This window comes from Carcharhinus amblyrhynchos, chromosome 1, assembly GCF_965287045.1.
Source record: "Carcharhinus amblyrhynchos chromosome 1, sCarAmb.v2.hapA, whole genome shotgun sequence".
Lineage (NCBI taxonomy): Eukaryota > Metazoa > Chordata > Chondrichthyes > Carcharhiniformes > Carcharhinidae > Carcharhinus > Carcharhinus amblyrhynchos.
In genome coordinates, this window is record NC_137324.1 from 8578055 (window position 1) to 8699209 (window position 121155).

General features: G+C 44.9%; 1 protein-coding gene across 1 annotated transcript; it reads left to right on the forward strand.

Annotated features, from left to right (window-relative positions):
- The first annotated feature begins 468 nt into the window (after nucleotides 1-468).
- Nucleotides 469-92679, forward strand: dok1b (docking protein 1b). The gene is made up of 5 exons (XM_080196884.1): nucleotides 469-709; nucleotides 79649-79951; nucleotides 82399-82483; nucleotides 85156-85328; nucleotides 90582-92679. The coding sequence occupies exons 1-5, from the start codon at nucleotides 653-655 to the stop codon at nucleotides 91782-91784; spliced, it is 1821 nt and encodes a 606-aa protein (XP_080053010.1). The 5' UTR covers nucleotides 469-652; the 3' UTR covers nucleotides 91785-92679.
- The last annotated feature ends 28476 nt before the right edge of the window (nucleotides 92680-121155 follow it).

Genomic DNA, 121155 nt, shown 5'->3' on the forward strand with positions numbered 1-121155 from the left:
AAGCGCTCCCAAAGCTCGTGATTCCAAATAAAGCTGTGGGACTTTAACCTGGTGCTGTGAGACTTTTTACTGTGCCCACCCCAGTCCAACGCTGGCATCTCCATATCATGTCTCCCTTTTCAAGTATTTAGTGCAGTTCTATTTTGCAATGTTCATGTTCGTCTGCTGTTTTTCAGTCAGGCATTCCAGCAGGAACCTGAAGTGCTGAAGCTTGACTGCCTGAACTTCTCTGATCTCCCCAGGGTGCAGCATACTTCAGAGATGTGAATGGTGAGCCAGATGCTGGGGAGGATTGCCTGAAATTATTCGGTCTGTCAAAAGAAGGGGAGACTGCTATTTTGAAACGAGCCGGGGAGGGGGAGCAGTGGGAGGGACAACCCAGCCCAGTAAGCCTTTCTTCAAAAAGCTAATCTGAAGAGTGGTGAGTAAGAGGACAGGCTGGTCGCTTGTGTTAAAGTGGCTGGCGGAGGAGGAGGGCGGCTAGCCACCGCAGTAACCAGTGGTCCAAGAGGCTGGACTGAACGTGCCACGCTTTGGCTACCCTGACGATGCGGAAGTAGCGAACTGCACGGAAGTTTGGAGAAGAAACTTTTTACTTCTTTGAGAAAGGGAGACACAGACAGACAGAGAGAGAGAGAGCACGGATCGCAACATGGACAAGGCTATTAAAGAGGGGCAGTTACATGTTTTATTACCCAAATTCGGCAAGGTAAGGGAGCGGGCAGTGCTTTGAAATTGCATTTGACTCTTTACTGGGTAGATTTCAGTCCCAAAGACTTGTAGATGTTGACTCGGGGTGGGAGAGGGGGAGCTGGGGGAGCGCTGTTGCTACATTTAAATGTAGGTCCGCTTGATTTTTGTGCCTGTTTGTTCCATTTACTTGGCTTTTTTTACTGCAGATTTTTAATGCATCATTCGCATGTACTTCCCCTCTTGTAATATTTAAAGAGATGGATTTTTAATTTGGAGCAGATATCAATTTGTTTGGAGTTTTTCTTTTTGTTTGCAGTTTAATCCTGTTTTAAATACAAGTGTTAATCCAATGGATATTCAGAAACCTGGCTTCTGTGCAGTTCGGTGATGAGTTCTGGGTGAATTAAATAAGGAGTTTTTCTTAGAGGAGCTGTTTTTTGTTTTAAAAGGGGGTATCTCTGGAAGAATTTAAACGTTTGGTGTTTTGCCCCAGTTTTTTTCCCCCCTCTTCCCTGAACTGCCACCTTCCGTCACCAAGTGGTCAGCCTTCACCAGTAAGTTATACCAGGCTGGCATTGGGTGGCAGGCAGGGGAGAGGGTCCTGTTGGGGGGTGGGTATTTATTCTTGAGATGTGGTGTTGCTGGCAAGATGGGTGATTTGTTGGCCATTCCTTGCCTCCCCTCCTCTGTTGCTGGTGGACTGCCCTTGTGAAGCGCTGACCACTTTAGATGATGTGGTTCTGGAGTTGCCCCTGGATCCAGACTGAGTCAGGATGGTAGGTTCCACTGTCTAAGGTAGAGAGATTCTTCCTGCTTAGAAAGGATAGCAGGACTAGAGGATACAGCCTCAAGATAAGTTGGGGGGCGGGGGGGCTGCAGTTTAGATCAGAGTTGAGGAGGAACTTCTTCACTCAAAGGGTGGTGAATCTCTGGAATTCTCTGCCCATTGAAGTGGTGGAGGCTACCTTGCTAAATATATTTAAGTCACGGGTAGATAGGTTTCTGATAGACAAGGGAATTAAGGGTTATGGGGAGAAAGCGGGAAAGTGGAGATGATCCACTTCAGATCAGCCATGATCTTATTGAATGGCGGGGCAGGCTCAAGGGGCTAGATGGCCTACTCCTGCTCCTATTTCTTATGTTCTTATGTCTACAGTTCTGGCCACTGTAATATAGAAAGGATGTTATTAAACTAAAAGAGTTCAGAAAAGATTTACTTGGATGACACTGGGACTTGATGGCTTGAGTTGTAAAGAGAAAATGGTAGACTGGAACTTTTTTTCCTGGGGTGTAGGAGACTTGGGGATGATCTTGTAGAGGTCTATAAAATAGTGAGGGGCATAGATAAGGTAGATAGTCAACATCTTTTCCCAAAGGTAGGGGAGCCTAAAACTAGAGGGTATAGGTTTATGTTGAGAATGGAGAAATACAGAAGTGTCTGGGGGCATTTTTTTCACACAGAGGGCAGTGTCTGGAACAAGCTGCCAGAGGCATTAGCAGTGGTGGGTATAATTTTGTCTTTTAAAAAGCATTTAGACTGTTACATGGGCAAGATGGGTATAGCGGATCTGGGCCAAATGTGGACAACTGGGACTAGCTTAGTGGTGTTAAGAAAAAGGGTGGCATGGACAATTCGGGCCGAAGGGCCTGTTTCCATGCTGTAAATCTCTGATTCGCAACGGGCTTTAGTGAACCAGTTGTGTTTTTTGTGACGACTTTGTGATTGTAAATGTTTTACTTTTTAAAAAAAAATAATTTGGGATTTGATCTTTGGCTGTTAAGTTAGTGATGTTATCATTGCACGACTGTACTCATCCAGTCCTGTTATCATTCTTAAATAACGTACAGGATGTGGGCATTGCTGGCTCCTTCTCTAACTGCTCTTGAACTGAGCATGGGCATTTGCTGTGGATCTGGAGTCGGGCAAACATTAATAAACAATAAGACTTTTTAAATTTCAGATTCTTATTGAATTCAAGTTACAACAAGTGCCATGGTGGGATTGACACCATTATCCTGAGTCTCTGAATTAGTTGTAGAGGTTTACAGCATGGAAGTAGGCCCAACTTGTCCAGGCTGCCCAGTTTTTACGACTAAACTAATCCCAATTGACTGCATTTGGCCCGTATCCCTCTATACCCATCTTACCCATGTAACTGTCTAAATTGTACCCGTCTCTACTACTGCCTTTGGCAGCTCATTTCAGACACTCACCACAAGTGGTCCCACAAAATGCTCGGGAATTTCAGGATATGTCTCCACCCTTTTTTTTCTCCCTCATCTCATCTCTCTCTGGAGTCAAGAGACCAATTATAATGTCAGCTATTTTGGGAGCAACTCTGGTGGTCTGTTTGCCATCTCACTACCCCATTTAAAAAAAAGCTAAGCTCTGTGGTGTGCACTGTGCGCACACAGTGGTTTGGTGCACTTGTTACAATTGATTTAGAAGCAATTGGTTACATTAAACCTGCAAGAAACTGAAACAAGGAAGAGGTTTCTTATTTCATGGGATGTGAGCGTCACTGGCAAGGCCATTTGTTGCTAATCCCAAATTGCCCTTGAAATGGGGGAGGGGTCTTGCTAGCCCATTTCAGAACCAGTTATTTCATGTAGCCATGATGTGGAGTTGCTTGGCATTGGACTGGGGTAAGCACAGCAAGTAGTCTCTCAACACCAGGTTAAAATCCAACAGGTTTATTTGGCAGCATGAGCTTTCGGAGCACTGCCCCTTCATCAGATGAGCCCGGGATGATGGAGCAGTGCTCCGAAAGCTTGTGCTACCAGATAAACCTGTTGGACTTTAACCTGGTGTTGTGAAACTTCTCACTGGACATCCATAAAGGCCAGATCTAGTAAGGACGACAGATTTTCTTCCTGAAGGTCGTAGTGAGCCAGATGGGTTTTTACAATAATAAATGAAAGTTGCTGCAGTCACCATGAATGAGACTAGTTTTACAGTCCTGATTTATTCATTGAATTTAAATTTCAGTGTGCTGGGATTTGAACCCATGTCCCAAGAGCATTAGCCCGAGCCTCTGACTGGCACGACGGTTAGCACTGCTGCCTCGCTGATTGAGGGACCCGCGTACGATTCTGGCCTTGGGTGACATTCTTGCCATGTCTGTGTAGGTTTGCTCCGGTTTTGTCCAACACTCAAAAGATGTGTGGGCTAGGGTTGATTGGCCATGCCCACGGTGTTGTGGGGGTGGGGGGTGGGGGAAGCGGTGGTTTGGAAGGGGAAACACGGAGAAAGGGCATGGGTGGGATTGTTAGCAATGCAGGCTCGATGGGCTGATTGGCCTCCTTTTGCGCTGTAGGGATTCAATGATTACTGTCCAGTGACAGCATGCCTCTATGATTAGTGTTCCTCATGATCTCACTGTCAGAAAATGTTTCACAACCTCCTGAGCAGGAGGTGCGGTCAATGCTGTCATGTAGGAAGTGTGGCAGCCAATTAGCAAAGCCTAGAAACATGCCGCTATTCACAATGTAAAAATGCCCAGATAATCAGTTTTGCCGATTTATTGGCTCACAATACTAGGGGATCTTTTACATCCACCTTCGAGGTCAGATACGGCTTCATACGAAAAGTGAAACCTCTGACAGTGCACCACTGTAAATATCACTATGGATTATGCTACCAATGCATTTGTTGGCCATCCCTAATTATCTTTGGGAAGGTGATGGTGAGCTGCATTCTTGAACTGCTGCAGTCCATCGCTTCACGCTCCTCAGTGCCAAGGCAACCATCTAATTTGAAGGGATTTAATCGAGGAGACGACGAATGTTTTTATGAAAGTTTTTGTTCTGTGCTTATGGAGAAAGGGTGGAAGTATTTTCTTCCTTTATAGAAATTGTTGAAAGTGCATCATTGTTGAAAGAGAAATAACAGTTAAGGTTTTCCTGAGACACTCTGTTTTATGTTTTTACTGGAAGTTTCCTGATTTTCAGGAATAGGGCCTTGGGATTGTTGGCATTGCAGATTTGATGGGCCAAATAGCCTCCGTCTGCACTGCAGGGATTCTATGGTTACTATCCAGTGACAGCATGCCACTATATATAGTCTACTTCATGATATCACCAGCACAAATTACACAATTGGCGGTTGTGCTTCAAACAGCCAGACCTTAAATTGGGAAGTTCTCCTCTAAACCTCTCCACATCCCTCACCTCCTCTCTCCTTTAAAATGCTTGTTGCAAACTGTCTCTGACTAAATTTCCGGTCACTTGGCCTAATATCTCCCAATCTGGATCAGTGTCAAATGTTTGCTCCTATAAAGCTCCTTGGAGCATTTAACTACATGAGGTCAGTATTTAATGCAACTTGTTTCTGGCATTTGGTGTTATCAGCTGTGGCTCTTTGGTGTCTAAAACAGAAGATTCTGGGGTCCAGTCCCACTCTAGGATTGAGCATGAAAATCTAGGCTGATGCTCCAGTGCAGTAAGAGGGAGTGCTGCACTGTTGGAGATGTCTTTCTGATTAACTATTAAATCAAGGCCCCTGTACGTTTTCAGGTGGGCGTAAAAGGTCCGATGAAACTTGAAGAAGAGCGGGGCAATTATCTCCAGTGTCCTGGGCTGTATTTATCCCTTAATCAACATTGCAAAAAAAATACAGATTATTTTATATTACATTGCTGTTTGCATGAGAATTAGCTGGGCGTAAATTGGCTGCTGTGTTCCCTATAATACAACAGTGACTAGACTCAACTTCACAAACAATTCATTAGCTGTAAAACAGTTTTGAGGTATCTGGTGCTTGTGAAAGTTGATTGATAAATGCATATCTGCCTGTCTTCATCATTTGCCGTTGATCCCTTAACCTCTTCCTGTTTCTTATGTTCCCAGAATATTTGTTTACTTTGAACTCGTGCTCTCCTTGGTTTTTGAATTGGATAATTTGCTTTCTCTTTTCTTGTCACACCCTTTGTGTGTGAGTTGGTTCTGAGTGCAGTGGTTGCTTTGTCCTGGGCCAGTGTTTGATCCACCGACTGCCTTTCCTGCTCCTGGCTTCACTCTATGAAGGCAAAGCTTCGATGAGTATAGTGTTCAATTCTGGTGGCTACACTACCAGAAGGATGTGGAAGCTTTGGAGAGGATACAGAAAACATTTACCAAGATATTGTCTGGTATGGAGGGCATTAGCTATGAGGAGAGGTTGGAGGAACTTGGTTTGTTCTCACTGGAACCACGGAGGTTGAGGGCTAACTGGGTAGATGCCTACAAAATTATAAAGGGCATGGACAGAGTGGGTAGTCAGAAGCTTTTTCCCAGGGTGGAGGAGTTAATTACTAGGTGGCATTGTCATGATGTGGAGATGCACTGGGGTGGGTACAGTAAGAAGTCTCACAACACCCGGTTAAAGCCCAACAGGTTTATTTGGTAGCACGAGCTTTCGGAGTGCTGCCCTTTCACCTGATGGTGACTTATCTGATGAAGGGGCAGTGCTCCGAAAGCTTGTGCTACCAAATAAACCTAACCTAGTGTTGTGAGACTCCTTACCAGGGAGCACAGATTTAAGGTGCGAGGGGCAAGGTTTAAAGGAGATGTACAAGGCAAGTTTTTTATACAGAGGGTGATGGGTGCCTGGAACCTGCTGCCAGGGGAGGTAGTGGAAGCAGATACGGCAGTGACTTTCAAGGGGCGCTTTGACAAATACATGAATAAAATGGGAATGGAGGGATATGGTCTCTGGAAGGGTAGGGGGTCTTAGTTCAGATGGGCAGCATGGTCAGTGCAGGCTTGGAGGGCTGAATGGCCTGTTCCTGTGCTGTAATATGTTCTTGATGGAGGGACATCAAACAGCACTTGCATCAAACTGCTATACCTTTCCTAATGAAAGAAAGATTAGTGTTTATATTTTGCCTTTTCATGACCTTCGGGCATTCCAAAAACACTTTTACAGTTAATAGTGAGTGTAAATCACGATTGAAACATGGGAAATGCTGCAGCTGATTTACACAAAGATCCAGAAAGTTTGTTTATTGTCACAAGTCAGCTTGCATTAATAAATAATGAAGTCACTGAAAATACCCTAGTCACCACACTTTGGGTACACTAGGGAGAATTTAGCATGGCCAGTGCACCTATCCAGCACATCCTTCTGACTGTGGAAGGAAACCCACCCAGTCACATAAACATACATAAACATAAACATAAGAAATAGGAGCAAGAGTAGGCCAACTAGCCCTTCGAGCCTGCCCTGCCATTCAATAAGATCATGGCTGATCTGTCGTGGCTCAGTTCCACATTCCTGCCCTCTCCCCATAACCCTTAATCCCCTCTGGGTCCCTGGTGCTGTGAGGCAGCAGTGCTAACCATTGTGCTACTGTGCTGGGTTAGGTTGATTGGCCATGCTAAATTGACCTTTGTGGCAGGGTAAATATGTGAGAGAATAGGGCCTGGATGGGATTGTTGTAAGTGCAGACTCGATGGGCTGAATGGCCTCCTGCACTGTAGGGATCCTATGAAATTCTGAAAGAATATGGGGAGAGGGGCAGTGAGGGCTGATTTTAGAGTCTTGGGCAAGGTTAGCACTGAGGCAATTAGACGATTAGCCCAAAGAGTGTACTTGCAGCAAATATTGGTGAGAGACGGGATTGGGAATTTGGGGCTGTTGCGGAGGCACTGGCAAGTGTCTTGGTGGGCCTTTTGGAGGAGGCCAAGAGAAGCAGCGGGGGAATCTATTAGAAACTTATCTCAGAGGGGGATAAGATCGGGACTGAGGGGGGAAAGGTTGAGGAGTTTTAAAAAGTTGAGTGAGGCAGGGATTTAAGAGAGCAGAGTATCCAAAGGGGAGGCAGGAAGTACACAGGAGAAGAGGGGTCCAGGGGGGCTGAAGAAAGAATAAGTTGCGGAAGAAATCTGCTTGACTGTTTCAGTTTGGGAGTCATGTTGTGGAGATGCCAGCGTTGGACTGGGGTAAACACAGTAAGAAATCTCACAACACCAGGTTAAAGTCCAACAGGTTTATTTGGTAGCAAACGCCATGAGCTTTCGGGGCTCTGCCCATTCGTCAGTTGAGTGGAGAGTTCCCACTCGCTCACTCCCCACTCACCTGACGAAGGGGCAGAGCCCAGAAAGCTAGTGGTGTTTGCTACCAAATAAACCTGTTGGACTTTAACCTGGTGTTGTGAGATTTCTTACTCAGTTTGGGAGGAGCAGTCAAAGTGTGCTCAAGAATGGGCACAGGCAAACCTCTATGTTAGATAGGCCTGGTTATGTATCCATTATTAAAATGCATCCTGGTTTCTATAAAGGAGGGAGTCCAGATTTAAAGTCTTGACAAAAGTAAATTACTGCGGATGCTGGAATCTGAAACCAAAAGAGAAAATGCTGGAAAATCTCACAGCGCCAGAGACCCGGGTTCAATTCCAGCGTCAGGTCATTGTCTGACTGCACATCTTCCCTGTATCTGTGAGGGTTTCACCGGCTGCTCTGGTTTCCTCCCACAGTCCAAAGACGTGTGGGTTAAAGTTAAGTTTATTTGTTAGTGTCACAAGTAGGCTTACATTAACACCGCAAGGAAGTTACTGTGAAAATCCCCTAGTTGCCATACTCCTGTGCCTGTTCATGTATGCTAAGGGAGAATTTATCACGGCCAGTGCACCTAGCCAGCAGGTCTTTCAGACTCTGGGAGGAAACCGGAGCACCCAGAGGAAACCCATGCGACACAAGGAAATTGTGCAAACTCCACGCAGACTTTGACAAAGGGTCACCCGGACTCGAAATGTCAGCTCTTTTCTCTCCTTGCATGTGGTGCAAGATCTCGTTAGGTTTTCATGCATTTTCTCTTGGCTTAAAGTCTTGACGTCTCGTGGTCAAAGTTGCCATGGGTGGACTCTGCATTGACAAACTGTTGTCTAAGTTTGGAGACGGATGAGTGAAGTCCAGGAGCTATTTGAAGCATCAGATTTAACGGCGAGGAGGTGTTGAGGATCCAGGACGTGCTGGAGTTCATTACAAGGAGGAAAACACTGAGCAATGCGGCTCAGGTTTGGGTGCTCCGGGTATGAATATATATGCTGTTAGCTCAGGTTTGGGTGCTCCGGGTATGAATATATATGCTGTTAGCAGCAATGGAGATCATATTGGGATCCAAGTCCCTTTTTGTCTCTATTTCCTCAAATTTTCCAGAGTTGAACATTCAGAAGCTGTGTGATCCTGGGTTCCTATAAGAGGCCATTAATTATTGGCGATGGGTGGGTGGGGAGGGGGTTCACAGTGCTGTGGACAATACACCTCTTTGTAGTTTCTGAAGTAAATAAGTTGTATGAGTTCTGAAGAGTCATGTTGGACTCTGAAATGTTAACCCTGTTTCTCTCTCTGCAGACGCGCTGAGATTTTCCAGCACTTTGTTGTTGTTTCAGATCTCCAGCATCTGCAGTATTTTGCTTTTATGTCGAAACAGCTCCGCTTTTTGGTAGATTGAGGGTGACTGAAATTTGCATAAATACAGGAAGGTAGCGACTTTAGCAAAGGGAAATGATAAATTATGTAAATTTGTACAGTTGCATGATTCCGTTCAACTGATACGCTTGAGGTTTGCAAGCACGGTTGACAGTTTCCTCGATTCTGGGATTAATGCGCATATTGTCTTGTGCTGTGAGTCGTTAAGTATCGTCCCACTGATAAGGTGCTGTGTCTTCACAGTTAACTCTGCGCTGTGTATTAAAATGAGCTTGCAGGAGGGAGAATGGTTTGTGACCAACCACTTTTTAAAAAAACAATTTGTCATTGTAGGTGGCACTGAATTATGCAGCTTGTTCAGCCGTGTCACAGGGTAGTTAAGATCCAGTCCCATTGGTGTGTGGTGCTGGAATCTTACACATGTGGAATCATAAGGCATCGGAGCAGAATTAGGCAGTAGTGCTAACCACTGTGCCAAAAGCAACAGGTTTCCTTACCTGCAGAGCATCAGTTAACCAGTTGGGATTGTTCCTTTTAATGTCCTTTTTGCTGTGTATGCTTCTTAAAGAAAATGTTGCTTGTGCATGAATGGTCTATCAGTTCCCTATGTTGCGCACTACCAAATGCTGCACAGCTTGGAGAGAATGTATGACAATCCAGAAGCTTCATTTTTCTCGCGCCTGTTTCTGAATTGACAGTTTTATGTCATTTAACTGGGCCCGAATTCTCAAAGATGTCACATGGAATTGAGTTTGCATTCCCTAAACCATTAGCTCAGGCTTTGGGCCTAGTTGCCCCATTGTAAGATCGCCACTACTGTGCCCTTGTGGGGGGATTTCTAAAAACAAGCAGAATGAGCTTCCTGGTTTTAGATTTTGGGGCGTTGGTTGCTCATAATCACTGAAGTGTGAAAACCACAACTGAAGACATGACAGGGAGTTTATTATTAGACAGAGTTGAAGATATCCCCTCTGAGTCAAGGTGGCTCATGAAGGACTGGATAAAGATCACTAAAAACAGGCAAATCCAACCCAGCCAATTGCTGCCCCATCAGACTACTCTCAATCATCAGTAAAATGATGGAAGTGGCCATCCATCAATGGTGCTATGAAACAACACTTAGCAATAACATGATGCTCAGTTTGGGTTCCGCCAAGTTCACTCAGCTCCTGACCTCATTACAGACTTGTTTCAAACATGGGTAAAAGAGCTAAGTGTCAGAGATACGAGTGATTGACTTCTTTTGGCATCAAGGCAGCATTTGACTGAGTTACATCAAGAAGCCCTAGCAAAACTGGGAAAAGTCGTCACCAATTGGTCATACCTGGCACAAAGGAAGATGGTTGTAGTGGTTGGAGGTCAATCATCCCAGACATCATAAAATCATACAGCACAGAAGAGGCCCTTCAGCCCATTGAGTCTGCACCAACACATGAGAAACACCTGAACTCCCACCTAATCCCATCTGCTAACAGTTGGCCCATGGCCCTGAATGTTATGATGTATCATGTGCTCATCCACTTTAAAGGATGTGAGGCAACTCACCACCAACACCCTCCCAGGCAGCGAACTCCAGACCTTCACCACCCTCTGGGTTAAAGTTTTTCCTCACATTTCCCCTCCAAACTTCCTGCCCCTCACCTTGAACCTATGTCCCCTCGTGACTGAACCTTTAACTAGGGAGAACAGCTGCTCCTTATCCACTCTGTCCATGTCTCTCATAATCTTGTACACCTCGATCAGGTCACCCCCTCAGTCTTCTCTGTTCCAACAAAAACAACCCAAAGCTACCCAACCTCTCTTCACAACTTAAATGTCCCATCCCAGGCAGCATCCTGGCGAATCTCCTGCACTGCAATCACATCCTTCTTATAAGATAGCGACCAGAACTGCACACTGTACTCTAGCTGTGGCCTCACCAAAGTTCTGTACAACTCCAACACGACTTCCCTGCTTTTGTAATCTATGTCTCAATTGATAAAGGTATTTGTCTCATATGCCTTTTCTACCACCCACTAACATGCCTTTCCACTTTCAAAGATCTGTGGATAAACATGCAAAGGTCCCTTTGTTCCATAGAACTTCCCAATGTTCTACCATTCATTGAGTACTTTCTTGTCAGATTACTCCTTCCGAAGTGCATCACCTCACACTTATCCGCCCATTTGACCATTCCATCTATTATCTTCTTGTAGCCCAAGACACTCCACTTCAGTGTTAACCCTGCCCAGCTGATTTTTGTCATTTGCAAATAGATAACTATACTGGGGCTAGGATTAATATATGTCATTTATATGAATAATATGAGACCCAGCAGATTCCTGTGGCTTGCCGCTGATCACTGGCTTCCAGTCACTAAAACAGCCTTCTGTCGTCGCCCTCTGTCTCCTACAACTGAGTCAATTTTGAATCCACTTCATCAAATTACCCTCTCTCCCATGTGCATTTGCCTTCTTTCTTAGTCTCCCATATGGCTCCTTGCCAAAGGCTTTGCTGAAATCCATATAGACAACATCGATTGCACTACTCTCTTCTATACACCTGGTCACCTCCTCAAAAAATTCAATCAAATTTGTTAAGCACGACCTCCCTCTGCCAAAACCAGGCTGACTATCCCTGATCAAGCTTTGTCTCTCTAAATGGAGATAGATTCTCTCCTTCAGAATTTTTTCCAAAACCTTCTCTACCAATGGTGTGAAACTGAATGGTCTGTAGATTCCTGGTTTATGTTTACAACAATTCTTAAATTGTGGAACCACATTAGCTGTTCTCCAGTCATATAGTAGCTCCCCCCATGGCCAGAGAGGAATTGAAAATTTGGGTCAGCACTCCTGCAATCTCCTCCCTTGCCTTCCACACCATTGCAGGAGTTCCTCAGAGCAATGTCTTGGGCCCAACCATCTTCAGCGGTTTCATCAATGATCTTTCTTCCTTCAGAAGGTCAGCTATGGAGATGTTCGTTGCACCATTCATGACTCCTCTGATACTGAAGCAGTCCATGTCCAAATGCAGCAAGACCTGGTCAATACCCGGGCCTGGGCTGACAAGTGGCAAGTAACATTTATGCCTTGAGAGTACCAGGCGATGACTGTCTCCAACAAAAGAGAACCTACCCATCTGCCCTTGATATTCAGTGGTATTGCAATTGCTGAATCCCCCATTGTTAACATCCTGGGGGTTATAATTGACCAGAAACTGAATTGCAGCAAGTAACTAAACCTCCTGTCTCCCCAAAGCCTGGCTGCCATTTGCTAGGCAGAGGTCAGGAGTGGGATGGAATACTCTCCACTTGCCTGCATGAGTTCATCTCCAACAACACTCGAAGCTCGGCACCATCCAGGACAAAGCAACTCATTTGATAGCGAGCCCTTCCACAAGCAGTCACTCCCTCTGCGACCAACGCACAGTGGCAGCCGTGTGTACCATCTACAAGTAGCTCTGCAGGAATGTGCCAAGGCTTTTTTGGACAGCACCTTCCAAATTCACAATGTCGTCCCATTTGCCTGTGTTGGGTCCAGATCCTGCTATGCCATTCCCATCCATGTACCTGTCCGAATGTATTTTAAATGTCGTAATTGTATCCACCACCTCTGGCAGCTCATTTCACGTACGCAGCATCCTCTGTGAAAAGTTGCCCCTCCGGTCCCTTTTAAATCTTTCCCCTCTCACCGTAAACCTATGCTCTTTTAGTTTTAGACTCCCTCTACCCTGGGGAAAAGACTTTGTGTATTCACCTTATCTATGCCCTTCATGATTTTCAGAAGACTTTTGATAAGGTTCTGCACTGGAGGTTTAAGAAAAATTAGAGCCCATGGGTTTATGTGGTAATATACTGGCATGGATTTGAGAATTGGTTAAAACAGGAAGGAATAGGACACAGAGAATGAAGAGCAGAAATAAACGAGTCATTCTCAGGTTGGCAGGTTGCACTTCGGCCGGGGTCTCGTAGGTATCAGCGCTTGGACCACAGCTATTCACAATGTATATTAATGATTTGGATGTGGGGGCCTATGTAATATTACCAGGTTTGCTGATGGCACAAAACTAGGTGGGAATAGGAGTTGTGAAGAGGGTGCACAGAGACTAGAAGTAAAAAGCTGGTGTCAGTGAACGTGAAGCTGCCACAGAGTCATAGAGGTTTACAGCATGGAAACAGGCCCTTCGGTCCAACTTATTTTGTTTTTTAAAACTCCTAAACTAATTCCAATTGCCCACATTTGGCCCATATCCCTCTATACGCATTGTACCTATGTAACTATCTAAATGCTTTTTAAAAGATAAAATTGCACTACCTCTACTACTACCTCTGGCAGCTTGTTCCAGACACTCACCACCCTCTGTGTGAAAAAATTGTCCCTCTGGACACTTCTATATCTCTCCCCTCTCACCTTAAACCTATGCCTTCTAGTTTTAGACTCCCCTACTTTTGGGAAAAGATATTGACTATCAAGCTAATCTGTGCCCCTCGTTATTTTGTAGACCTCTATAAGGTCACACTCAGCCTCCTAGCTCCAGAGAAAAAAGTCCCAGTCTATCCAGCCTCTCCGTATAACTCAATCCTTCGAGTCCCGGTAGCATCCTAGTAAATCTTTTCTGCAGTCTTTCTAGTTTAATAATATCATTTCTAGAATAGGGTGACCAGAATTGCACACAGTATTCCAAGTGTGGCCTTTCCACTGTCTTGTACAACTTCAACAAGATGTCCCAACTCCTGTATTCAGTGTTCTGACCGATGAAACCAAGCATGTCCAATGCCTTCTTCACCACTCTTTCCACCTGTGACTCCACTTTCAAGGAGCTGTGAACATGTACCCCTTGACCTCTTTGTTCTGTAACTCTCTCCAACGCCTGACCATTAACTGAGTAAGTCCTGCCCTGGTTCAATCTACCAAAGTATATTACCTCGCATTTGTCTAAATTAAACTCCAGCTGCCATTCGTCAGCCCACTGGTCCAATTGCTGAAGATCCTGTTGCAATTGGAGATAACCTTCCTCACTGTCCACCATGCCACCAATCTTAGTGTCACCTGCAAACTTACTAACCATGCCTCCTATATTCTCATCCAAATCATTAATATAAATGACAAATAACAATGGATCCAGCACTGATCCCAAGCAATGAATACCAGCGATGTCCAGATCCTCAGTGACCGTTTGGCTAAGTCAAGCTTCAGATCAGGCCCGAGATGGGGAGCGATGCCTCATCTTGTCAGCTTGGATCCTGTTTGTCTCTCTGTGGGGACTATGCATTGGATTCAATGTGAATTTGGCTTTTGGAGCAAGCAAAGAGATGAATTGGGCTTGCCTGGTCCATTTTGCACATTGGCTTTGTAACTTTAAGAATGGAGTCAAAATTTTAAAAAGAAAATAAAAAAGACTTTTTATAAAGCCTTTCTGCCTATGCTCTGAAAAACTGCGAGTTCTTGACTGAGTGTGCTGTTTTAAGTTTAAGTTTATTTATTATTGTCAGGTGGGTTTACATTAACACTGTAATGAGGTTACTGTGAAAACCCTCTAGTCGTCACAGTCTGGCACCTGTTCAGGTATATTGAGGGAGAATTTAACATGGCCAGTCCACCAAACCAGCATGTCTTTTGGAATGTGGGAGGAAACACATGCAGACATGGGGCAAAAGTGCAAACTCCACGCAGACAGTGACCCAAGCTGGGATTTGAACCCAAGTCCTAGTACTAACCATTGTGCCACTGTGCTGTTGAGTGCCTGGGATCTTTAAAGGTAGCACATAAAATTATTGTGTAAGTCCAAATAGTCAGAAGCTGCCTTGATAATTTGCATCAATTTGTACTCCTCCATCCAAGGCCAACATCCTTCCTGAGGTTTGTTGCATAAAATGGAATCCAGATGGGATTTGATCAAAGCTCTTGTACAAATATACAGAAATGATGCAGAATTTATAGCAGAAAAACAGAAGATTCTGGATCATGCTCCAGCCAGCTTCATCCCATCCCTCTTCATCTAACCCAGGGGCAAACACCTTTTATTGCAAGGGGGAATGGAGTATAAAAGTAGGGAGGTCTTGCTACAACTGTAGAGGACATTGGTAAGACTGCACCTTGGGTGCGTGTACAGTTCTGCTCTCCTGACTCAAGGCAGGATATAATTGCATTGGAAGTAGTTCAAAGAACATTCATGTGGCTGATTCCTGGGATGAAGGGTTGTTAATGTTTTGAAGAGAGGTTGGAGATTCATTGGAGTTTATAAGAGCGAGAGGCAATCTTATTGAAACATGTCCTGGGGCTTGAGAGGGGTAGGTGCTGAAAGGATGTTTCCTCAGGGAGGAAGCTAAAATTAGGGGGCAGTTTAAAAATGAAGGGTGTCTCATTTAAGGCAGACATGGAAGTATTTTCTTCTCTGAGGGTCATTAGTCTTTGGAAATCTCTGACAGAGAGCACTGGAGTTGGACAGACACTTGAGGGGCAAGGGAGTTGAGGGTTATGGTGTCAGGCAAGGAAGTAGAGTTATCAGGTAAGTTGTGATTTTACTGAGCAGTGGAGCAGGCTTGATGGGCCGAATAGATTGTCCCAGTTTCTATTTCTTGTATCCTAATCCTTATTCACACATCTATCTGTTCCTGTTTCCCTCCTGTCTACCTAGCTTCCTGTTAAATGAAACAATGCCATTTTCCTCAGCTGTCCATGTGGTAGTGAGTTCCACATGTTGACCACTTCTGGATTTATTAGTAATTATCTTTTTGACTTATTTTAAAATAGAAAATGCTGGTAAATACCTTTTTCTTTTCTGGCTCCTAGTTTTGGTCATCAGCAAGGAAGTGGAGTTATCAGGTAAGTTGTGATTTTACTGAGCAGTGGAGCAGGCTTGATGGGCCGAATGGATTGTCCCAGTTTCTATTTCTTGTATCCTAATCTTTATTCACACATGTATCTGTTCCTGTTTCCCTCCTGTCTATCTAGCTCCCTGTTAAATGCAACAATGCCATTTTCCTCAGCTGTCCATGTGGTAGTGAGTTCCACATGTTGACCACTTCTGGATTTACTAGTAATTATCTTTTTGACTTATTTTAAAATAGAAAATGCTGGTAAATACCTTTCTTTTCTGTCTCCTAGTTTTGGTCATCAGCCCTACAAGTAGAAACATTTTCCTGTCTACCCTATCAAATCCTAGAACCTCTATCATCAAAAGAACATAACGTTAGGACAGGTCAGACGGCCCTTGAGCGACTGCGCTTTTCAGGAGAATTGGGGCTGAAGTCCAGCTGCAACACTTTACAAAAGAGAAAATGCGGGAAAATTTCAGCAAGTCTGACAGCATCTATAATGAGAGAAAAGATCTGATGTTTCCAGCCCAGATGACCTTGTCAAAGCTGCGCTTTCCCTCCTGATCTCCATATCCCTTAATTCCCTTGGAGTTTACTCCTCTCAATTTTAAATATACACACACACTGACCATAGTTCAATATTTGTTTAATATAACTTTGATACCTCCCATTAATGACTCCCAATGTTTGGTTTTGGGTTTGCTTTTTTATGGCTTTACTAAGTATTATTACAGTGCTGAGACTTTACTGATCCAACTCATAACCATATCAACTAGCAGGAAGAAGTGACTTTTAAAATGAGCAGCACAGTGGTTAGCATTGCTGTCTCTCAGCGCCAGGGACCTGGGTTCAATTCCAGCCTCAGAACACTCTGAGTGGAGTTTGCACATTCTCCTCGTGTCTGCATGGGTTTCTCTCAGGTGCTCCAGTTTAGTCCCACAATCCAATGATGTTAGGTTGATTAGCCAGGCTAAATTGACCTGTGTTAGGGGATTAGCAAGGTAAATATATAGGGTTACGGGAAAAGGACCTGGGTGGGATTGTGATCGGTGTGGACTCAATGGACTGAATGATTTCCTCCTGCATTATAGGGATTCTAAGTCGGCCACCTGACCCTTCGAGCTTGCCCTGTCATTTAGTAAAATCATGGTTGATCTGATTGTAACCTCAACCCCACATTACTGCCTATCCCCTGATAACCTTTCACCCCCTTGTTTATTAAAAATCTATCCAGCTCTGCCTTAAAAAGACATTGAAGATTCACCCAGACTCTCAATATTGGCTCTATCCTCTCTCTACAGATGTTGTCAGACCCGTTAGATCTTCCAGCATCTTTCTGTTTTTTTTGTCTCCTTCCACCTGCTTTTGAGGAAGAGAGTTCCAAAGACCCATGTCCCTCTTAACACATGTCCTTCTATTGTACCTGACTTGACTCCCTTCAGTGGGGTACTTTGAAGGAGGACTGGGGTGGGGGAGGAGGAGGAGGAGGAAGGCAGGGGGAGAAGGAGGAGGAAGTCTGGGGGGCGGAAGAGGAAGGCAGGGGGATAGAGGAGAGGTGTGTTGCACCGTCAGAGGTGCTATCTTTTCAATGAATTGTTAAACTGAAGCCCTGATTGACCTCCTGAGCAGACTCTACAGCCATTACTTTGAGGATGAAGCATGGTATTTTTGCTGCTGTGATGAAGGCCATTTGGCCGTCAGCTATGTTCCAGTTGAAGGGAACTATTCCACCTCGCAGGCTCCTGGTCTGTATCCCTGTGCAGATTCCTGAATTTCTATAATGAGCTTTCCAGTCGGAATGACCTGGCCAATATTCAACATCACTAAAACTGATGTCTTGTCACTGTGTGTGGGAGCTTGCTGTGGGCAAATTGGCTGCCCCGTTTCCTGTGTTATAGCAGTGCCTACACTTCAATAAGTACTTCCTTGGCTGAAATGGTCTTTGAGGTTGTGCAAGGTGCTACATAACTGCAAGTTCCTTCTTTTGTGATTAGCGACTTAGTTGTCTGCAGTGATGCGTTAATCATGGACAATTTCACCAGACGCCTACACTATTTCCTCCATTTGTTTTAATTTTATTTAAACAGTAACCACTTCCCCTGAGGGGGTGAAACTGCTGCATGCTGTTCTCTTTTTCTTTCCTTCCTAATTTCTGTCCTCTACACGGCAAACTTGCTGACTAATGATGGCATACATCATAAGCAAGTGACCATTGGTGGCACATCCATATATGGCAGAGGGCACCACAGGAGTTAATGTAGTGTAACTAATTGAAACACCCCATTTTAAAAGGTGGTAAACAACCAGGTAATTTGTTCTGGAGTTCAGGAAGGAATGTCACTGTGATATTTCATTAAGCTTCAATCAGAATTAATTAGTGTGGAAAAAGTACTCGTGGCTAAGTGGCAGTCATATCAAGCAAGTGACACCCTGGAAATGGTGATGAGGTGAAGGGCTGGTTGATCTGGCATTAGCTGTAAGGAAATTGCTCGGGACTCCCTGCTGTTTTATGTGGTGCTCCTGTTACAATCAAACAGCACTTCGATTTCACTTTGCAGGGTAGTGTCTCGGGAGGCAGTGACGTAGTGGTATTGTCGCTGGACTACTCATCCAGAAACCCAGGGTAATACTCTAGGGACCTGGATTCGAATCTCACCATGGTGAAATTCGAATTTGATTTTTTTTTTAAAAAAAAATCTGGAATTAAGAATCTACTGATGACCATGGAAACCACTGTCAATTGTTGGAAAAACCCATCTGGTTCACTAATGTCGTTTAGAGAAGAAAATCTGCATTCCTTACCTCGCTTAATCTACATGTGACTCCAGGCCTACAGTAAGGTGGTTGACTCTTAGATGCCCGCAAGGATGGACAATAAATACTGGCCCAGCCTGCGACGCCCACATCCCATGAAATTAATAAAATGCAGCATGGCCTTGAAATTTTTCTTTCTCTCTCAAACCATTCTTAGAATAGAATCATGGATCCACATCATATGATTTCACCAGCAGCGCCCCAAATTATTGTCCATCTGTAATTGCCTTCGATGGTGTAGGTGAGCTTGCTGGGCCATTTCAGAAGGCAGCCAAGAGTCACCCGCATTGCTGTGGATCTGGAGTCACATGTAGGCCAGGTTGGGTAAGGTTGGCAACTTTCCTTCCCTAAAGGACATTAGTCAACCAGATGTGGTCCTAACAATCTGGTAGTTTGTAGCCACTATTAACTCGTACTAGCTTTTAATTCTAGCTGCCATGGTGGGATTTGATCTACTCCCTCCTGATCCTTAGCCAATGGACTGCATTCCCCAGCCATTCAGTACAGCAGGATTCTCTATCCTGCTGCAGTGAACTGAGATTTAGCTGATTGCACCTGTACAGTCCTTCTCAACTATGCCTTGTGATAGCAAATTCCATTTTCTCTAAAGAAGTTTCTTCTTCTTAAGTTTATTTACTGAAATTGTATAGGGCATTGGTGAGGCCACACCTGAAGTATTGTGTGCAGTTTTGGTGCCCTTATATGAGGGAGGGTATCCTTGCTGTAGGGGGAGTACAGCAGAGGTTTACCAGGCTGATACCTGGGATGGCAGGTCTGTCATTAAGTGGACAGACTAAGTTGGTTAGAAGAGTGAGAGGAATCTCATAGAGACTTCAAACAGGGTTAGGCAGGGTAGACTCTGAAAGGATGCCCCCAGTAATGGAGGAGCCCAGAACTAGGTCATAGTTTGAGGAATAAGGGGTAAACATTTTAGAACTGAGGGGAGAAATCTCTTCACCCAGATGGTGGTGAGTGTGTGGAATTCACCACCACAGGAAGTAGTTGAGACCAAAACATTGTCTGATTTCAAGAAGAAATTAGATATAGCTCTTTGGGCTCAAGGGATCAAGGGACACAGGAGGAAGGGGGAATCAGGATATTGAATCTAATGATCAAAATGAGTGCAGAGCAGGTTTGAAAAGCCGAATGGCCTACTCCTGCTTCTAGTTTCTGAATGGAATGTCTTTCACCAAATTGAAGTCTAAAGATACTTCACAGCTGATAAACTTTGTAATGTAGTTTCCTCTCTTAGTATCTTCTCCTTTGACATGACATCAATTTCATTGGTTTCATTTGAAATTGGGACGCCCTTTCTGTGTTAAAGATGTAATGGAGTTAAAATTGTTAACTGGGTATTGCAGATGTCATGTAAACTGCTGATATTCATTGGGGGGAGGGCAGGGAGAGAGGTGGTGGCACACAGTGGTTAGCGTTGCTGTTTCACAGCGCCAGGGACCTGGGTTCAATTCCTGGCTTGGGTCACTGTTTGCACATTTGCCCCATGCCTGCATGGGTTTCCTCCGAGTGCTCTGGTTTCTCCCCACAATCTGAAAGATGTGCTAGTTAGGTGCATCAGCCATGTGAAATTCTCCCTCAGTGTACCCAAACAGTGTTGTGACTCGGAGATTTTCACAGTAACTTCATTGCAATAATAATGTAAGTCTTGTGACTAATAACTTTACTGTGAAATAAATAAAGTTTATTTATTTAACTTTATTTGACAGGCCTAGTGCCCTAGCTGCTGCTGTGTTTTACCAAATAGTCAGCTGTTCTTTATTACATGTACGTGGGTGAATGAGACCTATATCCTGAAACCAGTTACAATGTAAAAGTACCTTTTTTAACTTGTCTTCTCCCGCACTGGAATTTACACGTTTGCCTGGAAGGTGTGTGCTTTATTTTAAGGGTATTATTGGATACCGATTAGAAGAAACAATAGCCAGTTATTAAGAGCTGAGTCATCTGAGACTTGCTATTTGTGCCAGCCCTGGCCCAGCCAGTCCTACGTAATGAAATATTGACACATTAGTGTTTCTGAAGCTTAAGTCATCACCAAGCCCATACACTCCTAAGCCCCTGGGTGAGTTGACTCAAATGATACTCATAGGGTTATGATTCCATGGGTGTGAACATAAGAACATAAGAAATAGGAGCAGGAGTAGACCATCTAGCCCCTCGAGCCTGCCCCGCCATTCAGTAAGATCATGGCTGATCTGAAGTGGCTCAGTTCCACTTTCCCGCTTTCTCCCCATAACCCTTAATCCCCTTGCCTACCAAAAACCTATCTACCCGCGTCTTAAATATATTTAGCGAGGTAGCCTCCACCACTTCAACGGGCAGAGAATTCCAGAGATTCACCACCCTTTGAGTGAAGAAGTTCTTCCTCAACTCCGTTCTAAACTGCCCCCCCCGCCTTATCTTGAGGCTGTGCCCTCTAGTCCTGCTGTCCTTTCTGAGCGGGAAGAGCCTCTCCACCTCTACCCTATCCATCCCTTTCATCATCTTATACGTCTCAATAAGATCCCCCCTCATCCTTCTAAACTCCAACGAGTACAAGCCCAGTCTATTCAGCCTCACTTTATAGCTCAACCCCCTCAACTCCGGTATCAGCCTAGTGAACCTCCTCTGCACTCCCTCCAAGGCCAAAATATCCTTGCACTAGTGCGGCGACCAAAACTGCACACACTACTCCAGCTGCGGCCTCACCAGTGCCCTGGGGCACCGATCCCTGGGGCACTCCATGAGTCACCAAGTGTGTGCTCTTGAACCCTGCTTAATTGGCTCTTTCTACACATGCTAATGCCATCAACCTTCCCAACCTACATCAGATGGACGAGGGAAAATGATTTGGTTCAGACATCTGGGAATGACAGATGCTGAAACTTCCTGAAGTTGCAGCAAGACCTCCCTACTTTTTATATTCAATCCCCCTCGCTATGAAGGCCAGCATCCCATTTGCCTTCCTGACCACCTGCTGCACCTGTAGGCTGGGTTTTTGCGACCCATGCACAAGGACCCCAGGTCCCTCTGCACCGTAGCATGCTGCAGCTTTTCGCCCTTTAAGTAGTAGTCCTGCCTACTATTATTTCTGCCAAAGTGGATAACCTCACACTTGCCAACATTGTATTCCATCTGCCAGGTCCTCGCCCACTCACTCAGCCTATCTAGATCCCTCTGCAGATTTTCTACACCCTCCACACAATTTGCTGTTCCACTTATCTTTGTGTCATCAGCAAATTTTGACACCGTACACTTGGCTCCCTCCTCCAGATCATCTATATAAATGGTAAATAGCTGAGGCCCCAGCACCGATCCCTGGGGCACTCCACTAGTCACCAAGTGTGTGCTCTTGAACCCTGCTTAATTGGCTCTTTCTACACATGCTAATGCCATCAACCTTCCCAACCTACATCAGATGGACGAGGGAAAATGATTTGGTTCAGACATCTGGGAATGACAGATGCTGAAACTTCCTGAAGTATTCCAAAGTTTTTTGCCTCCATTCCACATGTGGATCACTCTGGGAGGTGGAGAATTTCCTGATATTGGTTATAGTGCTCTCCCCTCTGAGAAGGACATTCTAGGTTCAAGTCCCATTTTAAGAAATGGGGAATAAAGAAATGGCCGCAGAATTAAATTAGTACTTTATTCATATTTTCGTTTGTGAAGACTGAAGTGATCTACCAGAAGTGCTGAGAGAAACAAGTTTTAGTGAGAAGCTGAAGGAAATCAGTATTAGTAGAGAAATAGTTTTGGGGAAATCAGTGGGATTGAAGTCAGATAAATCTCTAGATCCTGATAACCGTCATTCCAGAGCACTTAAGGAAGTGGTCCTGGAAATAATATGTCTATTGGTGATTATTTTCCAAAATTCTTTAAATTCTGGAATAGTTCTACAGATTAGAGAGTAGCTAATGTGAAAACAGGGAACTACAGAGCACTGAGCTAACAGCAGTACTGGGGAAGTTGCTAGAGTCTATTATCAAGAATTTCATAACATGGCATTTGGAAGGCAGTGGTACAATCGGACAAAGTCAGTATGGATTTACAAAAGGGAAGTCATGCTTGATGAATCTATTGGAATTCTTTGAGAATGTAACCAGTAGAGTTGACCGAGGAGAACCGGTGGATGTGGTTTATTTAAACTTTCAGAAGGCTTTCGACAAGGTCTCACATAATGGATTACTATGTAAAGTTAAAGCACGTGGGATTGCAGGTAACGTCCTGAGGTGGATAGAAAGCTGGTTAGCAGATAGGAAGCAAAGAGTTGGCATAAATGGATCTTTTTCTGATTGGCAATCAGTGACTAGTGGTGTTCTAAAGGGATCTGTGCTGGGACCCCAACTGTTCACATTATATATTAATGTGAACAAAGTGGTTATCCACTTTGGTAGCAATAATACGAATACAGATTATTACTTGAATGGGTGTAAATTGAGAGAAGTGGATACTTAATGAGACCTTGGTATCCTTGTGCATCAGTTACTGAAAGTAAGCGTGCAGGTACAGCAGGCAGTAAAGAAGGCAAATGGTACATGGGCCTTCATAAGAGGGGATTTGAGTAAGAACATAAGAAATAGGAGCAGGAGTAGGCCATCTAGCCCTTCGAGCCTGCCCCGCCATTCAATAAGATCATGGCTGACCTGAAGTGGCTTAGTTCCACTTTCCTGCTTTCTCCCCATAACCCTTAATCCCCTTGCCTACCAAAAACCTCTTGCCTACAGGTGAGTATTTTGCCCATTAATCTGTGAAAATTAATGTAATTTTATTAGTAATTGCAAAGTTTGATTAAGGTTGAGTACAGGGTTAGAGATGTTTTGCAATTGTACAGGATGTTGGTGAGGCCAGACCTGGAGTATTGTGGGACTTTTGGTGTCCTTTTGAGGATAAGGGGTAAACCTTTTAGAATTGAGGTGAGGAGAAATTTCTTCACCCAGAGGATGGTGAATGTGGAATTTACTACCAAAGAATGTAGTTGAAGCCAAAACGTTGTGTGATTTCAAGAAGAAATTAGATTCAGCTCTTGGAGGTAAAGGGATCAAGGAATATGGGGGATGGGTGGGAAGGGGGAAATCAGGATTTTGAATTTGATCAGCCATGATCAAAATGAATGGTGGAGCAGGCTCAAAGGGCTGAATGGCCTACGCCTGCTTCTAGTTCAGTTTGTAGTGCCTTGTGGATGCTTTGGCTGGGATGGTATCAAACTTCCTGAGTATTGCTGGAGCTGCACCCATCCAGACAAATAGACAGCATTCCATCACACTCCTGACTTGAGCCCTGTTGGTGGGGACAGGCTTTGGGGAGTTGAGGCGAGGAGGGTGAGTTACACAGTTCCAAGCACCATAATTACATGGCTGGTCCAGTTCAGTTTCTGATCAATTCTAACCCCTAGGATTTCGGTGGTGGGGATTTGGTGATAGTGATGCCATTGAATAGCGAAGGTCAACAGGTAAATTCTCTCCTGTTGGAGATGATTGTAGCTTGGTGAATGTTATTTGCAACTTACTAGCCCAGGTTAAGAAAGAGAGACCCAGCCAGAGGGAACGACGGGGAGAGACCAGAGACACAGCGAGGGGGGGCGTGGTGACAATGATGGGGGAGGGTGGGGAAGGAAGAGGTGTTTGGAGGGGAGAGGCGGGGTGAGTTAGTCTGTGGAGTGACCGTTTTCAAGAAAATCAAACTGTAGAAAAACAGGTGAGTATTTTGCTCATTAATCTGTGAAAATTAATGTAATTTTATTAGTAATTGCAAAGTTTGATTAAGGTATACTGGCTGAACCAAAGTTTATTGTGATTAATAGGATTTCTTAAATTAATTTAAGAAACAAATATTAATTTACTCACAGTATAGAGGTAGAGATTTACAGCATGGAAACAGGCCCTTCAGCCCAACTTGTCCATGCCGCCAACCCCTAAACTAATCCCAGTTGTTCGCGTTTGGCCCATATCCCTTTATACCTATTGTACCCATGTAACTATCTAAATGCTTTTTAAAAGACAAAATTGTACCTGCCTCTACTACTACCTCTGACAGCTTGTTCCAGATACTCACCACCCTTTCTGTGAAAAAATTGCACCTCTGGACACTTTTGTATCTCCCCTCTCACCTTAAACCTATGCCCTCATCAACGCAATAGCCTAATCCTGCTTTCTCTCCATAACAAAGAATAAAGAAAATTACAGCACACAAACAGGCCCTTTGGCCCTCCAAGCCTGCACCAACCATGCTGCCAGACTGAAGAAAAACCCCCTATCCTTCCAGGGACCATATCCCTCTATTCCCATACTATTAATGTATTTGTCCAGATGGTAGTGATAAAACTCACTATCATATCTGCTTCCACCACTTCCCCTGGCAGCGAGTTCCAAGCACCCACCCTCTGTGTAAATAAAAAAACTTGCTTGGTACATCTGTAAGCTTTTGACCCCATTCGCCCCAAGTCTATATTCCAGCGGCCTCCCGAATACATTCAATGTTTTGGCATCAGCTACTTCCTGTGGTAATGAGTTCCACAGGCTCGCCACTCTTTGAGTGAAGAAATGTCTCTTCACCTCAGTACTAAATGGTCTACCCCAAATCCTCAGACCGTGATCACTGGTTCAGGACACCCCCACTATTGGGAATATCCTCTCTTTGCATCTACCGTAACTAATCTTATTAGATCTATCAGATGCGCCCCCCGCCTCATTCTTCTGAACTCCAGCAAAGACAATCCTAACCTACTCAAATCTCTCCTCATACTTCAGTCCCGCCATGCCTGGAATCAGCCAGGTAAACCTTACGTGCTGAAGATAGTGGCACTGCAGAGTGGATGAGCAAATTGACCATGGTAAGGGAGCCACTCAGGCTGGGGGGAGAGTTGATAGGGATGTCATGGTAGTAAGGGACAGTATAGTCGGGATCAAGATCTGTAGCTGAGAACAAGAGTCCAGTGTGCTATGTTGCTTGTGTGGTATCAGGGCTACAAGATGACATTTCTCGGACAGAGCTAGGAAAAAGTAGAAGAGTAGCTCTATTAATTAAGGATGGCATGAGTACTTTAGCGAGGAATGACCTTGCATCTAAAAATCAAGATTTAGAATCAATATAAGAACATAAGAAATAGGAGCAGGAGTAGGCCATCCAGCCCTTCGAGCCTGCCCCGCCATTCAATAAGATCATGGCTGATCTGTCGTGTCTCAGTTCCACATTCCCGCCCTCTCCCCATAACCCTTAATCCCCTTGCTTATCAAAAACCCATCAACCCGCGTCTTAAAAATATTTAGCGAGGCAGCCTCCACCACCTCAACGGGCAGAGAATTCCAGAGATTCACCACCCTTTGAGTGAAGAAGTTCCTCTTCAACTCCGTTCTAAACCGCCCCCCCCCCCCCCTTTATCTTGAGGCTGTGCCCCCTAGTCCTACTGTCCTTTCTGAGCGGGAAGAGTCTCTCCACCTCTATCCTATCCATCCCATTCATCATCTTATACGTCTCAATGAGATCTCCCCTCATTCTTCTAAACTCTACCGAGTACAAGCCTAGTTTATTCAGCCTCTCCTCATAGCTCAACCCCCTCAACTCCGGCATCAGCCTAGTAAACCTCCTCTGCACTCCCTCCAAGGCCAAAATATCCCTGCGCAAGTACGGCGACCAAAACTGCACACAGTACTCCAGCTGCGGCCTCACCAATGCCCTGTACAGTTGCAGCAAGACCTCCCTACTTTTATATTCAATCCCCCTCGCTATGAAGGTCAGCATTCCATTAGCCTTCCTGACCACCTGCTGCACCTGCAGGCTGGGTTTTTGCAACTCATGCACAAGGACCCCGAGGTCCCTCTGCACCGTTGCCTGCTGCAGTTTTTCGCCCCGTAAGTAATAGTTCTTCTTACCATTATTCCTACCAAAGTGGACCACCTCGCACTTGCCTATGGCTTGAGATGAGCAATAGTAAAGGTAGGACGTCACTTGTGGGAGTAGTTTATAGATTCCCCAACCGTAGGACAGGATGTGCAAGAAGAAATAATAGTCACAAATAGGCCTACCTTGACACTGCAGTGAAGTTTCTGTGAAAATCCCCTAGTCACCACACTCTGGCACCTGTTCGGGTACACTGAGGGAGAATTTAGCATGGCCAATGCACCTAACCAGCACGTCTGAGAGGAAACCAGAGCAGCCGGAGGAAACCCACACAGACACAGGGAGAATGTGCAAACTCCACACAGTCATCCAAGCCGGGAATCGAAGCTGGGTCCCTGGCGCTGTGAGGCAGCACTGCTAACCACTGTGCTGCCATGTCATCCCAGAGGTTTATGGCCATAATCATGGCTAATTTTAACTTCCAGATAGATTAGACTAATCAGATTGGCAAGGGTAGCCTGGAAAATACGCACATCCTGTGTCTTCAGGATGATTTCTTAGTGCAACATGTTCTACAGCCCTAGAGAGCAAACTCTGCTCAATTTTGGTAATGTGCAACAAGACAAGGATGCTGTAAACGGCTAGGTAGCAGTGATCATAACATGCTTGAATCTCAACTTCGGTTTGAGGGACAGAAAAGTATGTCTCTAAGACTGGTGAACTATTTCATAACTACAACATGGTCAGCTCTTAACTGTCCCCCTGAAATGGCTGAACAGGCCACTGCATTCAAGGACATTTGGGATGGGCCTTGCCAGTGATGTCCACATCCCATGCAAGGATAAGCAGGATGTGATAATAGTCCTCTGAACAGGCCATACCTGGACCGTTTGAGCATTTAAGTACCTTGTTTTGAGGTCAAAGCTGGCATTTATTGCCAGTTATGTAAATTAAATGTTTTCTCAGGCAGTCAGCCACAATGGATGTGGGGCTGGAGTCAAACATAGACCAACCAGGTAAGGATGGCTGATTTCCATTTCTAAAAGATGCTAATGAACCATTTGAGATTTTGTGAGGGAAACATTAGTGGGAAGGTCATATGCAGAGAATTTCAAACAAATGGCTAAAGGAGTTGGAACAATGGGAATAGCTTTTTCACGCAACAAATGACGATTTGGGAGTTTTCTGAATGAAACATAGAAGCAGGAAGAGGCCATTTGGTCCTTTTTGAGCCTGCTCTGCCATTCATCATGATCATGGCTGATCATCCAACTCATGCCCCCACTCCACCCCCCACCCCATGGCCATTTGTCCTGAAACCAGCTTGCTCTTTCCCAGACACCTGAGCCAAATGCAAATATCTCAAACTGTCCACGGTGGGATTTAACTGATCTCAGAGTTTCACATCAGGCTCCCACACACACGAGCGGCCTCTTGTGCATTGCGGCTGGGGAGTTGGGCGAAGCAGTTCTTAACTGCACAGTGGCCCTGGTTGTTGTGGCTTGCAACCAAATGGTGTTTTCTGTGCCCCATAGTCTTCCCGCTATTTGAAAGCATTTCACTTCTTTGCTACTTGTAAGAACAACAATGTCAGGCCATTAAAACTTGTCCGGAAACACTAAAGCCAGAGAGACTAATATAGGGAGCACCACGCTGGCTCAGTGGTTAACATTGCTGCATCACAGCGCCAGGGACCCCGGTTCAATTCCAGCCTTGGATCACTGTCTGTGTGGAGTTTGCTCATTCTCTCCGTGTCTGCGTGGGTGCTCCGGTTTCCTCCCACAGTCCAAAAAATGTGCGGGTTAGGTGCATTGGCTATATTAAATTGATGATTAGCAGGGTAAAAATATGTGGGATAATTGGAATAGGGCCTGGGTGGGATTGTGGTCATTGCAGACTCGATGGGCCGAGTTTCCTCCTTCTGTATTGTAGGGATTCTATGTGGGAGGGATAAGTGGTGGGGGAGAGAAGTCGAACAAAGCAAGAGAGAGAGAATGTGACATGAACTGAATGAAGGGGAGAGAGAGAGACGCACAGATTGGCAGTGGGACAGTTCATTTCAGCCTCTGATGTTGGCTATTCTACAACAGGGAATGGGATTATGGGGAAAAGGCAGGAGAATGAGGATGAGAAAAAAAATCAGCCATGATTGAATGGCGGAGCTGACTCGATGGGCCGAGTGGCCTAATTCTGCTCCTATGTCTTATGCCCTAATGAGTTTGAGTACGGTGTTGGGCAGCATTGTTGCTTCTGTCCTCCTGGTTGTTCAGCTTTGGCAGTGTTGAAGTTTATTTCTGAGCGTCATGAGTAGGCTTACACTAACACTGCAATGAAGTTACTGTGAAATTCCCCACGGTAGGTTGTAGGAGTCAGTGAATTGAATCATATTTGGTTACTTTATTTTTATAACTGATTGTGAAAATTCTACGAAAACCTTAGTTTGAAGTTATTTTTGTCAGTGCCTTTGCTGAATCATAGAACATAGAATGTAGAACACTACAGCACAAACAGGCCCTTCAGCCCACAAGTTGCGCCGATCATATCCATAATAACAGGCCTATCTATATCTCTCAATCCCATTAAATCCCATGTACTCATCCAGAAGTCTCTTAAAAGACCCCAGCGAGTTCGCCTCTACCATCACCGACAGCAGCCGATTCCACTCACTCACCACGCTCTGAGTGAAAAACTTACCCCTAACATCTCCTCTGTACCTACTCCCCAGCACCTTAAACCTGTGTCCTCTCGTAGCGACCATTTCAGCCCTGGGAAATAGCCTCCGAGAATCCACCCTATCTATACCTCTCAACATCTTATAAACCTCTATCAGGTCGCCTCTCAATCTTGGATTTGCTTATTTCATTGTGGCAGACGCTTTGCAGAAATAGTTTTCTTTGAACCATTGGTTATCCTTGTGCCTAATGGTGCATATTCAGCCCATACTGGCTCAACTAGCCCCCCACCAAATGCCTTTCCTCTGTAACCTTGCAAATGGTTCTCTTCAGAACATGATTCTGTTCTCTTTTGAAATCTAGGATTGAATTAACCTTTACCGCACACTCAGGCAGTGCATTCCGAATCCTAACCATTCACAGTGGAAATCCATTTCTTCCTTGTGTTACTTTTTGATTCTTTTGCCAATCACCTTAAATCTGACTCTTTTGTTTTCTTTCAATCAATTCATGGGACATGGGCATCACTGGCTGGCCAGCATTCATTGCCCATCCCTAGTTGCCTGAGGGCAGTTGAGAGTCAACCACATTGCTGTGGCTCTGGAGTCACATGTAAGCCAGACCAGGTAAGAATGGCAGATTTCCTTCCCTAAAGGACACTAGCGAGCCAGATGGGTTTTTCCAACAATCGACAGTGGTTTCATAGTCATTAGTCGATTCTTAATTCCAGATTTTTTTCTTTTTACTGAATTCATATTCCATCATCTGCCGTGGCAGGATTTGAATCCGGGTCCTCAAAACATTAGCTGAGTTCCTGGATTAATAGTCTAGGGATAATACCACTAAGCTATCGCCTCCCCACCATCATCTGGTCCACCAATGGGAATAGTTTCTCTCCATTTACTCTGTGCAGACCTCTCATAATTTTGAAAACCTTCTCTTCCCCAAGGGACAACAATCCCAAGTTCTCTAACGCAATCATATAGCAGCATTTCCTCATCACAGGGGCAATGTTTGTCAATCTTTTCTGCACCCTCTCTAATGCCTTCACATCCTTCCTAAAGTGTGGTGTCCAGAGTTGGCCACTCCTCTTGCAAAGCTTGTTATAGAATCAAAGAACCATTATGGTGCAGAAGGAGGCCTTTGGCACATTGAGCCTACACCAACAACAACCTCATCCAGATGTTATCCCTGTAATCTCCCCCACATTTCCCCTGCTAATCCCCTTGACACTAAGGGGCAATTTAGCATGGCCAATCAACCTAATCTTTGGAGTGTTGGAGGAAACCGGAGCACCGGAGGAAATCCATGCAGACGTGGGAACAATATGCAAACTCCTCGCAAACGCTGACCCAAGATTGGAATTGAACCCAAGCCCCTGGCACTGTGAGGTAGCAGTACTAACCCCTGTGCCACCGTGCGGACCAATGGAAGATTTTTGGATGTTAAGTTAGCTGCCTTCAATCTTTCTTCTCTTATTTCTACACTGTATTGGGCTGGATTCCCACTGGATTTTCAACTGACCCTTGTACATTATTTTTCTTCTTGATCTTACACTCTCATCTCGTTTGCCATCCGGGGAGTTCTGGGTGTATTTGACCGACCTTTCCCCCTCATGGGAATCTACCTCCCCGATCTCCCTCTTTTAAAGGCCCACTGTTCCATGTCTGACAATCATCTGGAAGAAGAGTTGCATTGGACTCAAGATGTTTCTCTATCTCTCCACAGGTGCTGCCAGACCTGAGTTTATTCTGCATTTCTTGATTTTAGTTCAGATTTCTAGCGGTATTTGGTTTAGCCTGGACAGATTTGTTCTCATTTCATTGAAGGTGGCCCTCCAATTAATTATTCTGCATTGCCCTGTGTCTTTTTCCATAACTAATCTAAACCTGATGCCACCATGATCACTTTCCCTCCCTCATGTTCTCCTCCTAACATCTGATCCACTCATTCCCTTTGAACCTGATCCAGAAATGTTTGCATCCTCATTGGGTTGGAGACATACTGATCTAGAAAGTTCTCCTTAAACGTCCTTCAGAAACTCTTGCCCTCCATTTCCCTGCCCTTGATAATATTACTATCCCACTTACATTCAGATAATTTAATCATTTGCGAGATGTGGGTGTGACTGACTGGGCCAGCATTTGTTGCCCATCCCTAATTGCCTTCCATCTCAGAAGGCAGTTGAGAGTCAACCACATTGCTGTGACTCTGGAGTAACATGTAGGCCAGACCAGGTAAGGACAGCAGATTTCCTTCCCTAAAGGATAGTAGTGAACCAGATGGGTTTTTAATGACAGTGGTTGCATGATCATGAAGTTTACTTATTAGTCACCAAGTAAGGCTTACATTAACACTGCAATGAAGTTATTGTGAAATTCTTTGAGTTGCCACAGTCTGGCTCCTGTTCGGGTCAATGCACCTAACCAACATGTCTTTCAGAACGTGGGAGGAAATCCAAGCACCTGGAGGAAACCCACACAAACACGGGGAGAATGTGCAAACTCCATACAGACAGCGACCCAAGCTGGGAATTGAACCTGGGTCCCTGGCGCTGTAAGGCAGCAGTGCTAACCACTGTGCCACTATGCTAGTTCTATTTGATTAGAGTTAAGAAACAATAGAGAAACCAAAGCATGGTCACTAATATTCTCCCAAATCAATACAGCCACCAGATTCCTTTCCCTGAATGGCATTAGTGAACAGCCACCTTTCATTTCTTCCCTATCTTTGTGGAATATCTTATCTCTACGAGAATATTTAGTGCTCACTCCTTTCTTTTGGAGATGGGTCTTTATTATTGCCATGGCGTCATTTCCCTTGTTTACTTATTCACCAACCTCTGCAAGTTTGTGTGCACACACTGTAAACTTACCTTAGACCTTATTGCATTTCTTCTTACTTGAAACCTAGCCAAAACTTTGCTTATGCTCGAGTGCTGAATCCTGTCCCAGCCCTTGTGCAACGTGCCACCTAATACCTTGTTGGTGTTGTTCCCATTCCCTCCCTGCCTAGCTTTAAACTGATGACACATTTTAGTCAGGAATTGGTGACTATCCAACAGTTGGTGTAGTAAAGTTTGTAAACATTGGGGAAAATGTCACTGATCAAATTCCATCTGATTTCAGCATCGCACAGAATCCTGCAGCAGAGGAGGAGGCCATTTTTATCCCACAGAGTGTGTGCTAGTCTGGTAAAGAGTTATCCAGCCCAATCCCACTTTCTAGCTCTTGTAGATTATTTATTACACTTGCGTTAACACTGCAATGAAGTTGCTGTGAAAATCTCCTAATTGCCACATTCCAACACCTGTTTGGGTACACTGAGGGAGAACGTAGCATGGCCAATACAACTAACCAGCATGTCTTTTTGGACCGTGGGAGGAAACCCACGCAGACACGGAGAGAATATACAAACTCCACACTGTGCCCCAAGCCGGGAATTGAACCCGGGTCCCTGGTGCTGTGAGGCAGCAGTGCTAACCACTATGCCACTGTGCCGCCCACTTCACGTGCATAATAACAAATAACGTCTTAAAAGGTACTTTTTAAAATGTCTGGGGGTTTCCTCATATATTTCACTAGATTCATTTATTCACTGAAGTTTAGAAAAGTAAGATGGAGCTCACAGAAACGTATAAAGTTCTAACAGGATTAGACAGCGTAGGTTCAAAAAGAATGTTCCCAATGGTGGGGGAATCCAGAACTAAGGAATCATAGTTTGAGGATCTTTTAGGACTGAGGTGAGGAAGAATTTCTTCACCCAGAGGGTGGTGAATGTGTGGAATTCTCTACCACAGGATATAGTTGAAGCCAAAACTTTTCTCATTTCAACAAGGAATTAGATATAGCACCTGGGGCCAAAGGGATATGGTGGGGGTGGGGGGGGAAGGGATCAGGATATTGAATTTGATCAGTCATGGCCATAATGGAGGGTGGAGCAGGCTCGAAGGGCCGAAAGGCCTACTCCTGCTTTTAGTTTCTATGTTTCCTCCCTTTGCCACCCTTCCAGCCAGTGGGTTCCAGATTCTCGCCACCTTCTGGGTGAAAAATTTTTCTCCTCAACTCCAGCCTAACCATAAGAACAAGGAGGAGCATTTAAAACTGTGCTGCCAATCAGTATGATTGAAGTGTCCTTCCACTGGTTAAATCAGGTTATTGACATGGGCAGTGCCACAACCAAATGTCATGTGATCACATATCTAGGACGAGGTCCAATCAGAGTTGACAACCTTTGCTCCATATTATTAGTCTAGGCCAGTGGTGCTGGAAACTAACAATAGCAGCTTCTTATAGTTTCAAATAGCAGTGTTGTGTATTCTTAACTGCAGGTTCCAATTTTAGTTGCGTGTTGTCTTTAACCACTGGGGAGTGAAAGCAGACTCGAACTAAAGAATGATGGATGCAGTTCACCATTTGAATAGTAAAACTTTACACCAGAGCGGTTATACAACCTACGCATCGTTGTGTATTGGCTCTGTGAAGGAGCTACCCTATTGATGGCTCTTCCACAATGCTCTTTCTCCATAAACTCTGCAGCTATTTCCTTTACTAATGTGGATCCAGTCCCCTTAAGAAGTTCCTGTTAGGTATTTCCATTATCCTGTCAAGCAATGTGTTTTAGAACATTGTAATGCACTTTGTGAAGAACACCCAGAATTTATTGCTCATCCCCTGAGGAGAAGCTAGTAATGGAGGACCTTGTTCTTAAACTGCCACAGTTCACGTGTTGTGGGTATATTTCCAATTCTTTTGGTTTGGGAATTTTGACCAGGTGGTGATTATGGAATGGAGACGAATCCCTGGACGGGCATGGGGGTGCTGGTGGAAGGGATGTACCCCAGGTTACTGTGGGAGGTGAGGGAAGTGATTGCAGAGCCCCTGGCGATGATCTTTGTGTCGTCGATGGAGACGGGAGAGGTTCCGGAGGATTGCGGATGTGGTTCCTATTTTCAAGAAAGGAAACAAGGATAGCCCGGGAAATTACCGACTGGTGAGTCTGACCTCAGTGGTTGGTACATTGATGGAGAGGATTCTGAGGGACAGGATGTATGAGCATTTAGAGAAGTTTAGTATGATCAGAAGTAGTCAGCACGGCTCTGTCAAGGGCAGGTCACGCCTTACGAGCCGAGTTGAGTTATTTGAAGATGTGACTGAACACATTGACGAAGGAAGAGCAGTGGATGTGGTTTACATGGACTTTAGCAAGGCATTTGATAAAGTCCCCCATGCAAGACTTCTTGAGAAGGTGAGAGGGCATGGGATCCAAGGGGCTTTGGCCTTGTGGATCCAGAACTGGTTTGCCTGCAGAAGGCAGAGAGTGGTTGTGGATGGGTCTTTTTCTGCATGGAGGTTGGTCACCAGTGGAGTGCCCCAGGGATCTGTTCTAGGACCCTTGCTGTTGTCATTTTCATTAATGACCTGGATGAGGAAGTGGAGGGATGGGTTAGTAAGTTTGCCGACGACACAAAGGTTAGTGGTGTTGTGGATAGTCTGGAGGGATGTCAGAAGTTGTAGCGTGACATAGATAGGATGCAAGACTGGGCGGAGAAGTGGCAGATGGACTTCAATGTGGATAAATGCGTAGTGGTGCATTTTGCCAGGTCCAATGGGATGAAGGAGTATAATATCAAGGGTAGGAGTCTTTGCAGTGTTGAGGAGCAGTAGGACCTTGGGGTCCAGGTCCATAGGACTCTTAAATCGGCCTCACAGGTGGAGGATGTGGTCAAGAAGGCGTATGGTGTACTGGCCTTCGTTAATCGAGGGATTGAGTTTAGGAGTTGGGAGGTAATGCTGCAACTTTATAAGACCCTCGTCAGACCCCACTTGGAGTACTGTGTGCAGTTCTGGTCGCCTCACTACAGGAAGGATGTGGAAGCTATTGAGAGGGTGCAGAGGAGATTTACAAGGATGTTGCCTGGATTGGGAGGCATGCCTTATGAGGATAGGTTGAGGGAGCTAAGTCTTTTCTCCCTGGAGAGATGAAGGTTGAGAGGCAACCTGATAGAGGTTTATAAAATGTTGAGATATAGATAGGGTGGATTTTCAGAGGCTATTTCCCAGGGCTGAAATGGTCGCTATGAGAGGACACAGGTTTAAGGTGCTGGGGAGCAGGTACAGAGGAGATGTCAGGGGTAAGTTTTTCACTGAGAGGGTGGTGAGTGAGTGGAATTGGCTGCCGTTGGTGGTGGTGGAGGTGAACGCGCTGGGGTCTTTTAAGAGACTTCTGGATGAGTACATGGGATTTAATGGGATTGGGAGTTACAGATAGTTCTATGGCCTGGTAGGTATGGTTATGATTGGTGCAACTTGTGGGCCGAAGGGCTTGTTTGTGCTGTTATGTTCTATGAGGTAGAATGCCTAATTAACCAGGGTCAACGTCAGACTGTTAGCCTCGCTGGCAATGAATCGAAGGCCAGTCTTGAGGGGGGAGGACAGCTGATTGTGGATAAGTTCTGCTGAACTGAAAAGCCTTCTTTTGGTTCCCTATCACATTTGAAAGAGAACAAAGAGGGCGTCTTGCAATGAAAACTCAAAGATGTCATTTTCCTCAAGGGTCCTGGGACAGGAATAAGTGAGGAGCCTCAAATATCTGCTCTAGGCATAACAGCCAAAAAAGATGCAGTGATTCTGAGAGGTTGGTCTTTAAAGTAGACCCTTGTCTGCACTCGTTTTATACCCTAGAAACATCGCCATACTTTCTGGAGTGGCACAGTAGTTAGCACTGCTGCCTCACTGCGCTAGGGACTCGGGTTCGATTCCCAGATCCACCAACTGTTTGTGCGGAGTCTGCACATTCTCCTCATTTCCGGGTGCTCTGGTTTCCTCCCACAGTCTGAAAAACATGCTGGTTAGGTGCGTTGGCCATGTTAAATTCTCCCTCAGTGCCCCCAAACAGGCGCCAGAGTGTGACGACTAGGGGATTTTCACACTAACATCATTGCAGTGTTAATGTAAGACCACTTGTGACTCATAAATAAATTAAACCATTCCACTCCGCATTCCTTCTCCTTGTCAATCTGATGGAGAATGAAAGTTATGGAAAGAAGTCCAGAGAGGTTCTCATTACTGTGGAACAATTTGTCAGAAGAATGAGTAGAGGTCAGGTGAATGCAGACAACCTGGACACAGTTTGTCCTCAGTTTAACTGCTCCTGCACTTCAGGCTGACATTCTACCTTCTATCCCTAGAAAACTTCAGTTCATCCAAAACTCTGCTGTCTGTATTGTAGCTTATAGCCAGTCCTGTTCTCACTAAGGCTCTGCAAAGCCAACACCTCAGTTTTAATATTCTCAACCTTGTGCTCAAAACAGTTCCATAACCCCTCTCAGCCTGGTCTCTGTAAGCACTCCAGCCTTCAGATCCATGATTCTTCCAACCCTGGTCTTGCACATCCTCCATAACCATTGATGGCTGTGCCTTTAACTGTTCACTCCCTGAACCCCTCAATTTCTCTGCTTTTCTCCTTTAAGGTCTTCCTTTGATTAAGCTTTAAGTTACTTCCACTTGATGTCAAATTTTGGTTAATCAAATTCCTGTGAAGTATTTGATTTTTTTTTGAACAATGTAGGAGTGGAACTAGGCCATTCAGCCCATTGAGTCTGCTCTGGCATTCAATAATAGCTATATGATTCTCATCCCCGTTCTCTTGCCTTCTCACTGTAACCCTTGATCCCCTTATTGATCAAGAACCTATCTATCTCTGTCTTAAAAAGACATTCAATAGCCTCTCCTCCAAAGACCTCTGTGGCAATGAGTTCCACAGATTCACCACCCTCCGGCTGAAGAAGTTCCTCATTTCAGTTTTAAAGGAGCATCCCTTCACTCTGAGGCTGTGCCCTCGAGTTCTAGTCTCTCCCACTAGAATGCCGCGTCCACTCTCTACCTAGGCCTCTCAGTATTGTGTAAGTTTCAATTAAATCCTCCTCCCTTCCTGAGATACTCCGGTCCTGCTGCAGTGAACGGATATTTGGCTGAGTGCAGAGAGACAACCCACAGAAGTGGAAGTGGTCGTTAATATGGGCTAAATTGGGCTTTTACTGAATGGTTCTTGCCAATGCTGCGAAATCCCTGAAAATCCAAGCTGGTTTCTCGTTGCTACTTCCGCTGCTCTCTTTCTATTAAATCTTTTCCAATTCCTGTGAATGATTACTATTGTGATGGCCATGGGGGATGGTCAACAGATTTCCCCAGGAACCTTGTGGAGTATGAATTGTGCTATTGAGCGAGCGGAGACTACCCCAATGGGAAAGGAGCAGTGGGAGTTTAAACCAGCTATCTCTGCCTGGATCGTAGCCCAAAGATGTGCTGATTAGATGGCCATACTAAATTGCCCCTCAGTGTCCAAAGATGCTGGGTTAGTGGGGATAGAATCATAAGAGTCACTGTAGTGCAGAAGGAGGCATTCAGCCCATAGAGTCTGCACCGACCACATCCCACCTAGGCTCTATCCCCATAATACGACACATTTACTCTAGCTAGTCCCCCTGAAGCTAAGGGGCAATTTATCGTGGCCAATCCACCTAACCCACACATCTTTGGATTGTGGGAGGAAACCCACAGACATGGGGAAAATGTGCAGACTCCACATAGACAGTGACCCAAGCCGGGAATCGAACCCAGGTCCCTGGTGCTGTAAGGCAGCAGTGCTAACTACTGTGCCACAAGATTAGTGAGAGAAATACATAGGATTACAGGGCAGGGCTTGGACCTGGGTAAGATGCTGTGTCAGATGGTCAGTGCAGACTCGATGGGCTGAATGGTCTCCATCTGCACTGTAGGTTTCTATGATTCGATAAATTTCTTAACTCAAAGGTTGGTGAATCTTTGGAATTCTCTGCTCCGGAGAGCTGTAGATGCTCAATCATTGTGCATGTTCAAGACAGATTAGTAAATTTCTGGAGACCAATGACATAAAGGGATATGGGAAGAGTACAGCAGGAAAGATATCAGCTGTGATCTGTTTGAATGGTGGAGCAGGCTCAGTGGGCTGAATGGCCTACTATACATATAAGATGATTAGAGGTTTAGATAGGGTGGACAGTGATAGCCTTTTTCCTCGGATGGAGAAAGCTAGCACGAGGGGGCATAGCTTTAAATTAAGGGGTGGTAGTTATAGGACGGCTGTCAGAGGTAGGTTCTTTACCCAGAGGGTGGTGAGGGATTGGAATGCCCTGCCTGCTGCAGTTGTAAATGCGCCTAGTTTGGGGGCGTTTAAGAGATCTGTGGATAGGTTTATGGATGAAAAGGGATAGGTTTAGGTTAGAGGGTCATTGCGTTTTTAATTGGTCGGCGCAACATCGTGGGCCGAAGGGCCTGTTCTGCGCTGTAATGTTCTATGTTCTATTGTTCCTATGTTTGACCAGAGTTTATAAATGCAAGTTTTTTTTTTCAGTGCTGCTGGAAGTTTTTATCCATAAGAGAGATGTTGAACAGCTGTGCATACAGAGTTAAACAGAAATCCAGCATTCTTGTGGATTTCTACACAATGGTATTTTTGAACAGTGTGTTCACTGTTTTGTTGACTCAGAATTAAGACAATCCTAAAGGATTATCACTTTCTCCTGCAACTACCCTGCCCAGTCTGACATTCTTTTTTAATCACCAATGTTTTTATAACTAATTAAACAAAAGTGTTGAAAAATGTTTTTTAAGGGGGAAAATACCTGCCCCCTCCCCCCCCCCCCCCCCGCCCTGCCAGTGCCCCAGTGATGTTTGTCCTGGGTTTATATTTGCAACAATTTTAACTTGGTTAACCTTCATTATCCCTAGAGAGTCTTGAAGCCTGTTTAGATTGTGATCATGTTGTGGCCCTGCCCTGGGTCGATGCGGCCTGCCCAGGTTCAATTCTGGCCTCGGCTCACTGTCTGTCTGCACGATCTCCCCGTTTCTGTGTGGGTTTCCTCCGAGTTCTCTGGTTTCCTCCCACGGTTCAAAGATGTGCGGGTTAGGTTGATTGGCCATGCTAAGTTGACCTTCAGTGTCACGGGAATTAGCAGGATAAATATGTGGGGTGACGGGGATAAGGCCTGGGTGGGATTGTAGTCGGTGTAGACTCGATGGGCTGAATGGCCTCCTTCTGCACTGTGGAGATTCTAAGGAGAAGGGGATAGAAGGATTTGTTGATTGGGTCCAAGTGGGAGGAGGCTTGTGTGAAATATCAGCACAGAGCACTTAGGTTGGGTGGCCTTAATTTGCTGTAAATTCCAGGGTTCATTTGTTTTCTGATTTGGTAAATAAAAATGAGGAATAGAGATTGTCTTTGGTATTGTAGACCCAATACTTGTAATTGGCTGACACCCGTGTTTGTAAGAGTTGACCTTGCATGCATTTGATAAAATGCCAAGATGATTGAAGCAACAATTGATTGGTGTGAGCGCTTGACTTCCTGAAGAGTGGAAGATGTTTGCTCAGTAAATAAGCAGTGCGTTTTTGTGTGCGTGTGGTGTTTTCTACAACTCCCCTCTTTCAGAGGAGTCATTAACCTGAGGTCCTCTTGAGGTGGGAAAGATCCAATGCTGTCATTTGGAAGAACAGCAGGGGAGGCCTACTTGGCCGCTTGACTGATATTTATTCCTTCATCACCATTACATAAACGGATTACCTGGACCATTGTCACGCTGCTCGTTGTGGGATCTTGCTGTGCACAATTACGTAGAAATCATAGAAACCCTACAGTGCAGAAAGAGGCCATTTGGCCCATCGAGTCTGCACCAACGACAATCCTACCCAGGCCCCACCCTCATATCCCTAGACATTTACCCGCTAATCCCTCTAACCTACACATCTCAGGACACTAAGGGGCAATTTTAGCATGGCCAATCAACCTAACCCGCACATTTTTGGACTGTGGGAGGAATCCAGAGCACTCGGAGGAAACCCACACAGACACGAGGAGAATATGCAAGCTCCACACAGACAGTGACCCAAGCCGGGAAATTGAATCCAGGTCCCTGGAGCTGTGCTACTGTGCCGTCTTTTCCACATTGCAACAGTGACTGTACTTCAAAAAGTAACTCACTGTGCGTAAATTATTTTGAGATTTCCAGTGGTGATAGTGTTTATTTAAATGCAAGACCTTTTCTTCTAAAGTGAAAGGCATCGTGGCACAGTGGTTAGCACTGCTTCACAGTGCCAGGGACCTGGGTTTGAATCCCAGCTTGGGTCACTGTCTGTGTGGGGTTTTGCAGGTTCTCTCTGTGTCTGCGTGCGTTTCCTCCGGGTGCTCCAATTTCCTCCCACAGTCCAAAAGATGTGCTGGTTAGGTGCATTGACTCAAACAGGTGCCTGTCTGCAGCGACTGGGGGAATTTCACAGTAACTTAATTTCAGTGCTAGTGTAAGCATTACTTGTGACACTAATAAACTTTAAACATGAGGTTAAAATTGCTCATTCTGGTCACACCTGAGACAAGCCAGTAGTTTTTATTGGACAACACCAATGCTGACCTAGCCTATGGGATGAATGTAAAGATGTGTAAGAGCTGTTCTCTTGGGGGAAAATATTCTCCTGTAACACTGCTCAGAGTTTTTGTAATCTTCCCATCTGTTTATTTGGGGTTTAGAATTTTTTTGCCTCAGAATTAGAGGAAGTTATTGCATAGACACAATCTGCGCGTCCCATCATACCTTTCACAACCATAGCATGTCCCAAAAAGGTTTCACAACCAGTGAAGTACTTCTGAAATAATAACAGAAAATGTTGGAAAATGTCTGACAACACTTGTGGTGCAAGAATCAGAGCTAAAGTTTCAAGGCCGTATGATTTCTACAGAGCTTCAGAGAGGTAGAAATAATATGGATAGCGCAGTGGTTAGCGCTGCTGCCTCACAGCGCCAGGGACCCAGGTTCGATTCCACCTTGGGTCACTGTCTGTGCGGAGTCTGCACGTTCTGTCTGTCTCTGTGTGGGTTTGCTCTGGGTGAACCATAGAACTCTACAGTGTGGAAGGAGGCCATTCAGCCCATCAAGTCTGCATCAACCACAATCCCACCCAGGCCCTATCCCCATAATCCCTTGCATTTTCTCTAGCTAGTCCCCCCTGTCACGAAGGGGCAATTTAGCATGGCCAATCCACCTAACATCTTTGGACTGTGGGAGGAAACTGGAGCGTCCAGAGGAAACCCACGCAGATGTAAAGGTTAGGGGGATTAGTCATGGTAAAGGCGTGAGGTTACAGAGGTAGGGCGGGGAGTGGGCCTGGGCAAGATGCTCTGCCTGAATATCGGCTATGGGGAGAAAGCAGGATTATGCTATATGGGATGGTACAGTTGGTTGCTTGCTGCCTCACAATGCCAGAGACTGTGTTCGCTTCCGGCCTTGGGTGACTGCCTGTGCGGAGTTTGCATATTTCCTCTTTTTGTCTGTGTGAGTTTCCCCCCCGAAAGACATGCTGGTTAGGTGGATTGGCCATGCTAAATTGCCCCATAGTGGGAGATTATCAGGGTAATGTGTAGGATTTGGGGGTAGGGCCTGGGTATGATGCAGTCACTGAAGGCTTGATGGACCTCCTTCTGTATGGCAGGGATTCTCTGATATGCATTGGAGAAGACCAGCAGAGATCAATACAAATAATTCAGAGAATCAGACATCATAATCCTTGCGTTTATAGTCAGCGTTGCCTCCTGAACGGATATTGAAAGGACAACAGGGGGAAAAAAAATTTTGTGGAATCAGGGTAAGGAAAACATGGCACCATGTTTCACCAATCAACAAAATAGAAACTCAAAGACCCACCCACCGGGCACGGGCATCACCACCACACACACCTCCCCCACACTCCCAACCACCAGAATCACCAAAGGCAAGAAGTCTAATCTGCTGCAAGATGTTTTAGTCTATCTGCATCACCACAGGACAAGCATAGGATTTCTTAGGCCCAGAATAACTAACAAAGAAACACGGCACCAATAGTTCCAATGGGGACTTTCCTCCGATCTTCTGGTCGTACCAACCACCTCTACATCTGCCTGTCCATCCACCACCCTGCTGTCCTGCTACACGCTTCCTATAATTAAAACCGAGGGCACTGCAAGGACCACAGCACGCACACAAAAAAACAACCAACCGTGTATCGCATGCGCCCCAAAACACACAACCCACTTGGCATGCTTCCAACCAAACCCCCCCCCCCTCCCCTGACTGCGTTCCCTCCTCACAACCACTGGAGCCCACTGATGGAAGAGACATCAGCGAGGATACAAAAGACAACATCACCATAACCCGGAGAAAAATCACAAGGGGACAAAGTCCAGTATTAACGACGAACCACAGCACACGAGCCATCCATGGAATCGGTAAAGGCTAAAACCACGACTGGCTCACCGAGCAACATCCAGGACTCGAGGCACCCAGCCCTCAAATTGCGATCATGAAAGAATGGCGGCTAGTCCTCAAAATTAACTGGGAATCTCACCACAGCTCCTCTGCTTCCCGGGGGGGAATCACTCACGGGCAACCCTCATCCAGCCCGATCCCCTCAGCTTAAATAGGATGTTCGACAGATGATGCAGCCAGATTTCCAAGGATTGAGGGTGAGCCTTCACCAGGCAACATCTCTCGCCATCATCTCCACGCCATTCATCCTCTGTAGGATATCTTGCAATTCCTCATGCGGAGCACTAAATATCTGTGCCGGGGAGCAGAATACATCTTCCACATTTACATTCATAGAAGTGGTCTTCATTTGGCACCACTCAAGCTTGGGTGGTACAGTGGTCAGCACTGCTGCCTCAGTGCCAGGGACCTGGGTTCAATTCCTGGCTTGGGTCACTGTTTGTGTGGAATCTGCACATTCTCACTGTGTCTGTGTGGGTTTCCTCCTGGTGCTCTGGTTTCCTCCCACAGTCCAGATATGTGTAGATTAGATGAACTGATTGTGCTAAATTACCTCTTAGTGTCAGGGGAACTAGTGTGTAGGTGGGATTGTGATCAGTGCAGACTTGATGGGCCGAATGGCCTCCTTTTTCACTGCAGGATTCTCTATGATATGGGCATGTTCACCAGGGATGTTGTCACTGTGAACCGGGACCCACCTGAGGCTCCAACCACATCACACAAATCAGGATTTCTTCAACTTAATTCAACTCCCTGCATCATCTCCGACCTGGGGAAAAAGCTTCCCCCTGTTCACCCTATCTACACCCTTTCTATACACCTCAATTAGGTCACCCCTCATCCTCTGTCTTTCCAGGGAGAACAGGAGACACCCCTCATCCTCCATCTTTCCAGGAGAACTGCTACTGAGTGTTGGTGGTGGAGGGATTGAATGTTTGTAGATGTGGTGCCAATAAAGCGGGCTGCTTTGTCCTGGCTGGTGTCAAGCTTCTTGAGTGTTGTTGGAGCTGCACCCATCCAGGCAAGTATTCCATCATACTCCTGGCTTGTATCTTGTAGATAGAACATAGAACACTACAGCACAAACAGGCCCTTCGGCCCACGAGTTGCGCCGATCACATCAACACCTATCTATAATCCCCAATCCCATAAAACCCCATATACTCATCCAGAAGTCTTTTAAAAGACCCCAGCGAGTTCGCCTCCACCACCACTGATGGCAGCCGATTCCATTCACTCACCACCCTCTGAGTGAAAAACTTACCCCTAACATCACTTCTGTACTTTCCTCCCCACACCTTAAACCTGTGTCCTCTCGTAGCGACCATTTCAACCCGGGGAAATAGCCTCTGAGAATCCACCCTATCTATTCCTCTCAACATTTTATAAACCTCTATCAGGTCGCCTCTCAACCTACGTCTCTCCAGGGAAAAGAGACCCAGTTCCCTCAACCTAACTTCATAAGGCATGCCTCCCAGTCCAGGCAACATCCTTGTAAATCTCCTCTGTACCCTTTCAATAGCTTCTACGTCTTTCCTATAGTGAGGCGACCAGAACTGCGCACAGTACTCCAAATGAGGCTTTGGGAAGAGAGGTGGAGAGGCTTTGGGAAGTCAGGAGATGTTACACATCGCGGTATTCCTAGCCTCTGAACATTGTGACTGTGTCATTCTGTTTGACTGACTAACATCTCAAAAGATAAATATTGTGCTTGGGCCTGATCAAGTTCGGATACTTATTGAATCTTTCTACGAATATCACTGCATTCCTGTGTGCATGCGGTGTTGTTGACGGATGGAGTGCGAGAGGGCAGGTGTGGACATGTTTCTGTGAGCGAGGAATGACTGCCACAAACTGCAAGTGCTGACTGACTTGTGGGAATGTGGTTTTGCAGAGAGAGGGAAATTATTTGGAAATAAGAAACTGCTCCACAAACAATTAGCACATGCCATTTCACTAATCCCTTTTCTCTCTTCAAAGATTAGCACTTCACGATGATAATTGTGTGGAGTTGGTATGCCTTAATGCAGTGGATCTGGGTATGTCTGGTTAGAACAGTGAATAGGGTCTCAGTTGGACTTGGCCATTATCCTTGGATGGATGTCTTGACAGAGGTACCATCACTGATCCCAGTTTCCATCGTGGCAATTGAAGAATTTAAAATCAATATAAAAAGACTTGCATTTTTTAATATCGTGTTTTTCCCATAGAATAGGAGGCCATTCAGCCCATCGAGTCTGCATTGACACTCTCAATCCCTAGATGGCTCAAAAGCACTTTGTAGGCAATGATGTACTTTTGAATGGTCGACACAGGTGTAATGTCGGAAGCGCAGCAGCTAATCTGCGCACAGCAAGATCCCATACACAGACATGTGATGCATCTGTTCTTTAGGTTGGTGATTGAGGACCAGGACACTCGGGTAACTCGCCAAATTTCAAAATAATTTTCTTTTTCCTAAAACCCTGCAGTAAGTTTCTACCCTTCAAGTGCATATCCTTTGAACTTGCAATTACCATTATATTTTCTCCCGCCAGGCAGTGTATTTATTCCAGATTGCAGCAACTTGCTGCTTTTTGAAAATTATTTGAATGCAACAATTATTCTCCCCTCTCTCTCCTCGGGCTCCACTTAGCAATTATCTTAAACCTGCGATATCTGATTACCCACCCACCACTCTCAGTGCCAATGGAAACAGTTTCTTTTCTCAGTTTAGCTCCCTCTTTGTGGTCCCTGGATTGAAAGAGAAGGGGTGGGGTAGAGAGAGAGAGAGACAGAGAGGGGCCTGGCTCAGTGAAGTACTGAGCCACGTCATGCATAACGCAACATGTGATAGTCTGCCATCTGTCTTGCTGAAAGTCGACTCCAGACATTAACAGGCTGGCGAGATCTGGTTTTGTGCTGCTGGCCTTTGCCTGGCACTGGATGGCTCCACATTCGGTATTTTTGACTCACGGCACAGGCCTCTGCCTGTTCTTTTCCCCATTTGCAGCAAAAACCACCAAGCGCTGGTTTGTTAAAGCTTATTTATTAGTGTCACAAGTAGGCTTACATTAACACTGCAATAAAGTTACTGTAAAAAAAAAACTCCCAGCAGCCACTCTCCAGTGTCTGTTCAGTTACACTGAGAGAGAATTTAGCATGACCAATGTACCTAACCAGCACATCTTTCAGACTATTGGGAGGAAACCGGAGCACCCGGAGGAAACCCACGCAGACACGGGGAGGACAAGCAGACTCTGCACAAACAGTGACCCAAGCTGGGAATCGAACCTGAGTCCTCGCGCTTGTGTTCTCCCCAACACTGTCTCTCCAACTGCGAGGAATCTCTGCGTGTGAGGGTGTGACCTGCGCACGTGGCAGCCATGCCTGGTTCTGGCAGCTTCTGGCACTGGCTGCCATTGGATGTTAGTTTATGATATCAAATATAAATGGGCCAGGCAAAAAGATAGTTTCCTCGCACTTGTTAATGGTATCTTGTCCGACATACAAAAAAAATTATTAGAGTTTTTTAGAAAAAATTATTAGGGATAGGATTTATAGTTATTTGGAGAGTAATGAATTGATTGGAGATAGTCAGCATGGTTTTGTAGCGGGTAGGTCGTGCCTTACTAACCTTATTGAGTTTTTTGAGAAAGTGACCAAAGAGGTGGATGGGGGTAAGGCAGTTGACGTGGTATATATGGATTTTAGTAAGGCGTTTGATAAGGTTCACCATGGTAGGCTTCTGCAGAAAATGCAGATGTATGGGATTGAGGGTAGTCTAGGAAATTGGATCAGGAATTGGCTAGCAGATAGGAGACAGAGGGTGGTGGTTGATGGTAAATATTCGTCATGGAGTTCGGTTACGAGTGGTGTGCCTCAGGGATCTGTTTTGGGGCCACTGCTGTTTGTAATTTTTATTAATGATCTGGATGAGGGTATAGCTGGGTGGATTAGTAAATTTGCTGATGACACCAAAGTCGGAGGTGTGGTAGATTGTGAGGAAGGGTGTCATAGTTTGCAGGGAGACTTAGACAGGTTGCAGAGCTGGGCTGAGAGGTGGCGGATGGAGTTTAATGCGGAGAAGTGTGAGGTGATTCACTTTGGTAGGAATAACAGATGTGTTGAGTATCGGGCTAACGGGAGGACTTTGAATAGTGTGGATGAACAGAGGGATCTAGGTGTATGTCTACATAGATCCCTGAAAGTTGGGAATCAAGTAGATAAGGTTGTTAAGAAGGCATATGGTGTCTTGGCGTTTATTGGTAGGGGGATTGAATTTAGGAGTCGCAGTGTCATGTTGCAACTGTACACAACTCTGGTGCGGCCGCATTTGGAGTATTGTGTGCAGTTCTGGTCCCCACATTACAGGAAGGATGTGGAGGCTTTGGAGAGGGTGCAGAGGAGGTTTACCAGGATGTTGCCTGGTATGGAGGGGAGGTCCTATGAGGAGAGACTGAGGGATTTGGGGTTGTTTTCGCTAGAAAGAAGGCGGCTAAGAGGGGATCTTATTGAAACATATAAGATGATTAGAGGTTTAGATAGGGTGGATAGTGATAGCCTTTTTCCTCTGATGGAGAAAGCTAGCACGAGGGGGCATGGCTTTAAATTAAGGGGGATAGTTATAGGACGGATGTCAGGGGTAGGTTCTTTACCCAGAGGCTGGTGAGGGATTGGAATGCCCTGCCTGCTGCAGTTGTAAATGCGCCTAGTTTGGGGGCGTTTAAGAGATCTGTGGATAGGTTTATGGACGAAAAGGGATTGGTTTAGATTAGTGGGTCATTGTTTTTTTTTTAACTGGTCGGCGCAACATCGTGGGCCGAAGGGCCTGTTCTGCGCTGTAATGTTCTATGTTCTGTGTTCTAAAATGAAAGATTTGCATTTATCTTGTGTCTTTCACAATCTCAGGATGTTCCGAAGCACTTTACAACCAACTCGGGGTCAGTTAGCTCAATTGATTGGACGGCTGGTTTGTGAGGCAAAGCGGGGGTTCAATTCCCATACCGGCTGAGGTCCCACCTTCTCACCCTTGCCCCTTGCCTGAGGTGTGGTCACCACCAGTCAGCTCTTCCCTTTGAGAGGGAGAGCAGTCTATGGTCATCTGAGACTAAGGAGACTTTATCTTTGCAGCCAGTTAAATACTTTTTGAGATTTATTTACTGATGTGAGGAAGATGGCAGCAAATCTTCATCCAACTACAAACTCTGCCAGTTTGTTAATGATCAGATCGTCGGTTGCTGCTGCTGATATTAGTTGAGTGATAAATATTGGCCAGGACACCACAGAGAACTGTCCCTGTTCCGCTTTGAACAGCGCTTTGGAATCCTTTGCATCCACTTGAGACAGTAGATGGGTCCTAAATTTAGGCCTGTTCTACCATTTAATGCACCTCTGACAGTGCAGCACTCCCTCAGTTATAACCTCTTTTAGGTAGGCTTGTACATACCGATCCAAGTGCTACCCAGTGAGCCATAAGTCACAGCTAAAGCAGGTGAATCTGTTAGAAATGAGGTTTGGCATTGAGCAGAACGAGTATGAACTTAATTTAACTATCTGTTCAAAGACTGACTCACAATGTAAGCCTAGACCATTTTATCTGATTGGTTTCTAATCGGGCAATCAACTAAAGCAAATCATTTCCTAAATGGAAAGTTGATTCAAAATGCGTCGGACAGAGGGATCTGGGTGTCTGTGTTCATGAATCGCACCAAGTCGGTATGCAGATGCAGTAATTAATGAAAAAAGACAAATAGAATGTTGGCATTTATTGCAAAAGGACTGGAGTATAAAAGTAGAGTAGTGCTGTTATAATTGTATCGGGTACTGGTGAGACCACATCTGCATTATTGGGTCCAATTTTGGTCTCCTTATTTGAGGAAGGATGTGGTGGCATTGGAGGCAGTTTGATTCCAGGGATGAAGGGGTTGACATACGGGCAGAGATTAAACAGTTTATACTCACTGGAGTTTAGAAGGATGAGAGGGGATTTAATTGAGATATATAAAATTCTAAAAGAGATTGATAGGTAAATGGCGACCAAATGTTTCCTCTTAGGGGGCAAACTAGAACAAGAGGCCGCAGCTTCCTCCCACAGGTTTAGAGGCGGTAGATTTAAAACTGAGATGAGGAGCTACTTCCCTCAGAGCATGGTGAATTTGTGGAATTCGCTGCCCCCGTAGGGCGGTGGAGTCTGAATCATCGGTTTCAAGAAGGAAATAGATTTATTTTTAATGACAAGAAGGATATGGGGAGGTAGGCTTGAGACCAGCGAGAGATCAGTCATGATCTGATTGAATTCTACAGAAAGCCTACGATATCATATACCTTTTTTAAACCACTTTCTTGACCTGCCCTGTTACTTTAAACAATTTGTGTACTTCCTAGTCTCTCTATTCCTGCACCCATTTTGAAATCGTACCTTTTTATGTTGTCTCTCCTAACTTTTTTTTATTGTTCATTTGTGGGACGTGGGCATTGCTGGCTGGCCAGCATTTATTGCCCACCCTAGTTGCCCTTGTATAGAGGGCAGTTGAGGGTCAGTCACATTGCTGTGACTCTGGAGTAGCCATGATGTGAGTGGTCTGGTGTTGTGAGACTTCTTGCTCTGGAGAAGGCCAGACCAGGTACAGACTTGGACACACATCTGCTGTCCTTACCCTTCTGGGTCCCCAGAGTATTCGCTGAGTTTTAAGAAGTGTATCTTCCTTTATTGATCGAAGTTTATAAAATTTATGAGCAGCACAGATAAGGTGAACAGTTGGAAGCTTTTTCCCAGGGCAGAAATGACAATTACAGAGGGGGCACAAGTTCAAGATAAGGGGAGAAAGGTTCAGTGGAGATGTGCGGGTTAAGTCTTTTACACAGAAGGTGGTGGGGGCCTGGAATACACTGCCAAGTGATGTGGTTGAGGCAGACACATTAGTAACATTTAAGACTTATCTGGACAGACACATGAACAGACGGGGAATAGAGGGATATAAGCAGTTGGCCTAGATAGGACAACGTGATCAGCGCAGGCTTGGAGGGCCGAAGAGCCTGTTCCTGTGCTGTACTGTTCTTTGTACTTTACACTTCTGCTAATATTCTGAAAACTGTTCTCTTCACGCATACCTCCATGGTTGTGTTGGGGTCGGGGGACCTACGAGAAGCATTTTCAGTTCCTTTTCAGCTACTCAGGTCCAGATGTGAGAGAGTTCGACTTTTGGGCGCTCCAACACAAACAAGTTGGGGGATTGAAAATGCTGGACATCCACACCCAATCTGGATGGCTGATCAGTATCTGGCCGTTTAGCAATAACTTATTTTTAGTCATAACTGTTACTGTGTGTCCTTGAACTGAAAATATGTGGTGATGATAGGAAAAAATGTGTCCAAATCTGTAGGATGGTTTTTGTCTTCCTCCTCCAGTGTAGGAAGATGTTAAAACACGAGCCTCTGTGACACAAACTCATTGCAAATAATGATATTTCATAATTTGAAAGTATTGTGCATTGGGAGTTTGGGAGAATTTGGTAGCTTTATAGTTTAGGCCCCACCGTCGTGTCTTTTGTGATACACAGCATTGTTGGGATAAGCATTTCCTCTCTGTAAACATTATACACAACACAGAGTTGGAAAATCTCCAGCTCAGATCTTTCCCTATGTTTGGAAATCTTGGTCCAAGATATTGTACTGAGTCAGAAGTTTGTGCGTTTTCTGTTTTAAGTATTTTTAAGCACAAACTGCACGCTGAGACTTAAGTGTGGTGCAGAGGGAGTGCAGCACTTCCGGAGGTGGCAAGTGTTAGGCAAGGTGTGAAACCAAGATCCTGTCTGCCCTCTCTGATGCTGTGATATATCTAACCCCCAACATCAGTGAGAGTAAGACTCATGACTTCTGTCACTGCTGTTTATGGGATTTTGATGTTTTGCAAATTGGCTGCTGTGCTTCCTACGTTATGTTAGTGACAGGGGTCAGTTTAGCTCAGTTGGCTGGACATAGAGCATAGAACACTACAGCCCAAACAGGCCCTTCGGCCCACAAGTTGTGCTGATCATATCCCTACCTACCAGGCCTATCTATAACCCTCAATCCCATTAAATCCCATGTACTCATCCAGAAGTCTCTTAAAAGACCCCAACGAGTTCGCCTCCACCACCACCGACGGCAGCTGATTCCACTCACTCACCACCCTCTGAATGAAAAACTTACCCCTGACATCTCTTCTGTACCTACTCCCCAGCACCTTAAACCTGTGTCCTCTTGTAGCGACCATTTCAGCCCTGGGAAATAGCCTCCGAGAATCCACAGTTGGTTTGTGATGCAGGGCGCTGCCAACAGTGCGGGTTCAATTCCTGTACTGGCTGAGGTTATTCATGAAGGCCCTGCCTTCTCAATCTTGCCCCTCACCTGAGGGGTGGTGACCCTCAGGTTAAATCGCCACCAGTCAGCTCTGCACCTCAAAGGACAGAGCAGCCTATGGTCATTTGGGACTATGGTGACTTTACTTTTACCAATAGGTAGACCTCAAAAATATTTCATGGGCTATAAAGTGGTTTGGGATGTCGTGAAGTGATGAGAGGTGCTATATGAATGCGAATCTATGGGCTAAGTGCTGGTAAATGGAATTAGATAGATAGGTCAGATGACTCGTGTGATCTCGGGTGCAGACTTGATGGACGGAAGAGCCTCTTCTGACTGAGATTCTGTGAAACCTGCCTTTTCATTTTTGGACAGACTCTGTTGGGGAAGAATGTGAAGATATCGGAATGGGGAAAGTTAAAGTGAGATACAGTTAATGAAGCCAATTTCTCTGTAGCTGTGAGAGAAACTGCTGGAAAATCTCAGCAGGTATGGCAGCATCTGTAAATCACGATGTGGAGATGCCAGCGTTGGACTTGGGTAAACACAGTAAGAAGTCTCTCAACACCAGGTTAGAGTCCAAAAGGTTTATTTGGTAGCAAAAGCCACTAGCTTTTGGAGTGCTGTCCTTTTGTCAGGTGAGTGGGAGTTCTGTTCACAAACAGGGCATATAAAGACACAGACTCAATTTACAAAATAATGATTGGAATGCGTCTTTACAGGTAATCAAGTCTTAAAGTTACAGACAATGTGAGTGGAGTGAGTGTTAAGCACAGGTTAAAGAGATGTGTATTGTCTCCAGATAGGACAGTTAGTGAGATTTTGCGAGCACAGGCAAGTCATGGTGATTACAGATAGTGTGACATGAACCCAAGATCCCGGGTGAGGATGTCCTCATGTGTGCGGAACTTGGCTATCAGTCTCTGCTCAGCGACTCTCCGTTGTCGTGTGTCGTGAAGACTGCCTTGGAGAATGTTTACCCGTAGATCAGAGGCTGAATGCCCATGACCGCTGAAGTGTTCCCCAACAGGAAGAGAACACTCTTGCCTGGTGATTGTCGAGCGGTGTTCATTCACCTGTTGTCGTAGCATCTACATGGTCTCCCCAGTGTACCATGCCTCGGGACATCCTTCCATGCAGCGTATCAGGTAGACAACGTTGGCTGAGGTGCAAGTGTATGTACCGTGTACCTGCTGGATGGTGTTCTCACGTGAGATGATGGCATCCATGTTGGTGATCCGGCACATCTAGCAGAGGTTGCTATGGCAGGGTTGTGTGGTGTCGTGGTCACTGTTCTCCTGAAGGCTGGGTAGTTTGCTGCGGACAGTGGTCTGTTTGAGGTTGTGCGGTTGTTTGAAGGCAAGAAGTAGGCTTGTGGGGATGGCCTTGGCGAGATGTTCGTCTTGAAGGCATTGGAGAAGATGTCATAGCTTCTCCGCTCCGAGGAAGTACTGGACGACAAAAGATACTCTGACCACCATGTTCCGTGTTTGTCCTCTGAGGAGGTTAGTGCGGTTTTTCGTGTGGTGCATCGGAACTGTCGATCGATGAGGCGAGCATCATATATCCTGTTCTTATGAAGACACCTTTCAGCGTCTGGAAGTGTCTGTTGCGATCCTCCTCATCTGAGCAGATCCTGTGTATGCAGAGGGCTTGTCCGTAGGGGATGGCTTCTTTATTGTGTTTAGGGTGGAAGCTGGAGAAGTGGAGAATCATGAGGTTACCCGTGGGCTTGTGATACAGTGAAGTGCTGAGGTGACTGTCCTTAATGGAGGTGCATGTGTCCAAGGATGCAACCGATTCTAGAGAATAGTCCATGGTGTGTCTGATGGTGGGATGGAACTTGTTGATGTCATTATATAGTTGTTTCAATGATTGTTCACCATCACGGGATAGTTTAGAGAGGAATAGGGAGAGGGAAAGTTTGAACTCGTGGCTGAGGGGATGGTGCAGGAGGGAGGGGTTCAGGTACTTGAGCAATTGGGGCTCATTCTGGGGAAGGTGGGACCTCTATAAGAGGGATGGTCTACACCTGAACCAGAGGGGAATCAATATCCTGGGGGGTAAATTTGCAAAAGCGATGCAGGAAGGTTTAAACTGATTCGGAGGGGGGGAGGGATAGTGAGGAAAGGGGGTGAAAGTGAGGGGGGCATAGTTGGGGAATGCAAGGCACGGCATAGTGGGGGTGGGGCGGAGCAGGGTTTGAAATGCGTGTACTTTAATGCGAGGAGTATTCGCAATAAAGTGGATGAACTTGCAGCGTGGATCAGTACCTGGGACTTTGATGTTGTGGCCATTTCTGAGACATGGATAGAGCAGGGTCAGGAATGGATGTTGCAGGTTCCGGGGTACAAATGCTTTAGTCGGAGTAGAGAAGAAGGTAGAAGGGGGGGTGGGGTAGCATTGCTAGTCAAGGACTGTATCACAGTGTCGGAGAGAAAGTTTGATGAGGACTTGTCAGTTGAGGTAGTATGGGCGGAGATTAGAAATAGGAGAGGAGAGGTCACCCTGTTGGGAGTCTTTTATAGAACTCCTAAAAGTTCTAGAGAGGTTGAGGAAAGGATTGCGGAGACAATCCTGGTTAGGAGTGAAAGTAATAGGGTAATTGTTATGGGGGACTTTAACTTTACGAATATTGATTGGAGTTGCTATAGTTCTAGCTCGCTAGAGGGGTCAGTGTTTGTACAAAGCGTGCAGGAAGGTTTTTTGTCTCAGTATGTAGACAGGCCAACTAGAGGTGAGGCTATATTAGAACATAGAACATAGAACATTACAGCGCAGAACAGGCCCTTCGGCCCACGATGTTGCGCCGACCAGTTACAAAAACAATGACCCACTAGCCTATACCAATCCCTTTTCGTCCATAAACCTATCCAGAGATCTCTTAAACGCCCCCAAACTAGATGCATTTACAACTGCAGCAGGCAGGGCATTCCAATCCCTCACCACCCGCTGGGTAAAGAACCTACCCCTGACATCCGTCCTGTAGCTACCCCCCCTTAATTTAAAGCCATGCCCCCTCGTGCTAGCTTTCTCCATCCGAGGAAAAAGGCTATCACTATCCACCCTATCTAAACCTCTAATCATCTTATATGTTTCAATAAGATCCCCTCTTAGCCGCCTTCTTTCCAACGAAAACAACCCTAGATCCCTCAGTCTCTCCTCATAGGACCTCCCCACCATACCAGGCAACATCCTAGTAAACCTCCTCTGCACCCTCTCCAACGCCTCCACATCCTTCTTGTAATGCGGGGACCAGAACTGCACACAGTACTCCAAGTGCGGCCGCACTAGAGTAGTGTACAGTTGCAACATTACACTGCGACTCCTAAATTCAATCCCCCTACCAATAAACGCCAAGACACCGTACGCCTTCTTGACAACCTTATCTACTTGATTCCCAACTTTCAGGGATCTATGTACACACACACCTAGATCCCTCTGTTCATCCACACTATTCAAAGTCCTCCCGTTAGCCCTATACTCGACACATCTGTTGCTCCTCATTTCCCAGCACCAAATCCTATTGGATTTGGTGCTGGGAAATGAGCCAGACCAGGTGCTAGACTTGGAAGTTGGTGTGCATTTTGGTGATAGTGACCACAATTCGGTTACGTTCACCTTAGTGATGGGAAGAGATAGGCATGAACCTCGGGTCAGCAATTTTAGCTGGGGTAAGGGCGATTATGAGGCTATCAGGAGTGAATTAGGAAGCATGGATTGGATTAGGGGATTACAGGGACTGGGAACGTCTGAAATGTGGAGTTTTTTCAAGGAGCAGCTACTGCGAGTCCTTGATAGGTATGTCCCTGTCAGGCATGGTGGATTTGGTAGATCTAGGGAACCGTGGTGCACTAAAAGAGTTGAGTCGATGGTTAAAAAGAAAAAGGAGGCTTATGTTCGGATGAGATTGGAGGGCTCAGATAGTGCACTAGAAAGCTTTAGATTGACTAGGAGGGAGTTGAAGAGTGAGTTGAGAAGGGCTAAAAGAGGACATGAGAAGACTTTGGCTGATAGGATTAAGGAGAATCCTAAGGCGTTCTATAGGTATGTCAAGAACAGAAGGTTGGTCAGGGCAAGATTAGGGCCAGTTACAGACAGCAGGGGGAAGTTGTGTGTGGAACCGGAGGAGATTGGAGAAGTATTGAACCAATATTTCTCTTCGGTGTTCACGCAGGGGGACATGAATATAGCTGAGGAGGACATTGGGTTGCAGGGGTGTAAAATAGACAGTATTACGGTTGATAAAGAGGATGTGCTGGAAATTCTTGAGGGGCTGAAAATAGATAAGTCCCCTGGTCCGGATGGGATCTACCCTAGGATTCTCTGGGAGGCTAGAGAGGTGATTGCAGAGCCTCTGGCTCAGATCTTCAGGTCGTCATTGGTCTCTGGTGTAGTCCCGGAGGATTGGAGGATAGCGAATGTTGTCCCATTGTTTAAGAAGGGGAACAGAGACTTTGCCGGGAATTATAGACCGGTGAGTCTTACTTCTGTTGTGGGCAAGGTTTTAGAAAAAATTATTAGGGATAGGATTTATAGTTATTTGGAGTGTAATGAATTGATTAGAAATAGTCAGCATGGTTTTGTAGCGGGTAGGTCGTGCCTTACTAACCTTATTGAGTTTTTTGAGAAGGTGACCAAAGAGGTGGATGGGGGTAAGGCAGTTGACGTGGTATACATGGATTTTAGTAAGGCGTTCGATAAGGTTCACCATGGTAGGCTTCTGCAGAAAATGCAGATGTATGGGATTGTGGGTAATCTAGGAAGTTGGATCAGGAATTGGCTATCAGATAGGAGACAGAGGGTGGTGGTGGATGGTAAATATTCATCATGGAGTGCAGTTACGAGTGGTGTGCCTCAGGGATCTGTTTTGGGGCCACTGTTGTTTGTAATTTTTATTAATGATCTGGATGAGGGTATAGTTGGGTGGATTAGTAAATTTGCTGATGACACCAAAGTTGGAGGTGTGGTAGATTGTGAGGAAGGGTGTCATAGTCTGCAGGGAGACTTAGATAGGTTGCAGAGCTGGGCCGAGAGGTGGCGGATGGAATTTAATGCGGAGAAGTGTGAGGTAATTCACTTTGGTAGGAGCAACAGATGTGTCGAGTATAGGGCTAACGGGAGGACTTTGAATAGTGTAGATGAACAGAGGGATCTAGGTGTGTGTGTACATAGATCCCTGAAAGTTGGGAATCAAGTAGATAAGGTTGTCAAGAAGGCGTACGGTGTCTTGGCGTTTATTGGTAGGGGGATTGAATTTAGGAGTCGCAGTGTAATGTTGCAACTGTACACTACTCTAGTGCGGCCGCACTTGGAGTACTGTGTGCAGTTCTGGTCCCCGCATTACAAGAAGGATGTGGAGGCGTTGGAGAGGGTGCAGAGGAGGTTTACTAGGATGTTGCCTGGTATGGTGGGGAGGTCCTATGAGGAGAGACTGAGGGATCTAGGGTTGTTTTCGTTGGAAAGAAGGCGGCTAAGAGGGGATCTTATTGAAACATATAAGATGATTAGAGGTTTAGATAGGGTGGATAGTGATAGCCTTTTTCCTCGGATGGAGAAAGCTAGCACGAGGGGGCATGGCTTTAAATTAAGGGGGGGTAGCTACAGGACGGATGTCAGGGGTAGGTTCTTTACCCAGCGGGTGGTGAGGGATTGGAATGCCCTGCCTGCTGCAGTTGTAAATGCGTCTAGTTTGGGGGCGTTTAAGAGATCTCTGGATAGGTTTATGGACGAAAAGGGATTGGTATAGGCTAGTGGGTCATTGTTTTTGTAACTGGTCGGCGCAACATCGTGGGCCGAAGGGCCTGTTCTGCGCTGTAATGTTCTATGTTCTATGTTCTATGTTCTATGAGTCCAAAGGAAGAAAACATCATCGATGTATCTAGTGTATAGCATTGGTTGAAGGTGCTATGCGGTGTTTGAACCTGTACATGAAGATGTTGACATATTGAGGTGAATATTTGGTCCCCATGGCTGTTCCGTGTAACTGGATAAAAAACTGGTTGTTGAAGGTGAAGATATTGTGGTCCAGGATGAAGCAGATGAGTTGTAAAATTGCATCTGGAAACTGGCAGTTGTCGGCATTGAGACACACAACACACAGTGCAGAGTCGCTGAGCAGAGACTGATAGGCAAGTTCAGCACACATGAGGATGGCCTCAACCGGGATCTTGGGTCTGTGTCACACTATCTGTAATCCCCACGATTTGCCTGGGCTTGCAAAACCTCACTAACTGTCCTGTCTGGAGACAATACACATCTCTTTAACCTGTGCTCTCCACTCACATTGTTTGTACTTTTTAAGACTTGATTACCTGTAAAGACTCGCATTCCAGTCATTATTTTGTAAGTTGTGTTTGTCTTTATCTGCTTTGTTTGTGAATAGAATTCCCACCCACCTATCGAAGGGGCAGCAAGCGCTCCGAAAGCTAGTGGCTTTTGCTACCAAATAAACCTGTTGGACTTTAACCTGGTGTTGTGAGACATCTTACAACATCTGTAAGGAGAGCAAAGAGCTGACGTTTTGAGTCCAGATGATCCTTTGAGAAAGCTAAAAGGCATAGAAAGTGGGAGATGTTTATACTGTAGGGTGTGGGAATGAAAGATGAGTCATAGTCAAATGTCTGTCCTTGTCCTGCTGCAATCTTCCAATGAAGCTCAACGCAAACTGAGGAACAGCATCTCATCTTCCGGCTCGGTACTTTACAGCCTTCGACTCTCAATATTGAATTCAACAACTTCAGATGATTACTCCACCTCGGCCCCCTTTTGTTTTTATTCTATTTTATATAATTTTTAACTGATCTCTACCTTTTTTTATTTCTTTATTGTCTTCCTTTATTTTCCCCCCCCCCAGCTCTATCCCCCTATTTTATCCCTCCCCTTTTCTTACCTTTTCTCCTCCTTTGCTTTCCTTTTTCCCCCTTCCTTTTTCTCAATGTTACCTCTCTCCCACCCATCTCTCCCCACCCCTCACATCTTCGTTTGTCACAGTTTACCCTCTGATTTCAGCTTCTCTGCCATTTGGCCATTCACACCCTCTTCTCTTTATAGACTGCCATTAGCAACCTTTCCCCTGGTTTCTGTAGCTATGACTCATTTTTCATTCCCTCACACTGCAATATAAATATCTCCCACTTCCTATGCCTTTTAGCTTTGACAAAGGGTCACCTGGACACGAAAGATCAGCTCTTTTCTCTGCTTACAGATGCTGCCAGACCTGCTGAGATTTTCCAGCATTTTCTCTTTTGGTTTCAGCTTCCAGCATCCGCAGTAATTTGCTTTATTTGCTCTGTAGCTGGGACTCAGTGTCTGACATATCTGAGTCCTGATAAAGCACCAAGGACAGCGAAATAAAAATTCCTCTTCTGATTTCTTATCTTGGGGATTAATTCTTTTTTGTGTTCTGTTGGGAGTGGAAGGTCAGGTCTGGGAGTTTAGAAGAATGAGAGGTGATATCGATAACATCTATAAAATTTCGAGTGGCCTTGGCAGGGCTGATGTGGAGACTTTTTTTTTAAGTTTACTTATTAGTGTCATAAGTAGGCTTAATTAACACTGCAATGAAGTTACTGTGAAAATCCCCTAGTCGCCACACTCCAGCGCCTGCTCGAGTACGCTGAGGGAGAATTTACATGAGGCATGGCCAATGCACCTAGCCAGCGCTTCTTTCTGGACTGTGGGAGGAAACCAGAGCACCACGAGGAAGCCCACACATGCATGGGAAAACATACAAACCACAAGGTGACCCAAGCCATGAATTGAACCCGGGCTCCTGGCACTGTGAGGCAGCAGTGCTAACCACTGTCCCACCGTGCTGCCCACATGACTGTTCCAGGCTTGAAGAGCCTCGAAGCAGAGGGCTTGATAGCAGCCGTTTAGGACTGCGGTAAAGAGAAATTTCTTCACTTGGGCAGTCGGGAACTTCTGGAATGCTTTGCCCCAAAAGGCTGTGGGTTCTCAGTCAAGGAGTATGTTTTTTGACTCTAGTGGAATCAGGTTAAATGGGAATAAGGCAAAAAAGTGGAGTTGAGGTCATTTGATGATCTAATTGAATGGCAAAGCAGGCTCGGGGGGCGTTGCTGCTATATTGCCTTGTCTCCACATCCTTCAGTGGTAAGTCACCACTGAAGGATGGGTATTTAATTACCGAGCAAAGAGCAGAAGAGCAAGTGATTAAAAATATTGTTCAGTTGTAATAACTGGAATTTGCAGCTGTAAGCTTTCCCAGTATAACTCGTTTCTAGCCTGTGTGGTGCCTGGGAAATTTGCACGATCCCAAAGGATTTTCCATTTACTTTGTTTTCTGAGAGCAGGAAATCAGATTGTCCATGAGAGATTCCTGTGACTCTGCTTTACCCACCTCTGTATTATTAGTAGAAGAATCATTGAATCCCTACAATGCAGAATGAGACCATTCGGCCCATCGAGCCTACACCGACAACAATCCGACCCAGGCTAGATCTTGCTAACCCCATGCATTTACCCTGCAAATCCCTTTGACTCTCAGGGTTAATTTAGCATGGCTAATCCACCATGGTGAACAAGCCCACATCATACAGTGCAGCAGGAGGCCATTTGGCCCATCGAGTCTGTGCCGACCACAGCCCCACAGGGGCCTGACACTAAGAGGCAATTTAGCATGGCCCATCCACTTATCCCACACATCTTTGGACTGTGGGAGGAAACCTGAGCACCCGGAGGAAACCCAGTCAGGCAGGGGGCAAATGTACAAACTCCACATGTAGAGAAAGACCAACTTCCTGCACTTCAGGGATTCTATGATTAATTTGAAAATATAAGGTAGGTCCATTCAAAAGTCTGATGGCAGCAGGGAAGAAGCTGTTCGTGAGTCAGCTGGTACATGACCTCAGACTTTTGTATCTTTTCCCCACAGAAGAAGGTGGAAGAGAGAATGTCTGGGGTGGGTGGGATCCTTAATTATGCTGGCTGCTTTTCCGAGGCAGCAGGAAGTGTAGATGGAGTCAGTGGATGGGAGGCTGGTTTGTGTGATGAACTGGGCTTCATTCATGACCCTTTGTAGTTTCTTGCAGTCTTGGTCAGAGCAGGAGCCGTACCAAACTGCAATACATCCAGAAAGAATGCTTTCTATGGTGAAGTTGTAAAAGTTGGTGAGAGTCACAGTGGACATGCCAAACTTCCTTAGTCTCCTAAGAAAGTAGGGGCATTGGTGGGCTTTCTTAACTATAGCATCGGAGTGAGATGGAGTGATGAGGTGGAGGTGTCGGACTGGAGTGGAAATCTTCATCATCTGCCTCCTCAGTGGAAGAATACCTCAGCACAACTGTAGCCTCAACAAATAGTGTCCTAACTGGAATCTGCTGACACAACCCAAGACCAGGTGGGGTCGAACCTGCAGTAAGCACTTCTGATATCATGTGGAACAGTCAGTGTGTGTCAAGATTGTAAAACTGTGGTTTCTGACTACTATGGGTTGGTAGGGGAACCTTTACTTGTATAGGATTGTTTTTTTTTTCCTGATCATTTATTAATTTGGCTGGAATATGTATTTGCTTTCGAGGAGTAGGCCATTCAGCACCTTGAGCCTGTTCTGCCTATCGTGGCTGATTTGTATCTCCACTCCATTGGCTCACCGTTGCTCCATATCCATCAATATCGCTATCAAACAATACATTTATTGATGTCAATTGTGGAATTTCATTTGATTCCCAGCATGTACAGCCCTTGAGGGGAGAGAGCTCCAGATTTCTTCTACACTTCCCTTTTTGTGGAAGGAAAATGCTTCTTGATCTCACTCCTAAAATGGAATTGATTTTGATGTTGTGCCCTCTTGATTCTGATTTCCCCACTAGAGGGGACAGTTTCTGTCACCATTACACCCCTTTTAGATTTCAATTTGATCACCCCTCAATGCTGTAGCCTTGAGGGAACATAAGCCAGATTCTCTTCACAAGCAGTATTTTCAAATGAATCATAGAATCCCAACAGTGCAGAAGGAGGCCATTCAGCCCATTAAGTCTGCACTGGCAATAATCCCACCCAGGCCCTATCCGCGTAACCACACGTATTTACCCTGCTAGTCCCCCTGATATTAGAGGGCAATTTACCAATCTACCTAACCTGCATGTCTTTGTGGGAGGGAACTGGAGGAAACCCTTGCAGACACGGGGAGAACATGCAGACTCAGCAGAGGCAGTGACCCAAATTGGGAATGGAATCTGGGTCCCTGGTGCTGTGAGACAGCAGTGTGAAATGGCCTAACAAATGCCACTCAATGCCATCAAGCCGAATGGTCAGGAGAAACTCCATGGGTCAGTGTATGTCAGTAATAGGGCAGGAAGAATTCAACTGTTCAGTAAATAAATGAAGAAAGAAAGATTTGTATTTATATTGTATCTTTCATGACCTCAGGAAGTGCTTAGGTTGCAACACATTGCAGGTACTGTGTTGAAATTAAGATCCCACAAATAGGATTACCTCTGTGAAGCAGTGCAACTAATGGAATGGGGGGTGGCGGAATGAGGAAAGAGTGGCGCGCCTTACAACAATAGTTAACATAATAAGAACATAAGAACATAAGAAATAGGAGCAGGAGTCGGCCATCTAGCCCTTCGAGCCTGCCCCGCCATTCAATAAGATCATGGCTGATCTGTCGTGGCTCAGTTCCACTTTCCCGCCCTCTCCCCATAACCCTTAATCCCCTCTCTTATCAAAAACCCATCAACCCACGTCTTAAATATATTTAGCGAGGCAGCCTCCACCACTTCAACGGGCAGAGAATTCCAGAGATTCACCACCCTTTGAGTGAAGAAGTTCCTCCTCAACTCCGTTCTAAACCGCCCCCCCCCCCTTTATCTTGAGGCTGTGCCCCCTAGTCCTACTGTCTTTTTTGAGCGGGAAGAGTCTCTCCACCTCTATCCTATCCATCCCATTCATCATCTTATACGTCTCAATGAGGTCTCCCCTCATTCTTCTAAACTCTAACGAGTACAAGCCTAGTTTATTCAGCCTCTCCTCATAGCTCAACCCCTTCAACTCCGGTATCAGCCTAGTAAACCTCCTCTGCACTCCCTCCAAGGCCAAAATAAGCTCAGCTCCAAGTTCCCATTAAAACAAATCCGCATGGTTACAAATTGAAGCAATTTTCCCAAAATTGGGACCGTATGAAGAACTTTCCGGCGTTGTTTGAAAGCAGTACGGAAAACAGCTGGCTGGTGACAATGCATAGACAAGCAATAACAAGCGTGCTACGTTGAAACAGTAAACATCAAACGTGAGCAGAGAAACACTTCACTGATCCAACATCCACATCCACAACTGCTCCTACGGGAGATCTGTGCAAACACGCCTCTACAAAACACATCACCAGCATTCTTGTTCTCTGAGTCATGTCCCTATTTTCATGCAATATTTTGACAGTGAGCATTCTAAAAGATACCACCTGCAGCATAACAACACTTTAGTGGTATTTTCCGTCTCTCTCTCTCTCTCACTCATTCTTGCATTTCATGTAATGATGGCAACACGTGTGCAGTACATTTTATTTCTGAAGGGGCGGAAGACCACTGGTGTAATCAAACATTCAGGGCAGCACGGTGGAACAAAAAATAAAGTTTATTTATTAGTGTCACAAGCAGGCTTACATTAATGTTGCAATGAAGTCACTCCGGCGCCTGTTCGGACACACTGAGGGAGAATTTAGCATGGCCAGTGCACTTAACCAGCACGTCTTTTGGACTGTGGAAGGAAACCCGGGTAGACATGGGGAGAATGTGCAGACTCCATGCCGTCTCGGCATAATGGTTAGCACTGAGTGTGGTTAAGAGTCAATAAAATTGGTATGGGACTGGAATCGTGTAAAGATCAGACTGGGTGAGCAATGACAGCAGGCTTGTTAACTTGTATTGCCACTTTGTGCTTTTACTCAAGATAGACTCAAATTGCTGCCTTATTCTTCCTACCAAAGTGAATGATCTGACAGTCATCATCTACATTGAAATAAATTTGCCACTTACACAATACAACCTGCACGCTTGTTAACTTTGTCTTGTATTCTGTTGTAATCTTGCTCAATATTGCTGTTCAGAGGGATCTTCAGGTTCCGTATCTCCCTTAAAGTGGCCACACAAGTAAATAGGGTGGTAAAGAAGCATGCTGCCTTTATTGGTCGGGGCATTGACTACAAGAATGAGGATGTCATGTTGCAGCTTTATAAAACTTTGGTTAGGCCACACTTAAGCATATCACATTCAATTCTGGTCGCGAAACATTACAGGAAGGATGTCGTGGCTTTGGAGAGGGTGCAGAAAAGGTTTACCAGGATGCTGCCTGGATTAGAGGGTATAAGCTATAAAGAGAAGCTGGAGAATATTTTTTTTTCCTCTGGAGCGGCAGGGGCTGAGGGGAGACCTGTCAGAAGTCTACAAAATGATGAGATGCATAGATAGGGTTGACAGTCAGAATCCTTTCCCCAGTTGAAATGTCTAATATTCAGGGGCATGTACTTCAGGTGAGAGGGGGAAAAGTTCAAAGGCGATGTAAGGGGCAAGTTTCTTTCCACAGAGAGTGGATGGGGTCTGGAACATACTGCTAGGAGGGATGGTGGAGGCAGATATGATGGCGGTGTCTGAGGGGCTTTTAAATAAGCATATGAATATGCAAGGAATAGAGGGATATGGACCAAGGGCAGGCAGAAAGGATTGGTTTAATTTGGCATCATGTCTGGTACACAATCATGGGCTGAAGGGCCAGTTGTTGTGCTTTACTGTCCCCTGTATGCATAGGACATCACTGCAGGAGCTCCTCAGTTGGACTTTGGACACTACCCCATCCTCAGTTATTTCATACAGGCAAGTCAGATGCTGGGACTTTTTGCTATTCAACAGATGTGGGTGCCACTGGCTAAGCTAGCATTTATTCCCCAACCCTAATTATGACTGTAAGAAATGGGAACAGGAGTAGGCCGTTCGGCCTCTCAACCCTGCTCTACCATTCAATAGGATCATGGCTGATCCAACGATATTCCACATGACCACTTTCCTCCCTTTCCCTGTAACCCTTGATTCCCTTACTGATCAAGAATCTATGCATCTCAACCTTAAAAATATGCAAGGACTCTTCGCCACAGATCTCTGTGGCAATCTCACTCGCAACCCTCAGAAGAAACTTCCCATCATCTCAGTCTAAATTGGTGTCCCTTTATTCTGAGACTCTATCCTCTGGTCATAGACTCTCCCATGAGGGGAAACATCCTCAGATTCATCTTGTCAAGCCCCTTAAGAACCCTGTACGTTTTAATGAGGTCACCTCTCATTCTTTAAAATTACAAACAGTCAAGTCCCAACCAGTTTAACCTTTCCTCATAAGACAATCCTTCCATACTTGGATCATCCTAGTGAACCTTCTCTGAACTGCCTCCAATGAAGTATATCCCTTGAAGATGGTTTGTCTTAGACCACTGCAGTCCATGCACAGTAGGTACATCCACATGCTATTAGGAACTTAAAAAGATGTTCTAGGATTTTGACCCAGTGGCATTGAAAGAATGGTGAAATAAATAGTCATTTGGTAATGCACAACATGATTTGCTGAACAAAGACATGTTGCCAAAACTTTTCATTTTGCACTCATCGGGACAATTGGCAAGAATACCACATTTAGAGGGAGCAATGGTTTATATTTCATGAAGAGAGCACTGATTGTTTGGCAAGTGGACTCTGGTAGCGGCATTGGCATGGAGAATGCACCAGCTAACTGATGACTGACAGTTAACTGCCAAGTTTTGTTTAGGTTTAAGCCAGGTAGGTTGACTCTAATTGATCACAGCATTGCCTTGGGAAATGAATCAGAAAATGGCTGTCACCTGCGTTGTGCCAGTTTCAACTAACAATGTGTGTAAATGTTCTTTCTGTCTGCAAAGATCAGGGCCACATGTATTAATATATGTAGCCTCAGCATGGGTAAGTGCGCCACACTGCGAGCCAGACTGATGATATTAAATTAGTTGTCAGCATAATTCTTCGCACACTGAGGATGATTTGACAAATGTTGTCCAATTGCAAAAGCACATCTAATATTAGATGTCATGTTTTGAGTTTTGTAAACATAAGCTGGGTTGGATACAGTCAGTATCATGCCCTTTGAAAACAGCTAAAGGGACATCCTGTTTGATTCGATCTGCCAATCATTGGGAAGGATGGCCCATATATCTGGTGTCACACTGGTACTGAAATTCATGCACCACTTTACTCATTTGTGTGATGGGCAAAATATCCTTTTGGTTTGAGGCAGCATCCTGTCAGTGGTAAACTTACATTGCTACTTCATAGCAGCAGTGTGAAGTGGCTAGCTTTAGCTGTTGCTCATGTTTTTTTAGGTACCTTACCCTTCTAGGGTAATCTGAGGACTGGGTGCTTTTCAAGACACGAGGTAAAAACTGGGTAGCATGGACAGGTTGGGCCAAAGGTCCTGTTTCCATGCTGTAAAACTCCTATAAGGTAGTGATCCTTGGCCCATTCATGAATTTGTGCACAATATAATGAGTGATAATCTGGTCAGGATAGCCATTACCTCGCCGGATGGTTTTGATGCACCCAATTTCAGCATCAAGCCTACTTGGTGAGCAAATGTCTTGAGGTCTAGATCAGTAGAGTGCAAGACAAAAAAACTTTGACAACCTGTGTCTTTTATTTTGGCAGTGGTGATCTATTTCCAAGTCAGGATGGTGTGTGGCTTGGAGGGGAACTTGCAGATGGTGGTGTTCACATCAATCTGCATCCCTTGTGTTTCTAGATAAGAGGACGCAGGTTTGAGAAGTGTTGTCAAAGGAGCCTTGGTCTTGTAGATGATACACACTGCTGCCACTGCCCCCAGTGTTGGAGGGAATGAATGTTGAAGGTGAAAGATGGGACACCAATTAAATGGGCTGCTTTGTCCTGGATGGTGTTGACCTTCTTGAGTGTTGTTGGAGTTGCACTCATCCAGACAAGTGGAGAGTATTCCATCACAGTCCTGACTTGTACCTTGTAGATGGTGGGCAGATTTTATTAAGTCCTGAAGGTGAGTTATCACTGTAAATTTCTCAATAGTTTATATGTATGTATAAAAAATTTTTTAAACCCTCCAATTTGCTGTCATTTGCACATCTAGAACATCGTACCTCTGATCCCTCAGCCCAAATCATTTACACAAATATTGAATGAGGTGTCTATTCTTAATTTTCTTTTTAATTGATTATTCATAAGTGCCACATTTGGATTCCCCATTAGCCACGCGAAAACATTGGCTCTGGAACCTTGCAGAGGAGTTACTAATACTTCACCACGTTGTAAATGAAACAGAATTGTTTGAAGTTTTGGCCATGATTAATGCACTCGATAGTCTTGCAACTTGCTAGAGTGATTCAACTTTCTTATCACTGTAATCTGTCCAAAAATGTTAAGTGCTTTATATGTGTGTCTAACAGGCTTGCTGCTGGGGCCACCTCTCAAGAGGAGGTGAGGAAATGAGGCTGACCTTTCATGGGAAATACTATTTTATTATTCATTCTCTGGGGGAATGGGTACCTGTGGGATCCTTTATGTGGTTTGCTTCAGTCAAAGACTTCATTTTAAGATATTTCTACTTATGTAACTGCTTATGCTAAACTTTAAAGCTATCTTGGCCACAATTTAAATTCAGCTGGGAATTCTGGGATTAGCTTGGAAAGTTGACTGCATTTTTAAAAAAGTCATCTTGCAAGCAAGGTTTTTTCATAAACCCAAACAGAAGCTTCTCACAGCCACAGCTGCCAATTGTTTATGAAAGTTAGGGACACAGTTTGTACCAGCAATTTCAGTAACACAGATAAGAATTTGTATAATTTTTTTATTCATTCGTGGGACATGTGCATCGCTGGTTGGCCAACATTTATTGCCCATCCCTACTTCCCCTTGAGAAGATGGTGGTGAGCTGCCCTCTTGAATCGCTGCAGTCTATGCTCTGTGAGTTGACCTACAATACTGTTAGGGAGGGAATTCCAAGATTTTGACCCAGCAACTGTGAAGGAACGGTGATATATTTCCAAGTCAGGATGGTCAAGATATTGTATAACGGTTATTGGTTTAGTCAGTTCGGTCCTATGCAAGGTTTGGATTGAGTCTGGACTAGATTCTGCTGGTCCCTTTCTCTCTCACTCACTCCTCTCTCAAGTAATCCTTTTTCACTTCCTAATGTGTTAATTTTAAATGATGCTCAATAAATGAAGTTCAACTTCAAACCAGTGCTGCCCACGTCTATTCTAAGAAATGAACACACCCTACAGTGTGGCGTGGCATGGTGGCACAGTGGTCAGCACTGCTGCCTCTCAGCACCAGGGACCCGGGTTCAATTCCGGCCTTGGATCACTATCTGTGTGGAGTTTGCACATTCTCCCCATGTCTGCGTATGTTTCCTCTGGGTGTTCTGATTTCCTCCCACAAAGATGTCTGGGTTAGGTTGATTGGCCATGGTAAATTGCCCCTGAGTGTTGGGGGAATTAGCAGGGTAAATGTGGCGGTTACAGGAATAGGGCCTCGGTGAGATTGTTGTCAGTGCAGACTCGAGGAGGCCAAAAAGCCTCTTTCTGCACTGTAGGGATTCTATGATAGCACCATTGGTAAGATTGACAATCCTTTACCCAGGGCAGAATGGATCACTCCCCAGCATGGCTGAAATGTGAACAAAATCCCCCTTGTTTTTAATTATAGTCTACATGATGGCACTGATTTAGACACATGTCACAGGCATGACCACAGTGACACATATTAACCTAGTTCACTAACTTTAGTAGAAAACGCTTTGGATAGAGAATTACTGAGTGAGTAGGAATGAACTGGTCATTTTTTTTGGGTTGGCAAGCTGTAACTAGTGTAGTGTCACAGAGATCAGTTCCCAGAGCTCAACTATTTTCAGCTCAGTTGGCCAGGTGACTGGTTTGTGGTTTGGACTGACACCTCAGGTTCAATTCCTGTATCGCCTGAGGTTGGGCTTTTTCAGATTTGCCCGTTGTCTGAGGTGTGGTGATCCACATGTTGAAATCACCACCAGTCAGCTCGTCCCCCTCGAAGGAGGGAACAGCCTATGGTCATATAGGACTATGGTGACTTTTATATCAATTACTTAGACGAGGTTACTGAATGAATTATAGATAAATTTGTCAATGACCCCCAAGATGGATAATAAACTTGGTGTTGAAGAACAAGTAAAGAGTCTACCAGGGATATAGCTAGGTTAAATGACTGGGCAGAGCTTGGATGTTGGAGTATAATGTGAGGAAAATCTGTAAGTTATCCATTTTGGCAGGACTAATGGCAGTATAATTCACTGTTGTTGGGTCAAAATAGAATCATAGAATCTTAGAATCTCCACAGTGCAGAAGGAGGCCATTTAGCCCATCGAGTCTGCACCAACCACAATCCCACCTACGCCCTATCCCTGTAACTCCACATAGTTACCCTGCTAGCCCCACTGATCTGGAACTCGCTCCCTAACAGCACTGTCAGTATACCTGCATCTCATGGACTGCAGCGTTTCACGAAGGTGGATCATAGCCACCTTCTTCAGAGCAGTTAGGAATTGGCAATGAATGCCTGCCTGGTCCTTGATGCCCACATCCTGTGAATGAATAAATATAAAAAAAAGAGTTTGCAGAACTCGTGTACAGATGACCCAGTACCTGAATCACAAACATTTAGTTATGGAGGGACAGAAATTGATTAGGAAAGCAAATGGAATTTATTGCAGAGAGAATTGAATACAAATGTAGGAGCATTTTTACTATAGCTGTACAGAGCTGTGGTGAGACCATATCTGGATACTGTGTATAGTTTTGGTTCTCTTATTAATTGGCTTAGAAATAGTTTACTTGAATAGTTCCTGGAATGACAGGGTTATCTTATGAAGAAACATTGAACATATTAGAGCGGTATCCATCCATATTTAGAAGAATGAGAAGTCATCTTATTGAAACTTATAAGATCCTGTGGGGATTTGATAGGGTAGATGCTGCAATGATGTTTTGTGGGAAGACAAGAACTACTGGACATAATTTAAGAATAAGGGGTCTCCCTTTTAAGACAGATCTGAGGGTAATTTTTTTTCCCTCTCAAGAAGGTTGTTAGTGCATGGAAGTTTCTTCTCCAACAAGCAGTGGAGGTTGGGTCATTATATTTATACATGGCTGAGTTAGATGGATTTCTAATAGACAAAGGAGTTCAGGATTATGGGGAACAGGAAAGTGGAGTTGAAGCCTCAGTCAGATCAGCCATGATCTTACTGAATGGTGGAACAGCCCTGAAGGGCTGAACGGCCTACTCTTGCTTCAATGATCCTGTGCTCTCAATATCCAGGTATATATTCATTTGTGTATTTTTTTTTTATTCATTTGTGGGACATGGAAGTCATTGGCTGGCCAGCATTTATTGCCCATCCCTAATTGCCCTTGGAGGGCAGTTGAGAGTTAACCACACTGCTGTGGCTCTGAAGTCACACGTAGGCCAGACCAGATAAGGACACCAGATTTCCTTTCCTAAAGGACATTAGAGAACTAGATGGGTTTTACCGACAATTGACAATGGTTTCATGGTCATCAGTAGATTCTTAATTCCAGATTTTTTTTTTATTGAATTCAAATTTCAGCACCTACCATAGCGGGATTTTATCTTGCGACCCTGGGTCCCCATTAGCATTCGCTGAGTTTCTGGATTAATAATCTAACATTAGTTTATAATACCACTAGGCCATCGCCGACCCTGGTTGCTTAACAAATATCTCTCGCCCTTTTACAACCAAGGAAGTTAAAGCACTCAGTGATTTTAAAAAAAACACTCGCCTATCCTTCTTTTCGTCGGCATATCTGATGTACTAATGCACAAAGCGCGAATGCACAATGGTACAGTAGCATTTAAATAACTGGCCCAGTAATCCAGAGAACAGTAGCTCCAATCTGACTGTGGCAGGCTGAAAATTGAATTCAGTTTTAAAAACAAAAAGTCTGGAAGCAAGAAGTGACCATGGGAGCTGTTGGATTCTAGTGAAAACCCAACTGGTTCACTGATGTCCTGGTGAGTCAGTGAAATACTTCCTTAAATGTGAGCTAGTGAGAACTCTAGCCCTAGAGTCACTTGCCCTCTAAAGACATTCAGATGTATCAAAGACCCATCAGCACTTCCTTGGGGAATGTGAACGATGCTGATTTTTCCCAGAATGAATGAGTAAAAAAATGTACAGTGCAACAGCCTATTTTTTCATAGAATCATAGAAACCCTACAGTGCAGAAAGAGGCCATTTGGCCCATCGAGTCTGCACCGACCTCAACCCCACCCAGGCACTACCCCCTATCCCTACATATTTACCTGCTAATTTCTCTAATTTATGCATCTCATGACATTAAGGGGCAATTTTAGCATGGCCAATCAACCTAACCCGCACATCTCTGGATCTTTTGTTTTGCTTATTTATGAATCAGAAGATCAGAAATTCCCTCCCAAAAGCTCTCCCTCTTTTCCTCTTCCTTTAAACTCTTTCTTTAAAGATGCTCCTTAAAACCTACCAATTTCATCAGTGTGAAGATGCTGATGTTGGACTGGAGTGCACAAGATGAGAAGTCACGTGACACCAGCTTATAGTCCAACAGGTCTATATGGAACCATAAGCTTTTGCAGCGCTGCTCCTTCTTCAGGTGAAGTGGAGCAAGGTACTCAGGTACAGAATATATAGATGGAATGACCATAGCCTGATACTCACAGGTGTCAACCGATAAGTACAGACAGTGTAAGCCGGCTGAATAACAAGTCTTTACAAGTAATCATGAGTACATATAGACAAATGTAAGCAGTTAAATATAATCAGTATGTGTGAAGTGTCAACAGGCTATATAACAAGTGAAGGGATGACCTAAGAATTGACAATTTAAGGCAGAGAGATAATTATAAACAATCACAGAATGATATGGTGCTAAATACTATGCAAACTTCACTCCTCCGCCCCCCGCATTTCACCTGAAGAAGGAGTGGCACTCCAAAAGCTTGATTTAAAATGAACCTGTTGGACTCTAACCTGGTGTCATTGTGACCTCTCAACTTCATCAGTGGAAGAGAGTTGAATAGTCAGTGTGACTTTGTTTTTTAAGTAGTAAGTTTTGTTATCTCTTAGAGGGATGGCAGGACAGCTCCAATCACTGGAGTGCACATCCTGTTCCACGTGGGAACTCCAGGACATTCCATGTGTCCTGGATAACCATGTATAAAGGAAGTGTCATCAGCTGCAGCAGCCTCAGTGCCAGGTTTCAAGATCTTGGCATCACTGTGGCAAATCCAGGAGGTTTAGAATTTTGTGAATGGCATGTTTTAAAGATGCGGGCACCCTGCAGCTTACGAGTTTGCAGAGAGAGAGTGAAGGAGTGACCATCAGGTAGTCCAGAAGAAAGAGGCAGGTAGTGCTAGAGTGCATCTCGCTTTCCAACCAGCATTCCTTTTGAAATATCAACGAAAGTGATGGTTCATCCAGGGAGTGCGGGCAGAGCCAAGTTTCTGGCACCATGGCTGGCTCAGCTGTACAGGGGTTACGAAGGAGACTTAAGAACTTAGTGATTCGATAAGGGAACATGCAGGCATTTCTTTGGCCGTAGATATGAATCCCAGGATGGTGACCCTGGTGTCAGGGCCAAGAATGTCATTGGCCATAGGATGCCCTGAGTGGGAATGGCGACCAGCTAACAGCTACATCAGTACCAACGACATGAGGTGGAAGAGGGATGTGGTCCTGCAGTCAGAATTCTGGCAACTAGGTAGAAAATTAACAGGTGGGATCTCAAAGGTAGTAATCTTCGGATTACTCCTGGTAGCATGTTCCAGTGAGGATAGAAGTAGAGAATCGAATAGATGAATATAAGAGATGATGCAGGAGAGCTGCCTTCAGATTCTTGGGATATTGGGATCAGTTCTAGGGGAGATGGGACCTGTACAAACCTGAGCAAAGCTGGGTCAAATATCCTTGTTGGGCAGTTTGCTAGTAAGACTGTTTCAATGCTCTATTGCTCAATGAAATTCAAAATAACAAAAGATATGGATGAGGGTTCCTGCTTCAGGTAGGCTGAGGCATTATGTAGATTGATGTAGTGACAGATGGGAATAGGCAGAACTGTTATGGAATTGATACCTGATCTTGGGTGAAATATGACACCACGGTTGCAAATAGCCTCTGAGATCCGTCAAGAAGAATGATTGATTTATTTGTGGGCATCACTGGCTGGGCCAGCATTTATTGCTCATCCCTAGTTACCCTTAAAAGGTCACATATAGGCCAAGTAAATATGGCAGATTTCCTTTCCTAAAGGGCATTAGTGAACCAGATGGGTTTTTACCACAATCGACAATGGTTTCGTGGTCATTAGACATTTAATTTGTGATTTTTTTTCTTAATTATTGAACTCAAATTTTACCATCTGCATAGTAGGATTGAACCTGGGACCCGAGAACATTACTTTGGGTCTCTGGGTTACTAGCCCAGTGACCTCCCTGCGTGTAAGTTGAGATGGACAGTATGGTAGCACAGTGATTAGCACTGCTGTTTCACAGCGTCAGAGACCCAGGTTCGATTCCCGGTTTGGGTCATTGTCTGTGTGGAGTCTGCACGTTCTCCCTGTGTCTGCGTGGATTTCCTCCGGGTGCTCCGGTTTCCTCCCACGTTCTGAAAGGCGTGCTGATTAGGTGCATTGACCCAAACAGGTGCCAGACTCTGGCGACTAGGGGATTTTCACAACAACTTCATTGCAGTGTAATGTAGGCCTGCCTTCTCACTAATAAATTAACTTTTGACAGCTGTAGAAGTGAACCTGTGCCAGGGACTGGTGGTGATGGTTTTGAGCTTCCCAATATTTAGATTGTATTTTAGGGCAGCACGGTGGCACAGTGGTTAGCACTGCTGCCTCACGGTGCAAGGGACCCAGGTTCGATTCCCAGCTCAGGTGACTATGCACACTCCGCATAGACATTCTCCCCATGTCTGTGAGGGTTTTCTCCTGATGCACTGGTTTCCTCCCACAGTCCAAAGATGTGCGGGTTAGGTGGATTGGCTATGCTTATTTGACCCCTTTACTGTCAGGGGTCTAACAGGGTAAATGCATGGAGTTATGGGGTTAGAGCCTGGATGGGATTGTGGTCAGTGCGGACTCAATGGTCCAAATGGCTGCCTCCTGCATTACAGGGATTCTATGACTAAAGTTTATAAGGGAAGTACAGAAGAAGTGTCTCAATCTGCTGCTTCAGCCAGAATGATTCAACTTCTTCATCATTTTAGCTTTTGCAAAGGTTTAAATTGGTTAATGCGAGTCGCTTTTGGTAGCTGGCCAGTTTGACCTGAATGTGTGTTTGGACGAAGCAGATCTATCACCTTTTTATATGCACTGAAACCAGCACCAGGTTTCATTCTGGGTTTTGTCTCTTTGCTACTTCTTTTTCAAGAAGTGGTGAGAAAGAAGTGAGAGACTGTTGTTTATATAGCAGCTTTCACAACCTCAGAACTTTTCAAAGCACTGTACAGCTGAGGGAGTACTTTTGAAGTGTAGTGACTGTTGTAACGTAGGAAATGTGGTAGCCACAAAGTGAGGTCCCGCAAACAGCAATGTGGTAACGATCTGAAAACTTGTCTTTGTGATGTTTGAGGGCTCAGTATTGGGCAGGATGTTGGGAATGACTCCCAGTGGAGGTGGAGTGATCTGTGTAAAGTCACTGCTGACAGCCAGTGCCTCCCACAATGCAGTACTTTCCCTCCATGTAAAACTGGGATCATTGGTTGTTTTTAAATATGTATTGGTTCAAGGGATGTGACATTTTCTGGCAAGGACATTTAATGTCCATCCCTAACTGCCCTTCAGAAGTTTGCGATGACCAGGTTTGTCAAAACACCCATTCAAGCACCTGTACAACATCTTTGGTCCGTCCGCAAGGACCGAGACCTTCAGGTAGCTTGCCACTTCAATACATCACCCTGCTCTCCTGCCCACATGTCCGTCCTTGGCCTTTTGCAATGTTCGAGTGAACCCTAATGCAAAGTGGAGGAACAGCACTCTACCTTCTGATTTTAGGCACTTTTACAGCCTTCTGGACTGAACATTGAGTTCAACCACTTCGCAGCGTGAACTTTCCCCTCCACCTCCACCCCATTTCCATTTGTTTTATCTCCTCTCTTTCCACCCTGTTCCCCACCTCACCCCAACCCCCCCACATCTTCAGGCCAACAGCCACATTTCTCAGGCTGTCCTTTAACAAGCTGTACCTTTGCTTTGCCATTCATGCATTCTGATCCCTTAATGAACACTTTTTCAACTCCTTCTCAGCCTCCAGTATCCTCATTAACCTTCCCTTTGTCAATCCCACCCCCCACCCCACTGAACCTCATTGAATAAACCTCTATTAATTCTCTTCCCTCTCAGCTGTGTAGAAGGGTCAGCTAGACTCAAAATGTTGGCTCTGTTCTCTTTCCACAGATGCTGTCAGACCTGCTGAGGTTTTCCAGCATTTTGCTGTTTGTGTCAGATTCCAGCATTTGTAATATAGGAAGTGAGGTAGCCACAGTGAGCTCCTGCAAACAGCAATGTGGTAATGAGCTGAAAACCTGTCTTTGTGATGTTTGAGGGCTCAGTATTGGGCAGGACGTTGGGAATGACTCCCAGTGGGGGTGGAGTGACCTGTGTAAAGTCACTGCTGACAGCACTTTACAGCACTTTCCCTCCATGTAAAACTGGAGTATTTTGCATTTATCCAAGTACAAGTTCTGTCAGTCAGCTATTTACTAGAGATGTGCATTACCATATATGATGATGAATGGGATGGATAGGATAGAGGTAGAGAGGCTCTTCCTGCTCAGAAAGGACAGTAGGACTAGGGGGCACAGCCTCAAGATAAAGGGGGGGCGGTTTAGAACGGAGTTGAGGAGGAACTTCTTCACTCAAAGGGTGGTGAATCTCTGGAATTCTCTGCCCGTTGAAGTGGTGGAGGCTGCCTCGCTAAATATTTTTAAGACGCGGGTTGATGGGTTTCTGATAAGAGAGGGGATTAAGGGTTATGGGGAGAGGGCGGGAATGTGGAACTGAGCCATGACAGATCAGCCATGATCTTATTGAGATAAGATAAGATAAGATAAGATAAGAAATAGGAGCAGGAGTAGGCCATCTAGCCCTTCGAGCCTGCCCCGCCATTCAATAAGATCATGGCTGATCTGTCGTGGCTCAGTTCCACTTTCCCGCCCTCTCCCCATAACCCTTAATCCCTTCTCTTATCAAAAACCCATCAACCCGCTTCTTAAAAATATTTAGCGAGGCAGCCTCCACCACTTCAACGGGCAGAGAATTCCAGAGATTCACCACCCTTTGAGTGAAGAAGTTCCTCCTCAACTCCGTTCTAAACCGCCTCCCCTTTATCTTGAGGCTGTGCCCCCTAGTCCTACTGTCTTTTTTGAGCGGAAAGAGTCTCTCCACCTCTATCCTATCCATCCCATTCATCATCTTATACGTCTCAATGAGATCTCCCCTCATTCTTCTAAACTCTAACGAGTACAAGCCTAGTTTATTCAGCCTCTCCTCATAGCTCAATCCCCTCAACTCCGGTATCAGCCTAGTAAACCTCCTCTGCACTCCCTCCAGGACCAAAATATCCTTGCGCAGGTGCGGCGCCCAAAACTGCACACAGTACTCCAGCTGCGGCCAGGCTCAAAGGGCTAGATGGCCTACTCCTGCTCCTATTTCTTATGTTCTTATGATTTAAATCTTTGCAAAGATTGCAGTGATGAGGAAGTTGAATCATTCTGGCTGAAGCAGCAGACCGAGACACCCTTCCCCAGTTGGCGAACTTTTGCCCATTTGAGTCCTGAACCATGGCACTCTGTGGTCAGTAATTCTGTGCTTAATGTTGTAGTTGCATTCCTGCAAAGTGCAAATTTAAATGAAACATGTTAAGAGAAACAAATTTTCTCATTACAACTAATTAAATGCTGTACTTGAGGTCTGCAGGACACTCTGGTCAGGAAAAGAACACTACCTGTTAAAGTTAAACGACTTTTATATTCATAATTAAATGATTTTTTTAAAAAAGTGTTAAAATATAAAAGATATATGCAGCCTCTGCTACTCACCAACTCTTTGAATAGCTAACTCTGTAGCTCATCACCTCTCTGGCTCGCTGGCCCTCTCATCTTCTAGCTCATAGAATCATAGAATCCTACAGTGCAGAAAGAGGCTCTTTGGCCCATCGAGTCTGCACCGAACACAATCCCACCCAGGCCCTACCCCCGTATCCCTACATATTACACCCACTAATCCCTCTAACCTACACATTCCTGGACACTAAGGGGCAGTTTCTTAGCATGGCCAATCAACCTAACCCACACATCTTTGGACTGTGGGAGGAAACCAGAGTACGCAGACATGAGAATGTGCAAACTCCACACTGACAGTGACCCGAGCTGGAAATTGAACCAGGACCCTGGGGCTGTGAAGCAGCAGTGCTAACCACTGTGCTACCGTGCCGCCCATGAGCTTCTCTACTTCTCCCAGTCATTGGCCCTCTGGTTTGCTGTCTCCCTCGTTGCTGACCTTCCAGCTCGCTGACCGTCTGGCTTCGCATCCCTGCCACTCGCTCACCCGCCTCCCCTCCACCAGGCTGATTTTCTTGTTGGCTCGCCCCTTTGCCTCGCCACCTTTCTCACTCTCTGACTCCTCCACCCTTGTAGTCACCGCTGATTGAGCTGGCTGAACATCCTACTAATGACACATCCTGCTCCTTGACCCTCCTTCTCGCTTGCTAAGCTGCCGACTCTCCCTTTTGTAGAATATCTTGCTTCCCACCTCTCCCACACCTCTCTCTACCGAAAACCTTGTCATGACTTAAGAGTTGGGAAATGAGCGGTGAGAGACACCAAGAAAATCTTCAGAGTAAGAGTAGTTTCAACCACCAAGGCCTCTTCTCAGAAGGCTAAGGAAATTTGGCATGTCAGCTACGATTCTCATCAACTTTTATAGATGCACCATAGAAAGCATTCTTTCTGGTTATATCACAGCTTGGTATGTCTCCTGCTCTGACCAAGACTGCAAGAAACTACAAAATGTCGTGAATGAAGCCCAACCAATCATCATATCAGCCTCCTATGCATTATTCTGTCTACATTTTCCACTGCCTCAGCAAAACAGCCAGCATAATTAAGAACCCCACACATTCTCTCTTCCACCCTCTTCCGTCAGGAAAAAGATACAATAAGCTGAGGTCATGTACCAACCAACTCAAGAACAGATTCTTCCCTGCTGCTATCACACTTTTGAATGGACCTATCTTGCCTTAAGTTGATCTTTCACTACACCCTAGCTATGACTGTAACACTGGATTCTGCACTCTCTCCTTTCCTTCTCTATGAACAGTATGTTCTGTCTGTATAGCATGCAAGAACCAATACTTTTCACCATATACTAATACAGTGGGACGGTCAGGGAGCAGTCAGATGGGTGGGGGGGTGGGGGTGCGGGTGGCGGGGGGCACTTCAAAATGGCACTGATCAGGTCACGTGGGAATGTGTAAGACCTGGCACTAGAACATCATTAAAACAAAACTCTGGGTGCTAAACGCAAATACCAACTAGTTAACTGTGGAGTGACTTAAAATCGGCCAATTTAGAACAGAGACTTGCTAACACTGCTGTTAAGTACTAAGTTCCAGCATTTTATTGTCCATCCCTACTTGCTGTGAATGGAGTGGTGTGCTGGGACCAATTCAGAGGAAAATTTGAGTCAATCACGTTGGTGTGGGATTGGAGTCATTTCCAATGCCAGACCAGGTACATTTGGCCAAATTCCTTTCTCCGTTGAATTGGTGAATCAGTAGAAATCCTTTATTTTTATTACAAAGTTATTAAAAAAAACTTAAATTGTCTACTGCTATGGTAAGATTTGAACTGACAATCTTACTAAAGGCATGTGGATTATTAGGCCAGTAATGCAATCACAACAGTAAATTTAGCTGAGGGAATGGAATTCTCCTTTGCTTGGTAGCTAAGGGTTTTGCACAAACTGAATTTGGGGAAATGCAGTCTCTTTTGAATGTGTTGCCCACAACACTTTTTAAAAAATATATATTTCATAGGATATGGGCTAGAAATTATTAATTACCCTCGAAGGTAGTGGTGAGCTGCCTTGTTGAAGTGCTGCAGGTCATGTGCTGTAGCTACATTCACAGGGTCAGTAGGAACAATATCCAGGATTTTGACCCAGTGACGGTGAAGGGATGATGATATACTTCCAAAAAGAAATTCCACAACACCAACTTAAAGTCCAACAAGTTTATTTGTAGCAAAAGCCGCAAGGTTTCGGAACAGGCTGTCCCTTCGTCAGGTGGCCTGGAGTTCTGATCACAAACAGGGCACAAAGACACAAACTCAATTTACATGCATATGATTGGAATGTGAGTCTTTACAGCTAATCAATTCTTAAAGGTAGTAGAGAGAGCTTTAAGCACAGGTTAAAGAGATGTATATTGTTTCCAGATAAGAAAGTTAGTGAGATTTTGCAAGCCCAGGCAAGTTGTGGGGGTTACAGATAGTGTGATATGAACCTAAGATCCCGGTCGAGGCTGTTCTCACGTGTGCGGAACTTGGCTATCAGTTTCTGCTCAGCAACTCTACGCTGTCGTGTGTCGTGAAGGTCGCCTTGGAGAACGCTGACCCGAAGATCAGAGGCCGAATGCCCATGACCACTGAAGTGTTCCCCAACAGGAAGTCTTGCCTGGTGATTGTCGAGCGGTGTTCATTCATCCATTGTCATAACATCTGCATGGTCTCCCCAGTGTACCAAGCCTCGGGACATCCTTTCTTGCAGCGTTATCAGTAGACACCGTTGGCCGAGTTGCAAGAGTATGTACTGTGTACCTGGTGGATGGTGTTCTCACGTGTGATGATGGCATCCATGTCGATGATCCGGCACGTCTTACAGAGGTTGCTGTAGCAGGGTTGTGAGGTGTTGTGGGATTTCTTTGTTTTACCCCAGTCCAACGCCGGCATCTCCGCATCATGATATATTTCCAAGTCAGGATGGTGAGTGGCTTGAAGGGGAACCTCCAGGTGGTGGTGTTCCCATGTATCTGCTGACCTTGCCCTTCTAGATGGTAACAGTCATAGGTTTGGAAGGTGCTACCAAAGGAGCTTTGTAAGTTGCTGCAGTGCATCTTATAAATGTTACACAGTGCTGCTACTATGTGCAATAGTGGTAGAGGGAGTGAATGTTTAAGATGGTGGATGGGGCATCAATCAAGTGGGCTGATAGTTGTTGAGCTTCTTGAGTGAGTGTGTTGGAACTGTATTCATCCAGGCAAGTGGAGACTTACACTCCCTGTATGGTGGACAGACTTTGGGGAGTCAGGAGTTGAGTTACTCAGTACAGGGTTCCCAGCATCTGACTGCCCTTGTACCGTAATTTTATGGCCGGTCCGATTCAGTTTCTGGTCAATGGTAATTCCCAGGATGTTGATAGTGGAGGATTCAGTGATGGTAATGCCGTTGAGTGTCAGGAAGAGATGGTTACTTTCTCTTACTGGAAGTGGTCATTGCCTGGCATTTTTGACACTTGCACTTATCAGCTCAGGTCTGAATGTTATTTTGTGAAGTATGACTTGGGGTATACAATGGGTTGACCAGGGTCCACGGTTGGCAGCTATAGGAAGGAACAGTCTTTAATGAACCAGGTTGGCTGCCTTGTCTTCCGTAGTCCCTCACGTTTTTGTACTTTTTTTTTTGCAGAAACATTGGAAGAAGAATTGGTTTGTCTTGTATCCGGCTAGCCAGTATGGAATATCCCGGCTGGAATTCTATGACACCAAGGATGGGGCCAACGTGTCAGAGAAACAGGCCACCAAAAAAATGGACAAAAAGATTATCCGGCTATCTGACTGCATCAGCATCACCCAATTACCGAATGAGGTGTGCCCAAAGGAGACAATGTCTGCTTTCACCATTGAAACACAAGAGAAACTGTACACCTTTGCCGCGGAAAAGCAGACCAGCGCAGAATGGGTTGAAAAGCTTTGCGAAACTGCATTCCCGGTGAGTCTAATGAATGTCAATGATGAGGGGATTTTACCAACAATCAAAATGATCCAATCAGGAAGGGGACTTGATGTGCGTGTACTGGCTGTATGGTCGAGCTATCCAATTAGCTGCCAAGGCTCCTGTTTATTTCCCATCATGTATCTATCCAATTCACTTTTGAGTGTTACTGGCACGGTGGCACAGTGGGTTAGCACTGCTGCCTCACAATCCAGGGGACCTGGGTTTGATTCCCGCCTTGGGTCACTGTCTGTGTGGAGTTCTCCCCGTGTCTGCATGGGTTTCCTCCGGGTGCTCCGGTTTCCTCCCACAGCCCAAAAATGTGCAGGTTAGGTGGATTCGTGCTAAATTGCCCCTTAGTGCAACCCTGGATTTGTGGGGTAAATGTGCGGGGTTACAGAATGAGGCCTGGGTGGGACTGTTGTCAGTGCAGATTCGATGGGCCGAATGGTTCTTTCTGCACTGTAGGATTTCTATGTTGTATCTCCTCCCAACACCCTTTCAGTCAGTGCATGCCAGAATGCAACATCTTGTTGATTTTTATCTAGTGTTTAGTTGTCCCCTGTTGCTTCCAGTTCTTGTGTTAAATTTTGTATCTAATGGTTCCCAAGCATCCTGCCACTGGTTTGTCTTTTGTTCATTTGAGAGAGGAGGGTTTTGCTGGCTATGCCAGAATTCACTGCCAATCCCAATTGGCCTTGCTTACTCGGTCCAAACAATTCTTCTTCTTCTGCGCATCTCCATGAAATGCCCTCTAAACCTTCTCTGTTCTCAGGAGAACAACCCGTTTTGGACTCTGTGCAGCCCATTGCTTCCATGTCAGCCGACCCAGAAAAAGCTGTTCCTTTTTCGTACTATTTAAGTATCTGGGAATACCTGACGCATGCTGTAGAACTGGAAGTTGTAATAACACTTACGTTGATGGGGGAGAGGCATACGTTCTCGTTTTATCCATTGTCAGGATGCAGGAATTTATCATTGTTCCCTGGTTGCTTTGAGAAGGTGATGATGGGCTGCTTTCTCAACACAATGGAGTCATTCACTGTGCCACTTCAAGAGGTAGTCAAGAGGCAACTGGTATGGAGTTGTAGTTACATGTAGACCACATGGGGTAAGAACATTGGATATAACCTCTCAATTCTGGGGAGGCAGCATATTGTTGCTGAATTTGTAATGCAGAGACTCTGGGTAATGTTCTGGGGACCCAGGGTTCAAATCTTCCCATGGCAGATGGTGAAATTTGAATTCAATAAAAAAAAAATCTGGAATTAAGAATCTGATGATGACCATGAAAACTTACCTAATTCACAGATGCCCTTTAGGGATGGAAATCTGCCATCTTTACCTGGTCTGGCCTACATGTGACTCCAGAGCCACAGCACTGTGGTTGACTCTCAATTGCCCTCTGAAATGGCCTAGCAAACCATTCAGTTCAAAGGGCAATTGGGGATGAGGAACAAATGCTTGACCCAGCCAGCAACACCCATGTCTAATGGAAAAGTAGAAAATTTGAACAGTAGGTTTCATGTGAGGCCACCCTTGAACCAGCTGGGATTTTCAGGCAATTAAACAGCTTCAAGATCATCATTACTGAGACCAGCTTTTCTTGGTTCCAAGGTTTTTTTTAAAGACTGAATGCAAGTCTTGGTATTATAAAGTCATAAGAGGTTTACAGCATGGAAACAGGCCCTTCAGCCCAACTTATCCATACCACCCAGTTTTTACCATTAAGCTAATCCCAATTGCCTGCATTTGGCCCATAACCCTCTATACTCATCTTACCCATTTTACTGTCTAAATGCTTTTTAGAAGACAAAATTGTACCCGCCTCTATGACTACCTCTGGTAGCTCATTCCAGACACTCACCACCCTCTGCATGGAAAAAAATTGCCCCTCTGGACCCTTTTGTATTTCTTCCCCTCTCACCTTAAACCTATACCCTCTAGTTTTAGACTCTCCTGTCTTTGGGAAAAGATATTGACTATCTAGCTGATCTGTGCCCCTCATTATTTCATTGACCTCTATAAGATCACCCCTCAGCCTCCTATGCTGCAGAGAAAAAAGTCCCAGTCTATCCAGCCCCTCCTTATAAATTCAAATCATCAAGTCCCAGTAGCATCCCAGTCAATCTTTTCTGCACTCTTTCTGGGTTAATAATTTCCTTTCTATAATAGGGTGACTGGAACTGTACACAGTATTCCAAATGGTATTATGGGATTTGAAATCACATTCTTTGGATCATTAGTCCAGGGGATTACTAGGCCAGTAACATAACCACTCCATCACCAAGGTACTTGCCGCCTCGGACCCCAGGATGCTTTTGGGTGACCGTTTGAGAAGTTTGCGTTCGGACATTGACTCAAAGAGCAAAGAAAGAATAACTAGGAACAGGCCCTTCGGCCCACCAAGTCTGTGCCGGCACTCTCACTCTCTTTCGTTGCAGACTCCTGTTCCTGAGTCCTGTTGTGGAACAAACTCCAAACCTCTGGAGATGGCGGAGAACAGTATCTACTATTCTCGATCAGAAGGTAAGTAGGGCAGATTGGCTGGCATTCCGCTGTAAAATATCGTATCTTTTTTTCTATCCGAGCTTAGAAAGCTGTTTTAAATGTGGAACCCAGCATGACATTGAGCACATTTCATTTCCAGCCACGTTCAAGATTGAGTACAGCCTTGTGCATCTGAAATTTTTGATATTATAAATGACCTATCTATAAGTACAGATGTTGACTCTCCCACCTGGTAATTTTATATGTTGGTGCTCCATATGCTATTCATTTTGCCTATTCCTCTCCAGCTGCCCTTAGCTTCCCCTTGAATGCAGCCATTCTATTTGCCTCAGCTATTCCAGGTGGAAGTGATTTTTTTCTCTAAAGAACATTAGTAATCAGATGGATTTCTACAACAGTCGACTGGTTTCTTGGTTAAAAGAACATAAGAAATAGGAGCAAGAGTAGGCCATGTAGCCCCTCGAGCCTCCTCCGCCATTCAGTAAGATCATGGGTGATCTGATATTGGTTCAGTTCCACTTACCCGCCTGCTCCCCAAAGATTCACTACCCTCTGGGAGAAGAAGTTCCTCCTCAACTCTGTTCTGAATTGACCCCCCCTGTATTTTGAGGCTGTGCCCCCTAGTTCTTCCCATTCTAAGTGGAAATAACCTCGCTGCTTCTACCCTGTTAGCCCCTTCATTATCTTACATGTCTCTATAAGATCTCCCCATAACCTTCTAAACTCCAATGAGTACAGGCCCAGTCTGCTCAATCTCTCCTCATAAGCTAACCCCCTTATCTCCGGAGTTGCTTTCAATTCAGTAGGGGGATTTAAACCTGAGACCAGAGGGTATTCCTCTGGGTGTCTGCGTTACTCGTCCAGTGAGAATATCACAAACTCCCAGCAGCTGAAAATTCATTCATGGGACATGGGCATCACTGCCTGGCTGGCATTTATTAGCCATCCCTAATTGCCATTGCTCAGAGGTCAGTTGAGAGTCAGGACTGACTTTGGAGTCACACATGGGCCACACTGAGTAAAGACAGCAGATTTCCTTCCCTGAAGGACATTAGTGAACCAAATGGGTTTTTCCACAATCGACAATGGTTTCATGGTCATCAATAGATTCTTAATTCTTAATTTTTGACTATTGAATTCAAATTCCATCATCTGGTGAGATTTGAACCCAGATCTCCAGAACATTAGCAGACTTTCTGGATTAAAAGTCTAGCGATAATATCACTTGGCTATCCTTCCCCAGTTCTTTACATGATTAACATAACATTTCTAGTTTTCATTGTATTTGCTCTAGAAATGAACCCCAGTCTGTTGTTTACCTTTTTTTTATGCATTTGTTAACCTCTAGCGCTCCTGTTACTGAATTAGGCATCTGCACCCTGAGATCCCTTGTTCCTCTATTCCATTACTTTGGGCGGCACAGTGGTTAGCATCACTGCCTCACAGTACCAGGGACCCGGGTTCAATTCTAGCCTTGGGTCACTCACTGTCTGTGAGGATTCTCCCCGTGTCTGCGTGGCTTTCTTCCTGGTGCTCTGGTTTCCTCCCACAGTCCAAAGATGTGTCTGTTAGGTGGATTGGCCATGATAAATTACCCCTTAGCGTGCAAAAATGAGTAGGTTAGGTGGATTAGCCATGGTAAATGTGTGGGGTTACAGGGTTAGAATGGGCCTGGGTAAGATGCTCTTCAGAGAGTCGGTGCAGACTTGATGAGCCCCATGGCCTCTCCCTGCACTGTAGGGATTCTACGGAGGATGTGACCTTATTTTTCCTACACTGTCCTTTCCAAATCGTCCTTGAACTGAGAGCCTCGCTAGGCCACTTCAAAGGGCATGTTAACCAATTGGGATTGGTCTGGAGACACGGGCAGGCCGTTTTGCCAGATTCTTTTACCTAAACGGCACTAGTGGTGTAGGTGGGATTTTACAATGATCATTTCTTGGTAACCATTATTGATACCAGCTTTCAATTCCAAATTTTTATTAATTGAATTTAAATTTCACCCACTGCTGTTTAAATTCCTGTCCCCAGGGTATTAGCCTGGACCTCTAGATTACTATTCCAGTGACACCATCATCTTCCACCTTCCTCTGCTTCCTCCTGTAACATTGGTGATAAAATAAAGCATCTTGCATAAGGAAGCCACGTGGTCTATAATGCTTGTGAAGGCAGCCTTCCAGTTAGTCCCATCGCTCAGCTCTTCAACCATAGTCCTGCAAATATGTCTGTTGTAATATCAAACCATCATGTTGCTTAACTGTAAGGTGTTCAACTGAACACTTGTTACAGCTTTAAGAATATATTTGTCTTATAAAGTGAAAAGAATGAGACAAATATGTGTTTCTTAAAATAAAAACGCACAAGAAAAGATCCAGGCTTTAAAAATTAAAACAAATCTCTGGTTCCCAGAAGGTAGATGATATTGGGAAAGTGGACATTTGTTATCCATTGCTAGTTACTCTGACATTTAAGTATTTTTCTTTCCTCCGTCTCTCTTTTGCTCTCTCTCTCTCTCTCTCCTTCCTCCCATCTCTCTCTCCTTCCATCTCTCTCTCTCTCTCCTTCCTCCCGTTTCTCTCTCTCGTGTTCTGCCTTCCGCCCATATCTCTTTCATCTCTCTCTCTCTCTCTCCTTCCTGTTGACTTCATGACTCAATCGTGTGATTGAACAGCTATGCTTTCCATTCACAGTAAACGAGTTCTGGGTGAATGTGCAGAAGACAGAAGCAGCAGAGAGGTGCAACCTCCATGGGACATACATTCTTAAAGCGGACAAGGAAAGCCTCCTCCTGAAAGATGATAAAACCAATCAAGTTCTGTTCAACTGGCCGTACAAACTTCTGCGGCGATATGGCCGGGACAAGGTAAACTTAGTTATGGTTAACGTTGTCCAGTCAGTGTATTTTGAACATTTGTTGTGTGCTGTGAAGCCATGTAAAGAATCTCATCATCGTGGTCCTGTTAGTAAGATCATTCTGTATTGGTTTGCACAGATTTTAACTGATCAACTATTGGCAGACATGACTTGGGCCCTACGCTCTCAAATTCCTCCTCTAAACCTGTCAGCCTCTCTGCCTCGCTCTTCTCCGATAATAGATAACATGAAGAAATAACAGGAGTACACCATTGGGCTCCTCGAACCTGCCCCACCATTCAATCTGATCATGGCTCATCTCAGTGGCACCTTTTTCACCAGCGCCCCCTCTGCTGATTCCCTGAAAGATCAATAATCTTACCTATCTCTGCCTTGAATATATCCAGTGATGGAGCATCCACACTCTCTGGGTCGAGATTCACAGCCCTCTTGAGTGAAGACACTTCCTCGCAGTCTCTACCCATTCAGAATCTTGTGCTTCAATGAAGGCACCTCTGCCAGAGCGTTGAAACCCAATTTTAGAACAAAGAAGCAGACAAGCACAGCACAGGAACAGGCCCCTCGGCTTCCAAGCCTGTGCTGATCATGATGCCCTAACCAAACTTAAAAAAAATCTTCTGCCCTTACTCATAAGACCATAGGACATTGGAGCAGAATTCAGCCACTTGGCCCTAAGAGTCTGCTGCGCCATTCAATCATGGCTGATATTTTATTAATCTCCATTCTCCTGCCTTTTCCTCATAGCTCCTGATCCCGTTATTGATCAAGAACCTATCTCTGTCTTAAAGACACTCAGTGACCTGGCTTCCACAGCCTTGTGCAGCAAAGAGTTTCACAGATTCACCACTCGGGAAATTCCTCCACATCTCGGTCCATATCATAAGAACATAAGAAATAGGAGCAGGAGTAGGCCATCTAGCCCTTTGAGCCTGCCCTGCCATTCAATAAGATCATGGCTGATCTGTCGTGGCTCAGTTCCACATTCCCGCCCTCTCCCCATAACCCTTAATCCCCTCTCTTATCAGAAACCCATCAACCTGCGTCTTAAAAATATTTAGCGAGGTAGCCTCCACCACTTCAACGGGCAGAGAATTCCAGAGATTCACCACCCTTTGAATGAAGAAGTTCCTCCTCAACTCCGTTCTAAACCGCCCCCCCTTTATCTTGAGGCTGTGCCCCCTAGTCCTACTGTCCTTTCTGAGCGGGAAGAGTCTCTCCACCTCTATCCTATTCATCCCATTCATCATCTTATACGTCTCAATGAGATCTCCCCTCATTCTTCTAAACTCTAACGAGTACAAGCCTAATTTATTCAGCCTCTCCTCATAGCTCAACCCCCTCAACTCCGGCATCAGCCTAGTAAACCTCCTCTGCACTACCTCCAAGGCCAAAATATCCTTGCGTAAGTACGGCGCCCAAAACTGCACACAGTACTCCAGCTGCAGCCTCACCAGTGCCCTATACAGCCGCAGCAAGACCTCCCTACTTTTATATTCAATCCCCCTTGCTATGAAGGCCAGCATCCCATTCGCCTTCCTGACCACCTGCTGCACTTGCAAGCTGGGTTTTTGCGACTCATGCACAAGGACCCCGAGGTCCCTCTGCACCGTCGCTCTATTTCCCTCTATATCCCTCTATTTCCTCCATATTCATGTGCCCAATTAAGTTCTAATTTCTTTCTACCTGCTGCACCCCCGCCCCCCAACCCACCCAAAGGCCTCTTGCCAATTCTATTAAATCTGTATTCTTTTGGTTATCAAGTTCAACAACCGTCAAAAGTATTAAGCAAATTCTGAGGCATTTAACTTGTAAATGTTGGCAGCTGGCTCATAAGAAAATGCAGCTGCTTAGGTCTAATCTTTAAATCACTTCAAATTATTCTGTTGGAAACTGTTTAAAATACCACAGGGAAAGCATATTCACTCTTCACGCCATTGGTTAGCAACAAGCGACTTGAAAACCTTTTGGTACATCCTAAATATAATTTCACTGCGGTCACAAAGTCGAAAGCAACAGATAACCTCCTACTCTTGATATCCTTCCAACTGCAACATTTGTTTTCCGTTCCTTGGTGCACGGCAATGTGATCTTTGACATCGTGCGTCACCTGTCGCGTTTATTTTTCCAGCCCAAGGTATTAAGTTTTATTAAAGATTACAGCACAGAGGAAGTGGCTCACCAGAGGAAATCCAGCTCAGCCACTCTTGACGCAGGCGCCACGTTTGTGTCATTCAGTACGAAACATTGACGGAGGGGCCCGGCTGCATCGCAGAATGAAGCCTGACTCCCATTTTCTCCTCTGCTCTGTTTTGTTGTTGTGCAGCAACTTTAGCCCAACTCCCTACCCTGCTTCACTTAACCGCATCCACGTACGGTTCTGTCTCCTCCCGCAGGTATCTATCCAGCTTTGCACGGTGGCACATGATTAGCGCTGCTGCCTCACAGTGCCAGGAACCCAGGTTCGATTCCCAGCTTGGGTCGCTGTCCGTGTGGAGTCTGCATGTTCTCCCCGTGTCTGCGTGGGTTTCTTCTAGGTGCTCCGGTTTCCTCCCACAGTCCAAAGATGTGTGGGTTAGGTAGAACGGCCATGCCAAATTGCCCCTTAGTATCAGGGCTGGCTAGCTAGGGTAAAGATGTTGATGTGCCGGCGTTGGACTGGGGTAAACACAGTAAAAAGTCTGACAACACCAGGTTTTAGTCCAGCCGATTTATTTGATAGTAAACTCACAAGCTTTCGAGGGGACTCCCTCTTCGTCAGGTGAATGGAGAGTTCTGGGATGTATGCTCTGTCTGAGGCCAGAACTCTCCATTCACCTGACGAAGAGGGAGTCCCCTCGAAAGCTTGTGAGTTTACTATCAAATAAATCGGTTGGACTAAAAACCTGGTGTTGTCAGACTTTTTAACTGTAGCTAGGGTAAATGCATGGGGTTATGGGGATAGGGTCTGAGAGGGATTGTGGTCGGTGCAGACTCGATGGGCTGAATGGCCTCCTTCTGCACTGTAGGGTTCTGTGATTCTGTAGAATCATTCATGACCAACTATTGTATATTGCTCCTGGATTTAAGTTTAAAGTTTGTTTATTAGTACCACAAGTAGCTTACGTTGGCACTGCAATGAAGTTACTGTGAAAATTCCCTAGTCACCACACTCCTGCGCCTGTCCGGGTGCACTGAGGGAGAATTTAGCATGGCCATGCACCTAACCAGCACATCTTTCAGACTGGAAAAAAAAACCATGCAGACATGGGGAGAATGTGCAACCTCTGCACAGACAGTGACCCAAGCTGCAAATCGAACCCAGGTCCCTGGTGCTGTGGGGCAGCAGTGCTAACTACTGTGCCACTCCTCTCCTCCAATTAGCAACATTATCTCTACATCTAGCCTTGCTAGTTTAAAGGGACTTTATCATTTTTCATCTTCTGTTTGTAAGGCAGAGTGCAATGTGTTACGTTTGTATGGTATGGATGTATGTTAGATCTGCACAAACGTATGAATGCAGGTATACATAAAATATTCACTGTTTTTAAACTAACGACTACGATTACACTGGAGGTGAAGGCAGAAACAAATTTTCCTTTTTTGATTGGATAATAAAGTTCTATATTCTGTTCTCTAACGTAGATGTCTTTCAGGGGAAGTTAGATAAGCAAATAAGGGCAAAGTGATGGGAGGACATGCAGGCTGCATGAAGGGAGGTGTGAGGAGGCTCATATACCATGGAGCAATTATAATTTTGCGCTGTAGACTTGATTGAAACTTGAGATACGATGTTTGTGTGCTTGTACATGAAGAACAAAGAAGAGTACAGCACAGGAACAGGCCCTTCGGCCCTCCAAGCCTGTGCTGATCATGATGTCCTGACTAAAAAAAAAACGTACTTGGTCCCTCTATTCCTTCCTTATTCCTGTACCCATCCAGATGCCTCTTAAATTTGGCTAATGTGCCCGTTTCCACCACCTCCTCTGGTAGCGCATTCCAGGCACCCACTACTCTCTGCATGAAAAACATCTCCCTTAAACTTTTCCCCCTCTCACCTTGAACCTGTGTCCCCTTTTAATTGATGCTTCCACCCTGGGTAAAAGCTTCTGACTATCCACCCTGTCCATGCCTCTCATAATTTTGTAAAACTCTATCGGATCTCCCCTCAGTCTGTCTTTCCAGTGTAGCGAGGTGACTGAGATTCTGTATGAATGAGATGTCGTTGTGTATATGTGTGTATTTATGACTGGGCTGCTTGTTGACAGTATGTTTACTGAGTAATTGAAATCCACGACTCTTGTTTTCATACCTAAGGAGAAAATGTAAAAGCAGCTAAAATGTTGCTGCGCACTACAAACTCGTAATGACGCGCATGAATCTCCCAACACCTCCAGGACATTGTGGTCTCAGCCACAGCTAAGCGAGTAACACTCTTGTCAATGTGTCGAAAGGTTACTCAACACAGAAATCGAGGCTGACGGTCCAGTGCAGTGGTGCCGATGAGTTGTTAAACAGAGTTCCCACCAGCCTCCTCAGTTAAATGTAAAAGATGCAGTGGGCGGCACGTTGGCACAGTAGTTAGCACTGCTGCCTCACAGCTCCAGGGGCCTGGGTTCGATTCCCAGCTTGAGTCACTGTGTGGAGTTTGCACGGTCTCTCCATGTCTATGTGGGTTTCCTCTGGGTGCTCCGGTTTCCTCCCACGATGCAAAGATGTGCGGGTTAAAGTTAAGTTTATTTATTAGTCACATGAAGGCTTACATTAACATTGCAATGAATTACATCGCAATACAATGCTAAATTGCTCCTTAATGTCCTGGGATGCATTGGTTAGAGGGATTAGCAGGGTAAATATGTTGGGTTGCAAGGATAGGACCTAAGTGGGATTATTGTCGGTGCTGACTTGATGGGCCGAATGGCCGCCTTCTGCCCTGTGGGGATTTTATGGTTCTATTCTATGACAGTGCTTAAAATAAGGAACAGGAGAAGTTTGCCCAGCATCCTAGCCAATCCCTCAATCAACGTCATTAGAAAATATTATCTCGTTGCTATCATTTGGATAGTGTGGATTTTGCTATGCACAGATTTGCTGCCGGTTTCCAACACAAGTGACTGTAAGGCCTTTGGACGTCTTGGGGTTAGGAAAGATGCTATAGACGTGCGAATTTTTATTCTTCTTTCCATTCTGAACTTTGATGTGATTTCTCTGTTCTTGCAGAAGTCTTGAATGTCTCCTTTAATGCCAATCTTCCTTTTGCTCACAGGTCATGTTTTCGTTCGAGGCTGGGCGCAGGTGTGGATCTGGTCCGGGGAACTTCACTTTTGAGACAAAGCATGGTAATGACATCTTCCTGCTCGTGGAAAGTAGCATCCTGGAGCAGAAGGCCCAGGCTGAGAACAGCCGTCGCAGCTTTCCGCCATCAGACCCTGGTGACAACCCAGCCTCGTCGGAGCGGACCACTGAATGTCCATCTGCCGATTCAACACCCCCTAGCTCGGAGGCGTTAGTGAACAGCAGTAATGGAGGGGCGATGGGCAGCCCTGTCAACAAATCTAGCGCATCCGAAGGGCCAACGGCTGCCAAGAAGGAGCAAACCCTGCTACGCGCCTCGGAGGAGAAAGACATGTCCAAACTCCTCAAAACCCGTAGCCTGCCAGATCCCCCCACCTCGGGGCCACCCACACCGCCAAGGTCTCCCAAGCTGCCCATATTAAACACAGATCCAGCCTCCATCTACTCCGACCCCCTTGATGCCCTCACCTATGGCAGGTGCAACTCGGAGTGCCTGTACTCCGACCCTGTTGACAGTGTCCCCAAGAGCTTGCAGCCCAAAGCCCTGAGTGCCCAAGAACAAGCACGCAAGGGTTTAAGGGACAGGAAGGCCCCGGGGCAGAAGGCGGAACCTCTGTACGCGGACATTTATGAGCGGGTGAACTATGAATTTTCCCGGGTGTCCGTCACCCCTCGGACGGAAGAGCATATTTATGATGAGCCAGAGGGAAGGGCATTCCACCCTTCCCCTGAGGGTAGAGCTCCCCATCCGCTGCCCATGCCCTCTGCCATCTACGATGAAGCCCAAGCGGGAGATCGTGGCACTTGGAAACAAAAGGGTTTGGATTGCGTGGTGGGGCACGAGATCCCGTATGACTCCAACAAGGATGAATACTCAGTGCCAGCTCCCTCGAGGAGTGGCGACACACCAGCTACCAAACCAAAGAAGCCCAAGCCCTTGCCGGCACCAAAACCAACCAGCAGGCCCTTGGGAAAAGACAAGCGGCTGGACTGCAAGGAGAAGGAGCTGAACAACTCCACGTCGGAGAAGCCAGCACTGAAAGGTAATTTCAACAGCTCAAATAACTGCATTTACAGTAAGGTTGTGAAGACCAGAAAAGTAGAGAAGGAAGCATCGGTTGATGACTTCAGCATTAACCCGGAGTCTATCTACGAAGATCTTGGGAACCTTTGATGGGCTCTTCAGAAGAGATGTGATTCTTCTTCCGCTGGTGTTTTTTTTTTCCCAATCAGCTGTCGTGCTGACTTCAGCAGAGACAGAATATTATTACCTCATCTTATGAACAACAAATGTTAAATGCTCATTGTTCTTGGTATTTCCTTGTGTTCAGCTAAGCTGTGAAATGGAGATACAATGGCTGCAGTTTGAGAAAACATTATGAAGGAACCAGGTACCAAAATCGACAAATGTGTTTTTCTGTTTATTGTAAGCGTGGAAATGGCCCTGTTTTGATTTTCTTTGACATGTTCCAACTCAGTTCCTCTCTGGCCAACAGTGCTACTCATGCCAGGGAATGGGCGATCCACACTCTTTTTTTTAACCATCCATTTGGCCCTTCCTACATGCTTTTGCAACTTCACAGAACGGGTCTTTCTGCCTTTGGGAACCTCCTGTGTTGGAACTTGAAGCCGCCCTGGATTACAACGCTCCACCTACCTTGTGGTGCGGTGAAGGAGGAACAAGTCCTCAAGCTCAAGTTGAGGTGGGGGGGTGGGTTAGGGAGAGGAGGGCAAATGGGGAACCCTCTGGCAGAAGACAGATGAGGGGACTATGCCACAGAAATGGATGCTGTGGCCAAGTGGGACGTTGCGCAGATGGTGATGCTGATTCTGGCTAGAACGCTTTTCCCACGAACTGCGAAGTGAGAGCAGAGAAGTCACCAAATTGTGTGGGGATGTTTAATTTTGTTGATCAAAACTATTAACTCTTTTGACAGACTTGTTTTGAGACTTTTTTAACACTGTAGAGTCTTTTTTTTTCCCTATTTGTAAGATTATTTTGTATTCCAGAGTCCTGTTTTGTTTTCTGTTATAATAATCTATTGCGAGTGCTGTACTATAAAAATGTATGGATACCTTTTACTCTGCTTATTCTGTGTCTTTTTTCTTGTGACGCTGCTTCACTGAGTGACTGCTCACAAACGTAAATCAGCACTTTTATATTTTGAAGTATAAATGTGATGTGGGGGAATGAAGGTTCAGTTTACATACAAAAACTATGTTCCACTCCTTCTTGCAGTGTTGGCTCTTTATCTAAGCTGTTCCAGGTAGGACATAAGAATGTGGGCCACATATCAATATCCTCATCACTCACTTGTGTCGAAAGGTTTTTCCTCCTGTTGCCTTTTGCTGTTTACCTTAAGTTGGTGTCCTCTGGTTCTTAACTTTTCAGCCAATGGAAACAGCTTCTCTCCATCCACTCTGTCTAGACCCCTTGTGATTTTGAATGCCTCTGTCAAATGCTTCTCAACCCTCTTTCCTGTTTAGGAGAAGAACTGCAGCTCATTAGGTCAGGTGCATTGATTGAAACAAGCATCGGATTGTGGCGACTAGAGGAACTTTGCAGTAACTTCATTGCAATGTTGATGTGAGCCTTACTTGTGATAATAAATAAACTTGTTTAACTTGATTCCTGCTGAGAGAAGGATCAGTTTCCATTATCGCCACAGGAGATGGTAATTCATGTTTGCAAGGCTTCTTCCTTTCCAGTGTCCGTCTGAGACAAAGGGTATGATGGTTTATTTATTTCTGTCTGTTTCAACCACAGTAAAAAGTCTGACAACACCAGGTTTTAGTCCAACCGATTTATTTGATAATAGACTCTATTATCTATTATTTTTACTGTGTTTACGCCAGTCCAACACCGGCATACCCACATCATGTTTCAACCACACCAGAGCAATTCAGTCAGTAGCTGAATTTACATTCTCAAGATTTACATCCTGAACCACCCTTGGATTGTATGTCCAGTTTTAAAAATTCAGTATGTTCACATGTAATTCAGGGGTTTTTTTCCATCATCATGACCCCATTCACCTTTTAAAATGGACACAGCACTCCTGCAATTGTGGCTGAAGCAGTGCTTTGTAAAGGTTCATCATATCCTTTTTGCTTTTGTACTCCATGCCCCTGTTTATAAAATCTAACAGGTTTATTTGATGAAGGGACAGTGCTCCGAAAGCTCGTGGTTGGGACTTCAACCTGATGTTGTGAGACTTCTTAGTGTGTCCACCCCAGTGTAATGCTGGCATCTCCATATCCTGTTTATAAAATCCAGGATCCGATATGACTTTTCAACTTGTCACCTTCAACGATGTGTATGTGTAATCCCAGGTGTCTCTGTTCCTGCGTGCCCACACCGCACCCCCCACCCCCCCCATTATTTTATACGCCTTCTGTATTTTTATACCGTTTGTTTTATATTGGCTTTCCTTTATCCCTCCTGCAAAACTATCATTCATTTTATTGCTTCATGACATTAAATTTAATGTCATGTGTTCTCTTGTTCTACCAATTCTGAAGTGCTCACAGCTCACAATATATCACAAATTTGAAACTCAAGACTGAGCTTCAAAACTTGGGGAGCCACTATACTTGATTGATGATGCATTGACACTATTCATCCAAAGATAGGAGAAGAACCCCAGCTAATTCAATACCAGTGTCTTGTGCTTAAACAAAGGAGACTACAAAGGGATGAGGGAGGAGTTGGCTAAGGGAGACTGGGAGCAAAAACTTTATGGTGGGACAATTTAGGAACAGCGGAGGACTTTCAAAGCGATTTTTCACAGTGCTCAGCAAAAGTATATACCAGTGGTAAGGAAGGACTGTAGAAAAAGAGATAATCAGCCATGGATATCTAAGGAAATAAAGGAGGGTATCAAATTGAAAGAAAATGTGTACAAAGTGGCAAAGATTATTGGGAACCTAGAGGATTGGGAAATCTTTAAAGGTCAATAGGAAACCATGAAGGAAGCGATAAAGAAAAGTAAGATGGATTATGAGAGTAAACTAGCTCAGAATATAAAAACAGATAGCAAAAGTTTCTACAAGTATATACAAAGAAAAAGAGTGGCTAAAGTAAACATTGGTCCTTTAGAGGATGAGAAGGGGGAACGTAATAACTGGAAATGAGAAAATGGCTGAGGCATTGAACAGGTATTTTGTGTCCGTCTTCACAATGGAAGACACAAATAACATACCAAAAATTGATCAAAGGAAGGCTATGGCAGGTTAGGACTGAGAAACTATCATCATCATGAAAGAGGTAATGTTGGGCAAGTTAATAGGGTTAAGGATAGATAGATCTCCTGGTCTTGATGGAATGCATCCCAGGGTACTAAAAGAGATGGCAGGAGAAATAGCAAATGCACTAGTGGTAATTTACCAAAATTCACTGGAGTCAGGGGTGATTCCCGCAGATTGGAAACAGCAAATGTGATGCCACTGTTTAAAAAAGGAGGCCGACAAAAAGTGGATAACTATAGGCTGGTTAGCTTAATTTCTGTAGTAGGGAAAATGCTTGAATCTATCATCAAGGAAGAAATAGCGAGATCTCTGGATATAAATTGTCCCATTGGTAAGATGCAGCATGGGTTCATGAAGGGAAGATCATGTTTGACTAATCTGGTGGAATTCTTTGAGAACATTACATGTGCAGTGGACAGTGGGGAACCTGTGGATGTGGTGTATCTGGATTTCCAGAAGATATTTGACAAAGTGCTGCACCAAAGACTGTTACATAAGATAAAGGTGCACGGTGTCACGGGTAATGTATTAGCATGGATAGAGGATTGGTTAACTAATTTGAAGCAAAGAATAGGGGTAAATGGGTGTTTTTCTGGTTGGCGATCAGTGACTAGTGGTGTGCCTCAGGGATTAGTGTTGGGATTACTATTGTTTACGATTTACATAGATGATTTGGAATTGGGGACCAAGTGTAATGTGTCAAAATTTGCAGATGACACTAAGATGAGGCAGAACAAAGTGTGCAGAGGATGCAGAAAGTCTGCAAAGGGATACAGATAGTCTATGTGAGTAGGCGAGGGTCTGGCAGATGGAGTACAATGTCAGTAAATGTGAGGTCATCCATTTTGGTAGGAATAACAGCAAAATGGACGATTATTTAAATGGTAAAAAATTTGCAGCATGCTGTTGTGCAGAGAGACCTGGATGTCCTTGTGCAGGAATCTCAAAGAGTTGGTTTGCAGGTGCAGCAGGTAATTAAGAAGGTAAATAGAATTTTGTCCATTATTGCTAGAGGGATGGAGTTTAAAAGCAGTGAGATAATGTTGTAGCTGTATAAAGAACAAAGAAAATTACAGCACAGCAACAGGCCCTTAGGCCCTCCAAGTCTGCACCGACCATGCTGCCTAACTTAACTAAAACCCTCTACCCTTCTGGGGACCATAGCCCTCTATTCCCATCCTATTCATGTACTTGTCAAGATGCCCCTTTAAAAGTCACAACAAATTGAATTCCACTACCTCCCCCGGCAACGAGTTCCAGGCACCCGCTACTTTCTGTGTAAAAAAAAAACTGCCTCGTACATCTCCTTTAAACCTTATCCATCGCACCTTAAACTTATGACCCCTAGTAATTGACTCTTCCACCCTAGGAAAAAGCTTCTGACTATCCATAAGGTGTTGGTGAGGCCATACCTGGAATACTGTGTACAGTTTTGGTCTCCTTACTTGAGAAAGGACATACTGGCATTGGAGCAGGTGCAGATGAGATTCACTAGGTTGATACTGGAGTTGAAAGGGTTGGCTTATGAAGAGATACTGAGTAGACTGGGGCTATACTCATTGGAATTCAGAAGAATGAGGAGAGATCTTATAGAAACATAAGATTACAAAGGAACTAATAAGATGGAAGCAGGGAAGTTGTTTCCACTAGCAGGTGAAACTAGAACTAGGGGGCATCGCATCAAAATAAGGGGGAGCAGATTTAGGACTGAGTTGAGGAGGAACGTTACACAAAGGGTTGTGAATCTGTGGAATTCCCTGCCCAGTAAAGCTTTTGATGCTACCTCATTGAAGGTAAGGATAGATAATATTTGAACAGTAAAGGAATTAAGGGTTATGATGAGCGGGTGGATAAGTGGAACTGAGACCACGAAAAGATCAGCCATGATCTTATTGAATGGCAGAGCAGGCTCAATGGTCCAGATGGTCTACTCCTGCTTCTAGTCTTATGTTCTTATAATTCCTACTGCGATGAAGATCAGTTTCCATTATCTTCACAGGAGATGGCAATTCATGTTTGCATAGCTTCTTTTTTTCCAATGTCTGGCGGAGACAATTCTCTCTCTCATAGTATCATCCACACCATAGCAATTCAGATACAGGGCACAATCTTTCAACATTCTTTTGTAATTTATCCAGAGATTGGTTAGAATGTGGAAATTGCTGCTTCAGTGGATAGTTAAGGTAAATATCACATGCATTTCAGGGGAAACAAGAGTTCCCACAACACAAAGATAGGAAGCAACAAAGAACTGATAAATCTACCTTGATGAATTGTGGTAATCAACAGCAGTTTATAGTTTCATATTGTCTTTAACGTAACAATTAAAGTCTCCAGCTAGGAAAACGTAATTAATACAGGTTCCAAAATACAAATACAGCAAAACACGTTATTAGAGGAAACTACTTAAGATCTTATTGAAATATTGAGGCATTTTAAACATAGAAAATAGGAGGAGGAGGAGGCCACTTGGCCTTTCTAGCCTGCTCTGCCATTCATTATTATCATTGTTGATTATCCAAGCCAGTCACCTGATCCTCCCCCCCCCCCCCCCCCCCACCCCCGGCCAATATCCTTTAATCCCTATCGCCCCAAGAGCTATATCTAACTCCTTGAAAACTTTCAAAGCTTTAGTCTCAACTACATTCTATGGTAGTGAATTTCACATTCCCACCGCTCTCTGGGTGAATAAATCTCTCCTCGCCTCAGTCTAAAGAGAGAGGGTAGATGTTTTAGGATAGGGATGTCACAAACCAGGTCACTATCACTGGGAACATCCTTCTTGCATCTACCCTGCCAAGACTTGTTAGAATCTTGAGGGGAATTGCTTGATAGAGCAGACGCAGCACAGTTTCGTTAAGGGGAAGTCGTGTCTGACAAATTTACTGGAGTTCTATGAGGATGTGTCTAGGGCGGTGGATAGAGGAGAGCCGGTGGATGTGGTCTTTCTTGATTTTCAGAAGGCGTTTGACAAGGTACCTCACAAGAGGTTATTGCAGAAGGTCAGGGGACATGGAGTTGGGGGTAGGGTGTTAGCGTGGATAGAGGACTGGTTGTCAAATAGGAGGCAGAGTGTGGGGGTCAATGGGTGCTATTCAGATTGGCGGTTGGTGATTAGTGGAGTGCCTCAGGGGTCGGTGCTGGGGCCTCAGCTATTTACCATTTATATAGATGATCTGGAGGAGGGAACCGAGTGTATGGTGTCGAAATTTGCTGATGACACCAAGATTGGTGGAACGGCAAATTGTGCGGAGGGTGTGGAGAGTCTGCAGAAGGATCTAGATAGGCTGAGCGAATGGGCCAGGAACTGGCAAATGAAATTTAATGTTGGCAAGTGCGAGGTGGTTCACTTTGGTAGGAATAATGGTAGGAAGGATTATTACTTACGTGGAGAAAAACTGCAGCAGGCGACGGTGCAGAGGGATCTCGGGGTCCTTGTGCATGAGTCGCAAAAACCCAGCTTGCAGGTGCAGCAGGTGGTCAGGAAGGCGAATAGGATGCTGGCCTTCATAGCGAGGGGGATTGAATATAAAAGTAGGGAGGTCTTGCTGCGGCTATATAGGGCATTGGTGAGGCCACAGCTGGAGTACTGTGTGCAGTTTTGGGCGCCGTACTTACGCAAGGATATTTTGGCCTTGGAGGGAGTGCAGAGGAGGTTTCCTGGGCTGATGCCGGAGTTGAGGGGGTTGAGCTATGAGGAAAGGCTGAATAAACTAGGCTTGTACTCGTTAGAGTTTAGAAGAATGAGGGGAGATCTCATTGAGACGTATAAGATGATGAATGGGATGGATAGGATAGAGGTGGAGAGACTCTTCCTGCTCAGAAAGGACAGTAGGACTAGGGGGCACAGCCTCAAGATAAAGGGGGGGCGGTTTAGAACGGAGTTGAGGAAGAACTTCTTCACTCAAAGGGTGGTGAATCTCTGGAATTCTCTGCCCGTTGAAGTGGTGGAGGCTGCCTCGCTAAATATTTTTAAGACGCGGGTTGATGGGTTTTTGATGAGAGGGGATTAAGGGTTATGGGGAGAGGGCGGGAATGTGGAACTGAGACACGACAGATCAGCCATGATCTTATTGAATGGCGGGGCAGGCTCGAAGGGCCAGATGGCCTACTCCTGCTCCTATTTCTTATGTTCTTATGTAATTTTAAAGGTTTCTATAACATCCCCCCTCATTCCTCTGAATTTCACTGAATATAATTCTAACCAACTCAATCTCTCATTACTCAGTCCCACTATCCCAGGAATCAGCCTGGTAAATCTTCTCTGCACTCCCTCAAGGTTTAAGGTGACACAGATTTAAGGTGCGGGGAGGAAAGTACAGAAGTGATGTTAGGGGTAAGTTTTTCACTCAGAGGGTGGTGAGTGAATGGAATCGGCTGCTGTCAGTGGTGGTGGAGGCGAACTCGCTGGGGTCTTTTAAAAGACTTCTGGATGAGTATATGGGGTTTTATGGGATTGGGGGTTATAGATAGGTCTATAGACTGGCAGGTGTTGATGTGATCGGCTCAACTCGTGGGCTGAAGGGCCTGTTTGTGCTGTAGTGTTCTATGTTCTAAGGTTAAGAACAGCCTTCCTCAGATAAGGAGACCAAAACTGCACACACTACTCCAGGTGTGGCCTCACCAAGGCCCTGCATAATTACATTAAGAAATCCCTGCTGTGCTCTAACCCTCTCGATATGAAGGCCAGCATGCTGTTTTGCTTTTTTTACTGCCTGCTGCACCCGCATGCTTACATCGACTGGTGTACTAGGACACCCAGGTCTTGTTGCTCACTCCCCTCTCCCAATTTATGGCCATTCAGGTGGTAATCTGCCTTCCTGTTTTTGCTACATAACCGGATAACCTCACATTTACCCATATCATACTGCATCTGCCAATCGTTTGCCCACATACTCCAAATCACACTGTAGGATCTCTGCCTCCTCCTCACAGCTCACCCTCCCCCTCAACTTCGTGTCATTTGCAAATTTGGAGCTATTACATTTAGTTCCCTTATCTAACTCATTAGTGGGTGGCATGGTGTCACAGTGGTTAGCACTGCTGTCTTTCAGCACCAGGGACCCAGGTTCGATTCCTAGCTTGTGTCACTGTCTGTGTGGAGTCTGCACATTCTCCCCATGTCTGTGTGGGTTTCCTCTGGGTGCTCCAGTTTCCTCCCACAGTCCAAAAGACTTGCTGGGTAGGTGCATTGGTCATGCTAAGTTTTCCCTCAGTGTACCCGAAAAGACACCAGCGTGTGGCAACGAGAGGATTTTCACAGAAACTTCATTGCAGTGTGAATGTAAACCTACTTGTAACACTAATAAATAAACTTCAAACTTTAATAAACATTGTGCATAGCTGGGGTCCCAGCACTGATTCCTGAGGCACCCCACTAGTCACTGCCTACCACTAGGAGAAAATACCCATTTATTTCTACTCTTTGTTTCCTGTCTGCCAACCAGTTTTCTATCCATCACAATCCAATGCACTTTAATTTTACATCTCTCATGTGGGACCTGTCAAAAGCCATCTAAAAGTCCAAATAAACCACATCCACTGACTCCCCCTAGTCAACTCTATTAGTTACACCCATGAAGAATTCCAGTTGATTTTTCAAGCATGATTTCCCTTCTGTAAATCCATGCTGACTCTGTCTGATTAATTGTACCACTTTTTTCAAGTGTTTTGCTTTAAATCTTGGATAATGGACTCTAAAATTGTCCCTGTTATTTACGATGTGGAAATGCCGGCGTTGGACTGAGAAAAACACAGTAAGAAGTTTCTGTTAGAACACAGGTAGAATACAGTTTCACCTGACGAAGGGCAAACCCTGAAAGCTTGTGAGTTTACTATCAAATAAATTGGTTGGACTTAAACCTGGTGTTGCCAGACTTACCGTGTTATTTACGTCAGGCTGACTGGTCTCTTGTCCTGGGTTTTCTCTCTACCTCCCCTTTTAAATAGTGGGGTTACGTTAACTACCCTCAAATCTGTAGAATCTTGGAAGATGACTACCAATGCATCCACTATTTCTCAGGTCAATTCCTTAAGTATTCTGGGATTATCAGAGCCTGGGGATTTGTCAGCCTTCAATCCCATCAGCTTCCCCAATACCATTTCCCACTAATACTGATTTCCTTCAGTTCCTCCCTCTCTCACTAAACGCTGTGTCTCCCCAACATTTCTGGTATATTATTAGTGTCCTCTTTGTGAAGACAAAACCAAATTATGTTTTCAATTAGTCAGCCCTTTCTTTGTTCTCTTTTATAAACTCTCCTGTTTCTGACGGTAAGGGACCTACATCAATCTTTTTCTCCTACTTTTGCAGTCAGTTTTTATGTTCCCCTGCTAGCTTACTCTCGTATTCTACTTCCCCTTCTTCATCAGTCCCTTGGTCTTCCTTTGCTGAATTCTAAGCTGCTCCCAATCCTCAGGTCTGTTGTTTCTTTCTTGGCCAATTTGAATGCCTCCTCTTCAGATCTAATACTGCCTCTAATTTCCCTTGTATGCCGTGGTTTGGCCACCTTTTCGATTTTACATTTTCACCAGACGGGAAGTCAAATAAGCACATGAGGGAGAAGGGAATGAAATGATAATGAGTTGACGGGGTTGAATAAAGAGGGCTTAAGAGGCTTGTGTGGAATATAAGCACCAGCGTAGACCTGTTGGAGTGAACGGCCTGTTGTTGTGCTGACAAGGCCTGCCACGGCTGTGCTCTTGCAGAGGCTGTCCCGTGGGTAGCTGCAGCCAAGCTTCGAGCTTGCTCAGCCACCAAGCGAGAGGAACTCCCCAAAGGCAACACGCTCCCTACTTGTATTTCTTTTCCCAATTCCTCAGCCAACATAGGCTCAGGGACGGTATTCCCATCTGTAGGTCATGAGAGCGAGGGTTTTAAACCACTTCAGCTATGGAAATCAGCTCTAGTTCTGAATTTTGGGTTGACAGCCAGTGTGAACTCCCATCACTATATGGGTTGTGGGAGCTCAAAATCTCCTGGTACTATCTCGGGCTTGCATTTGACTCCTCGCCTGCCCAAAAATAGCAACTATTTGTGAAGTGAAAGAAGCCATTACGTAATTGATCAGTTATCACAAAGAATATTGCATGACTTGCGTGGGCCTCAAACACCTCCAGACTTTTGTGGTTTCAACATTTCTTGTTATTCCTCGAAATCCTAAATATTGCAGGGCTGAATATGGTCTTGAATGCTAGTGAATCAGCCTCCCATTTTATACCATGCCCTGGTTTCACTTTAAGTCAAGGAAAGCAAGCGGTCAAGAATGGCTCCTGATTTGCTACTATTCCATTTTATTCCTGAAGACCCAGTTTCAACACAGTGTCTGGTCACCTGCAGATATGCCCCTGTCTCCTGTCGATAGTCAAAGTCTGAACGAGTTTAGACCTCTACCCAGCCCAGATGTGGATGCATCGTCCAGATGTCTAGTTTGCTGACAAGATGCCTTTGTGATAGTACATCAGGGCATAGTCACACACGGAGGCCTGATGCAATAACTGCTCGGTGTTGTCCAGCAGAAACTGCTGCTGAGCCATGGCTATGGCTGCACCATAATAGAATATGTGCACACTCACACAGCTGGGATAAATGTACTTATGTGTGTATTTACTTCACAAACATCTCCCACCATTCTATAACCAGGGACATAAAGCATCATAGCAATCAAAAAGCACCCAGTCTGCTTATTATCTCACCATATCAAAAAAAAGAGCTCAACCAGCTCTTCACCCATTTCCCCCCTATTTTAGCCCTTCTTTCTTACATTTTCTCTACCTTTTCTTCCCCTTTCCCCCCCTTTTCTCAATTTTACCTCTTTTACCACACATCTCCCCCCTTCCCCCACATCATCATCTATCACACTTTACCCTCTGATTCCAGCTTCTGTGCTGTTTTGTCTTTCTATTCTCTTTGTGGACTGCCATTAACAGCCTTTCCCCTTGTTTCTGTTGCTGTGACTCATCTTTCATTCCCTCACCCTGCAGTATAAACATCTCCCACTTTCTATGCCTTTTAGCTTTGACAAAGGGTCATCTGAATGCGGAACATCAGCTCTTTTCTCTCTTCACCGATGCTGCCAGACCTGCTGAGATTTTCCAGCATTTTCTCTTTTGGTTAATGTTCACCTAAATGTGCCATACAAATTGTTATTGAGGTCACATGCCCAAGGACAATGTCTATTACTCACTTGTTTATTAATTAATGAGTGTAGCTTGTGACTGGCTTATTGGACAAGCATGAAACTACTTCCCAAAAAAAATAAAGTCTTCCTGCTTAAATTAATTCTTTAATGCTGGGAGGACTCACTTTGCTCTAAGTGTAACTTCCTTCAGTCCTAAACTCCGAGATACCCGCGGTCCGCCAATTTAGCTTTCTTGCATATTTTCTTGATGTTAATCATTTGATCACTGATGGTCGTATCTTCAGCTGACAATGCCCAGTGACCTGGAATTACTTCCCCAAACCTCTGCCTCTGAGCAACGTTTCAGCTGCTCCTTCAAACCTACTTTGATCGAGCTACACTAATACCTCCTTTTGTGACACAGTGTCGATCCTTGTGTGAAAACATTCCTGTAAATTATCTTTCAGATGGTTTAAAGGAATTGGATGAATGAAAGGTGTTTCACTTTTTAGTTCCCTTGGGCACCTCCTACATTCTTGGGTTTTGTGATCCTTGCAGTTAAAGGTTTAAAACTAAATTGTATACTCTATTTGTGGGACAAAGGCGGAAAGGAAAAGAAAGGAGATTGAAACAATACTGTGATATCAGTAAATTTCTTTTGTTTGTTACTTAAATAAAGGTGTCAGCTAGTTCCAAGGCTCACAACAACAAACTTGCTGAAGATTTTCACTATCATTGAAATCTCTTGTAGCAACTTTTGTCACTCTAAACTCATAGAGTCATAGACATTTACAGCATGGAAACAGGCCCTTTGGCTCAACTTGTCCATGCCGCCCTTTTGTTTTTTTGTCCCCTAAGCCAGTTCCAATTGCCCGCATTTGGCCCATATCCTTCCATATCGATCTTACCCATGTAACTGTCTAAATGCTTTTTAAAAGACAAAATTGTACCTGCCTTTATTACTACCTCTGGCAGCTTGTTCCAGATACTCACCTTCCTCTGTGAAAAAATTGTCTGTCTGGACACTTTTGTATCTCTCTCCTCTCACCTTAAACCCATACCCTCTAGTTTTAGACCCCTACTTTTGGGAAAAGATATTGACTATCAAGCTGATCTGTGCCCCTCATTATTTTATAGACTTCTATAGGATCACCCCTCAGCCTTCTATGCTCCAGAGAAAGAAGTACCAGTCTATCCAGCTTGTCCTTATAACTCAAACCATCAAGTCCCGGCACTGTCCTAGTAAATCTCTTCTGCACTCTTTCTAGTTTAGTAATATCCTGACTATATTAGGGTGACCAGAACTGTACACAGTATTCCAAGTCTGGCCTTACCAATGTCATGTATAACTTCAACAAGACGTCCCAACTCCTGTATTCAATGTTCTGACCAATGAAACCAAGCATGCCGAATGCCTTCTTCACCACTCTGCCACTTGTGACTCCGCTTTCAAGGAGCAATGAACCTGCACCCCTACATCTCTTTGTTCTGTAACTCTCCCTAACGCCCTACCATCAACTGAGTAAGTCCTGGCCTAGTTCAATCTACCAAAATGAGCTGGTATTGAATTATCTTAAAAAAAATAAACTGGAAGATTTCCAGGAAATCTCAGGTGTGGAATTTTCCTGTAAAAATAATCTAGTTTGTCAAGGTCAGTTTGTTTTCGAAACAATAGTGCCCTGAACTTATGAGGTTTACACTCCCATAGGTAGACGCCAGCTGGTGGGAGCTGTAGCTCACTTGGCAGTACTCTTGCCTCTCATGTTTCACTCCTTAATCCCATGATCGAGGCTGACATTCCTGATCATTGTGGAGGGTGTTGTCTTTGATGACTTGATAAAGACGTGTGTGATTACATTTTCTAATGTTATTTTGAATGTTATGTGGCACAGTGGTTACCACGCAGCAGAAGGGACGCGGGTTCGATTCCCAGGCTTGAGTCACTGTCTATACGGAGTTTGCACGTTCTCCCTGTTCTGCGTTGGTTTCCACTGGGTGCTCCGATTTCCTCTCACAGTCTGAAAGATGTGCTGGTTCGATGCATTGACCAGAACAGGTGCCAGAGTGTGGCATTTAGGGGAATTTCACAGCAACTTCATTGCAGTGTTAATGTAAGCGTTACTTGTGACTAATAAATCAACTTTAACTTAATTTATGTGTCACAGTGGTTAGCGCTGCTGCCACACAGTGTAAGGGACCTGGGTTCGATTACCAGGCTTAGATCACGGTCTATACGGAATCTGCACGTTCTCCACATTCCTGCATGCGGCTCTTCCGGGTGCTCCGGTTTCCTTCCACAGTCCAAAAGACATGCTGATTAGGTGCGTTGGCCATGCTAAATTCTCCCTCAGTGTATCCAAACAGGTGCCAGAGTGTGATGACTAGGGGCTTTTCACAGTAACTTCATTGCAGTGTTAATGTAAGCCTACTTATGACGCTAATAAATAAACTTCAATGGCTTTGGGAGATGCTGACATAATAGAAGAGACATTAAATGGGCCAGCATTTGTTGCCCATACCTAGTTACCCTCGTGAAGGTGGTGGTGAGCTGTCTTCTTGAACTATTGCAGTCAATGTAGAGACAAACACAATGTTCTTAGGGAGGGAATTCCAGGTTTTTGACCCAGTGACAGTGAAGGGATGGTGATATATTTTCAAGGCAGGATGGCGAGTGGCTTGGAGGGGAATTTGCAGGTGATAGTGTTCCCAGGTATCTGTTACCCTTGTCTTTCTCGGTTCACAAATTTGGAAGGCATTGTCAAAGGAATCTTGGTGAGTTTCTGAAACTCAAACTGCTTGGCTAGAAATCTATGAATCAGTGAAAAGATACAAGATTTACCAGTGTGAGGTTAAGAGGCAAATACACATTTTTCTTCAATTTGGATAACATTCCATGGATTGATTCAGAATGCACTACACAATTGTTTCATTCAGCCCTTCTTTGCCAACTTCTATGCATCTTTTCCCATCTAATCTAGGCTGATGAGCCTATCCATTCTCCTTTTGTACCTGGTTGGCCTTTGCTTAAGCACAATCATGCCTTTTGTCTCAACTACTGCATGTAAAATCGATTTCCAACATTCGGGCAGCATGGTGGACAGTGGTTAGCACTGCTGCCTCACAGCGTCAAAGACCTGGGTTCAATTCTGGCCTCGGGTCACTGTCTGTGTGGAGACTGCACATTCTCCCTGTATCTGTGTGGGTTTCCTCCAGGTGCTCTGGTTTCCTCCCACAGTCCAAAGATGTACGGGTTAGGTTGATTGGCCATGCTAAATTGCCCCTTAGTGTCAGAGAAATCAGCAGGATAAATGTGTCGGATTATGGGAATAGGGTCTGGTTGGGATGTGGTCGGTATAGACTCAACAGGCTGAATGGCCTCCTTCTGCACTGTTGTGATTCTATGATTCGCACCACTCTTTGGCTACAGATGTTTGTCCTGAGCTCTTCATTGGGTTTAAGTTATCGGTCACGCACTCAGTAATATGTCGGCAGATTTTACTGAACTAGTTATATTTCATGGTGGAAATACAAAATGGTTCCAGCGATTCTATAAATAGTGGACGCCACTCGTTCAGCAAGTGTGTGTGTGTTTCAGTTCTCTTTGTTGACTTCCTTGTTTCTTTTTAAAAGGTCGACCTACGTCAATTTCAGATTTTTTTTGCTCATTTTTTTTCTTGTTTTACTTCTCTATTTTAATCATCAGCTGATTTTTTTTTGTCAGTTTGATTACTGATGCACGAAGAAATCTATAGTTAAGCTTGAGCTCCCAACCCAGACAGACAGATCTACAGAAATAGAGTTTCTGTTCGCCTGAAAAAGAAATTTTTTCTTTGAACTGTTTTGATTCTATTGGGGTTTGAGACTAAACCGCATTGGCATGGGACTGGAGTCACATATAGACTAGAGTTCTTTTTTATTCCCCAGGCACTCCATTGGAAGCTATCAATGTTCATTTAAAAAGAGGAAATAATTTTAGAAACATTTGATGGTTCAAGTGTTTGCAAAAATCTAACTTAGTGAGTGTTTGTGACTGAGTGGTATTATTGCTAGACTACTAATCCAGAAACTCAGTTAATGTTCTGGGGACCTGAGTTCAAATCCTGTCACGGCAGATAGTGGAATTTGAATTCAGTATATTAAAAAAATCTGGTATTGAGAATCTACTGATGATCACGAAACCATCGTCGGTTGTTGTAAAAACCCATCTGGTTCACTAATGTCCTTTAGGAAAGGAAATTGCCGTCCTTACCTGTTCTGGCCTACATATAATTCCAGAGTTACAGCAATGTGGTTGACACTCAACTGCCCTCTGAAATGGTCTAGCAAGCTACTCAGTTCTAGGGCAATAGGGTGGGCAATAAATGCTGGCTAGCCAGTGATGCCCATGTCCAATGAATGAATAAAAAACAAGAACAGAGAACAAAGAAAATAAAATTACACACACAGGTATAGGCCCTTTAGCCCTCCAAGCCTGCATTGACCATGCTGTCCGACTGAACTAAAATCCCCTATCCTTCCGGGGACCATATCCCTCTATTACCATCCTATTCATGTATTTGCCCAAACTCACTATTGTATCTGCTTCCACCACTTACCCCAGCAATGGGTTCCACGCACCCGCAACTCCCTGTGTAAAAAAAAAACTTGCCTTGTATATCTCCTTTAAATCTTGTCCCTCACACCTTAAACCTATGCCCCCTAGTAATTGACTCTTCCACCCTGGGAAAAAGCTTCTTTGTCATGCCCCTCATTATCTTGTAGACTTCTATCAAGTCGCTCCTCAATCTCCGTCGTTTCAGTGAGAACAAACCAAGTTTCTCTAACCTTTCCTTATAGTTAATTCCTTCCATGCCAGGCAGTATCCTGGTAAATTTTTTCTGTACCCTCTCCAAAGTCTCCACATCCTTCTGGTAGTGTGGCGACCAGAATTGAACACTATATTTCAAGTACGGCCTAACTATAAAGTTTTATAAAGGTGTAACATGACTTGCTAATTTTTAATCTCAGTGCCTCAGCCAATGAAGGCAAGCATGCCATGAGCCTTTTGACTACCTTCTCCACCTGCATTGTCACTTTCATGACCTATGTATGTGTACACCCAGGTCCCTTTGCCTATCAATACTCTTAAGGGTTCTGCCATTTACTATATATTTCCTATCTTTACTATCATTTCCAAAATGCATTACCTCACATTTGTCTGGATTAAACTTCACCTGCCATCTCTCCGCCCAAGCTTCCAACCGATCTTTGCTGTATCCTGATAGTTTTCATCGCTATCCGCAAATCCACCAACCTATGTGTCATCTGTAAACTTACTAATCAAACCAGTTATATTTTCCTCCAAATCACTTATATATATTATGAACAGCAAAAGTTCTGGCACTGATCCCTGAGGGATGCCACTTGTCACACCTCTCCATTAGAAACACATCTTTCCACTGCTACCCTCTGTCTTGATCAAGCCAGTTCTGTATCCGCCTTGCCAGCTCACCTCTGATCCCATGCAACTTCTCCTTCTGCACTAGTCTGCCACTAGGACCTTGTCAAAGGCCTCACTGAAGTCCATGTAGACAACATCCACTGCCCTACCCTCATCAATCATGTTTGTCACTTCCTCGATAAACTCGATCAAGTTCCTGAGACATGACCTCCCCTTCACAAAACCATGTTGTCTCTTTATAATACGTCCACTTATTTCCAAGGGGGTAAATCTTGTCTCGAAGAATCCTCTCCAATAATTTCCCTACCACTGATGTAAGGCTCACTGGCCTATAATTACCCGGATTATTCTTGCTACCCTTCTTAAACAAAGGAACAACATTGGCTATTCTCCAATCCTCTGGGACCTCCCCTGTCATGATGTGGAGATGCCGGCGTTGGACTGGGGTAAACACAGTAAGAAGTCTAGTGAGGATAGAAAAATATCTCTCAAGGCCCCAGCAATTTCCTCCCTTGTCTCTGATATCCTCCCTTATATCCCTGATGGGATATACCCCTTGTATTTTGGGGTATATCCCATCAGGCCTTGGGGACTTGTCGACCAATATCTCCTCCTTTTTGTTCTCAACATGACTCAATCTATCTACACACCCTTTCCCAGATTCATCATCCCCCAAGTCCTTCTCTTTGGTGAATACTAACGCAAAGTACTCATTTAATACCTCGCCCATTTCCTCTGGCTCCATGCATAGACTCCCTCCCCTGTCCTTGAGTGGGCCAACCCTCTCCCTGGCTATCCTCTTGCTCAATATATATGTATAAAAAGCCTTGGGATTTTCCTCAATCCTGCTGGCCAATGATTTTTCGTGACCCCTTTTAGCCCTCCTTACTCCTTGCTTTAGTTTCTTTCTACTTTCCTTGCTTTGTGTGTTCCCAGCCTCTTAGCCTTGACAAGTGCTTCCTTTTCCCCTTTGACTAGGCTCACAATATCTCTCATTATCCAAGGTTCTCAAAACTTGCCACACTTATCTTTCATCCTTACAGGAATGCGTCAGTCCTGAATCCTTATCAACTTACACTTGAAAGCCTCCCACATGCCACATGATGATTTGCTTTTGAAAATTTGCTCCCAATCTACATTCTTCAGTTCCTGCCTAATATTGTTATAATTTAGCACCTTAACTTGAGGACTACATTTCTCCTGATCTATAAAGTTTAATGAATTGTGGTCACTGTTCCCAAACTGCTCCCCTAGTGAAACATCGACCACCTGGCTGAGCTCATTCCCCAGGACCAGGCCCAGTATGACCCCTTCCCAATCTACATAATCTTCCAAGAATCCCTCCTGGATGCTCGTTACAAACTCTGGCCCATCCACTAAGTGAGTCCCAGTCAATATAGGGGAAGTTTAACTTAGACAAATGCGAGGTGATGCATTTTGGTAGATTGAATCAGGGCAGGACTAACTCAGTTAATGGTAGGGTGTTGGGGGAGAGTTACAGAACAAAGAGATTGAGGGGTACATGATCATAGCTCCATGAAAGTGGGGTCACATATGGACGGAGTGGTGAAGCAGGCATTCAGCATGCTTGGTTTCATCGATCAGAACATTGAATACATAGAACATAGAACATTACAGCGCAGAACAGGCCCTTCAGCCCACGATGTTGCGCCGACCAATTAAAAAGCAATGACCCTCTAACCTAAACTAATCCCTTTCCATCCATAAACCTATCCACGGATCTCTTAAACGCCCCCAAACTAGGCGCATTTACAACTGCAGCAGGCAGGGCATTCCAATCCCTCACCACCCTCTGGGTAAAGAACCTACCCCTGACATCCGTCCTATAACTACCACCCCTTAATTTAAAGCTATGCCCATTCGTGCTAGCTTTCTCCATCCGAGGAAAAAGGCTATCACTGTCCACTTATGTTTCAATAAGGTCCCCTCTTAGCCGCCTTCTTTCTAACGAAAACAACCTCAAATCCCTCAGTCTCTCCTCATAGGACCTCCCCTCCATACCAGGCAACATCCAACAGGAGTTGGGAACGCCTTGTTGAAGTTGTACAAGACATTGGTAAAGCCACACTTGGAATACAGTGTGCAGTTCTGGTCACCCTATTATAGAAAGGCTATTATTAAACTAGAAAGAATGCAGAAAAGATTTACTGGGATGATACCGGGACTTGATGCTTTGAGTTATAAGGAGAGGCTGGATAGACTGGGACTTTTTTCTCTGGAGCATAGAAGGCTGAGGGTGATCTTATAGAGGTCTATAAAATAATGAGGGGCACAGATCAGCTTGATAGTCAATATCTTTTCCCAAAGATAGGGGAGTCTAAAAACTAGCGGGCATAGTTTAAGGTGAGAGGGGAGAGGTGGATGGGGGTAAGGCAGTTGACGTGGTATATATGGATTTTAGTAAGGCGTTTGATAAGGTTCACCATGGTAGGCTTCTGCAGAAAATGCAGATGTATGGGATTCAGGGTAATCTAGGAAATTGGATCAGGAATTGGCTAGCAGATAGGAGACAGAGGGTGGTGGTTGATGGTAAATATTCGTCATGGAGTTCGGTTACGAGTGGTGTGCCTCAGGGATCTGTTTTGGGGCCACTGCTGTTTGTAATTTTTATTAATGATCTGGATGAGGGTATAGCTGGGTGGATTAGTAAATTTGCTGATGACACCAAAGTCAGAGGTGTGGTAGATTGTGAGGAAGGGTGTCATAGTTTGCAGGGAGACTTAGACAGGTTGCAGAGCTGGGCCGAGAGGTGGCGGATGGAGTTTAATGCAGAGAAGTGTGAGGTAATTCACTTTGGTAGGAATAACAGATGTGTCGAGTATAGGGCTAACGGGAGGACTTTGAATAGTGTAGATGAACAGAGGGATCTAGGTGTATGTGTAATAGATCCCTGAAAGTTGGGAATCAAGTAGATAAGGTTGTTAAGAAGGCATATGGTGTCTTGGCGTTTATTGGTAGGGGGATTGAATTTAGGAGTCGCAGCGTCATGTTGCAACTGTACACAACTCTGGTGTGGCTGCACTTGGAGTACTGTGTGCAGTTCTGGTCCCCACATTACAGGAAGGATGTGGAGGCTTTGGAGAGGGTGCAGAGGAGGTTTACCAGGATGTTGCCTGGTATGGAAGGGAGGTCCTATGAGGAGAGACTGAGGGATTTGGGTTTGTTTTCGCTGGAAAGAAGGCGGCTAAGAGGGGATCTTATTGAAACATATAAGATGATTAGAGGTTTAGATAGGGTGGATAGTGATAGCCTTTTTCCTTGGATGGAGAAAGCTAGCACGAGGGGGCATGGCTTTAAATTAAGGGGGGGTAGTTATAGGACGGATGTCAGGGGTAGGTTCTTTACCCAGAGGGTGGTGAGGGATTGGAATGCCCTGCCTGCTGCAGTTGTAAATGTGCCTAGTTTGGGGGTGTTTAAGTGATCCGTGGATAGGTTTATGGACGAAAAGGGATTGGTTTAGGTTAGTGGGTCATTGTTTTTTAACTGGTCGGCACAACATCGTGGGCCGAAGGGCCTGTTCTGCGCTGTCGTGTTCTATGTTCTATGTTCTAGATACAAAAGTGTCCAGAGAGGCAATTTTTTCACATGGAGGCTGCTGAGTGTCTGTAACAAGTTGCAAGAGGTAGTAGTAGAGGCAGGTACAATTTTGTCCTTTAAAAAGCATTTATATAGTTATATGGATAAGATGGATATAGAGGGATATGGGCCAAATGCAGGCAATTGGGATTACCTTTAGGGTTTAAAAAAAAAGTGTGGCATGGACAAGTTGGGCTGAAGGCCTGGTTTCCATGCTGTAAACCTCTATGCCTCTAAGTTAAAATCTCCCACCACAACAACCCTGTCACTTTAACACCTTGCCAAAATCTGCCTACATACCTGTCCATCTATCTCCCGTTGACAGTTTGGTGGACAATAGTAAAATCCCAACACTGTGATTACATCTTTCATATTGTCTTGTTGTATGAGCCCTCTGAGGTGTCCTCCCGCAGTACAGCTAGGTTATTCTCCTTAACCAGTAGTGCAACTCCTCCACCCCTTTTACATGCCCCTCTACCCTGCCTGAAATATCTGTATCCTGGAATGTTAAGCTGCCAAACCTGTCCTCCCCCTAACCAAGTTTCTGTAGTAGCAATAACATCACAGTTCTTAGTGCTAATCCAAGCTCTAAGTTCATCTGCCTTATCTGTGGGGTGAGCACATAATAGATGAAAATTAATGGAGCAAATCATAGAATCCCTACAATACAAAAGGAGGCCATGCGTCCCATCTAGTCTGTACCGATCACATCCCACCCAAGCTCTATTCCCATAACGCTACACATTTATTCTGCTAATCCCCCTGACACTGGGGTCAATTTAGCGTGGCCAATTAACCTAACCTGCACATCTTTGGACTGTGGAAGGAAACCCATGCAGACAAACTCCACACAGGTAGTGACCCAAGGCCAGAACTGAACTTGGATCCCTGGCACTGCAAGGCAGCAGTGCTAACCAGTGCTGATTTGCAAAGTGTGAAGTGATGCATTTTAATAGGTCAAACAAAGAAAGGCAATGTAAAAGAAATGGTGATATCATCAAGGAGGTGCAGAAGGGAGGGATGTGAGTTTATCCATACAAATTGCTGAAGATGAAGAGCAGGTTGAGATATACGGGATCCAGGTTTATAAACAGAGAGGTAGAATACAAAAGCAAAGAAGTTGTGGTGAGCCTTTAGAAAACACTGGCCATAACTGGAGTCTTGTGTCCAATGCTGGGTACCACACTATTCCTAAAGTAAAGACATTGAACAGGGTGTAGAACTGATATCCAAGAATGGTTCCAAGAATGAGGGACTTCAGCAAAATGGTTGGAAAAGCTGCAGCTGTTCTTCTTGGAGAAAGGAAGGTTGAATTGAGATTTTACAGAGGTATGCAAAATCATGAGGGGTCTGGACAGAGTAGGGAGAGGAAAACTGTCTTTCCACTGGTGGATGGAGTCGGAGCCAGGGAACACTCAGTTAAGGTGAATGGTGAAAGAATCAAAGGGTGGCATGCAGAAAAATATTTAATGCAGAAAACAATTTGGATCTGGAATGTACCATCTGAGAGTATGGTGGCAGCAGGGTCAATTGTAGCTTTCAAAAGGGATTTGCATAATTATCTGAAGAGTCATTGCAGGGTCATGGGGAAAGGGAGAGCGGAATTGGAACTGTCTTAGATACTCTTGAAGAGATTCAACACAAACATGATGGCCCTGAGTCATAGTCATAGACTCAGAAAGCACAGGAAAGGCCTTTCAGCCCATTGAGTCTGCACTGACAATAAGGTCACTCTAATCCCATTTCCTAACACTTGTCCCATATCCTTGAATGTTTTGATATTTCAATTGCTCATCCAAATATTTTTTAAACTTTGTCTGGTTTCCGGCCTCAACTACCTTCGCAGGCAGTTCCAGATTCCCAACACCTTTTCGGTGATTTTCTTTTCTCAAATCCCCTCTGAATCTCCTGCCCCTCACCCTAAAGCTATGCCCTCTCAACCAAGGGGAACAGCTGCTTCCTATTCACCCTGTCCATATTCCTCATAATCTTATACACCTCAATCACGTCCCCCCTCAGCCTTCTCTGCTCTAGAAAAAACAATTCAAGCCTATCCAGGACTAGGGGGCATAGCGTCAAGATAAAGGGGGGGCGGTTTAGAACAGAGTTGAGGAGGAACTTCTTCACTGAAAGGGTGGTGAATCTCTGGAATTCTCTGCCCGTTGAAGTGGTGGAGGCTGCCTCGCTAAATATTTTTAAGACGCGGGTTGATGGGTTTTTGATGAGAGAGGGGATTAAGGGTTATGGGGAGAGGGCGGGAATGTGGAACTGAGCCACGACAGATCAGCCATGATCTTATTGAATGGCGGGGCAGGCTCGAAGGGCTAGTTGGCCTACTCCTGCTCCTATTTCTTATGTTCTTATGTTCTTATCACTCAACTGCTCCATCCTAGGCAACAACCTGGTGAATCTCCTCTGTACCCTTTCTACTGCAATCACATCCTTCCTTTGGTGAAGTGGCCTGAACGGCACACAGAACTCCAGCTGTGGCCGAACCAACACTCTGTACAACTCCAACATTACCTCCTTGCTCTTACTACTAATAAAAGCAAGTGCCTATATACATTCTTAATTACCCTATTCACCTGCCCTGTCACCTTCAGAGATCTATGAATAAGTACCCAAGGTCCACCTGTTCCTCTGAGCTTCCTAGTGTCCTGTCATTCATTAGATACTCCCCTGTCTTGTTCCTTCTTCCCAAAATCATCATCTTGAGCTTATCGGGGTTCAATACCATCTGCCCCTGCTCTGCGCATCTGACCAACTCATCTATATTTTCCTGTATAAAAGTAAATTACTGTGAATGCTGGAATCTGAAACCAAAAGAGAAAGTGTTGGAAAATTTCAGCAGGTCTGGCAGCATTGGTATGAAGCGATCTTTATTTTCTCTCCTTGCAGATGCTGCCAGACCTGCTGAGATTTTCCAGCATTTTCTCTTTTGGGTTTATATCTTCCTGCAACCTTCTTCACTATTAACCACCATAGCAATCTTGGTGTCATGTGCAAACTTACTTATCATTGCCCCCACATTATCATGGGTCTTTATAATTCTATGAATAATGCTGTGGCATCATTTACCTGTAGTGGGAAGGCAGGGATCTCGGTTTAAACGTTTTATTCAGTACAGCACTGGGAATGTCAACTATGTGGTCAAACCTTTGGAGTGAGACAATGAACTCAGGATCTTCTGACTCAGAACAGAAAGCTGAGCCACAACTGACACTAATGAAGCTGTTGTAACGTAGGCTTTTTCCTTCCTCCTAATTTCTCATCATAAGTTCCTCTTTTTAACAATTATTAACATCAACTGTCTAATTTGCATTTCCGTTAATGTGTCTGCAAAGTTTTCAAAATTAAAACTACGGATGATCTAACATTTCGTTCAAGGCAGAGAATAGTTTTACTGACCTGGTCCTCAGCCAGTCCCTCCATGTGTGTTTTCCAATAGGAAAACCCTGGACAATGATCAAGAAGAAGGTTATTGCCCAGCTGGGGTGTCACTCAAAATAAGAGGTGCCCATGCCAGATATCAAGGCCTAACGTCTACCTTGGTTTATCAAACTTGCAAAAATTTAACACCAGTCTGTATTGACATAATCTACCTTAGATTATCTGGCTATCATGATAAGAACATAAGAACATAAGAAATAGGAGCAGGAGTAGGTCATCCAGCCCTTCGAGCCTGCCCCGCCATTCAATAAGATCATGGCTGACCTGTCGTTGCTCAGTTCCACTTTCCCGCCCTCTCCCCATAACCCTTAATCCCTTCTCCTATCAAAAACCCATCAACCCGCGTCTTAAAAATATTTAGCGAGGCAGCCTCCACCACTTCAACGGGCAGAGAATTCCAGAGATTCACCACCCTTTGAGTGAAGAAGTTCCTCCTCAACTCCGTTCTAAACCGCCCCCCCCTTTATCTTGAGGCTGTGCCCCCTAGTCCTACTGTCTTTTTTGAGCGGGAAGAGTCTTTCCACCTCTATCCTATCCATCCCATTCATCATCTTATACGTCTCAATGAGATCTCCTCTCATTCTTCTAAACTCTAACGAGTACAAGCCCAGTTTATTCAGCCTCTCCTCATAGCTCAACCCCCTCAACTCCGGTATCAGCCTAGTAAACCTCCTCTGCACTCCCTCCAAGGCCAAAATATCTTTGCGCAGGTGCGGCGCCCAAAAATGCACACAGTACTCCAGTTGTGGCCTCACCAATGCCCTATACAGCTGCAGCAAGACCTCCCTACTTTTATATTCAATCCCCCTCGCTATGAAGGCCAGCATCCCATTCGCCTTCCTGACCACCTGTTGCACCTGCAAGCTGGGTTTTTGCGACTCATGCACAAGGACCCCGAGGTCCCTCTGCACCGTCGCCTGCTGCAGTTTTTCGCCACGTAAGTAATAGTCCTTCCTACCATTCTTCCTACCAAAGTGGACCACCTCACACTTGCCAACATTAAATTCCATTTGCCATTTCCTGGCCCATTCGCCCAGCCTATCTAGATCCTTCTGCAGACTCTCCACACCCTCCGCACAATTTGCCATTCCCCCAATCTTGGTGTCATCAGCAAATTTCGACACTCTACACTCGGTTCCCTCCTCCAGATCATCTATATAAATGGTAAAAAGCTGAGGCCCCAGCACCGACCACTGGGGCACTCCACTAGTCACCATCCGCCAATCCGAATAGCACCCGTTGATCCCCACTCTCTGCCTCCTATTTGACAACCAATCCTCTATCCATGCTAACACCCTACCCCCAACTCCATGTCCCTCGACCTTCTGCAATAACCTCTTGTGAGGTACTTTGTCAAACGCCTTCTGAAAATCTAGAAAGACCACATCCACCGGCTCTCCTCTATCCACCGCCCTAGACACCTCCTCATAGAACTCCAGTAAATTTGTCAGACACGACTTCCCTTTAATGAAACCGTGCTGCGTCTGCTCTATCAAGCAATTCCCTTCAAGATGCCTCGCAATTTCCTCCTTAATGACAGATTCTAACATTTTACCTACCACAGACGTTAAACTAACCGGCCTATAATTCCCCGTCTTTTGCCTGGCACCCTTCTTAAACAACGGCGTAACATTAGCCGTTTTCCAATCATCCGGCACTTCCCCGGAATCCAGCGACGTTTGGAAAATAACCACCAAGGCATCCACTATCACCTCCGCCATTTCTTTCAGAACCCTCGGATGCATTCCATCCGGTCCTGGGGACTTGTCCACAATCAGCCCCTCCAGTCTGTCGAGCACCGCCCTTCTAGTAACAGTAATGTCATTAAGACCCTCCAGTCCTACCACCTTTCCATCACTAACACCCGGCAAATTATTCATGTCCTCCTCCGTGAAGACAGAAACAAAACAGTTATTCAATACTTAGCCATATCCCCATCCCCTACCACTAGGTCCCCTTTTTCATCCTCTAAAGGACCAACATTCACCCTAGCCAGCCTCTTCCTTTTTATATATTTATAAAAACTCTTGCTATCCTTTTTTATATTAAGCGCTAGCCCAGCTTCATAGTTTCTCCTACCCTTCCTTATCAACTTCTTTGTCAATCTTTGTTGACATTTAAACCTCTCCCAATCCTCTTCTCGCCCACTACTCTTAGCTACTCTAAATTCCTCCGCTTTTAGTTTAACACTTTCCTTCACCTCCTTCGTTATCCACGGCTTATTACCTCTCCTTCTACTATCCTTTTTTACCATCGGAATAAATTTCCGTTGAGCACCAAGAAAGATCCCCTTAAAGATCCTCCACTGCTCCTCAACAGACCCTCCCTCCAACGCGCTCTCCCAGTCCACATTCGCCAATTCTTCTCTCATCCTACCGTACTCCCCTCTATTCAAACAAAGGACGCGTGTCCGGGAACCCACTTTCTCCTCCTCCATCTGCACCAGAAACTCCACCATACAATGATCACTCTCCCCAAGAGGATCCTTCACCACAAGATCCCTAATTCTACCCGCTTCATTACATAGCACCAGATCCAAGATAGCTCGCTCCCTCGTCGGCTCCAACATACTGAAATTTTACTGTGTCAAATTGGTTGTCTCATTTCCTATGGTGGCACAGTGATTAGTGCTGCTGCATCACAGCGCAGGGATCTGGATTCAGTTCCTGACTTGGGTCACTGTCTGTGCGGAGTCTGCACCTTCTCCCCGTGTCCCCAGGGTGCTCCGGTTTCCTCCCACAGTCCAAAAATGTGCAGCTTAGGTGGACTGGTAATGGTAAATTGCCCTTTAGTGTCAGGAGGTTAGCACGGTAAATATGTGGGGTTACAGGGGTAGATCCTGGGTGGGATTGTTGTTGGTGGGCCGAATGGCCTTCTTCTACAGGGATTCTATGTTCTACATTATGACAGAGACTACACTTGAAAAGCACTAAATTGGCTGTCAGGTGCTTCAGAACATTCTGAAATTGTGACAGATGTTACAGAACGTCTTTCATTCTTCTTTCTATCAGAAGTCCATATTGATAACGTTGGCACTTGGTTGGGATCCATCGAAAAAAACGGTCAAGTCGCCATAGTCACAGATGGCCCTTTGAGGTGGAGAGCTGGCTAGTAGCGATTTAACCTGAGGATCACCACACCTCAGGTGAGGGGTAAAATTGAGAAGGTTATTGAATAACCTCAGCTGGTACAGCAATTGAACCAATGCGCTTGCTGTCGCTCTGCATCACAAATCAGCCATCCAGCCAATTGAGCTAAACTGAACCCCAATCTATCATTGCAGTGACAAACATTCACCGGCATAAAATGCAAAGTCAAAATTTTTCATCACAATTCCCTTCTCTTGACCCCCAAGTCATTTCTCTCGTGGCACTGAGCACTGTTCCAGAGTTGTTAGTAAGACCTAGTCAAGTAGCTGATCCCCATGTTGCTTCAGGTATTGTCAGTGGCTGTGTTGAAAATCACTGGATGTCACTGACCACAAATACTTTATTCACAGGATTGACAAGAAAGAACTTTTATTTATATGGCACCTTTCACAACCTCAGCCTTTTCCAAAACACCTTACCACTTTGAAATGTAAGGTGTTGTAATGTGAGCAAATGCCGTAGCTTGCTTTCCAGTGACCTCTACTGGAACGTTTATGTGGACAGCCAATAAACTGCTTGGCCTTGATCCACCTCATGGTGCCTGCTGATGTTCAGAGGTCTTTAGAAGAAGTGGATTTAATTGAGTGAGGTATCAGGAGATATTTCTGGATCTGTGACCCAGCAAGGATTACTGTCAGGGAGTGCAGTGAATTGAGGCAGTGTAAGCGTAAGCTTATTTAATCAACCAAGGTATAGATGCTGCCTGACCTCGTGAGTATTTCCAGCATTACTTTGTTCAGATTTTCAATTCCCAGCATCAGCAATTTGTATTTATAACCTCCAGCTGTACTCATCCAGAGTATATTTTGATTTGAAATAAAATTGTTCTGATGTTGAATTGAAATATTGGGTGGTATTTTCCACCTGTCTCCCATGAAGTGTTTCACAGCAGCGGAGGCAGTTTGCCATTGGAAAATTCCAGCCATTAACTCTATTTCTCTCCACAGATCATGCTGAGTATTTCCAGCAGCTGTGGTACTTTTGTGTTTGAGTCAGAATTTACTATCACACGGAATTGAGGTGAATCGATTCCTTTAAGGGGGAATTAGCTAAAAACACAACGGAGAATGAAATTGAGGGTTGTAGGCTCATTAACACTGGCAGGATGAACCAATTTCTGTGCTATACCTGCTACGTTATGTAATAATATATTTTGGTGATGGTATTTGAGAGATAGATGGAGGGCACAAAATAGATTTTGTAAAAATTAATTCAAAGGATGTGGGTGTTTATTGCCCTTAAACTGGGTGGTTTGCTAGGGCATTTAAGACTCAAACACATTCCATACCTAACCAGTCACAAACCCCTTCTAATTTTAATTATCTGTACAATGTCTCTCCCAAGTCTTCCCTTTTCTAGAGAAAAGAGTCCCAACCTGATCAGGATGGGCTTGTACAAAATCACAAAATCTGGGGTCTCATCTGCCCACTAAAGATCTGGTGTGATCCCATAGCTCCTCGTAGGAAGGCCTACCATACTATGTGCAGACTCCACGCAGACAATTCACCCAAGGCCGGAATCAAACTCAGGTCCATGGTGCTCTGAGGCAGCAGTGCTACCCACTGTGACACTGCGTCGCCCAAATTAGGGCTCAGAGGAAATGTTGTGAGCCATTTGCAGCTTGGTGGAACCAGGAAATAGATTTCTGAGAAGCCTGGGCAGTGCCAGCTTAATAAAGCCAGCAGAAAGAATTGGAAACATGCTGGTAATTAGAGGTGAGAGTGCAGCTGTGTGAATCCCAGGGGGATTGAATATAAAAGTAGGGAGGTCTTGCTGCAGCTGTATAGGGCATTGGTGAGGCCGCAGCTGGAGTACTGTGTGCAGTTTTGGGCGCCGCACCTGCGCAAGGATATTTTGGCCCTGGAGGGAGTGCAGAGGAGGTTTACTAGGCTGATACCGGAGTTGAGGGGATTGAGCTATGAGGAGAGGCTGAATAAACTAGGCTTGTACTCGTTAGAGTTTAGAAGAATGAGGGGAGATCTCATTGAGACGTATAAGATGATGAATGGGATGGATAGGATAGAGGTGGAGAGACTCTTCCCGCTCAAAAAAGACAGTAGGACTAGGGGGCACAGCCTCAAGATAAAGGGGAGGCGGTTTAGAACGGAGTTGAGGAGGAACTTCTTCACTCAAAGGGTGGTAAATCTCTGGAATTCTCTGCCCGTTGAAGTGGTGGAGGCTGCCTCGCTAAATATTTTTAAGAAGCGGGTTGATGGGTTTTTGATAAGAGAAGGGATTAAGGGTTATGGGGAGAGGGCGGGAAAGTGGAACTGAGCCACGACAGATCAGCCATGATCTTATTGAATGGCGGGGCAGGCTCGAAGGGCTAGATGGCCTACTCCTGCTCCTATTTCTTATGTTCTTATGTTCTTATGTTCTAACACAGTCTCAGGAGAAGAGATTGAGCCACAAGAAGATGAGCAGTCATTAAGATAGTCTGAATTGGAGTGGCTTTTAAGGGAATTCAGAAGCTAGATCTTTGAAAGTGAAGGGTTGAAACCCCATGGCGAGGGAGACAGGGTTTACAAAGAACAAAGAAAA

Bases quoted from the DNA above. Each gene is read 5' to 3' on its own strand.
- dok1b (XM_080196884.1), top strand. From the start codon at position 653: ATGGACAAGGCTATTAAAGAGGGGCAGTTACATGTTTTATTACCCAAA. The intron at 79,952-82,398 runs GTGAGTCTAATG...CTTTCGTTGCAG, and splicing joins TTTGCGAAACTGCATTCCCG to ACTCCTGTTCCTGAGTCCTG. The intron at 85,329-90,581 runs GTAAACTTAGTT...TTTTGCTCACAG, and splicing joins GGCGATATGGCCGGGACAAG to GTCATGTTTTCGTTCGAGGC.